The sequence below is a fragment of the Pholcus phalangioides genome, unplaced genomic scaffold, assembly GCF_987345545.1.
Source record: "Pholcus phalangioides strain wild (caught in Gottingen) unplaced genomic scaffold, Ppha-v1.0 ptg000011l_1, whole genome shotgun sequence".
Lineage (NCBI taxonomy): Eukaryota > Metazoa > Arthropoda > Arachnida > Araneae > Pholcidae > Pholcus > Pholcus phalangioides.
Genome location: NW_028301604.1, coordinates 11,631,674 through 11,735,482, shown reverse-complemented (window position 1 = coordinate 11,735,482; position 103,809 = coordinate 11,631,674). Strand labels below are relative to the sequence as shown.

General features: G+C 35.1%; 1 protein-coding gene across 5 annotated transcripts; it reads left to right on the top strand.

Moving 5' to 3' along the window:
* Positions 1–2,260: 2,260 nt before the first annotated feature.
* LOC149080061 (adiponectin receptor protein-like) lies at positions 2,261–92,398 on the top strand. 5 transcript variants are annotated; one of them, XM_089239004.1, is made up of 9 exons: positions 2,261–2,439; positions 22,863–22,981; positions 57,464–57,627; positions 59,148–59,294; positions 68,732–68,882; positions 74,103–74,283; positions 75,036–75,223; positions 85,963–86,156; positions 89,937–92,398. In XM_089239004.1, the coding sequence occupies exons 3-9, from the start codon at positions 57,472–57,474 to the stop codon at positions 90,069–90,071; spliced, it is 1,152 nt and encodes a 383-aa protein (XP_089095130.1). In that variant the 5' UTR covers positions 2,261–2,439; positions 22,863–22,981; positions 57,464–57,471; the 3' UTR covers positions 90,072–92,398. The 5 variants fall into 5 exon arrangements, with proteins under 5 accessions (XP_089095130.1, XP_089095132.1, XP_089095133.1 ...); XM_089239006.1 differs by lacking the exon at positions 2,261–2,439 and adding an exon at positions 22,453–22,568; XM_089239007.1 differs by lacking the exons at positions 2,261–2,439; positions 22,863–22,981 and adding an exon at positions 24,578–24,843.
* The last annotated feature ends 11,411 nt before the right edge of the window (positions 92,399–103,809 follow it).

The window sequence follows — 103,809 nt, the reverse complement described above, 5'->3', positions numbered from 1 at the left end:
AATCGCCGGGCTTCGGTCCTGTACCGGGCCCTTACCCTAGTCACATCGGACCGTGAATGATTCGCAGTTTCATTTTCCTATTAATTTCTCGTTAGTTGTGTGTATGACCAGGCCTTTCCCTTACGCAAAAGATATTTACCGGGCCGCGGGCTTCCAATGGTTGAGAACCACTGATCTAGAGCGTGTGTACGTATTTGAATGACCAAGAAAAAGAGTATGCAAGTACGTGAGCAACCAAAAGAGTCACCTAGAGCGTGCCTAAGCATGTGAATGTTCAAACGAGTGAGCTGGATAGCAAGGGATCGGATCAGTGAGCTACCAAAAGAGTGACCTAAAGTGTGTGAGAGCATGTGAGTGCCCATAGCCCCCCACATCCAGGAGCAGTGCCCCTAGGTTGGGATCTTTGGTTGTTCCCCAAGCCAAACTTTTCATGGGCCCTTCTATAGTGAATTTATAGCATGAAAAAAAACAAACAAGAAATTATGGTAATTGGTCCTGAGCGACAGGGCTTGGGTTTGTGGAAAGTCTGGCTTCGGGGGCTCACCAAAAACCCAACCTAGGGACCCTGCTCCAGGACGTGGGGCGGTCATGCAAGAATGTGAGTGACCAAAAGAGTGACTTAGAGATGAAGGCGTAGTAACAAGGGTGGGGGGGGGGGTCAAGCTGGTTTTTGCACAGGGAGGCGAATTCGAGGAAATGAGTGTTCAAGAAAATCAGACTGGAATGACAGAGGAGCGGCTAAATTCGTGTAGCCCACAGGCGACGAAACCATAAATGCGCCGCAGTTTCAATGCCTCTCAGTACGAAAAAGTTTTGAGAAAAATTTATCATTTAATTATTTCTAAATAAAATAAGTAATTAATGAAAACTTGAAATTCAATTCAAAAATCTAACTAATTCGTTAAAATACAAATTTATTGAATTTGCATATTAAAAACAGTGAAAACTCATCTCTCAAAAAAGCCAATTTTTCGTTGTCTAGAATTTTCCGATACAGACTCGATGTTAGTTTTCCTCCTATTTTAAACGGTCACTTCTATTCAGCTTCCTTCCTTACACTTTTTGCTGAGAGGAGGTAACTTCAATTTGTTTTTGAGTTGACTAATTCGTGGAAAGCAGGAATATATCCACGCCATATGGCTATTATTTAATTGAGCTCAAGAGAGTTGCAATGCTGTTTTGCATCTATATGATGCAGTTTTGTGGCAAGAAGGGTATTAGGAATCAATTTATGTACTTGGTGTCATGCTAAGGTTAAAATATGGATAATAATTTTTTTTAAGAGTGTAAATAAAGCGATATGCACATAACACCGAATATCGGTAGAAGAAAATTGAATTAGCAAAAAACCTTATGAATTTATGGTTCGCAATGGCTTATTAAATTTCTAGGTGTTGAAGGGGTTCAGGCTTCTGTATCGTGAGTTCGTTTATGCCAAGGAAACATTTCAATGGTGACTTTTCCAATGCTATACCCTCTTCACTCCAGAGGTACACATATCCGTACCTCATTTTTAATGGTTTTAAATGGTTTTATAACGATTCTTTTTTTTCAAGAAAAGAACTTGAGACACACATATGTGTAGCTAACTCAAATGGTTCTAGTAAAGATATCGACCCCCAAATTAATTATTTTTCTTTACATTTTGACATACAATAAACATAAATCAATAAAAAATTTTTTTTACTAGCCAGTTTTGGCTCAGGTGTGTAGAGAGGATGCAGATATCACGTACTGTGGAAAACGTAATCACGTATCACGTAATGATGAAAATGATTTATTTCTGTACATTTGAAGACTAAAACATGACTTTTTTTCAATGCACCTCTCTATTAAAAAGTCACCTCTGAAAGACCACCTCAGAAGACGAAGGGTGGCACTCTTCGTCGAGATTTTACTGTATTCCCTTACAAATGAGAACGTCAAAATGACGATGGTGACGCATTTAAAAACCTCAATAAGAAATCATTATTCACAGCTTTCAGGCAAACTACGTATTATATTATTATGTGCTGAATAGGTTTCGTGTCACTCTTTAACAGCATGAAAGACGCTGGTGTTTTTTTTGCACGAAGTAGAGAAAGAACCGTTATTAACTACTTATCGCTGTTGTTTGGAAAGTAGCAAAAAAATATGTGTGGAAAAAAAAGGTTAGACTGTCTTTGGGGCGTTTTTCTACGTAGGAAAGTGTGGCTGCCAAAAACAAAATAAAAAAAAAAACGATAGGGAATATAAATGTCGTCACGAATCGCGTAATCAGCAAAGTGCTCGCGTAACCAACAGCTGAGAGTTGCTGCAGCGAGTTTTGAGCTCTACTCATTGTGAAAAAACACTAGACACGAGCAAGTTCGTTCCTCTCCTTCAACAATACAGTATATTCTCTTCGTATTCAAACGGATACATACACGCAACGTTTTCTTTGAAACTCAATATTATTGGGTAAGAAATATCAATCCAATATTTCATCCGTTTATAATAATTTCATATAAACATATTTTCCTATTTAAATTGAATGATAGATATCTACTCGTTTCTTACAACCTTTCCCACATTTTTTCTAAATATTTACTATAAACTTAAGGTATCCGAATACCTCTTTCTTGTCATTTTTATATAAAATGGTACTGGAGTGAACTTTAATTACATTTTCTGATAGAAAGTGCCTCAAAATGGTGAAAACAATGATAAATTTTGGTCTACTTATGCCATTTTCTATGTAAAAGTCATTTTTATGTCAAATTTTAAGCAAAATTTGTGCAATATTCGAAACACGATTGAAAAAAATTTTATGAATGAAATGTTATGTCTTTTTTTCACAGTAAAAGATTTAACTTTAGTACCAAACTTAACGGTGTAAGTTTGGTACCAAAATTAAATGATTTTATGGTATGCTCATAAGTTACACCCAAATCTGGTGATGTATGTGTGAATTTTAAATTCAAAATTAATTATTTTAATTAATTAACATATCATGTATGAAAACACTGTAATTAGACAAATACATGTGATATACCTTAGATAGATTTTGGTGAAAAACCTTGACAATATGTGTGGCAAAAGATCGTATTAAAATTTTGTAATGGTACAATCAATAGATTTTCAGAAATCATGTTTCAAACTCAAGTAAACAGTCAAAAATAGCATTCTTCGTGTAAAGCAGTGTTTCTCAACCGGTACTGGATACTTCAAGGGGGCCACGGAAGAAAATGGAGAAAGGGGCCATGACAGGTGGTTTGGAGAGCTGAGAAGAAAAATTAAAGGTGTGGAGAAATAAAGATTTTATATTACTGACTAACACTTACAGTGAGAGAGAGAATCCAACAAAACCACCCATATAACTAGGGCCTTCTTTAGGGCATGGACCCACCCAGGCCTCACCGCCTATATTTTGCAACAAGTTCCCTAGGATGGAGTTTTTCTCAAGTCCCCGGCTAAATTTTTCAGACCCCCCCCCCCTTCCTTCTCTATATGAAATTTATTGTATGAAAAACAAAAAAAATGATGAAAACCATATTAGGCCCCGGGCTGTAGCTCTGTCAGTCCCACTCTTGTGAGGGGTCATGTCCAGGGGCCTCATACCCATAAGTGACCCCACCTTATGATATTTTGTATAGTCCAATATTAATTTTGAAAATAAGTAGGAAATATGTAGGCTGTTTATTTCCAGCTAAAGTATGGGACTACAACAGCATCACTTTGCCTAAGGAAAGGGGCCCCCATGATGTTGAGACGGTCCTGATAGAACTCGGACTAGCGGGGAGATCAATAAATTCTAGGCTTGTGGTCTGGAGGCCAATTTTCTTTGCAAAATTTTCCTTTAGTACAAATTCACTGAAAAAAACCATTTCAATACGTATAAAGTGTCTTGCTTCTAGATGAGAGTTGAAAACTCTGGGTAGAACAGGGGAGCCACGAGAAAAAAATATGGTTCAAAGGGGGCCACGGGCAAAAAAAGGTTAAGAAACACTGGTGTAAAGCACGTTTAACCCTTTCAGACCCTGCATGCACAAATGTGGTGGTTGCTTTTTCTCACAGTAGAAAATTTTTTTTACCTCAGGGAATTAAGCCCTGACTTAAAGGATTGTGTAAGTTCTGAGTTAGAAATATGGTGAGTATGAACTTTTTGTGGGCTTTCATCAGGGAGCGGCACTTGAACTTTCAGGGGGAGCCTCGGAGAAAGTGTGATTTATTACATAAAAATTGGAAATAAAATTCTGGAAAAAATTGTTTGTGAAGATGAACATGGCTTGAAAATCATCTTGGCTGAAAACTGAAAAATATGAACGAATTATTTGTTCACAAAGCAAAAGAAAATTTTAAATTTGAAAAAATGAAAATTTGCTCACATTTGTTTTTTATGTATTTTTTGAGTATCAAAAATGCAAAAACATCTTAAAAATTTCAAACAATGAATACTCGGGTTTAAAGAGTTAAATGGGCACTGTAGTTCAGGTCGATAAGATACTTGCCTAAAGTACCAAAGGATGTTTAGGTGTCGCGAGTGCGTTCCCAGTTTGTCCTCATCAGAAACTTTCCTGAAAAAGGGGTACGACAGAAACGGTGACATGACCACAGAAAAAGATTGCTACGGCAGGGAGTCCCGCATCGAGGGGTTAGTACTCCAACCTCTCGGTGAGTATAAAAAAAAGGCTGCCTTTCGGAATGGGCAATAAATGGTAGCTCTCGTGTGCAGAAAATGACTGTGGTGCGACAAAAATGATCAAAGAGTATAACTTTTTATTTATAAATTATTTGTATGTAAAAACTCGACACAGAAGTGGACGCAACTTTGGTTCTAAGCGTCATACAAACAAAAAAAAGACCTGTTTTGGAATCACAAGAAATGATGATTTCATAAAAAACAAACATATATTAAAAAAAATCTATATTTATATTTCCAAAATGACATTTTCAGCGTATTCAGATACCGTCAACAATTTTTTTTATGAATTAATTCTTCTCCCGGCTAATTAAGCACAAAATTAATTATTGAAATTAAAATTTCTTTCTCTGCTCAATAAAAGAACACGTGGTATATGATCGTGTCTTTTGCGTATTATTTTTGCTTTTATACAAATGTCAAATTTACAGATAACGTGCTTTATATTTTTTACAATAAATAAAAAAGAAATGTTCGATAAAAATGTGTATTTTGTTAGGTGAAAATAAAGCTAATTTTCATGTTGAATATCAAATACAAATACAAGTCCACAACAGGCAAAATGCCCAACGAGGTGGCTGAGAAAAAGATGCTTATAACAAGTATGAATCTCATATATTTCTAAAATACAGCAACCAAATTATGAATGTAATCATAAAAACTAAAACTACCACATATACATGATAAAATATAATACAATGCCCATAAAAAATATTTATAGTTGTCTTATCTAAGCATAGATAACTTCTCGATTTATCCCACCATGTCTATATCGTACTTCTTTTCACACGTTTCAATTGCGTTAGAATTCACGACCCCCAGAGGTAAGCTATTCCATTTATTGACAATCCTATTAGAGAAAATCTTCCTGTGACACCACAACCTGGAATTGTCCATTACTAAACGATACTGGTGTCCCCTTGTCGAAGCAGTCGATTGACAATGTATTAATAAATCATGGTCCATGCTATCCATCCCGTTGAAAATTTTCTACACTTCGATGATAACTCTCCGACACCTCCGTTTCCTTTCAATATAAACTCGAAGAATCGAGTCTTTCTTTATAGCTCAAGCCTTGTGTGCCAACACGCGTAGCTCTTCTGTGCACCCCCTAACCAAGTCTATGTCCTTCCGTAGGTAGTCTCTAAAACCTTACACCATACTCTAGGGCAGGACGAATTAAGCCTCGAAAAAGCGGAAGAATGACTTTAAGAGAACGCGAAGAGACCTTTTTGAAAATGAAACCGAACATTCTATTCGCTTTTTTGACTACCGCTGAACAATGCTCAGAAAATCTAAGCCGCTCGTCAATCAGAAGTCCAAAATCGGTGATCCTAGTTTAATCCGGAATAGTGATACCACTCAACTCGTAATTGAAACGTGGGTTGTTCCAACAAAAATGAGCGACCACGCACTTGTCAACGCTAAACGTCATAATCCATTCATTTGCTCATGCTGCAATCCTGTTTAGGTTGGTCTGGAGCAACTCCCTATCACTTTGATTCCCGACTACCCCCCTTTAAAAGCAGCAAAACAAAAATATTTTTTGTGGTAAATCCATCATTTTTCTTGACATATTTTTAATTAATAAAAAAAATTACTAAAAATAACTTTTTAATTATAAACTTGTTTTTCTGTAAATTTTTTATTTTTATTTTTTTTAATTTAAAAATGTCAATGCAAAAATTCTGTAATATTACGCCGTAGTGTTTCTTGATAATAAGGATTGCTTGTGCTCCAAGAATAATATGAAAAAATACTATACGTGTGAGAATGGTGATTGTGTATGACCTTCGTATTACAAATTGAACATATGGTTATCAATACGGAAGACATCTGTTACCGTCGTATACATTTACCTCTTTTAGGGACAAAACTGAAAGTTTTAAATTCATATCTTTTTGACAGATATGCATGTCATAAAACTTAATATTTTGTAATTAGGCAATTTATAGACATTATTTAATTTGTTGAAATTTCAAGATTATAAAAAATTCTCATGCATAAAGTTTTTGCATTAATTGTTTTTTATCTAAAATAAAAGAATATACTTTTAATACAATAACACATATACGGGGGGGGGGGGTGGATAGCAAACAGGGCGTACGGCATTTTACTGGCGGACCGTTGATCCTAGAGGCATACTTCCAATTTGAAAAATTTTCCAAATAACGCGTAGTACTCTCATAACGCGTAGTACTCTCATGTCATTCACGTTGCAAGGGGTTGTTTAGTTATTAAAATATAAAAATTAACTTTTTATACAATCTCCGTGTGCCTCAAACCCCAATTAGGACGTTGTTGCCCTGTCTCCTCTGACGCCAACTAAAAAAATTTTACGTTTGCAAGTGACGTTCAATTCACGAATTCACTGAGACATTCGAATACGAAAAACGGAGGAAAGTTGGGAAAAAACAGCATTAAATGCAGGTAAAACGGTTTACCCGTATTTAAAGCTCTTTTTTCCCTAAATTTTCTTCATTATTTGAATTCAAATATATCAATGAATATTACACTTAGAAACGTGGGATTTTTTATTTGGCACCAGGAGAGACAGAGTAACAATTCTCTAATTGGGTTTTGGGGTACACGGGGACTGTATAAAAAGTTAGTTTTTATATTTTAATAACTACACAACCCCTTGCAACGTGAATGGCATATCTGAGTACTGCACGTTATTTGGAAACTTTTTCTAATTGGAAGTATGCCTCTAGGATCAATGGTTCGCCAGTAAAGTGTCATACGTTCTGTTTGCTACGCACCTCCGTATAGTGTGTCTCATTATTCAACTCTCTAATACATGAATTTTTATTTTATAAATTAAAGTTTATTTAATTTTTTTTACCATAGTGATTTACGATCCCTTTATCCATGTTCATAATAAATAAAAACCCACCATCACACACAATACAAGTATCTAGGGACTAGAAAACAAGAAAATAATTTAAATTTATTTCAATTAAGTGAGCTGAGATTATAATTCGATAGCATTTTATCAGCTACACGATGAAATTCAATTTCAAAGAATTAACTGTAAATATTTCATAAACTAAAATTACGGAATTTTTAACTGTGAAAACATTTTCCCTATAATTCCTAAAGAAACTAATACAATTTAGAACGGCTATGGTGTTTTAACTGTTTGATTGGTTTTCTCTCTTGTAATAATCTTCTGATGATTGATAGGCTTAGATAAAATGCTAATAAGAGACTGAATAGGCCAAAAAAGACTTAACTGCAGACGCAAATCGAGGATTTTCTAAGATAACGATTTTCTTTGGATATAAATAGCTTATTGTAAAAACTCAATGATTGCGTAAGAAATATGAATAAAATACGTAGATATACGTGATGAAACTCCTTTTTCTTTCAATAGTAGAACTTTGAGCCGAACTTTGGTCTGCGAATCACATGGAAGTACGTGTAGGCCAATATGTTAGAACGAAGTTTGAAGTTCAGTTTGGTCACGCTTTTAACGAAAGGAAATGATCAAGCTTTTTTTGACCTTTTGAATGAAATTGCTCTTGATATGGAAACAGAATCGCTAACAATGATGAAAACTTTGAAAAAAATTAATTGTCGTCTTAAGATGGAAAAAGTGAAAACTTGTACCTTTTTGGCTCTCGTTTTTCCCCCACTATAACAACGTTTTTCGATAGTATTAAAAATCTTCAAAACGAAGTAAACTGTTTCACATTCATTGATTTTGAACCATAACATTTAAAGCAACGATTTGAACATATAACGTTCACACGCAATTAAAATAACCATTTCTCAGGAGAAACAGTGCAAAATCTTTCTAATTCGGTTTTTGAGGACAGAGTGTCGGTATAAAAAGTTATTTCTTTTTATTTTAATTACTATACAACCCCTTGCAATGTGAATGGCGTATCTGAAGTCTAAACGTGTTGTTTGGATAATATTTCTATTATTGAAAGTATGCCTCTATGATCAACGGTTCAGCAGTAAAATGCGGCAAGGGAATAAAGTAATCACTCTGTCTATTTCAAGTCCGAACCGTTCGCACTATCGCTCAAGTACCTTGACTCGAGTAAGTACTTAAAATAAAATCCTAATCTGACATAATCGTGTTGGTTACATTGGAATCTTGACAAGAGCTTGAAAAAATGATTAATTATAATAGCGGGTTTTTTTTTCTTTTCATATCTTGTAATCACCCGTCATCAATTCGCTTAATGATCGATCACTTTAGTGATACTAAAGTATCAGAGTGAACAAAATAATTAGGAGCAATATCCTCATATTCGTCCTCACCCGAAGCATAGTCGTTTTAAAAATATATATTATTTTACTGATACTTCTTATTAATTGAAAGAACAAAATATTTATATCATATGACTTCACCAAGCTTTTCTTAGTTGACTTGGTGACCAATAGCTATTGTTATAATTGAAAAACTAATTTCAGATTAAGGTATCCGACTACGATTAAAATGTCCTTTCGGAAGAGAAAATATCGATTTTTCTTTTCTTTTTTTCGGTTTTTTCTTGTGATTCCAAAATAGGCCTTGTTTTGTTCACATGATGCTTACAACCGAAGTTGCATTCACTTGAGTGTTGCGTTTTTACATGCAATATTCTATGATTAAGAAGAAATTGAATTTTTTCTGGATGTTATGCCGAAACGAGTATTTTGGGAAGAAAAGTGATTTGTCTACTCCAGCAATCGAGCTGGTGTATTGGTTAGTGCACTTTCCCGGTATGCAAGGGGACCCGGCTTCGATTCTCGGAGGAGACAATTCACTTTTCTCTCCAAGATACTCGTTTCGGCAAACATCCAGAAAATTCAATTTCTCCGTATATTTCGTTCCGAAAAAAATACCATCTCTTAATATGATTAAAAACTTTAAATGTGTTTTACGAAGAATGCTATTTTTGACATTTTACTTGAGTTTGAAACATGATTTCTAAAAATGCATTGATCGTATCATTACAAAATTTTGTTATATTTTCCTATATATTGTTAAGGTTATGAACTAAGATCTGAGATCTATCACATGTATTTGTCTAATTATGGTGTTTTTATGCAGGATATGGTAAGTGAAATTTTGAAAAACTACACATATATCAACAGATTTGGGTGCAACTTAAGGGCCGTTCAAGTATTTCGTCAGCAAATTTGTAGCCATTTTTTACCCCTCCCTCCCCCTTGTCAGCAAAAGTCAGCAAAACTCTGCTCCCCCTGCCAGCAAAATTTCGTCATCAGCTCTGCTCCCTGCCTCCTAACGCATATTGGTTGGATCAAAGATGTACGCGGGGGGGGGGGGGGGGGGCGACAATCAAAAATTTATTTTTTTTAATGCAAAAAAAAAATTTTAATTGAAATTTCGGAAGAAAATACCTTTATATTTTATCATAATCAATTTCTGTTGATTTCAATGCCATTTCAAAATGTTTTTGTCTATTTCTTTTTAAGAAATTTATTGCGACCCACCCTCTAAACCATATATGGGGCAAAATATATAAACCCTTGTCCCGCGGACCAAATGCGGCCCTAGAGATTATCTAATGTGAAATTAGAAATCTCTTGAGTGACATGTGGCATAGTTTTAGAGCACTTAAGAGGCACCCAGTGCAGTTTTACATCACTCAAGTTACCCGTGGCCCATTCCTAGATTACTTAAGTGATCCGCGGCATAATGATGGATCGGATCACTTGAGTGATTCGTGGCACATTTCCAGAGCACTTAAGCGACCGGACATATTGCCAGAGTACTTGGATCCGCGAAACATTTATAGATCACTAAAGTGGCTCTGTAGGGGACTTATCAATAGGGAGCATGTTAGTTCAGGTGCCCACAAATTATCGAAAGGTTTCTCGTTTTTGGCGCACCGAGAAATATGCCATTAAGAATATTTCATGTTTTCATAAAGGGTGGTTGATGACGTGAGCATCCCCCAAACCCCCCTCCCGTCTTCAAAAGTCAGCAAATCGGAAACCACCTCCCCCCCTCGATGCTGACGTAATACTTGAATGACCCCTTATGAGCATGAATTTTAGTTCACAACTTACATCATTACTAGCTGAATGTATTGTGAAAATAACACAAAACATTTTATTGCTATAATTTTTGCAATCTCGTGTTTCGAATATTACATGAATTTTTTTAAAAATTTGACACAAACACATGACACAAAAATGACATGGGTAGTCTAAAATTTGTTATTGCTTTCACTGTTTTGAGACACTTTCTATCAAAAAATGTTATTAAAATTCATTCCTCTCAGTACCGTCTTATAGAAAAGTGCTAAGAAGGTATGTTAGAAACGTTAAACGTATATATTATGTTATGGTCCTAGCCTGAAGTCTTGCGAAAACGTTATATTTGGACATGAACCGTAACATACATAACAAATTTATACACAGGGTGTATATATATATATGCGATGATTCTTCGGTCGAATAATCTGTATACTATTGCTAATTTATCATCTCGAATTCCCATATAAATGTTCACGAGCTTCTGAATATGTATTAAAAATTTTGGTGTTCTTCATAATTTCACTTTACTTGTGCTGTAAGTATGAATTTATCCATGCACCATATAAAAAAGACATTTAGAGAGTATCGTGATAAATATCTGCTCAGGATTACTATAGATATCAAGCTAATGTTGCTACGAAACTTTCCATGACTTCACAGTTTCTTCATCGACTGTAATTGACACGAATGAATGTTATTTAGAAACAGTTTTGCATATACAAAATTTAATACATAGATATTTGCAGAAACTTTATATACATATTTTATATGCTTTGTGCGCAGTCGATTAAATGCTAACTAGAAAAGAAAAATTCACGAGAAACTTTTGCATCGCACTCGGCTCACTTCTTTTTGTTATTGAAGGATAAAAAAAATGTGCACGTTAATTGAAATTATGCAGAAAATGACATTACCGCGTTCTTTTAGTTTATTGAAGAATTTAAGAGAAGATCTGGTTTATATTTTATCCACCCTCGGAGAATCTCATTAAGATTGCTTACGGCTACTTGAATAACACGCTAGTTTCTTACAAACATTATCGTAAGAACGCGTTAAGGTGTTTCGCAGAATACTCTCGGAATATGGTTATGTGACGTTTGAAGGCTTTACGCTCTGTCCCACGTTGTGTGTACACTGTAGAAAGTTTATTGTTATACTCGATCTTATCAATCTTAATTCCGCTCAAATTAAATCACCAATGTGATCTTGCAAGAGAGATTTCCAACGGGAGGCCGAGAATTCGATTAAGTCTGATTTCTCTTGCTTACGCTAACAAAGTTGAACGAGTCTCACAGTAAATTAAAAGACCATGAGTATCCAAAAGACTCGCTACTAGACACGCTGTTAGAAATAAAGCATTAAGATAACGAAGTTATTTACTAGACAATGCACAGTTAAATGTCTTTTAAACGTTCTAAGAACTCTTAAAGAAAAAAAGTTTTTCAGACAGAAATGGTCTGTCATGAAAAAAAAATGATTTTACATCCCAAATAATCTTGTTATATAATTCAATTATTTATGACTTACAGAATTTTACGAATATTTGAAGTATAAATTCGCATTCCCTCCATTTTTTTTTTAAATAACGTGATCCTCACGTATTTCCCAAGGGATCCATAAGACCTGTCCAGGAAATTTGCTTCATTTATTTTTAAACTTTACACACGCTGTTATACATAAGAATCTATTTGATTTTGAAATAACAAGTGAAAACGTCCTGTTTGTCTGACTGGAACGGATGCCGAGATACACTGTCATTTCAACATAAGAGAAAAGTGTTTACTTTAATAGGAAATATTATAATGACATAATCAATAGAAAATATTCATTACTAGAGGTTCATGCCCATTTGATTTTCGTTTTCATCGCTCACAAATATTGTTTCGTAGATCCACAACTGAGATATTTTTTCAATTAAGTGGTCTTTATATCTGTTATATCTAATCGAACACAGCGGGAATTTCATATTCATCAACTTAAGACTTGAAACAATCTTTGAAATAACTGCCTCAATCGCAAATAACTGTCAAGTAGTTTGCGTCACTAGACTATATTCTATTTAAATACTATTTTTGGTGATGTACTCTATAAGTGTACTCTGTCGAAAACCTGTTGGGATTTTCAAATACGGTATTGATTCGATTTTAGGAGAATATCTCTTGCAATCAGTATCTTTAAATGAAGTTATGAAACTGTCAGTGTACGGATGCATCGGCTATTATACTTGCCACTGAGGCATTTCTTAAACATGAGTTATTTTCCATGCGTTTCTGTCAAATACTGTTTAATCAACGTGAAAGCTCCCCAATGTTGTAGATTACGGACGTGAATCCCCACTCTGCAAGCAGTTTGTTTGCGGATGCACTTTTCTACATCATGAATAAGTAAAGCAGTTGAGTTGTCGTATCGCACTCATCATTATTAGCCATGACAAATATGCTGACCGTGGAAACGAAAGGTAATCTGTATCCATTCACGATTTTGCACCAAGTCTTTTGTTAAGTGATGCATTATAAGTGTTCGCTCCACCGGAGCGTACTCTAATCGAATTTGATTGCTCGAGTATATCTTTAGAAGCATGAGATATACTGTTAAAAAAGAATTAGTGTTAAGTAAAACTTTTGATGATTATTTTCAACGCTTTTATGAATTCGTACACTTTAAAATAGACTACGTATATGTAAAACTTTGTACCGTTGTTGTGAATATGGATATGCAAACAACACTCGAAAACTATGTGTAAAATCAATGCAAAAAATTAAATAATTTTCGAAAGCTTACTGAAACTCTTTTAAAGGTTTTTTTTTTAGTTTTCCTACTTAACTTTCATTATCAATTTGAAACGTATTGGAAGTCTAACAACAAATTTAACCTTGGTAACTTCAGAAATATCCTGTATGTCAAATTCAAAAACAATGTCAGCTGGACATTGGCAATCAGCCAGGTTATCCGTAAGTTTTACTTTTTTATTGTGTCCGCTTCACCACCGATGCAATTTTTCACTTCGAATTAAATTTTCTCAACGCATATCACTGTTGGAAGTTTATCCCTTTCATTCTTGATACGTCAATTGTTTTAGCATGAACAGGATGAGAATATAATGTTCTATTATTCATGACTGATGCCAAATAGTTCTGAATTCGTGTTAGAAAAAATTCAGCGAAAATTCAAACACATATATATATATATATAATATAAATTATGTACATCAGGATAAGAGCTTAATATGAGCATGCTTCCTATTTCTCAAGATTGTCCGGCATCTCCAACAAACTCTGAGATTTTTACATTAATAGTGATATAAAAACCTAAATTACAATTCGCCACCGGAAAAGTTTGTTCGGTATCGTTTGTGATTCTTTTCCTCTTTTACTCGCAAGCAATTCGATCATTAAGATCGGAATGAGTTCTTGCACGCGCACCTTATAATTAATATCGGCCATAACCTATTTGTGAAATCAACATGGCATAAATTCTTTTAATGTTTCCACCCGTCAGGGTTTTGACCATAGCAACTGACCACCGGAACAGCGAAAAAAGAAAAGCAAAAATCGAGCAATTAAGGTTTTCACTATTCAGGAAGTTCATTTTTCTGTTAACCCCGAATGGTAATTATTCGGGCGAACCCTATATGAATGAAACTGAAAGCTGACATTAAAAACAAACAGAAGCATCTACATTGCGGAAGAAGATGCATCTAAATACATATAGGTCAAAAGAGGCCCGCAGCTAACTAAGCAGGAAGTGCAACCAGCGGGACGATCCCGTCTTGATTGTTATTACCTCTGTCATATGGTCCGTATACTACAGCACACATAACATATCTGTGTCTGACAGCAATGCAAACATGAAAGAGAGAAACAAAAAAAAAAAGAAATCTCCCTTTATAATCGATATGCCCTTGAGGAAAAAGATTCATTCGGCTACGTACTCGTTTTCCGTTCAGCTTTCGATTACCTGTCCCATTCTTCGAGATAAATGATACATTGCAACTACACTTTCGTGTGTAATGTATTTTCGCTCCTGTTACCCCTACTACTACGCACTTTCTCCGAAAATCGAATCAAATTGGTCGATGATGAAATTGCACACAATCTCTATTTCTCTAATTCTTCTCGACAACACAAGATTGATTGTTATCAGAAAGTTTCATCAATACTAAGTCTTCTTCTAATTACTTCATCATCTCAGTCAGTTCTATGTCTTACATGAATATAGTTGATCTTTTTTACACTGCGTTCTTATATGCGTTTTATTCTACTACAGTCGATGCTCGTTTTTACGAATTCGTTCGGATGTAAAATCTAATATGTAAAATCAAAAGTTCATAAATGGGTAATACGTTCAAAGGAATAGCATATTGTGTTTGGGACCAGAAGAATAGTTCGTAAAAATCCGCAGTTCGTATATTGGGGATTCGGGAAATCGAGCGTCGACTGTATTGCGTCAATTATTTATATTTTTTGAGAATGTTTAGCGTGACTTCTAAAATTATATAAAGTCACGTTCTATTATAATACTTCACCTATATAAAATATATTTTTTTTCCTTCTATGAATTCTTAAAAAGTATGCAGTGTAATTTATTTATTTATTATTATTTAGACAAGACAAGACAAGACAAAACAACACAAAACCAAACAGGATAAAAAGACAATCACAAAAGCAAACACCATTTGACCCAAAGGGATGATCTTTCCATGGGTCATAAAGAGTAACTTACAAGATTCATGGCATCATCCAAGTGTACCAAAATAAACAGTAATAATTGGTAATCAATTTAACACAATTCCTTTTTCAAAAACTACAGGAATGTGCATTATAATATAATACAGAAATACTTCGGCTAACGAAAATGATTCGTTTCGGAATTATGTTCGTTAGTCGAAATCTTCGTAAGCCGAAAAAGTGATTTCCCATAGGTTTCTATGGAAAATCGTTTGATTAGCTCCAGGTTCTGCCCAAAATTAAACACGAATTATCTGAAACACCAAAGAACGCTATAAAAAACACAAAAACTGATTAGAGGCTTAACTGAATTAAAGTCTAAAGGCTGAACAGCTTCAATATCGGATAAATGAGAATCTACAGGATTATGGGGGGGGGGGGGGGAGTACACTGAAGATCTTTTTATTTTACACCAATGCACACAATCAACATCAGCTTTAGTCTGCTGAAGTCGGTGTCGACACAACCACTACCTCCTATATACAGTATAGCCTATATGCCACTACTATGTATATAGGAGGTAGTGACACAACCCAGTTGAGTTAGTAGACATCTTCATTCATTTGTGATTTGGTCAGCTCATTTCTGTGTCTCATATTTATGCAGATGGAAAAGGTAATCTCCTAGAATGTTTAGACTTCTTTGTTGTCATTTTGATGCCCAGAATCTTAAACTGAAAGAAAAAGTTAAAGAAAAAGAAAGTTAAGTGTTGGTACAACTGGAAAAACATTCCGAGGTAGACAAGAGTTAATCGGACTCGAGTAACAGTAATTCTGATGTGTGATGATTGTCACGAAAATTTAGTTCATGACGCTGCTGTTTTATATTAGCACGTGCATCCATTATCAGAGAAAATGCTCGTTAGTCGAATCCACATTTTTTAGCCAAGGCAGAAAAATTACGAAAAAAATCTTCGTTAGCCGAAAAATTCGTAACCGAGTCGTTCGTTAGCCGAGGTCCGAGGTATCACTGTTTATATGTATAAATATAATAATTTGCTTTTGTGTGCAATTCATCACGATTTGCCACTGGCTGTATCACCATGCTTTATTGACATTGACAAACGTTTCCGACACATTGCTTTCGAAGTTTGCTCCAATGTCTCTGATCTGACTCTGCCTTTTTAAAAAACACGTGGATAAATAATTCTATAACACTAAAACAATAATTCATTTTGCAAAACCTTTGGTAATTCCTGCTACGAGGTATCTTAGGTTAATGACTTCAAAAATCAACCTTGCCGAAACCGGCAAATGGTTATGAAACAACCCAATATACTATTTAGTTTTCATTAGATGTCCATAATAAAAATAAAAAGGGAGGTTAATGGCTTTGAATTGTATTTTTTACCCAGGTTTTGTTTGTATCTAAAACTTTTACGTGATTGGGAAACAAAATTCTATTTTTTTGGAACTAAGAAGAGAAAGTGAAACATTTCTTCACTGACTGAAATTTACATTATTAACAATGACCTCCATTTTTTTTATCAAATTGATTAATACGATACACAGTGAACATTCAAGGTTATCTCATTGAAAACTTCACCACAATGCAATGTTGTTTTCTTTCCGTTTGATTTTCACCGGACATATTTACTACAATATTTATGAGCGATTGACACATTTATCGATATGCGCGATACTTTTTTAAACGAATTCATCTAAAAAAATAACATTTTTGTTTTTCATAGCAATACGAAATTTTCATTTGTGTATGTAAAAAGAAAAATTTGTTATGCCCCAAAAAAAATTATGTTGTATCAAATTTAAGGAATTAAAATAAAATGATTTAACTAAATGCACATTTAAAAAATTGATAGTATAGTCCCGTTACTTTTGTAAGGAAAGTAGGGTAGTAAGGAAAGTCCCTAGGCCACATTTTACTGGCGAACCGTTGATACTAGACAGGGCCCGGCGCAAAACATTTTGTGGCCCTCCAAGAAATGTTATGTACAGTGTAGGCGCTCTCCAACCGTGGCCTTCACATCCTAGAGCAGGGTACCTAGCCTGTGATCTTTGGCAGGACCCCATGCCAGACTTTTCACGGGCCTGTCTATAGTGAATTTATAGCGTGAAAAAAAATGATGAGAATCGTCCCGGTTGCCGGGGTTGGAGCCCTGTGAGCCCCACCCTTGTAGGGGGCCATGCTCTCCGAATTACAAACTTTTCGAGTGGCGAACATGAGAAGGGGGGGGGGGCATTGTTCAGAAAAAACGCAATTTATTATACTCATTTTTTCGTTATTTTAGGAACGCGCGTTGATAGTTTGGATCTATTGCGAGTGAATTGCATTTTAACTAGTTTGACAACAGTGGTCAGTCTGTTTCCACTTAGTTTTGACTCTAATCATATTGAAAAGACACACATTTCTGACAAATCGCAAAATTCGATAACTTTGAACATTTTTCTAATTTTTTATTGTTGTTTTTGTTAAATTAATATAAATTAACAGAAGTAATACCAGGGCTGCAACGTAGCCTGCATCCAGGGGTATACGCAGAATCGACCTTTGGAGGGGACACAAGGAATCTCTGCCAGAGAAATTTTTAGTTCCCTACCTTTAAAAATAATTAAAATAAACAGAAATTGATGTAAACAGCATATATGAAAGTATTTTCTTTCGATATTCGATATTTTAATTTTTCTACAAAAATTATTTAATTTTATTTTTAATTTTTGATCGTCTTGGGAGGGGTGGAGCACGAGACCACCGTGCCCCTCCCAGCGTACATCCTGAATGTTTGGTTCTTTAAATTTCGTATTCGAAATGTTTTTCTACATAAACTCCTATTTTCATGAAACAAAACATCTCTAACATTTGTACTTTACTAGGTGAATAATGAGATTTGGGGGGGGGGGGGAAGAACAAAAAAGTCTTACCCGTTCTTCTTAAGTGCAGTAGTAAAAAATTATCATTGGGATTAAATTTACAATTTATATACTGTATATCCGTCTTCCTAAGGATATTGGGAAGAAAGTTTTCATTAATGAAAAATTTATATGGCAGGGGAGAGAAAAATCCAAAAAAAAAGAAAAACTATTACAATCGCTGAATTCCCAGTTTTACCATTCCACCAGATTTCTCACCCTGAGCTAATAGGGTACTTTTCAGTTCTCTACAGAAAAATTGCTCATACCTTCGAATACAACCATTTGTTGGCCACTAGCTTTTGTTACTGCTGTACTTTGAGGCGGTTTTCAATTGGTCCATGAACAAATCCTTCTATTAAAATTTCGGCTGGCCAGACGCTTTTTATTCTGTGTTTTTTTTCTTATGGTTATAGTCCATCTGGACACCATAAAAATACAGCACTGTGCTATTGTTGCTTGAATGAACGACAATCTCATCGATGTGTAACTATACGGCTATATAAATATAAATATGAGAGGATTCAGAGATGGTGACAGTATTGGATGGTAGCAATTGAATACCCAGATATTCCTATCGAGATAGACAACGAACAGCGATGATATTTTTTATTCAACCCTTTTTTAAATAGCAATTCATTATTTGCTAGCTGGTACACTGAAGAGCCAAAACACCTGCCTAATATCGTGTAGGGCCCTCGCGAGCCCTCAGAAGTGCCGCAACACGACATGGCATGGACTCGACTAATGTCTGAAGTAGTGCCGGAGGTAATTGACACCATGAATCCTGCAGGGCTGTCCATAAATCCGTTGGAGTAAGAGGGGGTGGAGATCTCTTCTGAACAGCACGTTGCAAGGCATCCCAAATATGTTCAATAATGTTCATGTCTGGGGATTTTGATGGCCAGCGAAAGTGTCTAAAGTCAGAAGAGTGTTCTTGAAGCCACTTTGTAGCAATTCTGGACGTGTGGGGTGTCGCATTGTCCTGCTGAAATTGTCCAAGTCCATCAGAATGCACAATGGACATGAATGGGTGCAGGTGATCAGACAGGATGCTTACGTACCTGTCACCTGTCAGAGTCGTATCTAGACGTATCAGGGGTCCCATATCACGCCAACTACACACGCCCCATACCATCACAGAGCCTCCACCAGCTTCAACAGTCCCCTGTTGACATGTAGGGTCCATGGATTCATGAGGTTGTCTCCATACCCGTACACGTCCATCAGCTCGAAGCAATTGGAACCGAGACTCGTCAGACCAGGCAACATGTTTCTAGTGCTCAACAGTCCACTGTCGGTGTTGTCGGGCCCAGGCGAGGCGTAAAGCTTTGTGTCGTGCAGTCATTAAGGGTACACGAGTGGGCCTTCGGCTCCGAAAGCCCATATCGATGATGTTTCGTTGAATGGTTCGCACACTGACACTTGTTGATGGCCCAGCATTGAAATCTGCAGCAATTTGCGGAAGGGTTGCACGTCTGTCACGTTTAATGATTCTCGTCAGTCCCGTTCTTGCATGATCTTTTTCCGGCCGCAGCGATGTCGTAGATTTAATTTTTTACCGGATTCCCGATATTCACGGTACACTCGTGAAATGGTCGTACGTGAAAATCCAAATTTCATCGCTACCTCGGAGATGCTATGTCCCATCTCTCGTGCGCCGACTATAACACCACGTTCAAACTCACTTAAATCTCGATAACCTGCCATTGTAGCAACAGTAACCGATCTAACAACTATGCCAGACATTTTTTGTGTTATATAGGCGTTGCCGACCGCATATCTCTTTATTTGCATACGCATGCCTGTACCAGTTTTTTTGGCTCTTCAGTTTATATCCGGTACTATATATATATATATCAAAAAATATGACCGCCGAAAAGATTGCTACCACAGGGAGTGCCAGGCTGAGGGGTTAGCGCACTAACCTTTCGGTGAGTATGAAAACAAAAGCAAAAAGTCGACCGCTGAAGTTCAATATCGGCAATAAATCGTAGGTCCCTGTCTAATCAGCCTTTGTGTGCAGAAAATGACCGTGGTGCGACAAAAGTGATCAAATGATAAAATATGCATTTTATATAAGAGCAAATTTTTTCCAAATAACTATTGTGAAAACTATTGTTGAAGTCACGAAAGCTATTTTGTTTGATTTTCTCTAAGAGTTTCTTCCACAACATTTTCTAAATTAATTCGAACCTTAAGGTGGATCATTGTTTGCTGATTGAGCGAAACTGCTTTTGATTTCAAAAGATTTTGATTTCTATCGAGAATATACAGACAAGCTAACGATATACAGGCCCACAATATAATCTACAAATTATGAATTTCATAACAATACCATAAAAATCGAAATTCTAATTCTACAAATTTTGACAAATGAAATTTATTATTTTTAATTGGTTATTTTTCTGAGTTTTCGGAATGAACATCGACGAACTGTCTTACCGTTTTTAATTTAGCTTTAGATTAGCTTTTTTCGATGTTAAAGAAACCCTAACGTTATACAGGGTGCACTGTAAGTGCTAATGCGGCCTTTATCTCACCAACCGACCGTCGTATAGGTATGATTCCAATTCGAAAAATACGTTCTAAAATGACACTTTACCAGTTTTGAGAGCGAAAATACAGTCTCACAAAATTAAAAAAAAAAAATCCAAATTTTTATACGGTACCTTGACCTCTGATTTCCAATTAGAAAGTTGTTGCCCTATATCTCCTGAGGCCAACAGAAAAAATTCCAGTTTTTCAAAAGTTATGAAAGAACAGCAAAAACTAACGGACATACACACACAATGCTCCTTTCCCTCAATTATGCTGTCCTTTCCCAACTTTTCTTCGTTTTTCGACTTCGAATACCTCAATATTGCACTTAGAAACTTTGAATTTTTTTTGTTGGCCTCAGGAGAGACAGAGCAACAACTTTCTTATTGGAAGTTAGAAAACTGGGAACCATATAAAAATTTACATTTTTTATTTTGTTACACACTGTATTTTCACTCTCAAAACCGGTACAGGGTAATTTTTGAACGCCTTTTCAACATTAGCATTTTTTTTAATTGAAACTATACCTCTACGACGGACGGTTGATGAGATAAAAGCCGCATTAGCACTTACAGGACACCCTGTATAGCGAATATTTTCTAAAAACTGCTACTCGCAATAAACCTCGTGAATCTTAAACGATTCAATCGTACATACTGATTCAGTTTGAGAGATTTAGAATGTTAAACTGCTAGAAAAGTAAATTATATATCCACCATATACAAGTCTCATACTTATCAAAATTTCCTATTCCATCAAGGTTATGAATCATTTGCTGAACTAAATATAATAATAACGAAATTTCCCCTTACAAATTTACTCGCCTTGCAATCTATACATCTTAATGTCCACTGAAGATGGTGTAAAAAATTATAAAAATGATTTATACAATATAGTTTCCAATACAGAATTAGAATAAAACCTATAATTAAGTTTCGAACAGCAATTGCACCATGATATTTTGCATCGGGATGTTTGGACATAATTATTTTCACCCAAGATAAACCGAAACGTCACAAACACGGAGAGGACTCGGGAAAAGAAAAAAAAAATAAATGAATGAAAACAACACAGAAGCAAGCCATGGTTTTCTTGCTCTTGATAAGACCAACGTCGTATATACAGTAGCCTATATATACGTCCGTCACACAGCCAAGGTTATCAAAATACAATCGTTTTTCCTTTCAGCAGTTTTCTTTCATTACCCTTCAAGATCAAGGAAAAATGCTTTTTCTTGTTTTTTCACTGATTTTATTTGAAAGAAAGAATAATGATCATTTTATATATTTGTTGTTTATTTTATATTTTCCCTTGAAAAATCCAAACTACGATGACTTTTCGCAATTGTGGTTTGGCTTCTCTATATAATAAATATCACCCCGACGTAATAAATTCTTTATGAGAAAATTGACTTTCAAAGGTCACGTGTAATCGCATCAAATCTGAAATTGGTCCCACGTAGGAACAAAATAAGATGATGAAACGAGAGAGACCAAGGAAATCAAGTCATATCCGTATACATTATCTCAAGAACATCTATTGCGTGTGACCTTAATCGGTTTTATCAGGGCAATATATATTCCTCTTTTTATTAGTTTCACTCGTTTATTTTCACTAGTCACTTTGCATAAATTTACGTCAAGAAAAACACGTGTTTCAAAAGTGGAAGGATACCCGAGAGAGATACCTCAATATCCATCTTTTCACTTTGCGTTTAAATAACATTCTCCTGGGCATCAGATGGATCGTATATGTAGGAAGGCTAATATGGTACTAAATTACTAAATGATTTTCACACATTTCTTCAATTAATCAATCTTTGTTTAAGCAGGGTTTCTGGCTACTGCACAATTTTCTTGCTGTTTCAAAATTCCATTTAATTTTGATCTAACATTTTAAAATACTTTTTGTCATTTCACTGGTGCCAGAAAAGTGACAACAGAATAATTTTATTTTTTGATGACCAAAATTCGATGCGAGTAATACAGATTTATGTTATTTTGATTTTTAAAAATTTGATATATTATTGCATATAATTAATTTTTCCTTCTTTAAAATATATAGGGTTTTTAAAAACGATTGCATCAAGAATAGAAGGAATCTTTCGATTCATTTTGAACATTGGTCGTGCGTTCTCTTTAATACCGCCGAGTGAAAAATACAATCGAAAACCCTTCACAGGCGTAAGTATTTTATTTTCCTTCAATAATTATTTTGTTAATTACGTGACATTTTCTAGAAAATTTGACTTTTCTGATAAGGATTTTTTCATTTTGATCGCTACCTTCCAAGTGGCCCAGCAGAAATCACTGAACCTTTTCAAAATGTCATATCTTTCTCTGAATGAAGTGGGCTTTCTTCAGATTTTGCAAAATAAGGGTATGAACATAGTGCACGTGTGTTTCAGATTCTGGAAATCCGCGTCGTCTCCGATTGGTTAAAAACCTGAATTTAAACTTTTTTAGTTTTCAGATTTCGAACGACTAACGCGAAAAATTTCTTGGTGTTTCCGATTCCGGCAATCGGTGGCGATCAGACTAATCCAAATGGGAAAACGCTCCGTTCATTTGCATAGTGTGTCGCCGCTTTACGCGAACCAGCTGTGAAAAGCAGAAAATTCCCCGGAAAAAAAATTATTTTGGGTTAGATTCCAATAGCGTGTTGAACTAGTATTTAAACTAAAGATTATGAGCGATAGAAGATACTGATCTGTATTGATTAACATAAATTGATATTTGTCAATTTTCTTTTGAAAACTCAAACTTGGTACTCTGGTAAATTTGAAAATATTCAGAGTTCAACATCAGTTAGTAATTAGGAGAAAAAATGACAATATTCACCAGATTTTTTTTTTTTTTTTGTGGGGAACTTGATCAAAATATCTTTTAGTTATGAAATAATTGTACCAGGCCTATATTTCGTGCTTCCAAAGGTGGCAAAAGCCCATCAAAGGTAATTACATACCAACTCTACATCTGACATGCATCCATTTTGTGATCTGAAGGGATTTTCAAAATCCATCCAACAGGTTGATTATTAGCTATAAATATTATTAATTAAATTGCTCGTCTAAATAAATAGTCTAAATTTTTATACGGTACCCTCCAAATAGAAAGTTGTTGCGCTGTCTATCCTGATGCCAACCAAAAAAACTCAATGTTTCTAAGAGTAATATTCACAGAGATATTTGAATTCGAAAAACGGAGAAATTTTTGGGAAAGAACAGCGTTAATGCGGGTAAAACGGTGTTTCCGCATTTAACCCTGTTTTTTTTTTATCATATCAAATTTAAACTAATTGTAACTAGCAGATAGTAATGTAATTTTGCGAAATATCATTCACCATTGAATTTCATTCACCATTTCGTAATTTTATAGGTAGTGGGGAAGAGTTACGATATACGTAATTTGTAGTGAAACATAAAAACTGCAATTCAGACCTATATATATTAAGTGAGCAAGTAATTCGACGAACGAAACAGATTGCACATCACGTACAAATTTTCTAATCTGTGTCCAATCTCAAGGAAAATTTAGAATCGTTAACTCGTGAAGAGTAAAACAGTTATTGCTATTTGCTGTTCGGAGCGTGTCACCAGTATAAGCATCAAGTTAGAAAACGGGTAAAACGATTAAATGCGAGATCCATAATTTTTTGGGAATTTTTCAGATGCAATTTCATTTTTATCCCTCTGTTTGAACACACTGTCCACTTTTTCTCAAATCAAATTTCCAATTCGTCCAAATCCAAATAGTGTTCTTTATGACGTTATGGATTTTACCTTTCCCTATGGGTATGTATTAGTCGTATACGTAAATAGGCTATATGAACAAATAGGACGATGTTTTGTGTGTCTCCCTTCCTCTTGCTTGTCAATGTCTTCAACAAGGTCATACGCATTGCCGGCTAAGCGTCAACGTGACGTCTAAGATGCGCGAGTGGATAAGAAAACAAACTTAACTCATTGTGAAACCACTTATTATAATATCCGAATTATTTGAACGTTCTACACTGTCAGTATTATTGCGGGATCAACAAATTTTCCGTAAGTTTTTGTTTTATATTTGTTTAGAAAAAGTTTTTCGATTGTATCTAGAAATTTCATCTAAATTGATCGCTTTCATATGTGTATTTCGGTATTTGTTTTGCTTGTGGTGAAAAAATTTAATCCATCAGAAATTTTGGGCATTTATTCCAGATTCTGAAATATTCTGATCATGCATACGTATGTGGTCCGAAGAGACTCAAGTTTTATCATACATACCCCTACCAAACGATCTAGTTGATAAGGGAAAGTGCCCGATGTCCGTCTCCTGTCATAAATTCGTCCCGCTCTCTAATTTGCATGTACAGAGCTGCTGCTATCTTGCGAAAGTTCCAGGAATCGCTTCAGAACCATTCAGTTGACTATTTCCAGTAGCTTTGCTCTCTCTTCATTTACGCTTTTACTATTCAAAAACAGTTTTTGTTATAACGATGTTACAATGCCAAACTAACTTTGAACAGTTATATTTACGCCTTATACGGATTTTATCAGTTAGCGATTGATATGATCACTAATTGAATAGTGCGTTGCATATTCGTCATAGTCGTGTAGTTGTAGTCTTTTAATCAGGAGTAGTCATAATTTTTGCTATAGCTGAATTCCTAAATCTGTCCCCTCTGACTTTCAGAGGGAAACTCGTGTATATTCTTGTGTGTGTATTCCTGACTACTTAGATTCAATTTGATTGACGTATGATGACTTATCATACTTAACTGGAAAAGGCGGAATTGGGACACCTTTTGATGAAAATCCAAAATTTGTTTGGATTTATATATTTTTTTTAATAGAAAAAAAATTTAGTACAATCACATTTGCAGTACTATTAGGTAATGAGTTAAGTTACTTGAATCAGTTTTTAAATTATTTTTAACTCCTAAACAAATTTTCAGAATTAACGATTTTGCTTGCAGGGGACGGTATATGGGCACTTTCCCTTACGATTAACGATGAAGTAACCCTTTTGGAATTCTCTCAAATTAACAATACATCAAATTTTGAAAGTAAACTCGATTCTTCTCAGATCAATTTTCATATTAAATTAATGATTTTCTATGGATATAAATAGAGCTATTTTTGTTCCTGCGATACATATAATTTATTTCATAATATGAGTGTTTTCTGTAGTGCATCGGGAATTTCTTTTATACTAAAATATCATTGGTAACGATATTGACAGAAATCATTTCAAGCTTTAACTACATAGTGACGTATAATCAATCCTTATTAGCTCATGAAAATTACAATTTTTTTTTTTTTTTTAATCGTGACTCCGGTTCTACAAGTACAACGGCAAAACGAAATATTTTTGGGAAAGATATTTAACCGAATGAAAAATGAGAGTGGATTATGAAAATTATAATGAAGAAATCTTCGGTATATATGAAGTGCTTCATACTGTGTATCCGGTTGGGCATATTAACCAATGGATACGTACCCCTATAATCATTGCGAAATTTAAAAAATACTTAATTTAAATTACTAATATTTTAAATATGAAGCGAAATCCTTCTGATCCTGTGTTTTTATTCTTGTTTTCTCTACCCCTCAAGATCACTTACCAATTTCTTGCTTTGTACATAAGCACAAATTATTTTTTCAGGATAAAATGACCACAAAATTTTCAAAGTACATCGCAATTTAGCAATCTCATTTCAAAAGTAAGCTTAACAGTTAATGAAGAACGTTTTGTACATAGTTCACTTCCTTTCGAATTCTACGTAAATTAATTCTACGCGCAGAAGTACTGTGTATTTCGCGTAAACGAGATGGTAATCCAGTACACTCGAACAATGTTTTTTTTTTTTATTTTGTTGTTTTCATCAGTAGGCCTATTGTTTCCTTATATGAACTGTAAAATAAAACTAGAGCCGAGAGTATATTGCGAGCTAATTCGGGTTCAGCGAGTTGAAGCGAAATCCAAGGTATTCATCCAACCATGCCAGAGGACACGCAAGAAATAATAAGGGGGAAAAAATTTTGAGAAAAGATTTTTGACGGACTATTTTTTTTTTTTTTTTTTTTTACATTTTTTACTAGTAAATTCATAGTTTCCGATAATTGGGGGATTTTTCCTCTTGGTATACAAACTCTACTTCCACTCTTTCTCCGGATTTTGTAAAAAATGTTTGGTTCATTGGGCATACTACGGCAGTAAGTAGCCTTCAATTTATACAGATTAAATCTAGTCGTTTTGAATCGTTCGCTTTTATTTAACGAATGAAAAGTTGAAAATGAGTAGAAACTTCATCTCTAACGTATCTCCACATAAAATAATTAATCACTTACGTGAGTTTTTTCGATATTCAATATGTTTGTTTTCTAAACTTTCTAACCGATTGATTTTTCTCTGGCGCTCATCTAGTCGTTAAGGGTAGAACTAGAAAATTTAAATCAAATTGCAAACAATTATCCGGTAAAAAGGTTTGTTACTATGTACATGAATTCCTTGTACATATGAATGAGTATCCGTTAAGAATCAACGATAAAAAAAAGACTAAAATTATTTTTGTATTGCTAGCAGCCAAAATCATTCACCAAGATAACTTGCATGCTCAATTTCCAATGTGATAGAGCTACTATTACCCCTGACAGAAAGCGTTCGGCTATATACAGAAACACTAACAATAAGCACGTTTAAAACGCGAAAGACTAAAATGTAAAAAAAAAAATTCCTAAAAAAACAAGTTTCCAAAAAAACTTTTTGTTGAAAGTCGTTCTCTAAATACGGAATAAATGAAAAAATTATAAATTTAGTTCGCTGTGACTTTGAAAATCAATTTATGAACTGTTACTTTACTGCATACGAGCACCGGTTATGTCGCCATACAGCAATTTTCGACCGATAGAGTAGGGTCGGAAATGAAGGCACCATTTATCGGTGGTCACCTCAGGTTCGTCGGGAAAGTACTTGTTCTCAACCCAAGAGCGGACATGACGGAAACCTTCATGTGTTAGACGAGCATCTTACCACGGCACCACTCGGGCGCTAAAATTTAAGCTTCCCACGCTGGAAAATGAACCCGGACCTCCCCTGAGTGAGAGCCAAGTATCCTAACCATTAGACCCCGTGGAAATCAGTTTATGAACAGGTAACACTCCCGGAAACCACGAAAGCGAACCCAGTGGTCGATCACTGTTTGAAAAAAAATGTATAGTCTCGAAATATGTAAATGAAATAATTTTGCGTAGCTTTTCTTTTTCAAACGGAGCACAACTCAGATCTATCACCATCTGTGGGCAATTTGCTTCCTAGTGAGTTGTGCCGGAAGTGTAAGTGTGTGTGTACCTAAAGTCTGAGTGCTTATCTAGTGTTTGATTTTTCAGTGTTGCCATCTATATTTCAGAAGTGAAGTGAGTGATGTGTTATGATTGAATTACATTTGTAGGTCTGTTGCTCTCTGTGGCGAGACTTTTTAAAGGGGAGATCAATCGCATTCACGCATTGAAGTTGGGAACCACAGAAAAACAACTTCAGCCGACCACCACTGTGGCGACGGTGGGGTTTGAACCCGGGATCTCGCGATGCGAGTCCGTCACTATGACCACGCGACCACCACAGCGGCTGTTTGCGCAGCTGCAAAGTAACCAGACAATGTATAAAAAATGAATGGAACGGAGTTTTCATCATTATAAATGATGTGCTCTGAAGAGCTAAGAGATGGATCTCAAAAGCTGATAATTTCCATGTTGGAAAGACTGAGTTTCTCAAAGGGAAGTTGCAGAATTGTTTAACTGTGCTCAGGTACAGTGAGCTATCTTTGGAAAAAAATATCGGAGAACGGGCGGGGTGTTTTTCCCGCGATGGAAAGACGCGTTGTCGTCTTGTAATATAGTTAGTCGAATCCCGAAACCATTTGTAGACACAAGGAATCAATTTTTCTATAATGTCCATGTAGAACTTCTGAGATCACAGAACACGCTTCACGATACAATTTTTTTCTAATTCGTTGGCCGTTATGCATGTCCAAAGTTTTAAATAAAAGAAAAAACAAACACTTCACACACACAGTTGTTCTTTTTCTTATCGACGCATTCATCACGAAGCTTTTCTCTTGTTATTGGGGTAAATCGAGAAGCAATCCATTCTTAGAATAAGACAACCATAAGTATTCTTTATGGGCATTGTATAATTTTTATCACGTGCATATATTGTTTATAATTTTTATTAATTGCATTTTTAATTGGGTTGCTGTATTTTTGAAATATGACATCCATATTTTTATGGGCATCTTTTTCTCAGCCACCTCGTTGGGCATTTTGCCTGTTGTGGCGTTGTATTTGTATTCATACGAATTTATCAGAGCTATATCTCCCAGTTTTAAACCTGATTCTGGACTCTTCATTGTAAAGTTTGTTGAGGCATCTTCCATTTTCCAGCTGACGTGATTTTTAACACCATTGCAATGGAGACCTCGTCCTACTAACTTGAACGAGGTTTCGGTTTTTATTTGCAGTACTTTAAGCAAACTTTGACGAGAAGGGAGATTTAAGTACGTTTGCAGACACGAACCTGGTACTTTGTTCACTCTGCATTCAGTTATTTTGGAGTGGAACGATGATTCTTCTTGGTAAGTGCAATGAGTTTTATGTCATCTTTGTGATTCCTGGTGTGCGACGAGCCTGAGAAATTCTCAACACCGCCAGTCCTCTAATATATTTCCTAAATAGCTCACTGTACCTAGAGCACAATTAAACAATCCTGCAACTTCCCTTTGAGGAACTGTCTTCCAACATGAAAAGTATCAGCTTTTTGAGATGATCAGAAATGTATAGTCTGCGAGCTATATATACAGTATATACTATATCTCTTGGGGTGGTATTCACCCCGACATGGTTTAAACTATAGTCACAATTTTTGGATAGGAGATCGACACGAGTCGGTTAAATTCAGGTTTTAACCAATCCTGTCGATCTCCAATCCAAAAATTGTGATTATACTTTAAACCATGCCGGTGAATACCACCCTTACACACGGCCGTATTCACCAACACGGTTTAAACCAGTGGTTCTCAACCGGGAGCCATATGGTCCCTTAGTGGTACTGGGATACTTCAGGGGAACCATGGCAGGTGGTTTGGAGGGCTGCAGCGAGCTGAGAAGAAAAATTAACTTGTGAAGAAATAAAGCTTTTATTAGTGACTACACACTTAAGGAATCCAACAAAACCATCCATACAACCAGGGCCGTCTTAGGGCATGGACCCACCCTGGCCTCACCACCTACATTTTACAGCAGGTTCCTAGGATAGGGTTTTTCGCAGGCCCCCGGCTAAATTTTCAGACTCCTCCTCTATATTTTATTTATAGTGTGAAAAGATGACGAAAACCATATCGGGCCCCGGGCTGCAGCTCTGTCAGTCCAACTCTTGTGAGAGGTCATGCCTGGGGGGTCTTATGTCCATAAGTGACCCCACCCCTCATGATATTTTGTATAGTATAATACATTTTGAAAATAAGTAGGAAATATGGAGGCTGTTTATTTCTGTTTAGGTATGAACTGCCATAGCATCACTTTGCCTGAGAGCCCATGATGTTGAGACGGTCCTGAATAGAATTCGGATTAGCGGGGAGCTCAATAAATTCTAGGGCAGTGGTCTGGGGGCCAATATTATTTGCGAAATTTTCATTCAGTTCACTGAAAAAAATCAATTCAATACGTATAAAGGATCTTGCTTCTAGATGAGAGTCAAAGACTCTGGGTAATACAGGGGAGCCACGAAAAAAAAAATATGCTTCCAAGGGGGCCGCGGGCAAAAAAAAGCTTAAGAAACGCTGATTTTAAACTACAATCGCAGGTGAAAGGATTGAAGATCGAAACGGATTGGTTAAATTGAGGATTTTAACCAATCCGTGTCGATCGCCAATCCTTTTACCTGCGATTGTAGTTTAATCGCTGTCAGTGAATACGGTCATTAGTGCTTCAGTTATCATGAAAACCCCGTTGCATTCATTTTTTATGCATATTCTGGTTTCTCTGCAACTGAGCAAACATTATTTCATTTGCATATTTCGAAGCAATAACACTTATTTTCCCATGAAAGTGCTGATCGGACTCTTTTATCCCGGGTGATGCCAGTTCATATAAACTGATTTTCAAGGTCACACTGGAATAAATTTGATTTTTTTTCACATATTCCGTATTTAGAGAATTTTGTTCACCAAAATGTTTCACTGAGAGGAAAGTTTTTTTTTTTTTTTTTTTTTAATTTCTTATGTTTTAAACGGATTATATTGCTAGGGTTCGCGTATGTGATCGAGCACCTTGTGTCAGTGGTAGTAAAGCATACATCATCAAATAATGCTGAATACGTAGTTTCTGTGAAAACTTTTCGATTCTTTGCAATATTATCAAAAATTAGTTCAATGACAATACACAACTTTAGGTATTTGGTAACAAGTATTTTAAGAGACAAATTTTTGATTTCTGGCTGGTTTATCGCAGCTGTATATGTAACTGAAGACATCTTTTCTGAGACACTTTGGACAAAAAACAAAAAAATTAATAATTGCGAGTATTTTTTTCCATGTCAGAAAGCAATTATTCAAGTATCGGGTATCTCAGGCCAATCACGACGTTGCTACGGCATATCTGTAGCAAAACTTACCCAGAGTTACTCCAGTCACCGACCTAAGATCGTCTTGTTATTTTGTTTCGCTTGGTTCGGCTCGTTTATACAGAAAAGCGGCAGGGCATGAAATTGGAGCTAGATTTTCTAGCAGCGGTAAGGACACAAGAAATAGGTGGTGGTGGAGGGCTTTTGAGTGTTATTCTCATCCAAAACTTCGCTTTCTATTCAATACTACGGAGAGTTGATGTCGTGAACACTTAGCATTCACAGTTTTATAAACGATTAATGAATCTTTTACGAAGAAGGAAACAACACTCGTATTCGTGCATGTCTAGTGCTTATGACGCTGTTTAATCGAATTAAGTGATGGTGTTTGACTACGTCTTTTTTAATCTGTACTACTACTTACAAAATTAGATAAAATTTAAGATATCACTTGATCTCCCTCTCCTTAAGTTATATCTGTGCGTGTTGTGCAAAGAATCTGTTGACTGAGAACAAATATTAACTATAAGTGGTTATGACAATCACTACAGCTTCATTGTACACTAGTTAGTCATTCTCGAGCTAGTTCGGTCCTGAACTACCATATATTTAGGAAAATTTTATGGTGGCCTACATGTTGAATAGAATCGCTTTTCCATAATGTCGTGTCTTTTGATAGGAATGAAAAAAAAATTCTTGCGTTTTTTTTGTATTTTCAAATAATTGAACATGGTTATATAATGTCAGCAATCCTATAATTATTATACTTCTACTATATAAAGTGAAAGTGATAATGCGGTCTTTATCTCATCAACCGTCCGCCGTAGAGGTAAAATTCCACTTTAAGTATTGAGAGTGAAAATATAGCGTGTAACAAAATAAAAATCAATTTTTATACGGTCCCCTTATCCTCTAACTTCCAATTAGAAAGTTGTTGCACTGTGTCCAACAGAAAAAAATTCCATGTATTTAAGTGCAATATTCGCTAAGATATCTGAATTCAAAAATCGGGGAAAAGTTATGAAAGAACAAAAATTAACGGACAACTGTCCTTTCCAAACTTTTCTCCGATTTTAAATCCAGATATCTCGGCGAATATTGTACTTCGAAACTTAGTTTTTGTTGGCCTCAGGAGATTATAGATGCGGTGATGAAAGGAGGAGTGACGACATCTTATATAACAATATTTTTAATTTAAATGTATACGGAAAGGCTAAAATGACTATAAAATAATATAAAAACATTCTTCTCCGACAACAACCGCGGCCATTCACGAGCGCGTTCGAAAACCAACTCACTGTACACTGTTGACGACCTTGACTCTGTGGTCGACTTTGCCCGAGTCCCAACAAGAGAAGGCTTCAACTTTTTAATTTGAAGTTAGAGGACAAGGGGACGGTATGAAAATTTGGATTTTTTCATTTTGTTACACACTGCATTTTCACTCTCAAAACTGATGCAGGGTAATTTTTGTACCACGTTGACCTTTTTAATATTGAAACTATACCTCTACGATGGACGGTTGATGAGATAAAGGCCGCATTAGCACTTACAGGACACCCTGTATACCCATAGTATTTTTAAACAAGCCCTAGAAAAAAAAACGTGATGAAAAAGTTCTGAGGTCTATGCAGAAATATATTCATCTTTTCAAGATATTTTTTTCCCCTTTTTTTTACTTTGGTAGTTTTTAGTTTATGAAAAATTAAAGCAGTGTTTATTTGAAAAATTTTAAATTTTTGTTTCATTTTCCCGATAGGTCCTACAAGTCAGTTTTTAAGTTGCATTGATTCGAAGAAATTTTGACTTGATTGAATCTGAAATATATTAAATTTTTTAAAAATTCATTTGCATCAGAAATTGAAGTACATAATAAGTTCCTTGATCGGCAAAGTTTTGCCGGATTGAATAGACCTTCAGTATGATTATTTTTTGTTTTGGTGACCATTCATACAGAGGGACATTAACTTGGTCGAGGGGTGCAGGGAAGAGCCATACGTGCTCTTTGATGGCACACGGGGCTTAAGCTATGAAGAGTGACTTGATTTTTTTTTTTTTTTTTTTTTTTTTAATTGTTACATTGGAAGAGCGCAGAAGATGTCGGGGGATATGATTGAAGTGTTTAAAATTTTCAATGGAATGGATAAAATGGACCATGAGCTATTAATATCGTCATCAACTGCTTCAACAAGGGGACACCAATATCGATTGGTAAGGGACAATTCTAGGTTGTGGTGTCGCAGGGTATTTTTTATCTAATAGGCTTGTAAATGAATAACTTTCCTGCGGGGGTCGTGAATTCTAACACAATTGACACGTTTAAAAAGAAATACGATAAACATATTGGGATAAATCGAGAAGCTGCCCACGCTTAGATGAGACAACCATAATTTTTTATGGGCATTGGCGTATGTACCCCCAAGCCGAGATTATAGTGTTATTTTGCAGGTAAAAACGTAAAAACCGCCTTGAGTGGGAAAAAAAATTGAAACCCCCCTTGAGAAAATTCTGCGTGCGCCTATGTTTATGGACATTATGTATATTTATATTTTATTATAATTATTTGGTTTTTATTGATCTTATTGGGTTTCTGTATTTCTGATATGGATGTGGAATACATATTTTTTAATTAATTTTTTTAATTTAATTTCAAAGAAATGTACAAACATACATATACAAATAGACAACTTTTCATCCAAGGTGAACATGACTGTCACATACTGGATGATGGGTTATTAAAAAAAAAAAAGTACAATATGTGGGGGGGGGGGGGAAATACCTAATATATAAACACTTTAACATAAACGCAAATATAAATGGGGAGGGAAATTAATAGTTGAATATCAAATAGATGGGTGAAGGGGGGGAAAACAAAAAATTAATAGTAACATCATTGTGGCAACGCATGGCGGGTGCATTTTAAATATCAAATTTAGAGATAATAAATATGATTTGAATAATTGCGCTACTGTCAGAAAGGGAAAATATTTAAATGTTATTTAAACTATATTTTTCATGGGCATTTTTTTTTCAGCTACCTCATTGGTCATTTTGTCTGTTGTGGCCTTTGCATTTTTATTTGTATTATGCTAATAAGTATTGTACTTATATAGCCATATTTCGTGCTGAAATGACACTAAAAGACGTACTTTTCAAAGTACAAAAAAATTTAGAAATGAAATGGATATAATGGGTGTTTTTTTACTATGTATTTGCCATGTATATTCAAATATACATGGGACCTAGAGGGTTAAACTTCCGAAACCCGGAGAGCTTGTAAATAAGAAAAGAATTTTTATTACTGACGCTTTTACTGCATTTATTTTGAATTTGACGTAAAAAAGTAGCATTTGAACATTCATAGTAATTCCAATATTTTTTTTCCCGAACTCAACGGTCTAAAACTGTGGTTATTTTAACCATGGAATGAATTAAACAAAGACAGTGCACTGAAATATTTTACTTTAAATCATTCTTTCATTTAATGTTAAGATCTGTGTTGGACTTTATTTTTCAATTTGAATTTTTAACCGAGAAACTGGTTCCAACTCTATGCGACGATAAGATGCCATAAATATCATTTTCCTTTTGTCTGGAAATCATTAGGGGTAGCCATATGTCTAGTAATTTACGGGACATTACAGTAGATTCCAGTATAGGATGTGTCTTTTAAGCGAATTTCTCAAATTGTTTAAGTGGTTTCTCCTCGTATATACCAAACGCCACGACTCTAAAGTGATACTAATTTTCTTTCCATTTTTATGACGGCATTACACACAAATATTATAGTATTCTTCATAATGATGTTTGCAAGCATTTTCAATTCACGTGGGACCAGTTTTCATTTGCATTTATGCGTTTATACATTTTTGGCCTGCATGTGTATATTTCGTCTGAAACTACTAATTAAGGTCTTTCAGAGGAATGATTATGCTGTGACATTTTAGAGAAATCTGCGAGCATATGCGACAGAGCCAACCTTTATTAGGGTCTGTCAAAGTTGAGCTTGGGTTTCATAAAGCTCTTCCCATAAACAGAGTAATCTCTTGTTCCAGCTTTCCTCCGAATTTCTGTAACGAGAACTAAAGAGGTAAACGTAATTAGTCGAATTGCTGTATTCAAATTTACTTCCGATGAGTGTCTCATTAGAGGTATTTGCCTCCTTACATTCGGGCTACCGCAAATGGCACTTTGAGGCAAACAGGAGAGAATTATCTTGCCATCATTCATTTGCTACTTTCCATCTAACCAAAATGACCCCACCCCCTCCACCGTTCTGCTTCGAAGCATACACCAATTTCCAAAATGAAGGATCAATTTTTTTTTTTAAATTGTTTTATTTATATGAGTAATTTATAGCTGTATTTCTATCCCAAACATTCGTAGCTAATTCATTTTTATGATATACCTCACTTGTGGTACGTCAATGGTTGGTCTAACATCATAAGTGTTTTCGGTTAAATGAAAAATTTATATTTACGAAAACTGAATAGTTTTATCATTTATAGTAACAGTAGTACATCAAGTAAGCTAGTTTTCTCGAAATATCTGTTGCAGATGATTCACTTAATTGATAGATCGGAATGCAGTGTGGTCTGTAGTAATTTTAACTCAAACACAAGTAGCATTTCTTTCAATAGATCAAAGTGTTATCAAAACATTCGAAACGTTTAACAAGTGACTTTCATTTGTATAAATTTCAAGAAATCTTTTTTTATACCGGAGTGGATTGCACACGATGCAAGTTGAATTTCACGAAGTCGTAGGAAAGTACCATAATAAGAAGAAAAATGAAGGTAATTTTCCTAAATTTCGGTCCCAACAAACTAATATATGTATTTGTATTCACAAAATCGTACCCCTGACTTCCACGGTTATCGTCGGTATTATTCGAGGTATTATTGTATAATAATTACACAGGAACCAAAACATTTATTAAAACCGAAACCTTAATAGCCTACTCTACGAAATAAAGGCCTTGTTTACAGTTGAATATTCTTTTTATACGCTATCATTTTCTTGCTGCTTGTCCCGCTTTTTCTGTTTGGATGACTAAGTTCAGCGCCAAGAACTCGCAAATTGCCTTGAGCTTTGTTTACGTTCTGCAGATGGCACCTTCCCAAGCAGTGATCACGCGACTTGTTTAACGTGTCCCTTTCCTTATGTCCACCACACACACACACAACCTACTCCCCACCTGTTTACATTCATATAATTTTATGGCGTAGTATATTTTCTTCAATATTGTTGTTGTAATTCGATAAAGGTCGAATCAATATTGGAATTTTATTTTGCTGTTTATTGATGTATATCGTGATTTTTATAAATTTTGAAATCGCCATAAACATTTGACTGAATTTAAGGAATAATATCTTGGGGATAAGACCTATAGTATAATTTATTGTGTTAGGAAAGAGAAATTTCTCGTAAACATTTATATCTTTCACCAAAATTATTCAATTTATTTCCCCATTAGAAATACAGAACATGCCTACAAACTTGACATTTAAGAAGCATTATTTCAATTTTTTCCTTTAATTGACGGTATTGAATCTTGTTTTGAAATTCGGAAGTATAAATTTTACTATATAGCTCCCCAATTTCATGTGGTACATATAGCATTTTCAAAAATTTTACTTTTTCATGTATTTAGTTCACGTGCGTTTGTGTTTTTATTTGTCATAAGTATTATTTGAAATACCGTAATTTATTTTGTGGTCTGTATAGGCATCAACGTCTTGATAGTAAATGTGTTTATTTTCAATTTTTTTTCCTTTGAAATAAATAAATAGTTTTTATTCCCGAAGTTTTCTAATGAAAATAATGAAGCATAATTCGAAAAACATACGAAAAAATTCCTATCGGGTTTTGAAATAGTATATTTTTAATTATCTTAACTAATTTTCAATGACGAAAAATGAATGAAATTCAAAGAGCGACTCAATTTTGGTTTTAAAATATATTGATGTGAGAAAACCTGAAGATTTCGAGCTACTGTGAATAGTACTTTCCATAAACAAGATTTCTTCCAAAAGAAAAAAAAATAAGCACACTGCAATGGACTTATGCTATTCTAACGTGAATTGCTATTTTGAACAATGAGAAAAAAATTAGAATATGAAGTTTTTTGACGTGAATACTTTTAAATCATCTGACGATACTGGGTGCGTTCGCAAAAAAGTTGCTTAACAAAATAACTTAAAAGCTCATATCTCGGGAAGTATTCTGAATGTATCAGTGTTTTGTATGTCTGCGGGTATAGATCTCGTTAAAGCAAATCCAATAATGCTACTTTTTTTTAACACCTCTCCTGGTCTGGGCACCAGACTCGCGGCCCTCTTCCGTAACGAAATTGTTTTACGCTGTACCTCACAAGAGGTTCGCTACTCAAATAGAAAACAATGGTGTCGTCTGATAGATATTAAGTGAAGTCCAATGACATCACTCTGGTTATAATACTACTTCCGGTCTTGGCACCAGATCCTCAGCCCGTATTCGTAACTGAATTGTTTTACGCTATATCTTGGGATGTTCGCAACCCAAATAAAAGACTGGTATCATTTGTTAGATATTCCAAAAACTTATTCGATGATACCCTACGTATTTTAATACTACTTCCGGTGTGGACACCAGCCCCACGGCCGGCATTCGTAACGAAATTGTTTTATGCTACGTCTCGACATGTTCGCAATACAAATAGACAACATCGGTGTCCTCTATTAGCTATTTCAAGGACAAATCCTATGATACCAATTTTATTATGTCAGTACCTACCACGCAAAGGTAGGCCCAGAGAACGTATTCACGTCAAAACGTGCTATGACACGGCCTACCCGAATTTTTTTTTTTTTTCCTGTGTTGAATATCTGTTTCTAATATAAATCGCTTCCCTTACAGGATTGAGCTATTACGAGAAAAATTATTTTTGTATTCTTTTGAAACCGTAGAGTGAAGTGGCAGAATTTTTTTTTTCGTCGCTGCGTTTTTCCAAAGACAATTTTTTCTTTATCTCTAAGTCCATAACACTAAAAAGATAAAGGAAGATTAGTGAATGATTAAAGAGGACCATTATAGTTGATAACAAAATGCCAAATAAATGCACATCTCTTTGGTCTTAATGCCTAAATAACGTTTAAACAACGGGCTAGTTATTTTTTAGTCCTTCAGATATTGAAAACACGTGATTTTGTTAACTCGTGACATGCTAAGCGCTAGTGACCAACGCTGCTCGAAGCGGAAGTGTATTGTCATTACCACCATACTTATTATGTCAAAAGACCACTGCGAATTCACCAACTTCTTTTTATTCTCTTAACTTTTCATACCATTTTTAAAGATCCTTTCTAACATCGTTTCTCTTTAACAAGCTTTAACAGTCAGACAAAAAAAAGGCTATCGGACAACGTTTAAAGCGTCATTTTGAGAGAAAATATCGATATTTGTGTGCGTGTGTGTGTGGTTTTTTTAACGGGCCCTATTTCTTGTAATTCAAAAACAGGCCTTGTTTTGTTTATAAAAGCTTTGAACCGAAGTTACGTCGACTTTACTTGATATAAAAACGAAACACTAATTTGTGTATAAAAACTCTAAACGCGTTTTTGCGAAGAATGTTATTTTTGACATTTTACTTGAGTTTGGTCATTTGGTCATTTTTGTCGCACCACGGCCATTTCCTGCACACGAGGGCTAATTAGACCGGGACCTACAATTTATTGCCGATTCCGAACGGCAGGCTTGTTTTTTATACTCGTCGAGAGGTTGGTGCGCTAACCCTTCGATGGGGGGATTCCCTGCGGTAGCAATTTTTTGCTGCGGTCAAGTCGCCGTTTTTTGTTGTACCCTTGTGTGAGGAAAGTTTTCTGACAAGGACGAACCGGGTATCGAACTCGCGACACCTCTAAACATCCTTTGAGTACTTTAGGCGAGCATCGTATCGACCGGGCTACCGCGCCCCCTACTTGAGTTTGAAGAATGATTATACTAAAAATCTGTTGATTGTATCATTACAAAATTTTAATAATATTTTGTCATGTATTGCTAAGGTTTGAACCAAAATCTAACGTCTATCACATGTATCTGTCTAATTACAGTTTCTAATTACATTTTATACTCAATATTAAAATGGAATTTCAAGAAATTCACACACACAAGAGATTTGAGTTAACTTATAAGCATACCATATAATCCTTTTGAGTTTTATTCCACAACCTGCATCATTATTAGTTGAATGTACTATGAAAATAAAACATTTTGTTCATAGAATTTTTTTTTTAGGCCTGTTTCGAATTTTACATGAATTTTTCTTTAAAATTTGACACAAAAATGCCTTTTTCATAGAATATCCCGTCTAATAGTAGTCCAAAATTTATTTTTTTCACTATTTTCAGACACTTTCTATCAAGAAATGTTATTAAAGTTCACTCCAGTACTATTTTATAGCAAAGTGCTAAGAAAGGTTGTTGGAAACATTAACGTAGATTGAGAACTCTTCACACACAGACATGTTGATCAGTGCACACATCAAAGAATAAACTTTTCAGCTCATTTATCACATCAGAACTATTTCAAGGCATCCAATACGTGATAGAAAATTATTTCGTGAGGAATTTTCACATTAAAATCTCATGTATCCGTGACATTTCGGATTAAAAATTTGGTTTTAAATTAGATTATTTTAGGTCTGGTTGTTGAAGTTATTTTATGATGGTCACTGATCTCGAAACTATTTTTAAACCTCATATTGCTGCTTGCTTCCTTTGAAACCCATAGAAAAATGTCTTAACCCTTACAGGACCATAAGGTTGCTAAGAGTAAATATTAGTATGTAACTGTTATTTTAGATCATTATTGATTTGACAGGTTTTTTTTCCAAACGTTCCCGTTTACGTAATTGCGTTCGGCATACGTTCTATTTTGACATTCTGTATAAAAAATGCAGATAACGTTATAATTAAATACGACAATCACCAATATTAAAATGGAGGAAAAATGTTTCCCTTAGTCGTGAAAGGATTAAAGGGCGTTTAGCTCTTAAAATGATACTAGGCGAAGCTCATGCCAGGGCCGTAACTGGAATTTTTGCCTCCCCACAACTTTAAAATTCGATAATTTTATAATTATCTTTGTTCCCACCTGAAACTGCCGCCCCCGTAAATTTTGCTGCCCGGGGCAGTTGCCCTCCCTGCCCCCTTTTTTCTTAAATTCTTTTTTTCTAATAGTGATTGATTGACAATTTTTGGATTGTCCCTCTTCTAGATACGGAATAAATGAAGAAAAAATCATAAATTTACTCCAATTTGACCTTGAAAAATCAGTTCATGAATTGGTAACACCCGGAAAAAAATTATTCGGTAGAAATTCTTTCGGGAGAAAGAAGTGTTCGATCACACTGCTTTTAAAAATATATATTGGCTCGAAACATGTAAATGGAATGTTTGCGCAGTCAGGGGGGTAAGCAGACAATGTATAAAAAAAAAATGAATGTCACATTGTAGTGTTCTGTATGCGCGTCTAACAGTCAAAACCTTGAAGTAACAATAGGGTATAAAGCTCATGAGCAAACGAAGACTGAAAAAGCCTCAGGAGAACGAAAATCACGAGAAGTGAAGAGGGGCATTCGAAAATAAAAAAAGGATAGAAGTGTATGAAAACGATCGAGCATAGAATCGTCGTCTTCAATGTACGTTCTTGTTCTAATTTTTACTATTAAATTCCTGTTAAGTTTGTCTCGATGAGTGCTTATTATTCGGAGAACCTAGGGACACTACATTATAACCAAGGCCCGGATGTTGACCTAAAAAATCCTGAAAAATGTGCCAAGCACTCGAAAAAATGCCCTAAAAACTAAGAGAAAATTCCCCAAGATGGCACCCTTATTTTTTCAAATTTCGTGGTAGCAAAATTGGCCTAGCCCACTTTTAGCTCACTGACTTTATCGATAGCATCAATAAGCTGACATTATCGATAGCATCATCCAAGGACTGAAGCTTGAAAAACACCCCCCCCCCCCAAGCATGCTGAAGATTGATCTTTATGTACACTGCTCAAAACAATTAGGGGAGCACATGGTTTTAACAAAATTACGCAAAGATGTATACCGATAAGTAACATAAAATGAATCATCCATAATTTAAAGCCTAGCAGGAAACGGAAGAAGAAAACTTCATATGCAAATCAAAGTTCATGACGTCATAAACCAGAAAAAGGAGATAAGGGCAGAAATCGGGATGTTGCAGAAACGTCTGTTTTACCGCCGTAACTGTGAAATTCGATTGCGCAGTATTTTTTTTTTGAGACAAGGTGACTTGAGGATGTCTCAACGTGATTTACCGGAATCCATGGCATGGCGTGTTATAGGCAGACTGGAATCCGGGCAAACACAACGTAGTGTCGCGGACGCTGTTGGAGTCGCCAAAAGTGTTGTTGCAAGGCTGTGGAACCGATTCCAAGAAACAGGAAATGTTAGACGTCGACCAGGACAAGGTCGGCCACGCGCCACTACAGCAACTGATGACCGGTATATACGGTTAACAGCCCGTCGAAACAGAACAGAGAATGCTACGCAGCTGCAAAGACGGTTGCTCTTGGCAACAGGACGAAGGGTGTCCAGCCGAACAGTACGTAATCGGCTTCATGAGGGAGGGCTCTATGCACGTAGGCCAATGGTCTGCATTCCGTTGACCCCACGCCACCGTGCGGCCCGAAGAAGATGGGCTGCTGAACATCGAGATTGGGAGCAACATGATTGGAGCCAAGTGCTGTTTACAGACGAGTCCCGATTCAGTCTGGAGTGTGACACGCGCATTGCTGCGCGACCAAGGCCGCCTGTTACTGTCCGAGACTTGCAGATTGCACTTCTTGAGGAGTGGAACAGTATTCCCCAAAGTCTGATCGATAACCTCATCGCATCCATGGCAAACAGGTGTGCAGCAGTCTTAGCTGTTCGAGGAGACCACACGCTCTATTAAAACTCATGCATCATGTCTAAACAGTACTTTTTTTTATCGTTTACATGTAACCAAATTGTTGCCCTAAATCATCTTTTCATGTTTTTTCCATATTTTCAAAGAATTAAAGCTTAATTCCAAATTTTTTTACGTCTATTTTCTGTATTGCGCATTGATACGCGTGTACTATCCATTGTATGCCAATACGTGGCTGTCTCGCACGGTTTTCTTCACTTTTTTGCTTGCTCCCCTAATTGTTTTGAGCAGTGTACATCATCAGTTCAATATTCCCAAGGCAAAACAAAGCTTAAGAAATCTTACTGCATGCAGCATTCTTATTGATCAAAATTATTCAACTAGAATTTGCAGATTTCAAAATTCCCCCGTAGTACATACAAGTACTATACCAAATGTTCCCTTTTATAAAATGAAAATTTTTCTCAACATCCCATATAGGATCAGAATTTCTCCAATCGCTCCAAATTTACCTGGAATTGATCCTATATAAACTTAGTTTGTCATTTATAACTTGTATCTTTCGTTAAGTGATATAAGAAGTAATGCTTTTTTTGTTTAAAAAAATTTTTAGCCTACTTTTCATTTTGAAAAAAATTTGGAAAGTGAAAAATATCCTAAAAATGCCCTAAAACCTGAAAAATGCCTTAAAAATGAAAAAGTATTGAAAAATGCTAATGTCATCAAAAAAACATCCGGGCCCTGATTATAATTTTTTCTGAAGCGCTAAGAAATGAGAGATTGCTCCCAAAGAGATATCTTTCCGATGATCTCAAAAGCTGATAATTTCCATGTTGGAAAGACTGAATTCCTGGAAGGGAAGTTTCAAGATCGTTTAACTGCGTGCGCTAGGTACAGTGAGCTATCTTTGGATAAAATACCGGAGGACTGGCTAGGGTTTTTGCCACGATGGCAAGACGTTTTGTTGTCTAGTTAAGTTAGTTGAATCCCAAAACCATTTTTGCGTGGACACTCGGAATCAAATTTTTCTATAGTGTTCATGTAGAACTTCTGAGATAGAAGTACGCTTCGCGATGCAAAGTTTTATTATAGTCCGTTGGCACTCATGAGTGTATAAACAGATCCGCATGAGGAATTCGGTGACATTTAAGCACACCCAAGCTCTTTCTTAAATTTATTTTTTTTGCTTAAAGTACGGTTGCAGACACGAACCTTGTACTTTGCTCTGCATTCAATTATTTCGGGGTGGCACAATGATACTTCTTGATAAGTGCAATGAGTTTTATATCATCTCTCCTTGTGGTTCCAAGTGTGCGACGAACCCGAGGCAAATTCACAACACCCCATCAGTCTTCTAATATTTTTTTCCAGGGCGGAGACAGCTCTTGCTCAATGTAAGAGAAGTAGCAAAAAAAAAATACTGGTGTTTTCCGCTTTTTTTCAGCACTGTAAAGAAATATACGATCAGTATAAATAATACAAGAATATATTTCTCTTCCTAGAAAGCCACACGTCACGGAAAGTGTTTTTGTATCATAGTGAGGGAAATAGAAGCGATGATGGGCGTAGTAAATTTTCTTGTTGGGGAAAAGCAGTTATCAACTTACAATCTGAAAAAAAATAATTCTTGGAAATAAAGGTGGCAATTTGTGGAGGTTTTGCAATTTCAAATGTGGCAGTCATAATGCGAATCAGGAAATTTTTAAAAACCGGTTAAAAGGTTAAACAATCCTGCGTAACTTCCCTTTGAGAAACTACGTCATTCCAACATGGAAATTATCAGCTTTTGAGTTCATCGTAAAGATATCTTTTAGGAGCCATCTCTCTTATGGCTGTATTCACCAACAGTTTAAACTACAATCGCAGGTGAAAGGATTGAAGATCGATACGGATTGGTTAAATTGAGGATTTTGACCAATTCGTGTCGATCGCTAATCCTGCGATTGTAGTTTAAACTGTGTTGGTGAATACGGCCGTTAGCGCTTCAGAAAAAGTTATAATGACATTGTCTGGTTACCCTCAGGACCGTCATAAGAGCATCATGGGCCCCCGGGCCAAGTGATGTTTTTGAGGCCCTACCTGGAAAATTCTTGAAAATTTCAACCACTTCTCATTTTTGTGAGGCCCCTCTCCTTTCGAGACCCCCGGGTGGGCCCATGCGTTAAGACGGCACTGGTTACCCTGCGACTACGGAAACATTATTTCATTTACATATTTCGAGCCAATATCATAGGCGGAGATAGACTTGGAAGTCTGGGGGCACGATGATGATAATGTCAATTCATCTATACATATATGCATTAGATCAGTCGACTTCACCTTTGATGCTGGGGGGGGGGGGGGGGGCGTATCTCCGCCCATTGCCAATATACATTTTTTTGGAACAGTGAACGACACTTATCTCCCTGAAAGTGCTGATCGAGAACTTTCATCCCGGGTGTTGCCAATTTTATTCATAAACTGATTTTCAAGGTGGAATAAATTTGTTTTCAGATTGTATTTTTGTATTTAGAATTGTTTCCGCAAAAAATTTCACTCTGAGCAGGCCCGTGATTTGGGGGGGGGGGGGGGGGTGGCGCTTGACCCCCCCCCCCCCCCGCTTTTGAAAAATACACTAGAAATGGTGTGTGTATACACACATACATACATTGAGTACATGTTCTTTGCCCCCCCCCCCCCCCGAAAAAGTTGAAATGATGCGGTCCTGACTCGGAAGATTTTTTTTTGCTTTCTGCGTCTTAAACGTACCATTGCTAGTGTCTTTGTACTTGATCGAACACTTTCTGCCAGAGGTAGAATTTTTCATCATAGAAATTCTATCTGAAATTGAATTGACGAATCGTGCTTTTAGCACGAATTCGTCTGCGACAAGACTAGCACAAACGGCCACAATAAAACTCAATCGTGGCAATTTGACAATTGTCTTGGTGACTAATAAAATAAAAAGATGCATGTGCTCAATACATATATTTTTTTATGCGTCCTCTAAAATATCCAACACTTCCCCTGTAGTCATTATTTATGTTACAAATGCTATTTTTGTGTAAGTAAAGTATTTTTTACGTGGAAACTAATAGGCTGGTCGTCCACTGGAAGCTATGACGAGCGATAACAAGTTTTGTGTATTCGCAAGACTACTATAGTAGTCGCACATACACGCGAATTGTTTTCATTCGTAGCAGCTTCCAGTGGACGACTGACGTTAGGGTATCGTGTGATTCAGGAAAGTGCATCCATAAAATACCCTGTTATAAATATGGTCTCGGAGCTACTAGGTAATGTGCTGAAGCATAATGTAAGAGCTCTAATCGGATTTTTATGAAATAAATGAAGTCGATTTGCAAACTTTAAATGAAGAGTTTTAATCGAATTGATCGAGTCGGTCAACTGAACTAAAAATTGTAACTGCGATTAACAATTGAAGGAATAATCGGACAAACTCTACTGACAATATTAAAAAAAACTTGCTTGACTGCACACGCGCACAGTTCCAGAAGCAGTATAAATGAAATATCAATCCATGTATTCTCGATGTCGACTTTGTTTCCAAGTTGTCCTGCTTTATATGTTCACCCTATAAACCTTGGTGAGTGAAATTTTATTTTTTTACACGTTGCTCATCTATCTGAGCTGGAGCCCTAGGGACCCTCATGGGAGGCATCCATTTAATACTAGTCAGTACAAAATGAATCCTTTCGAATAGGTGCCGAAATCATTACAATTATCAAAACTGGGACAAACACGATGATCAACTGTTTGAAAGCTCCAATTAAACTGAAAGAATATGCAAATTTCGTAAGTGAATATAGTTAAAAAGGGAGCCGAAATAGCTAGAGCTAAATTCAAATTTAATTAAAACAAAATCATTAACTTTCCATATCGTATTTTATCTGATTTACTGTAATAATTATAAGCATATGGCCATGGCCGTCTCAAGGGCATCGTGGGCCAAGTTATTTTTCTGAGGCCCAACATTGCAAATTCTCGAAAATTTCAACCAGATCTCATTTTTGTGGAGTATCTGGGTGAGGCCATATGTTAATAAGACGGCAGTTGTCAGGGCCGCAACTAGTTGCTTGATCAGCCGGGGCAAGCACGCATTTTAGCGCCCTCTTATAATGTTGATCAACAGGTTAAAGGGTGAAATTTGCTTCCCCTCCGGTTCAACGCCCCGAACACCAAACTCACCTGCTCCCCCCCCCCCTCCCCAGTTGCGGTATTGCATACAGTTGAACCTCATCAATGCCAAACCGTGCGGACCGATTAAATTAGTTCGTTAACGAATTTAATGTTGTCTAATGAAGTTAAAAAAAAATTCATGTGGTCCCCCATCAGTGTTTTTTTTAATATTTCGCGTAAGATTCGTGTTACTGAGGTTCGACTATATTGTATTTTAAACCTTTACAAGGCATTTCCCCCTTATTTAAACTTTTTTACTGGTGATTTTCATATTTACGATTTTCAAAATGTACTTGTGTTGAAAATGACGATTTTATAACGATGTTTCACAAATATATGCTAATTTGAAAAGTAAAGTTTGAATTTCACTTTCAATTCGATTTTGGCTCTAGAAACGCAGTTAACAACGTTTAGTCTGACTTTCAGATAATTATATTTTAATTCGTTCTGTAAATCTTCCAAAAATCTCAATTATACTTGATTGATTAACAATTTTCTTGGAAACATTAAATGTGCAGTTTTTTTTGTTTTTTTTAAAGCACTTTTTACAGTTCAACAATTCATTAAATGTTTAATAACCAAACTACAGAACAAGACCGGTTGTCACCAAAAATAAAAAATGTCCGTTGACGGCGAAATTATATTGCAAAAAATGTTTGAGAATTTCTTTTGGAGAGAAATTAAGTTCAAGGGCAAATTTATAATGAATTAAAATATATTTCATAAAGGAAACCTCAACGTGCTACAAATATACGAGATGAAAAGCGAATTTTTGATTTTTTTGCACCCTTTTCCCCCATTCTATTTTAGTTTTCTTAACGAATTCCCGAAATTTGACATCCTGTGAGATTTTTTTACGAACTATAAAATTTATGAATTAAAAAAAAAAATTGTGACCAAAATATAAACAGGTCGCCCTTAGACGCGGGGCCCGTTGCAAAAACAATTGCGGAGTCTATTCACGGGGGATATTATTTTCTCTAACTCCATACCGGGTCATTATTAACCCCGTTTTACGGGAACATTACCTTATTTTTCCTTTTTTTTTTTTTTTTTTTTTTTTTTTTTTTTTTTGCTGTCCCGACATTTTTAGAGATGTCCCGTTTTTTCATGCAATACATTGCAAATTCTTTAGTAATTTCAACAAAAAATTGGCAACTTTTTTGGTGATAGTCAGTGTTTGTTTGGTGATTTTAGTCTTTTTGGTGATAGTCATACGCTGTTGTTTTTTTTTCTTGAATTTTCGTGAACATTATTTTTCGTGAAGAGCCTTTTTTCATTCATCAAAAACTAAGCTGACCATATTTTATTGAAAGAAATATGGAAATTGGAATTCCAAATACGGGACATTGCCAATTATCGCCAAAAAATGATGCCAAAACCGAACAAAGTTGCCAAATATTGCTGAAATTACGGAAAAATCACAATGGGGGAAATGAAGCATTACCGCAAATTGCAGTGGATTGCAATGAATTCCACGATAAAAAAACGCGTTCACCAAGACAAATGTGGGAGATTAATATTTTTATTTATAGTTGTAATTATCATAATATAATTTATGAGTTGAAAAATAATTTTAATCTTTGACTTCAATGAAGAATAAAAATTCAAGTAAGCTTTGTGTAAAATACGGGAAAAACCGGGAAACTTTTTCCATAAAGTTGGGACGGCCAGAAAAACAGAAAATACCGGGATTGTCCCGGGAAATACGGGAGACCGGTGCGACCACAGCTGTTGCATACTCCAAGGGACGGGAACAGAATACTTTGTCAACCGGAACAGCACACATTTCGGGTACCACGTATGATGTAGGAGCAGTTGAGGGGGTGCCGAATTCACCCTCTTTAGTCTAGCGTTCGGGGTACCAGATTTGTCTGCTTTCCCGCCTTCCAGTTGTGTCCCTGAATATAAATATTTCTCATGTTTTCGCACATTTAACGTTTTTTTCATGAAATAAATTACAATTTCCTATGATATGAATTACCCCTTTACAGTATTTTTCAACACAATTTTTTGCAATTTCTGTCGAGTCGGGAAATATTTACTACTTTTGGCAAACATTTGCAACATTCCGTATTTTTGAATAGTTATTTACTTTTTCTCGATGAGATATGGTCAGCTTAAGTAAACTCATCGTAATTATTTATTTTAATTTTTACTCTTGTGAGAATTGATTAATTTGTATTTTAAAGTTTTTTCTGAAACGTATTAATACAGTGAAACCTCTTTTACGGACACCAATGGGGCAAAAAAAACTCGTCCGTAAAAAGAGGGGTGACCGTTGCTCGGTTTCAACTGCATACTTTTGTTGTACAATGGTAAATTGTGACTTTTTAATTTTTGCAAAAGAGGTGACCGTTAAGAGGGGTCTTACTGTAAAATACTAGGTTTTGATAAATTTCAGTTGGCTGACCATATTTGTTCTAGAAAAATGTGGTATACCGAGTTTTCAAATATGGAAAAATACGGGACATTGGCAAAAATAATGCTAAAAGTAAACAAATTTACCAACTATTGCTAAAGTCACAGAAAAGTCTCCAGGGTGGGGAAATGAAGTACTACTGCAAATTGCAATGAATTAAATGAATTCTACGAAATAAAACGTTTAAAAAACATGACAAATATATGAGATTACGATAATTACGACTATAAATAAGAATATTAATGTTATTTCTCAGTTGGGAAGATCATTGAAATTAACGATTGAAATTAAAAGTAAGACAAGTTGGCTTCGTTAAAAAAGACGTAAAGAAACGGGAGATTTTTGCGAAAAAGTCGGTACGGCCAAAATCACGCGAAAATACGGGAATGTCCAGGGAAATACGGGGTTATATGGTCATTCCAGTCTTCATATGACGTCAGCGATCTCTTCACTGACTTCCGCCAGTCAGTAGCTGTTTATAAAAACCAAACATCACATTACTAAGAATTGTTTTTTGTTGTGTTCTCTCTCCTTGGCTTTTGCTTGTGCCATACGATGCGACGATAATATAGGTAATTAAAAAGGTAAGCAAGCCTGTTCAGCTATTCTTTGAACTTTCCTTGAACGTAACTGAACCCTTTAGAAACCCGTGCATTTATTCAGATGCTATTGTGCGTGTGATCAAGAAGGTCATGTCACATCATTGGTGATCTATTCAGGTTCATTGGACAGGACCTGTAATTTTTTTTTAAATTTCATTACAGCGCCTTCAATTATTAGTCTATTATGAATTATCTCCGTGAGAAATAATATATTCATTTTCCATTCTCTCACTTGAGAGAATGGAAAGAATAATTAATCCAGACTTTATAGGCTAATGTTTCAAGATCTTTTTTAAAGTTAGGGTCTGGGGGGGATATATCAAAATATAAGAAGAAAGCATTTTAAAGCTTCATAAAACCGTGGACTTGACTAAGTTTCATCTTAGAATTATTAACGTGTTTTAAGAGTCGGTTGAGGTTTTTCTTTTTTCCAAGATCAGTTGGAGAAGTAATTGTTGTGAAATTGAATTTTTAAATTTTGTATTTGTTTAATTTCTTTTTCTTTCACTTTTCATATGCATGAAAATTTATCATTTGCATGGTTAGCTGATGCTCTTACAAAAACCTAATGATAGCACACTAAATACTTTGGAATTTAAATGCATATGTGGCACAACAGAGTAGGTGTAAAATATTAACACATTTATAACTATTCATTTCTCATTTAATTTGTAATGATAAGTAAGAGTTATGAATCCATGTCATCTAGAGAGGAGCCAAAACAAAGATCTACTTGAATGATACTTAATATGATCATATCGGGACTCTAGGTTTTTTGTTATAACTTAAAAAGGTATCGATCAATTGTTTTAAAATCTGGTTTTTTTTTTTTTGTTTGTTTTTTTTAATTCGGGAATTGTGAAGAGCTGTCTAATGTATATTGTGAATTATGATACTACTTATAATCTACGTGTATATGTTCCATAGCTTCTCCCTTGCGAAAACTTTTCTGACCATCGTGACCTCCATCCTGAAGCAGGGCCCCTAGGCTAGGATCTTTTATGGGCCCCCCGACCAGACTTTCACGGGGTCCCTTTATGATGAATTTATAGCGTGAAAAACAAAAAAATGATTAAAATCACCCCGGGCCCCAGGGCTGGAGTCTTGTCAGCCCACCCCTTGTGGGGGCCATGCTGACCATCTATCATGAAGGTTCGTGTTCAAACACCACAGTGATGCAGGTGCAGCTTAAGCAAGGGGGTGCAGTAGGTCATAATGGCAGTAGCATAGACTCTAGTTTCGTTAACAATTTCTAAAAATTTCATACAATAAAAATTTGCATAACAATTTTGAGCCTTACCTTGATAATGGAGATATTGAGAAAACTTGGGAATAGAGAGGACCTGTGTGGGACCGCGATACGAAAAACAAAAATCTACCAGGGGTAGTTCAAGACAATCTCTACCCATGCAGGATTTATTTTTTACGCTTCCTGCGTATCCTCTCCCTATGGCCCACACATCCTTCGTCAGGGCCCCTAGGCTATAGAATCTTGCTTGCCCTCAAACCAGATTTTTCATGGAGGACCTACTACAGTTTATTTTTTAATGTGAAAATATGATAAGAATAGTCCTGAGCTGCATCCCTGTCAGTCCCACCCTCGCAACTTAATCCAAAAATTCCTAAAAACGTTTTTTGTTTGGAAAACGCAGTGCTGTGTGAGGCTGCAATCGATCGCATGGCTCGAGCCATCCCTGTACTCGATCACAAGGGAACAAGTGTGCATTTTGGTTCCCCTCACCTAGTATGTTTTCCATAACAAAAGAAATTTTGTCAAATGAAAACAAAGGAAAATTTTGGCGTTGCTTGTCTGGCCCCTGGAGCAGCTTAGAAACACTTTGATTTCTATTCAGAAATAAGTTTCTAAATCTCGTTATATATCATCTTTAAAGGATATGTGCAAGTGATGATGGCTCACCAATAAGTGATATTTTGAGATTATCATTCTTTTTATATATATGTGTGTGTGTGTGTGTGTAAAAAAAAATGCCAGATAACTTGAAATAATACGAGACCAAAAGGAAGAAAATTCGACTTTAAAAGTGGGACGTATGGTCACAAGCATTTTGCGCAATAAATATTGGTGTGCAGTTTTCTTTTGCAAAGAAAAAGACAGGTTTATGTGGAGGTCCCCTAAGATTTGGATACCTGTCGGCCTCTCGCCAGGGTTGCCTCTAGGGATGCTAACGAGGCTTCGCACCCAGGTGGCAGGTTAGCTCAAGCTGCCCCTGCAGTGATGTCCCACTGAAGTTGGTTTTCTGTGGTTTCCAACTTCAAGACGTGAACGCAAGTTGATCTCCTTATTAAAAAGTCTAGCCACAGAGAGCAGACCTACAATGTTACAAATATCCAATCATTACACTTCACTCACAATTTGAAGTATAGATTACAACACAAAAATCTGACACCACTAAGGTTACCAGATTCTAAAACTTGAAAGAGAGGATGCATGCACTCTTGATGACGTCATTTTTGCAACAGATGGTGCCACTTTTCTTCTAAAAAAGAAACCGCTACCACAATGATTTTTCCTAACTAAAAGAGAACTATATATGTTACGGAAATTTTATTTATATATATATATATACCCCAAGTTATTATGCATATTTACCAACCATTTTTGTAAATTTAATAATTTTTTCATATTTACCGGTAATAATGCGTCATCCCCAGCTTGTATTGGTAAATATGATAAATTGCCAATAAATTATTTAAATTAACTGGAAATTTTGCTCAAATTTCAGTCTGGGATGATGGAGTTGATCAGTGATAATTCTTATGTTTAAAAATGTTAATAAATATGAAGAAAATATTCACTTATTCTAAAATTTTTTATCTATTTGTGTGCATTAATATCGTGGCCCAAGATGATTCTCATTTTCTTTTTTACTCTGCAAATTTACTGCAAAAGGGCCTGTGAAAAGTCTTGTGGCCCACCAAAGGTCCCAGTCTTGGGACTCTGCTCCAGGATGTGGGGCCATGATTAATAGGCTACTGAAAAAGGTAAAAAATTTGCAAATGTATATGCACGTATTCATTTGAGTATAATCTGGACTCGTCATGAAAAAGGTTATTTAAACTCTCCCAATAAGTTGTCAACAAAGAGGGAACAAACATTGATGATACAGTAAGTGTTTGTGAAGTAGAGAACTGTCATAATCTGTGCAAAAAGTAATAAGTCACTCCTACAGTTGTCCCCCAGTGCAGAATGTTTAGCACTGTTCTGCGACGAGCCCTCCGCTGACTGGAAATGTTCTGCAGTAAAAATCCCCATACATGTAATAGTGCTTCTTTGCACTTTTTCTTGAAATTCTTCGAAATTGTTCTGCGACTTACGTCACAGATTTTGGCACATTCTGCTTTGGGGCAGTTGTCAAGCTTATTTAATGTTACCGCCCATTGGTTAATTTTTCTTTTCCTTCAGAATTTCAGACCAGGTGAAAAGGGGAGTAGGATGGTAACGGCCAAAAAGTTATGCAATGTCTTGGACTTGAAACGTTTTGACATTGTGATGTATATCTAACAGACATTTTGAGTTAAAGCAAAAAAAAGTCTCCCCTCACTTTTAATAAAGTGTGCCCATCGTCCGGTCAGTTTTTTTATTACTTCGCTGGAGTAAGGAGGGGTGTTCTTTCTATACCCTCTAAAGTTAATCTTTTGGGAGTGGTTTTTTTTTTGCCAGAGGAATTGGCATTGAGTGTTTGCATTTTATTTTCTTTATTTCTGAATGGAATAGGCATCCATTCCCCACTTCAGTACATGAGTACACAGCATCTGCTGTTGAACAAACATTAATTCTCAGAAATAGATATTGCGGTTTTCTTCTTTCAGAGCTGTTTTTTCGACACACTTTCCATTTTATCCTGGGGTAAGCTGGGCTATGGTTAGAGTAGCACCTGCCCTGCATGGAGGCAATTTGGATTTGTCTGGGAATTTTGAGGGCGTTGGTCAAAGCGTGTAAAAATGTATGGAAAAAGCATGCAAACACTCATGGTGATGAAGAGATATTTCAGAGTGAAAAAACCCCAGAAAAAATTATTCCAGAAACCTGAAAAAGAGGACAAAAAGATAAATTTTCTAAAATATAGGAGGGTGCTTGAAATGGCACTAAAAAGGAGGGTGGATGATAACCCCATGCAACACTAGATACACACTGATTGTTAGGTCCACATACTTTGTTCCAGACTGCGCCATGAAGCTGGGCTGGAAGAGATTTCGGCAATAGGTTAAGTCTGGTGCCAGAGTCCTGGCATTCATTCAGCTTACACATTCTTTCACTAAAGGAAAACCACTGTAAAAACAGCGCTTCACTTACATGGATCATAGTGCTATTACAGTCTGATTAGGACATTTTAAGCTTAGTAGGCCTCAAGGTTGTTTGGTTTAAACCACAGTTTTAACCAATTGGGGGGGGGGGGGTTCTCAAAAAATCACATAAAAATGGCCTAAATACAGATTTTTTTTTTTTAAAACTTATAAAAAAAATTATATTCAGGCCACTTTTATACATATATATTAAGTGTCCTGGTTGCTCAGTTATATATAGAAGCCAAAATTTCTGATTCTTGCCACATTTTCTAACTATTGGCTACATTCTGATGCTCTATTTTTAGCAAATTCATGAATAAAGATTGCATTACACACCTTGATGTAGTGGTGTATTATCTCACAGGGTTGTTTTTTTCCCTTCACAAAGAAGCAGCAACAGTAGTGACATCATTATGCTAAGCACCACACACACAGAGGTGGTCTTATAATCCAATAAAGACACCACTGCCCTTAGAGCACAAAGACCAGTGTACTAGTAGTTACATTACCTCAGACATTTTCATTTTCTTTCCCATAAGAAGTACATCTCGTACCCTATATCACCCGGTCTTAAGATTCAATCACTTTTTTTTATACTTTCACCATTAAGCTCAGTTAAACAAGGTTCAGTAGTAACAGCTTAATGAAAAATAATCAGCTATATGCAGGATGATTATAATTAAAGTTTTGATTCCAAAACTCTCTTACAATATGAGCTACTGGTCTGAATGACTTGAAAATTTACATGGATACTCTGAAATTTCTTTGGAAAAAGAAAAAAGTGCAAGTAGATGCTGTACTTTTGGCGAGCAGTATAATCTATTTTTTGCAACCAAATCATTTTGACAATTCAACAGCATCAGTGTGTGGATAGCACAATTTTTATTAAGATGCACATCACAATACCAGCAAAGCATCTGCTGAAGACCCATTTTGACAATAACAGGATGGCACGACACCTGGCCCACTGTCAGTTCACTGATACTCTTACAACTTCTGGCTGGGGGGCTATACCTCAAAATCTTAGACAGAGGTCGGATTGTGAAACATTGATGTGCAAGCACATCCACATCATAACCATGACATAATCTGATCTGTTGTTGAACACGCATTTTTGTGCTTTCATCTCATTGCCAGATTACGATGGACAATATATTTAACATTTCTTAAGTTGTAGTTATTTCTTCAATTACTTCATTTTTGTAATATTTCCATGAATTATGAAATCGTGTGGTGCTAACTAAGTTATAATTTTGCTCTGAATGACCATCGTTCCCATTCTGCAAGCAAATTTGAGTTCAATGAGTACATTGTTGTTAATTTTCTATTTTTAAGTATTTTTTCCCCTTTGCCATATAAAATTCCATTGCTTCAGGGATATTCATGTAAATTTTGAAGTCATTCTGATGATGGTTCTTTTTTTAAAGTGTTTTGAAATCAGAACTTTAGTTATCATCCCGTATATCATAAATCATTGCTAATTAATCTGCATTATTTGTTCATTAAATACATTATATTCACCTAATTTCTATCACAGTTTTTGCAAAATAGCTTCCTAATTAAGTATACTGAAAGTAACTGAAGAAAACATCTTTATATATTATGTGATTGAAAATTCTTTTTAATATTATTAAACACAAAGTAATCCATTGATTTAAGCAAAAAATAATTAAATTGCAAAAGTTGGTTTTTATTAAAATTTAAGAAATATTTCTAGATTAATTAATTATGGTAATAGTGTTAATTGCATTAATAAACATTTTATTTTAATTAATTATTAGAAGTTTAAAAACAATAAAATTTCTGAAAAATCATTTAATGTTAATGTTATTTAAACCAAAAAAATCCGGTTTTTGGTTTTTTCACCAACCCTAGTAGGTGTATCTATAAAAAAATTTGCCTATAAGGGAGCCTTCTGGCCTCGTACAGTCTTGCAAATTCATCATAACTTATAGGGTTAAAATTAGTCTGGTTCAACCTTAGCTTCAAAATATACAAAAAGTAAACTTTTAAAGAAAAATAACTTAAAAGTCCTAATAACTATGAACAAATTTTCTCCTATGTCATATTTGTCCGTTTCGTACTTTGCGAAAGTGATAACAATAATTGAATGACATTATTTGATTTCTAATAAGCGGTGTCTATTGTAGTTCTAATTACTTTGATTAAAATCAAACGGTTAATTCCAACATACCTTTTTTGTTAAGTTTTAGCCTGTGCCAAAACAGCGATATGTCGCCAACACAATCCCTTTGGCATATTTTTAAATTTCATTGTTTTCCAGACACCCCAAGCAAATGATGTCAAATCGGATCTGGTGATAAAAAAAATTGACTCCCAGAATCGGTATACTATGCATGGCTGTACAAATCGCAAAAAATTCTAGGTTGCCAGAAAAATTTACCTGAAGGAAAGGTCCAAAATAATAATACTTGACTTTTCAAGGCATAGTAACCCTCTTTCATGTTGGCAGATATACTGCTATAAATTCCAAATGTTTTGTGTTGCTCTCAGCCTGCAATTTAATAACTACACAGAAAAATTTCTTATTTTTAGGATCACTACTAATTTTTTAGTCGCCATGGAGTGACCTGGCATGTGGGATTTGTCCAGTCCTGGTACTGTGTATTGGGAATTTACCATAGTCAAACTTTTTAAGTGCTCGTAAGAAGCATGAATTTATAATGTAATTATATTAACTGTGAATGAGTATGTAATGAGTTTGACCATATGCCTATATCAGAATAGATGAGATTGTAATATAATATTATTTAAAGTTTGTAACAAAAATTTGATAAATTTTGCGTGAACAAATTTAAGAAGTGATCTGAGAAACGGTCTGGGATAAACTTCCCCATAGGAAATAATGGAAACTTGCACGATTCATTCCACAACCATCTCCTTCACGCGCCAGCCATTATTCTTTTTTAAAAATAAAGTGCAAGCTTTATTTTATCTTAAAGACTTGAGTATTTACAGAATTATATATGTTTAAAAAAAAGAAACAAAAGCAGGGGCTACACTTGGAATTCTCTGCATGCATTAACACACAGCAAGAGGGTAAGTCAGTCAAGGACTTGTTATGAATGCCATTCCTGTAGTCAGTGGTACCTCAACAAATGAGCTGTCATAGCCTGGGAAAACAGACCACAGTCAAACAGGAGCCCATAAACTATTGAAGATTCTCATTTACATGACATGTGCATACAATATTTAATGTGATCTTTCATTAAAATATATAAGAGGCCCCAAAAAATCTCAAATCTAGTCCCGGAACTTAAGACTGTCTTGTCCTCAGAAAAAGAACCCTCAGCCTGGTTGTGATCATGTGCACTAGATAGGCAATGAAGGCAATAGTTTGAATATTCAAACCCTCTTGATAGACCAGTCTTTATCTAGGAGTCTTTGTTGTGGTGATATTTTACTACAACAGTCCATCAAGTCAAAATTGGTTTTGAAAACTTTTGCTCATTTTGTAAAAAACACTCTTAAACAAAGTTACACGTAATCTGAAGTTTTACTATATTGAGAAAATTTTTTAAATGATTTGTTGTTTACACAATATTGGTTACAAATATTGCTTCTTTTGAAATTAAAAAATATTCAATGATACTACATATTTTTCTACTTACAGGAGGGAAAATGGCTTGTAGCAGTGATGAAACCGATTCATTTTTGCACGACAAAAATATGTTGGATTCTTTATCTCTGGATACTTCTTTCTTGAAGTGTGATGAGGCTATTTTGAGGCAGCGACTCTTTAATGTTTCTGATGTACCTGAGAGTTTGAATGATTCTGTAAGTTACATGCATTCCAGTTTTTAAAAAATATTCATTTTCTGTTTCATTTTGAATTCACATTTTCATTTTAATGTGTTTTATAAAAATTTAAGGAGGTGAATTAATTATTTTAATAAATTAAAACATTATCAGGAGGGGAAGTAGTTTCTCTTGCATGCTATTAAAAAACATTAGCAGACCTGCCAACTCTCCGGATTTTGGCGGGAGACTCCGGATTTTTCATCCTTTCTCCTGCTCTCCAGATTTTGACAGATAATTAGATTTTACACGAGCTTTCACGTTGTGGTGACGTCAATGACTGCAGTGGTTGTTAAGGAAAACACCCATAGAGGACAGCCGTGGTCATTTCCATCGAGCAGCCGTAAAAAAGTCTTGGTGACCGCATTTAAGCAACTGCTGACCTGCCAACTCTCCGGGTTTCTGGATTCCAAAAGTTGGCACGTCTGCAATTGGCAAAGACGTGACTTTACGTAGCATTTATCTGCAATCATTTATCCGGGGCATGACCTTGGTTGCTGAAATTCCTGTATAATCGTTATTGTATTCCATTAACAGCTGTGCGGTAAACACAAAGCTGTTCCATGGCATTATATTCTGCTCAGGGGCAATGCAGAACCTGCCTGGGGGGGGGGGGGAGAAAGAGCTGGAACTTTTTCTTAATCGATATCAAAAAAAATAATTTAGAATTTTTTTAAAAGTATGAGTGCCAGGTAGGGGCGTACCCCCTCGGGAGAATCTCCGGATTCCAAAAGTTGGCACGTCTGCATTAGAAATTATTTAATTTTAGCAAAATTTCTGGTTTTGTCTCTTCTGATTTCATGAGCTTTAAGTAGTCTGTGTTGGTTACAGTACCAATTGACTGATTACCAGAGCTCTATTGTATGTAAATTGGTCGCATGGTACTGCTAGCCTGGGAAGGGGGAAGTAGACTATCCCTTTACCTAAGGTCGTCAGATTCCAAAACTTAGTTAAGGGAATGCGCATGCATACCCACATTTTTATGTCGCTTGCATCTGTTTACAATGATGACATTATACTGGAAAAGACATAGCACTTCGTTTTTGAAAACTACTCTCTATGTATTAACTCGGGGATTCTTGAATTTTTGTGGTAGTGGCTCTAGAATCTAGACACTTTCCCTTCCCTGATTTTGGTGTCTCCTAAGAAGCTTCTTTCCTGGGAGGCACATCCTGTAAATTGAAAATCCTTGTGTTTATTCGCAAGAAAGCTGTAAACATAGTTTGGAAAACCATGTTTTAGAGCTTTAATGCCATGGTTTGAAAAAGTAGTCCGCAAGATTCATTTTAATATGCAGCAATTTTGATATGGAGGTATAAGTAACTATGGGATTTTCAATGGGCTCTTGTTTCCATCAGTTTGGCCAGATTCCTCATGCGAATGATGATTAAAAACATTGTCTTAAAAATACCAAAGGCAGCACTCAACATTAAAGTATTTTTAATAATTAATTTTGGAATTTTCTGTATATTAAAATTGAGAATTATTTTTTTATCAAGGATGATGATAAAACTGAACTTGATGAAATGGATATGTCTTTGCCTGCACGAGCTGCAGAGCATGCTGAACATCTTGTTCGTAAGGTTCTGGAAGAAGCTGAGCAAGCTGAACAATTTATGAGAAAAGTATGGGAAGGTGCTTGGAAAGTAAGTTATTTTTTTCCCCCTGCAGGAAATATTTTTATTTGGTTGCTTTTCTTAAAAAATAATGGTCACAAATCTTGTGAGGTTGGAATATACCTTTTTATTGTACCTTTTCCATGTTTTCTACAAGTATGAAGTTGAATAAAGTATAACACATTGAAATTCCATGTATATTGTAGCATTTCTGAAAACTGATATTAGTTCAAGCTATTAAATTATATTTGAGTAGTAGAACTGCAATTACAGTGAATCCTGCTTATAGTGTTTCCCACTTGATGCAAATTATTTTTATGGTCGCAACTTTGACTAATGCTCATCATGATTTCTTGTTTAACCTTTTCCGGCCTGGTGTCTCTATAGTGAACCCACCTGTTTACATTTTTTTCTATAGGGGTTTTGCAAAAATGTCTGCTTTTCAAAGGGTTAAATCATTCTCCTGTTAGGCAGTTTTATGAAAAATGTTTTAAAAGTGAGATCCCTTGTAATAGAAAATATAGTAGTAAATGAGAGATGAAAGTTACATTGAAAATTTGAGATATAGAAGTGAGACTTGAAGGTTTGACTAATTTTTCTTCCATGATAGAAAATACAGTGCATTTTTATGCTTTTAATATTTAACCCTTAAACTGCTCCCATCATAAATAGAGTAGTAGCCTGCTTAATTGCTTCTTAACGGCTTGTGATACTGGGTGAAATGGAGAAAAATTTTATTTGTGTATGCCTACAGAAAGGTGTATATCAGCCTATTTGTGTGCAGTGTTGCAAGGGTTGAGCATCAAAATAGTGAAATTTATTCTTAATTATTTTGTACAGATTCTACAACCAACTTCTGAAAGTACAAAATGCCATCAGCCTGCCTTACAAACATGTGAAAAACATTCCTGAAGTATAATAATAGTAGTAGCAGCGGCGCAGCAATGATGAAAAATATTAATTTTTTTTTTGCAACTAGTCAACAAACTTTTATGTGTTTTAGCATATTGCTGCAGAATCTATTCCTCCCCTCCCCCGCTAGATTTTTTTCCTTTACGTTAAAAAGTGATGTCATAGACCAGGTAGTCATAGGATCTGATTCATTTAAGTCTCTGCAGGTACAACCAATTGGACATCTAGTTTACAAACAAATTGGACAGCTGCAACAGAACCCCTTCCCTTTTAGAGAACCAAGATTACAGATGCCTGTTATGCATGGTGATGATCAAGGATGGTGGATAGCTGTTTCGATTCATGCATCACAATGCTACAAGATTGCTCAAAATCAAGCATACAAGTCTGTGAACAGTTACACTTTAATAGAAAGATAAAACAGAAAACACAAATTATGAGAGCAAACGTTTAGATGGATCGTGTTGTAACTACATCGTTGACAATTGCATGTGTCCCAATGTGTTAGTTTGTAGTCAACAAGAGAAGGTAAACAGCTTTTTATTTTTTTCTTTATTCTCCTGGTGATACCAGTACTGTCATCTGTTATCGAGTTGTCAACTTGATCATGGTCTCCGCAGTACTCTCCTACCAGTGATTTTAGTCACAAATATCAATTGGGGATTTAACTTTTCTCTTACTGCGAGTTGTTGGTTTGTACCCTGCTCAATGTTTTGGAATAAATCGTGCACAAACTCTGAATACTAGAGTAAGACTTCAAAAACTTTTATATTTTCTATCTCGTTATTAGTCGCACAAAAGGAAAAACTATTCTATTTCCATGTCGTTTCAGTTTTCACAACATAGTTTTTAACATGAATTGCCAAGAAATATTTTCCTGCATTCATTTTGAACTTGAATTCAATATTTCTATTTAGAACACTAATTAGTAATTACTTTTACTATTACAATAGAACCTCTCTATAACGGACATCCATGGGACAAAAAATGTTGTCCACTTTGAGAGGAGTGTCTGCCATTGGGGAGGTACGATATACGGGGAACCTCGTTTATACAACTTTCACATTTGACATTTGGCATCGATAGCAATTGGTTCATTTTATTCATCATTAGTCACTATTTTAATGTTAACACGTATATGTTGCTGTGTGTAAAAGTGATATACTGGTGGTTATGCATATTCACCCATCGTCTTGATATAAAGAAAGTGATTTAAATTTTATTACATTTATCATTTTTTACCACTTTTACAAGTGATTATGCATAGTTCTCAAAGTTGGAAAATCTGCTTCACTCTTAACAAGCAAAAACACATTACCATTCAAATTCACCATCCTAGATAGTTGTTCCATTAATTATGTTAAACACAAGCTTGGGATTAAACATAATCTTAGTTGAATATGATAAATTTTTGATTAGGACCAAAACTTTATAAATTAGTTTGCCTGATTTTACTGTCTGCTAACTGGGAGTAAAATACATTAAAGCCCTATTCCACTGGGATCAATAAAGTGTCCATTAAGGGAGGAGGGTCCACTATATTTTATTTTAAATGTACAGCAAAGAACATGATAAACTCAGTTTTGATGTTTTCATAAACAGGGTTCGCACATCCTTACAAACTCCTTAAAAACTCCTTACTTTTCATTTCCCTCTGGAAGGGCCCTTATAACTCCTTACTTTTTGCAGCCACGCCTGAAAAAGTCTTTTTTTTTTCTCTGAAGGGATGATCTTTTTTAGAATAGGCGTTCCCCATGGTGATGAATAGCATTGCCTAAAAAAATAAGGGGAAGCTTCCCCCCAATATAAAGAGGAAGAAAAGATTAAAAAAAACGCGCTCTCCCTTTATAATAGGAAATGTGAAAGCAGGGGATGGGATTGGAACATCCAATGGTTGTGCATACCTGCCAACCGTTACGATTTTGTCGTATTTAGTAAATTAATACGATTATACGCTTTTGCTTCTAAAAATGCGATTTTTTACGGAATCGCTAGTTTTGACGTGTTTTCCTGCCTATGTCGCAAACTGGTCAGCGTTGGAAATCGATGGTCCGTAGAACGACATCACTCCGCTGAACCAGTAGCCGAAAATTCCCCCATGCCCAGTGGTGAGAAAGTTTTTACTTATGTGGCGAAACGATGTCTCGAACCTCCTATATTACGCAGTATACTGAGTGCAGACCTCGCAGCTTTCCTATTTATCCTACTATTTTCCTACATTCGCCGCAATCGTCTTCTTTTTTACCACAATTCTCTCCTACTGTTCCTATTTGCTTACAGCCAATATCTCACTACGAAAATTCCGAGAAACTGCAAAATGTCACTGCTTTCCGCAGTTTTTTGACGTGTTTTATTCACATTACAACTCGCTACTGAAAAAGAAAGGAAAAAAAATTTCGAGTAAGGGACGACGACAAGCGTATCTTTTCGCCGCCGCGCCTTAAAATGCTAAAAACTGAAGTCCAATGGGGAAAGCGAATCTGTTTCGCAGATTGGTTGCCGTAAATAAAAAGGCAAAAAAAAAAAAAAAAAAAAGAAGAGGTACAGGCTCTATCCACACACAAGATTCCATGAGAGAGAATGGGTTTATCTCTCCTGGGATCTCGTAACGAACGTTCATCCCTGAAGCCAGGTTTTCCTAGGAGTAGGCTTTTTGCGCCGCGTGAACCTAACTGGATCATTTCGTGTCGGCAGAAATGAGTTACATAATGGCGTTACGCATTTGCGTTTTCCAAGCGTGGCGCATCGGCTCAGGATGGCTATATAGTATATGACCCTGGCGTCATCTACTCTATCGGCTGCATGCTCCGGTTTAAAGGGAAGAGACACAACACGAAAATGAAGGGAAGATCGCTGAAACGCGCGGCACACGACGCTTAACTCACTAGAAGCAGTCTGCCAATCACGCCCGATGTAAAGCGCTGTTGTGAGCCGTATCGCGCTCTATAGGAAAACGGTCGTACTGCTTTTCATATTGATGAATAGACGGCGTGTAGCGCTGGGTGATTCACGTTGCGCGTGGCATAGAAAACCTGCTAGTAAAACCCGGCTTTTAAAAGTGACAGCCCGAGCCACGTCTGGTTTTACAGGAGGGGAGGGGGGAGGACAGCCGATCAGCCGCTATAGCTGAACCCACTTTTTTTAACCTTTTAACCTTAACCTTCTGAAAATAACTTTCGGGTATCTTTATGTTAGGGGTCATTCAAGTATTACGTCAGCATGGATGGGGGATTTTCGATTTGCTGACTTGATGACGTGGAGGGGGGGGGGGTTGGATGATTCTTACGTCATCAACCACCCTTTATAAAAAATATGAAATATTCTTAATGGCGCCTTACTCGGTGCGCGAAAAACGAGTAAAACTTTTCACTAGTTTGTGGGCACCTGAACTAACATTCTCCCTATTGAGTCCCCTACAGAGCCACTCTAGTGATCTTCAAATACTTAGCAGATCCAAATGCTCTGGAGCTGTGCCGCACGTCATATAAGTGATCCGTGATTATGCCGCAGATCATTGCATTTTTAATTGGGTTGCTGTATTTTTGAAATATGACATCCATATTTTTATGGGCATCTTTTTCTTAGCCACCTCGTTGGACATTTTGCCTGTTGTGGCGTTGTATTTGTATCTCTCTCTGGCAGAAGTGGCCACAGCTCAAGCAAGATAAATACAAAATTTATTGCAAACTCAATGCATCACTTCCGATTTCTTTAAATCATTTTAATACTATATACTACCGCAACTCTCTCTCTTCTTTCTTACTACACTTCTCAATACCTAATCTTGATCATCATGCTCTGTTACTGTTCAAATTTGTGTTTTGTCGCTTGTTACTCGTGCGTACAGTCACGGCATATCTCTTTCTTTTCAGCTGAAATTGCTACCCATCATACCCTTTATTCTGAAAGTTGAAGTCTTGGAAACATTGAAAAAGAAATTAAATGAAAATCAATTCACATGTGGGCTTCTTTTGTTTTTCTGTGGGCTTCTTTTATTGTCTAGTGGTGCAATTTTTTTTTCGGAGGGGGCGTGGCCCCATGACACCTTAAAAACTCCTTACTTTTCATTTTGAAAATTTTATATGAGCCCTGAAGAGTTGCTGCAAATATAAATAATTTTGTAAGAAAAATCTTTGTTGGCTGTGGTTTTTATTTTGAATAATTGGAGGGGGAATGAATATCACTTTTAGAATTTTTATAATTTATGTGATGCTATTATGAGTTATATTTTTGACTAACACTTGAAGGTTTTAGAACACTTTGGTGATGACAGAAAGCATGTACGTGGATTGATTATTTTATGAATTCTTATGATGTCGGGTAACAAATCGAAACTTGTAATTTTTGAACCATTTCTACATCTATATTTTTGAGAAGAGGGAAAGTTTGTTTGCAAATTCAAAATAAATTTGCATATGTGCCCCGCCCCCTTTTTTTTTTGCTGTAAAACTTGTAAGTTATGAAGTTTGCCATGACTCCTTAAAAACTGCTTGAAACTCCTTAAAAAGTCCTTAAAAACTCCTTACTTTTCATTTTGAAAATTTTGTATGAACCCTGATAAAACGTTCAATCAAACAAAAAAAATTTTAATATCTTCAAGAAAAAGAAAAAGCTTTCGCATCTTCAAAAAAAGGCACTGCTGGTAGCACTTGGGGAAATTCATTGGCCAGTTGATTGGGTAATCTGGCTTGTTTGTAGAAAGAACCATCTTTAAAAGTCCTAGAAAGTTTCTCTTTTTTTTTTTTTTTTTTATGGTCTTCAGCAATGTCTAAGAATAAGAACATAGTGGAAGCAGCGAGCAAAGCGATGAAAGAGAAGCGAGATGAAAATATAGCTATGAGCAAGGAACGTAGCACACGTAGTGGGGGACATTTGATATAGCAGAGTATTGAATAGAAACTCAATCAGTTTGGTTTTTTAATTAAAGAATGCTTTAAAATTTACAAAAACTTCATAATTATAAAAACCATTGTTCAGACAACAGTTTAGAAATAAGTGTTGTGTGAATATCACTTTTTAAATATAACTAGGGAAATATTCCTCATATTTTGGTCGCTTTCCTCCCTACATCTTTTCCCGCTGCACTTGAGCATGATCACTTCCCGAAAAAATATTTTCTACTAAATTTATGAGTAAAAAATTGAGAAAAATATCAAGTTTATTAACTTCCTCCCCCCTCCCTTACCTCTTAAATAATTTGTATTAGCATAGGCGAGAGTGTAGAAGTAGAAATTCCCCTCCCCCAAATAGCTTTATTTGTATGAATATTTGTTTTCATTTTTTTCACACAAGAAATGTAATTATTGACACAAAAATCCAGCATAAAAACATTCTGTACGCTTCCAGTATAGAAATATTGACGGTACACAAAATAAACAAATAAAACTTGCCAATTTTTCCACAGAAACATAAGTGATTTTTAATTAAGACTACTCAAATACATTTTCCTATACACGGTGCATGATAAATTAGCTTAAAACTTAAAATATAAATCATTTTGCTTGGTTAAGCACGTGCACAAAGTCTGACGGGACATATCCCAAATCATTTTTATATAAGGGACACGCCAACTTGGCGACTTTTTTCGATAAGTCACCAGCGCTGGCACGCTGTGTTCTGTGTTGCCATTGCCTGCTGGGTTGTTGTTCTAGAATATTCTTTCTGTTAAAAAATGCAGCCAGGTGGAGCTGGTTCTTGTTTTCCGTTATTCCTAGCGAGTCTTTTGAAACTTCCAACTGCCATTTTGTCGTAATTGATTTTCTCTCTCCCTCTTTTCTTTCAAATGATGTCGCCCCCATAGCCACAGTGTCTTGAATTTTGAAAACAGTTGATAGATATCTTTTTTTTCCCTCTTCCTTCCCTATATACAGCTTGATTTTTACAATGTAGTGCGTGGATCGGATTAATTATTGGATATCATCGAAAAATGGTTGATTCTGGTGACATTTTTGACCTCGCTAGCAGTTTTTAACAGCAAAAACAAGCCCTTTGATGGCCATCTTGAAACTACATGCAAGTTAGCAGAGCAGCGAAAACAAATCTCTTCCTTCACTATTATAGTTTATTGTGGAGTTCCTGCCTTGCTGCAGTGTGCGCCACTATATGCGGGCGCATTGGGATCCATGTGTTTGATTTCACTGCTCAGATCTCTTCTCCCCTCGTTGCTTTGCTCTCCTTCTTGGTATGTTTTCAGCCTTAGATAACTTTTTCGGGTAGTGGTCCAATGCCGGCTGCTGAAACCTTATCGCAAAGGAACAAGAGTTCCAACATCCCCAAATTCGCACTTGGATATATATCGAGCTTTATATCATATTGGTCTAGCTGTCAAAAAATTTGTCTGAGAGATGGGATACATGTGAATCTTCATCGACTGAAAAAATGATTGTCATCAAAGTAGGCAAAATAGTTTGGAACATCACTGAGAATTTTATTGATGAAATGTTGAAATGACTGGGAAGCGTTGCATAGACTAAAATTCATGAATGAACAGTGCAAAAGGAGTAATGATAGCAGTTTTGGTGTAATAATAGACTGTCCGGTTTCGTTGACTGGAATGGTGTGATATGCTCATAAGAGGAATTTTGAAAAGTTGTTCGTGCCATGGAGAGCATGGGGGAAAAGTCCTGGAGATGAGATATCAGATAATGGTCAAGGACTGTTTACACATTCAGTCTATAATCTCGGACAGGGCGAATTGCACCATTAGCTTTTAGCACAAGGGGAGGCCCAAGAGCTTTTCCAAAGGCCTGCATATACCTTACTCTACCATGTATTTGGATTATTTTTAACTGTATCAAGTACTTGCAGATTTAACTGTTTGACTGCTTAATTGTTAAAATGTAAAAATCAAATTTTTAATAAAACAGACTTCTTGATTATTTATTCACACTAACTCGCAGAGGGATAATTATTCCTAAACATCAAGAAATCGATATGTAAACTTATGTACAGTTTGAAACAGACATATCTCCGATAACATTCGTATAAAAGACTAGCATTCTGAACAGAAGTTACATGAAAAATTTGGATTGTGAAAAAAATATTTGAAGGTGTAAAGATAAGTAAGAGCATGACAAAAATTTTCTAAATTCTTCTATTGGAAAATCAATTTCTCTTTCACTTATTAATTATAATTCAGTGCAGAGTATTTCTTTCCATAAATTTTTCCTCTCGCCGTTGTCTACAAATTGTGCAAGTACCAATTCACTGAGTTTGTTGACAAAATTACAATGAAATTAAAATATCTTTTCAAATACATTTTAAATGACCAAAATTTCTATATGTATTTTCACAACTTAAAGATTCAAGGAGCTGTGTAAAGTTAAGATGTCAGAATAGTTCTCACGCTGTTACATGTGCATCGGTTGAATCAAGTTTTTCAATAAACTAGGATAAACTTTCGCGAGCTTATAGCTCTTTATACAACACGTGATGGGGTCAAATGAGGCCCATAGACATTACTGAAAAACACTACCATTTGAGAAGTAATCAGTATCTTGTTTTTAAGGATAGCAAACATTAAGAAGAAAAACAGCTGCATGTAAGTAAAAAGGAAACACAATATTGGATAAGAATTTTAGAGGAAGAAAGGATAAAATTCTGATCACACTGAGAAAGTCAATGTTGAGCGAAGAAATTTAAACGAAATTATTGATTTTGAATAAAAGGATGTGTCAAGGGGTGCAAGGATTTGTAAAAAAAAAAAAAAAAATTGGTTCATATTAAAATTTATTTGGTTCAAAAACTAACCATTAGTTTTTAAATTTAAAAATTGGTGCCTGAAATGGGTTTTTTTTTAATTTGACTGGAAAAGTCTGCAAATGTCATTCATGTGAGCCTGAATATGAAATCTGTATAGACTTTTCACGCGTATCTAAATATTCTGTATTTTTGGCAACACTTTGCTCCCCGAGGCTATGAATATCAATAGGCTAGAACTGTATGTGTTATGTAGTCTATATTTTATTCAAGTTTTCATTTAATTTCTATTTTAGTGTGATGGATAACACTATTTGCAAACCTGTACAAAATGGAATGTCAAGACCTGAAATAATATTCCATTTTAGACAGACTTCCATTTTATAAAGGTATTAATCAAAGCATTAATCATTAAATAGACTATTATTAACCCACGCACCTCATCCATATTCCTCTGCGGGACGTCTAACAAATGGGTACATGCTAGAATATGTGTATCGTGTTACGAACCTAACGTGAGGTTTGTTTCTGTGTAATGCTTACTATAGTGCTGCAATCTATTGTTCTAACTGGGTGAAGTGTAATGATTGAAGATTTTACCATTGTAGGCATGTTGCTCTCTGTGGCAAGACTTTTAAATGGGGAGATCGGCTTGCATCCACACCTTGAAGTTGGGAGCCACTCCATGTCAATCTCCTGTCCAAAAATTAGGACGATAAACTATGCCGGTGAATATCGCCCTTATACAGGTTTCACTGTATATATGTACGTTTCAGGACTTTCACCGAAAGCATTTAGTGAAAAGAAATTTTTGGTATCTTATTTGTTCATATCACTTCGTTTTTTTTTCCTTATAGGTTTGTCATTTCAACTCCCTGCCTGTGTGGCTTCAAGACAATGACTTCATTCATAGAGGTCATAGACCACCTCTTCGTTCATTTAGTGCTTGCTTCAGATCAATTTTTCGCATACATACAGAAACTGGCAATATTTGGACACATCTGTTGGGTTAGTTATTTAAAGAATTCAGTTTTCAAGTTAGTTTATTTGATACTGTTGAACCCATTTATAACCAAGTCAGGAAAAAATGGCTAAAATACTTGTTCTACCCAAACTTTGTTATATCTGTATCTTGATACAAATAGATAAACCAATAAGAAATTCACAGGAAATGAAAAAACTTCATTATATGGGAAAATTTGTAATTACATATATAGAGATGGGACAAATATTCGGCTGCTATTCAGTATATTTGTCTATTCTGCTCTTTTGCCAAATATTAAGTTTGTTCGAATAATACTTAGGTATTCGGCCAAATATTTGTGTAAATCCGAGTGCATCAAACTAATTTTAAAAAATTCAAATTTTTCCTTAAATTAAAAATTCACTGATTATATTTCATTGTGTGGTGCATATCCCCTCAGTGAAAAAGGATATGGGCAGGACGAATTTCTACAATCGGGAAAACATGAAACTGAAAATAGAATCCTATTGCAATAAAGTGTCCTACTTTCTGTTTTGTCTTATTTTCTAGTTTTGTCATACTTTTTATTTTTACCAAAACCTATCAACAAAATTCATATAATTGATTTTAATTGAGGAGGGAATCATCGATATATCTAACATTTATCATTTAAAATTATGGTGCACGTTCTGGGTATAGGTGACACAACGGCTTGCATAACAAAGCAGTTGGGTACATGGGCCTATTCTAGATTTTGTGACTCTGATACCCAATAACATTCAATTGTCTTCTGTATTTTTAGGGCATGCAGAGGCATAAACAATATTTACAATGCTCAGCAAAGAGCTAGAAATGAAAGTGCTTATTTGCCAAAAATGATTACACTGGCATTGATCACTAAAATTTAAACAAATCCTTTTAAAAAAGGAATGGACAATGCAGTAACACTCTGGTCCACCTTGACTTATTTATATTGGACCTTGTAATTTACACATTTTGCATTGTACTCTTGCAAGTGGTCTTGAAACAACGTCATTCTTAAATAACTTAAATGTCTTCATAATTTGCTGTGTTCATTGTCAAAGAGAGTTGACAGACTAGACTGTAGAAGACTCCAAAAAAGAATGTAATATATATTGTGAGGTGAGACAAAAAAATTATGTGGTTGCTAGTACCTTATTTTGGCCAAAAAGTTTTTGTTACCAAGTCATTTGTCATTTTCCTTCAGCTAGGGTCAATCTTACAGGATATTGAAATAGTGTGCTATGAAAAAAATTTACCGGTTTTTTTAAATTATGCTACGATTATATTGTCTAGGGGGGTACCCCATCCTACTTTTTCTAATTTTTTGAGTGGGAGCCCTGATCATGGCAATAAAAATTGTTCAGTTACCAGTTTTTTTTCATATTTATCTAAATAATAAATTGCATAATTAAAATTCAATATCATTTAAAATTATAAATGATTTTATTTTCAATTAAGAATATTTTTTTATTTATTTATAATTGTTATATGAACTTCGGGAAAAATAGATATTTGGCTGCAGAATATTCGGTTATTTGGCCAAATTACTGTATTCGTCCCATCCCTATTCGTAATATCAGTTTTCATTATAAGTGAGTCTGACTGTATTAGTTTATTTTGCTACACAAAATTTCAAAGTAAAAATATTTTAAGGTTTGATTCAAATTTCAATTTTTTTTTCTTTTCTATTTCCAAGGTACATTTAATTAATAATGAACAAAAGCCGTAATTCTAAAATTCAAATATTTTCAGTATATTTAATTTATGCAGTGTTGCGAGCAAAGTCTCTATATGAGGATGTCACTTTCCGCTATTCATACAAAGGTTTTTAAGAACAGTCCCAGTGCTAGAACCCTCATTTCCCCTCGCTCTCCCATTATGTAGGGATTGCCATAGTAAAAAAATCTGAGTGCATTAAAGGTATCTCTTGTGTTACTTGATCTTGCTAAACACAATTTTGAAAAGTTTAAGAAATTGCAACCTGCAAAATGTTTACCTGGAGTTTAATTTTCAAGTTTATTTTTAAGATTAAAATCACAAGCATATGCCATGTTTAAAATGAAAAAAAAAATTTTTTTATTTGATTCGAGGATGTAGATGAGGCAAATGTGAATAAGGTCAAATCCAACTTGCCACAGTTTAATGATGAACATCTTTTGATAATACATTGGTAATGGTACCAGAATTTTAATGTGAGGAAATAATCCTAATGAGATTAATTACTGTCTAATTTTCATGGAATATTCAGAATTTTCTAGCTTTGCTATCTGGTTTTCATAAATAGATGAATGACATTGCTGATCAACTGAATCTCCACTGTTTCATTGAAAAAATGTTATCAGTCTATCATAGTAGGCTTTTCAGTAGAAAAAAAAAGCCATAAATCTCGTTCATTTTTCATCCAATTAAGAAGTGTCAGAAATAAAAATTATTAAATTCATTCGTATAGCATGAACTTCCAAGATTTATTTGAAAGTTTGATAAATTTCATTCTAAACAATTTATGTCCCTGGGAGTCAAGAATACGAGGTTTCTTCAAGAATAAATTTATCTACCCATGTTTCCTCTTCCTTCCCTATATACAGCTTGATTTTTACAATGTAGTGCGTGGATCGGATTAATTATTGGATATCATCGAAAAATGGTTGATTCTGGTGACATTTTTGACCTCGCTAGCAGTTTTTAACAGCAAAAACAAGCCCTTTGATGGCCATCTTGAAACTACATGCAAGTTAGCAGAGCAGCGAAAACAAATCTCTTCCTTCACTATTATAGTTTATTGTGGAGTTCCTGCCTTGCTGCAGTGTGCGCCACTATATGCGGGCGCATTGGGATCCATGTGTTTGATTTCACTGCTCAGATCTCTTCTCCCCTCGTTGCTTTGCTCTCCTTCTTGGTATGTTTTCAGCCTTAGATAACTTTTTCGGGTAGTGGTCCAATGCCGGCTGCTGAAACCTTATCGCAAAGGAACAAGAGTTCCAACATCCCCAAATTCGCACTTGGATATATATCGAGCTTTATATCATATTGGTCTAGCTGTCAAAAAATTTGTCTGAGAGATGGGATACATGTGAATCTTCATCGACTGAAAAAATGATTGTCATCAAAGTAGGCAAAATAGTTTGGAACATCACTGAGAATTTTATTGATGAAATGTTGAAATGACTGGGAAGCGTTGCATAGACTAAAATTCATGAATGAACAGTGCAAAAGGAGTAATGATAGCAGTTTTGGTGTAATAATAGACTGTCCGGTTTCGTTGACTGGAATGGTGTGATATGCTCATAAGAGGAATTTTGAAAATTAGAAATTCTTCTACATTTATCATACATTTCAGAATAATTGAGACAATTTATATTATTGACTTGAAATGGAAATAAACACTTACCTATATAGTTTTGAATGAAAAAACATGCAACATTTAAATGTTAGTCATCAAATATCATTGACATTTTTTTGTATTGATAATATGAACAAATAGTTCTTTTCTGTTATGTTTGTCTTTTAATTTTTTTTCACACTAACACCATATCTAAAGGCAAAAAAATTCTTTTTTAGGCTATTCTAGTTAGGTGTTGAAGCTTTTAACTGTAGATGTAGAAATAAAATCCTCGTCCAAAAATAACACCAGTAACAAGTAGTCTCACACCACGTTAATGTGCAGGCAGTTTTGTTATGTAGGTATGCAAATGATTAATCTTGCAAAAGAATTACATAAATATTCTTGCCACCAGAGAGCATGAAATTACTACTCCTCCGCCATTGCTCTTTAAAACAGCCTCAGAGATTGTTTTCGTGTATTGTACCTTTATTTTCACTTGATAAGCTGCTATTGATTGCTGAAGATAGGACTGCCTCTAGGACTCATTTGAAGACCTTTTTATGCAAGTGACAGACTTTTGAACGAGGTAGCATCACATGATGCAGACAAACGGGGAGGTCATATTGGCATTCGCAACATTGCGACCAAGGTGTTAGGACCTGTTTTAAGCTGTACCAAGCTGTTTCTTCCCATACTCAAAACATATGCCTTTCTGATATGAAGCCAAGTCTATCATTAGAATACTGGAGTGAACAAAAACCTGTAAGAAAATATAGTGAAAAATATAATATTTTTCAGTTTTCTCATTACTAAACACTAATTCATCCATATGAAATAAGTTCTCCCAATTATTAGATTAGAAACCTTTAAGGGCATAAAGATAATAATTGGTGAGTATAAGTTGATAAATAAGTTGATGAAAGCCAAAAAGTGAATACAATATTCATTAATGTTGCTAAGTGACTTTTCTTTCTCTGAAACTTATCCAAATTTTATATAAAATGTGCTTTAAAATCAAAATAATTGTTGTGAAAAATTAACACTAGTGAAACCTTGCTACAACGATACTCGATATAACCATAAATTTCTCTACAACCATATGTTTTTTGAAGTCTTGTTTGGAAATTTGTATACTCTAGTTAAACTGCTGCCTCTTGATGTAACTATAATCCCTCTACAACAATTTTTTTGTTCACAGATTGTTATATATCAAGGCTTTTCACTGTATTTTTAAAACAATTATTCTATGCTGTGTGATTATACTTTTGCCTTGAATAGATTCAGACAAAACTTACGAATATACTGTATAATCCTATAATAGCTTATTCTGCAAATTATATAAAATCCTACAATGTCAACTGCTCAAAACAGATACAAATTCTTTTGTTTTATACATTGTAAATGTCATAATTTTCACTGGTAATGATGATAAAAATAAATCTAAAAAAAATACTTTTGGCACTGATATTCTTCCTTGATTATAGAAGCAAGCCATTGATCATGATCAATCTTATTCTTTAATAAATTAAAATAAAGGAAGCCTCTCTGTCTCTTGGTGCTCATGAGGAACGATAAATTAAAAAAGAATGTAATGAAAAATGAATTTTTAAATGTCATGTAACAACCTTAGAAAGTGACATCAGCAGTGTGGAAACTTTTTCATTTATAGGGGTGTTGATTAAACCCAGGATTCCATTCTTGATTAATTTCTCTAGGGTAAAATTTAAATATGTATTGATACATATTTTTATAAACACACTCATCTCATTTAGTGGAAAGAAAATTTTAATGCACTGAAAGATTGAATTTTTCTTCTATTTTAAAACGAAGATTTGAATGTGGGAAACTTTTCATATTTACTTAAGTAATATATATATAATTGAATTTGTGGTGTTTTTTTTTTTTTTTTTTTTTTTAGGTTGCCTGCTGTTTGTGGGAATAGCAGTTTATTTTTTATCTCAGCCATCCCATATGGTACATTTTGAGGAAAAAGCTGTATTTGCTACATTTTTTATGAGTGCCATTATCTGCCTTGGAATGTCTTGTACTTTTCATACTGTTAGTTGTCACTCTGAGCATATTGGAAAATTATTCAGCAAGTATGTCATCACATTAAATTCTTTTGTTTTTTTCTCAGACCCTGCATCGCCTGTGGGAGACAGCACTTTAAAAAAACATCCGCCTGGCTAAATGAAATGCTCAGACATTTCAAAATAAGTTCTAGATGTAAACATTTGATAATTCATTGATACTCATCTGTCGGCAGAAAATGATTTTAGGCAGTACTACAGTAAAAATAAACGTAAAACAATTCAAAGTTACTTTCAGGACTGAGGACTTGAATTTAAACATATTACTTATTTTATGTGTTGGTGGGGAAAAAAATAAAAATCCAAATGATATATATGACATAACATAATTTATTTGTCCCCAGTCAATTACGATAATACTATACAAATCAGAATTTACAATTAAATTACATATTTTAGAATATTTGAAAAAAAAATGCAGAGAAAGAAAAAAGTTTGAATGAACACGGTCGAACAGTTAATTCAAAATGTGATGAAGAAAGCTGGGACAGGGAAGAGAGCAGTAGTTAAAAGCTAGTAAAATGCTCTCGACCCTATGACATCTTTGTTCTTGCGATACACGTAAATCTTCTTATTTGGATTCTTTATACTACTAAATTATTTTTAAAATGTAGCTTACACTTAATAAATGCTAGTATAGTTTGTCATAAATAAATATGTGTGTGTATATGTGTTTATGTATGTATGTATATGGAGTGAGTAAATTATGTTTATAGTTGAATTCAAACGATAAAGTATGGTTTTCTTTTTCACCTCTGCAGATTGGATTATTGTGGTATTGCTGTTTTGATAATAGGATCATTCGTACCATGGCTTTATTATGGATTTTATTGTGAATATCAACCAAAAGTCTTTTACTTTGCTCTTACATTTGTTCTTGGCACAGCATCTATAATTGTTTCCATGTGGGATAAATTTAGTGAACCCAGATTTCGATGGTTACGAGCTGGTAAGTACTTTTCTTTTTCATACTTTCTTTTCTAAATCTAATTTACACATTTCTTGATCATCAATTTTGAAATTTATTGAAGTAATAGTTACTATGGGTATGGTTTCTTTTTTTTTTTTTATCTATATAATATTTCTGAATGTCATGCTATGTATGTTACATTAAAAGCCTGAGGTTTTACCAAGGCTGAGTTGGTAAAAGCCCGAAAAATAATTGTAAATGTTTCATTTCAGGATTTTTCCATGTCAAAGCTCATTTTTTAATGAATCAATCAACGATCATGAACTTATTGGTTTCTAACTCAATAATTTTCATCAATCCAATCAATTTCGGGAATTTTTTATTCATTGTTAAAACAGACACAAATGGGGCTAGGCTAGCGTGCGAGTCCCAGAAAATAATAGTTATATTTGTCATTCAGATAATGAGAGAAAAAATAAATTCACACATGTATGTATATAATATACAGTCCATGTCACTTAATGTGATCACATCAGAATTCTGGGTTTCTTTGAATACAGTTATTCAGTCAGTGTTATCAGAAAGTTCTGTTTGCAAGTATGGTGACCATGCATCCTGTCTAGTTGAACAGGCTGTATGGTAAACGGGTATTGGTAAAACGGGACAATTGTTTTTCTTTCCCTCATAATTGGTTGCAGAATTTTTGATCATTTTCCTTTTTAATTCTATTTTAAAATTACTTTTTTCCCTCTTTGAGTTAAAGTTAGTCATTTTCTAGGCGTTCAAATGGCTAATGTGTATCACGTAATACAATGTTTTTCAATATATGATACTGTAAGCTTCATAGATCGCTTGAGAAAGTTCCAACTGAAAGAAACTGATCAAGAACTTGAAAGAGCTTTTTTTCATATTTGTCTTCACAACAGGAAGGCTACTTAAAAAAGCAGCTCCACGTGTACATGGATCACAACTATAGAATAATTTATGATATTAAGTACAGCAATATTAAAAAGGGGAGGGGAGAAAGTGCTTTTAGCCTCATATAGTCTTGCAGCCTGATAATAACTCGATAGGGAAAAAAATAACTTCAGTTGAACATTTACCTCAAAATGCGCAAAAAAAAACTTCGGCAGAAAAGAAATTGATAACATAAATTGATAACAAAGTCCTGATTACTGTAAACAAATTTTTTCCTATGCTATGATATTGCTCCATTCTGTTCTTTGTAAAACTGATTGCAATATCTAAATGATAAAATTATCTGTGATTCTAATAAGTTGTGTGTCAACTGTATAAAGAAATAAGTGGCAACAGGAATAGTTAATGGAATTTAAAAAATCCATTTAGCATCTAATGCAAAATGATTGCATTACAATATCAAATACATAATTTAGTTTACTCAACAGTAAAAGTAATTTAGCCAGTTTTAATGAAGCCTATTTTAATGAATTATCATTGTTTTACTAAAATTCTTTGCTCCTGGTGCTTATTAATCAATCGGTAATTATAATTATTTAATAGTCACATAGCTAATAATTAACAATAAAATGATAATTATACGTAATTAAAACAGCAAAACTTTATTTTGTTGTGATGGCTCGTTACACGCACTGATCTTTCCACCCCATTCAGCAAGTGCATCAGGACCCTTCATCTGGGTTATGCGAGGCTAACAGCTTTGAGTAGAAGCAGGGTTGCTAAAAAACCTTTTTTCGGTTTAAACTGGTTTTTTGATTTAACACGATTTGGGTCATTTTAACCTTTTCTCCAATTTCCTCTGCGTTAACTCAGCACAGAATAAAACGTTGAAGCTGATAGTTTGACTTTTCTCAAAATACTTCAGAGAATACTGTGACATTTTTATATTTCTATGTTAATTATTAAAATAAATCGTAGAAATACACCTAAAACAGCCAACAGGGGAGTTATTTTGACCCCATAAAAAATTATAGATTTTAAAGTAAATATATCTCTGTAGATTTGTGAAACAAGTGTTGGAAACAACCGTTGATGAGGAATTGTTTCCGTAACGATGCAAATTTATGTCGTGAATTTCAAAGATAGACCAATGGATACACAATTTTGGGAGAGTGGTATTACTGCAACCAAAGCTAAAGTCTGGCGCACCGTCACAACTGACAATTATTTTACTTCTGTGAAACTTGCAGATGAACTTTCTGTGAAGAGAACCACAATTTTTCACGTTATAACTCAACGCCACAATATGTGTCCTGTTGCTGAGAAATGTAAACAAGCACTCGCAATATATAGGTGCAAGAGCAAAAGGAATGTTGTAATTCTTAGCACCTTGCACATGAGTATGTCCACAGATGACAGTGCAAAAAAGAAGCTGAACACTGCCACTTATTACAAGAGCATTACATTAAATGTGGCATAGAAGTAGCAGACGAGATGCTGAGGAAATACATTACAAGATGCTGAACTCGCAGATGGCCTGTTCACGTATTTTATAACGTCCTTGGCATTGTCACACTCAATGCTTGTGTACTTTTCAAGGAATCCTAAAGCTGCAGTTTTACGCCTAAAATTTCTGGTGCTTTGTGCAACAAATGCCCTTAAATTCTCCTACACTCCGAAAAACGAAAGAAATGTGCCTTTCAACTGTGCAAGAGACGGTATAAGGCACCTGACAGCAGTGCGAAGAATGATGGAAACCATTTTGTGGAAAATATGTTGCTGTCACTGTCAAGCATGCATATAGTTAAACTTGTCTGATGTCTAACAAACTTCAGAACATATTGTGGTTTCATTCATAGTTCATGTTCACGAGTGTAATTGTGCTTTGAGACATGTATTAATTTGTAATATGTGTTGGGTCATTGCCCTTTTTTGTTCTATTATAATTTGTGCTCATGCGAAAGAAACATCGTGAAACAGGTTAAATCTTATACAGTCAGATCTTGGTATGACGTCACGCCAAATAAAAATGACTCCATAAGTGATGGGGTGATTTTAATCACGAGTAAAAATTTTTGGCAGTTATGTTGACAGGACTTTCAAAAAACTGACGTTATAGGCGGGGTGATGTTAAAAGTGGTAGATGGTATAACAAGGTCTTACTGTACATTGTCATTTCACCATCATTCATCAATCAAACAACAATTACTCTTTATAGGGCTTGAATTTCTTATGGGGGGGGGGATCAAGTTGACCCCTAACGGCTGTTTTAGGTTAGTCGAAAATCTGGCTGTTCCAGTGTTAAATAGCATTTGCAATAAAATTTCTGGAAAATCATTTAAACTTCTAATCATTGATAAATATTTTAATTAAATTAACACAATTCCCATATTAATTAATCTATAAATATTTTAAATTTTAATGAACACCACCTTTTTCAATTTAGTTATTTTATAGCTTAACTCAAGGAAATATTTTGTGCTTAAGAATTCTTATATTCTTAATGTTATTAACTCTATAATAGTTGTATTCTCCAGTTACTCTTAATACGCTTAATTAGGATGCTATTTTGCAAAAACTATGATAAAACTAGGCAAATACAGTGTGTTTAATGAAACATAATTAATAGAGATTAATTAGCAATGATTTACGATATACAGGGTGGTTGTTTTAAAATCGGAACTTTAGTAATATAATCTAAATATATATATAAAACCACTAGTCAGAGTGACTTGAAAATTTGCATGAATGTTCCTGAGGCAATGGAATTTTGTATGGCGAAGGGGGAAAAAATATTCAATGTAAAATAGACGATGCTGTACTCATCCAGTACATGGGAAATTGACTTGCAGAATCATGGTGTATACCATCACGGAATGAGAAAAAGATCACACATTTTTTACATAAGTTTTTTTTTTTTAATTGCTCTATTTTTCCAGAGCATTCAGTATTTTTTTTCTGTTTCTTTTCTCCAAGATTTTTTTTGCTAGGGTGGGAGATAGTGCCTTTGTTTTTTTTTTACCTATCTGCAAATGTGTATATTGGAGAAGAGAATGGGTATCATTATGGGTAGGGGAAAAAAGCTATTTAGCTGGATGAACAAAAAGAACTACTTTTTCTTTCTTGGGACCTTTTTAACATCTGCAATATTCTCCTAAAGCAATGGGCCAAAGACCTCTTGGGAACAATATTGGTTTTGATATTAGAAAGGATATGACCTCCACATAGTGGAACTGGGATCTTTGTCGGGTCCGCAAATCCAGAGTTTTCACGGGAGGGGGATCTATAGTGAATTTATAGCAGGAAGAAAAAATGATGGTAATTTTCCCGTGCCTCAAGGCTATAGCCGTACCTTGTGGGGGGGGCCCATGAGAAAGGACATCCTTTCTCCCCCCCCCCCCCCCAAGAAAGTTGTTTTTTGCAATTGCATCCTTTTTTTCTGTCACACCGACCTAGTGGCTATGCAAAAGTAACAAAATGGATGCAGACCTGAGAAATATTTTAAAATTTGTGGCGCTGCTTGTCTTGTGCAATTTGTTTTTTTTTTTATGCCACCCACTAGCTAGGCATTATCTAGTGTCGTCTTGTATTCGAGTTCAGTCTGGCTCCAACTGTCGACCAAACATATACTAAAAATCTTTCTTCTATTAAATAACTTAGAAAAGGAGTCATGACTCTGTATGTTTCCAAAATAACGAGACATCCACCAGCACTTGTTTCATCACAGTACTGGTGACCCTCATATAATAATGTTTGACAGCCACGAAATCGAAGACGTAATAACTACTCTTCCTCGCTTCGTAATGCGACTTGCTGCTTCCTTTTTTTTCCCTATGTGTGGTGCATTTGCTGACTGATTGAGGGGGGGGGGTATCTCCTCAATTCTCTTCCTGGGTTGTGCTCAATTTTTTTTTTTGATGTGCAAAATGCTACAGAAGAAACAGGTATGTCTTCTGATTAGAACTTTTGCGTGTTTCCTTTCGCACGCCTTCGATTTGGAAATCCGATGTCAATCTTTGGTTCCTTCAGATTCAATCAAACTTTAAAATAGCCGGAATAACTGATCCTAAAACGCAATTTCACTGTGTTGTCATGTGTTAGTGATTTGATCAGAGCTCCTGTTACAGATGATTCTTACAACCTGTTAAAAACACTCATTTGTCAACAGTTTTCACTGTCGAAACTTCCAGTTTGCGAGTTCTATTCCAAGAGCTCACGCTTGGGGATAGGTGACCCTCTCAGTTGTTGCACGAAATGCATACATTAGCTGGCAAGAAAATTTCAGATGAAGTGTTTAAAACCTTTTGGTTACAATGTTTGCCCATCCATACACAGCAGATACTTTCTGTTAGTAAGTATACATTGCCAGATTTGGCAGATAAAATTACTGAAGTCACTGGGCGCACAGACTATTTCTGTGGTCATCCGTAATGAAACCATCGGCTTGCAATCACTTCAAAGTCAAATTTCGACTTTAACTACTGCTGTTGACCACTTATCCCGCTATAGAGATAAATTTTAGCAAGAAGGGAAGAGCTCGTTCAAATAGTCTAGAGCAGCGATTCTCAACCGGTGTTCCGCGGAGCCCTTGTGCACTCTCCAGGGGCTCTGCGGCTGCTCGAGGAAATTGAAAACCAGTAAAACTTTAAAAATAATTTATAAATATTTTTAAATAGTAAAAATAAATCTGTAACTTTAATGAATAATTAAAAAAATGGGCTTGGGGCTACCTCTAAAAAACACTGCATTACACATTGCATTACTACTAACCGTTCTGTCTTTAGCAAAGCCCACAGACTTTCTCCAGAGAAACTTGCCATTGCGAAGTGCGAACGCTAATAGATCAGGGCATACTGAGACCTTCAAAAGGTCTATGGGCAAATCTGATACACATTGTTCCTAAACATAATGGAGAATACAGTTTATATGGAGATTACAGAAAACTTAATTCTATAAAGTGCCCAGACAGATATCCTATACCACATGTTCATGATTTCAGTTAGTCTGCAGGGAAAAGGCATTTTTTCTAAATTAGACTTGGTTAAGGCTTATCAGATACCTTTTTTTAGATCCAGAGTCTGTTGAAAAAACTGCCATTATTACCCCATTCAGACTTTGAGTACTTATACATGTTTTTTGGATTGTCTAATGCGGCACGATCATTTCAACAATTTATAGATATTGTATTAAGAGACTTGAACTGTTATGCATATTTAGATGACGTGCTAGTTGCATCAACAACAGAGGAAGAACATCTTAAAGATGTAGAATTATTTTTTGCACGTTTTTGGTATAATTCTTAATCCTGATAAATGCACATCTGGGTACAATCTGAGATAGAGTTCTTAGGAGTTTTGGTTAACAGCAACAACATTTCTCCTTTGCCAGAAAAAGTTGACATTCTTCATCATTATCCACAACCAAAAACGGTTGACAAACTTCAAAGATTTCTAGCAATTCTCAACTTTTACCACAGTTTCTTGAAAAGCACAGCATCTAGTGTTAAATCAATTGTTGACCTTATTCGCCATTGATTTGTGTGGAGATCAATTCGCAAAGATGTCACACGATGGACCAGGGCGTGCATCGAGTGCCAGTGCTAAAAAATGCATCGCCACACTCTATCTTCCATCGGTGCATACCTTTTGCCTCCATGCAGATTCTCACACATTAACATCTACATTGTTGGTCTTCTTCCTCCTCCTCCAGCGTTTCACCTACTGCCTTACCTGTGTGGATCGATACACCAGGTGTGTAGAGGCTTTCCTCTACAATGGATAAGCAGAAACTGTCGTAGAGACATTCTACTCTGACTGGATCAGTAGATTCTGAGTTCCGGAATCGGTTACCACCGATCAAGGGAGACACTTCGAAAGTGGTTTGTTTCGTGCATTCGTTCGTTTTCTTGGAACTCAGAAAACACGTATGACAGAATATCCTGCCTCCAATGGCATCGTTGAAAGGTTCCACTGGCAACTCAAAGGTGCCATACGCTGCCATGCCACAGAACGTTTGACTGAAGAGTTACCTATCACACATACTTCTGTCTATCCGAGCCACACACACACACAGCATCAAGCCGGACATCAACACTTCTGCTGAGATGGTTTATGGATCACCATTGCACCTACCTGGTGAATTCTTCTGTGGTTCCAATCCTCAGCCAACACAGCCGGAATTTCTACAGGTTCTACGAGATCACAAACACTTTACGTCCGATCCAAACTTCAAGGTATGGGACTCTCAACGTTTTCATTCATAAAGAACTTGCTGTTTCGTCTCATGTGTTCATACTGCTGGACACCGTAAGGAAGCCTCTTCAACAACCATATTTGGGACCATATGAAGTGTCTGAACGATCTCCGAAAGTATATACAGTGAACATGAAAAGCAAACTAACAGATTTCAATAGACAGATTGAAACCAGCATTTTTGCTTGATTCCGCTTTTAATGAGCAATCACCATTCACTGAACCAAAACAGCCTTATGTAACTCGATCAAGGCATACGGTTCGTATAAGAATTCCTTGATGATATTCTTATTTGTATATTTTTTTAATTAATATTGTTTTTTGTAACATTTTTTTGAAAATTAATATTGTTTTGCAAAATTTTCATTCTTCAATTTTCTTATGTCTTATCTATTCTAGTAATCATTTTTGCATATACATACATTTACTAATTTTTGATCATTTGTAATTTATTTTTTGCTGGACTATTAATTTGTGCATATGAATATTTCATTACTTTTGAAAAAATTTTCATATTGCGTATTTTTTCAATTTTTCAAACTAATTTTTTTTCTGCACATGTCAATGCTATATTAGTTGCCGTAACTATATTGTCATTATTTTCTCGCATTGTGCCATATGTCGTCCTTCAGACTCGTGGGGGAGTACTGTGACACTGTTTGTCTTGTGCAATTTTTATATTTTTATCATGTCTTTTATGCCACCCACTAGCTAGGCATTATCTAGTGTCGTCTTGTATTGGAGTTCAGTCTGGCTCCAACTCTCGACCAAACATGTACAAAAAAAATCTCTCTTCTATTTCTTCCATTAAATAACTTAAGGAGTTATGATTCAGTATGTTTCCAAAATAACGAGACATCCACCAGCACTCGCGTCTCCACAAACTATTTGAAAGCATTGAATTTTGATTCATATGTGCTGTATATGAATGACCATCTAACAGCTGAGGTGCCTAATATATGTACGAACATGTTCAGTTTAACAGGACTGGCAGAGACATTGGAGGTGTTTCGAATCAGCGAGTGCTCACACGTCTTCAGCTTTATATATAGGAAATTTCAATTTCTGAATAAATTCTGGGGTACTGAGACCTATGTCACCTATTACCATGAATGCTCGAGCACCCGTAGCACCCCTGGTTTCAACACCACTGAGGACTGTTCTAATTCTCAGTTGTAATTGGTTTTACTATGTTTCGTTTGAATAGACCATTGTGGGCATAAAATGACTGGTGCTGCAAAAATGAAAAATTTAAAATTTTCTCAGTAATAAGAGTCTGATAGAGAAATTAGATTTGTGTTGTAAGGCAGTGCTTACTATGTGGAGATACATGGGAGCATGTAGGGGTTGCAGCCACCAACTCCCCCTCCTGCATCAAAGATTTGTACGGTCTATCAAAATACATTTGTGTATATATGTATTGACATCATCATGTCCATGAAAAGTTGCAGAAGATTAAAATTGATTTCTTATGTTTCTATAATGTAAATTCACTCGCGTCCCCCATTTTGTTAACACGATTCCCGGGGGATCGGGACTCGCAGTTTGGCCACTGATATAAAAAACCTGTCAACCATGGTGCATTATATCGAACGTAAAAAGGTCACTGAAAAGTCACCAAAAAAGTCCAGAAATTTTGGTATGTGGTGGACTGACAATTGATATGATAGCCAGTCAAGGCAAAATAATGCAATTAGCATTACATGATTTAATAATTCAATAAAACATTACAAAAATCATGGGAGGAGATGCAGGGGGGCCTTGCCCCCCAGCGTCAAAAGTGGAGTGGGCAGATCTTGTGTATATATGAATTGACATCGTGTGTCCCCCCCCCAGACTTCCAAGTCTATCTCTGCCTATGACAAAAATGAAGTCATTTAAACAACTACAACTTACACAAGAATGTTAAATATGTTGTCAGTGTTCTGACTGAGGTGGAAGAACAAAAGTGCTTGTTCAACAACAGATCAGAGTAGGCCTATGTCATGGTAATGATGTGAATGTGCTTTCAATTCACCAAAGTTTGCAATCGGACCACTGCACATAATATTTTGGGTTATCGCCAAGGCCAAAAGTTGCAAGGGTTAGTAGCGTTCACCTGTTAGGTGAACATGGCGGCCAGGTGTTGTGCCATCTTGTCAAAATGGCTCTTCAGCAGCTGTTTCACTGGTGTTTCAATGTGCATCTTGATAAAAGTTATGCTATCCTCCAGGGCTAGACAAATCGCAAGAAAATTTAGGCACCAACCAAATTTGTTAAGAGCGAAGCATGTTTTTCCCCAAGAAAAACCATCCTGAGTAATGTTTTTCTTTCTTTTTTCCGAGACTTCATGGCCCATTCTCATGTTAGAAGGCACATTATTACGGAATCAAAAAGATTATAACGTAATTACACTTTATTTTAGCAATGATACATGTAAAATTTTAGGTGCCAAAAGAATTTTTTTTTAGTCACCGTGGCATCTGGGATTTGTCCAACCCTGCTATTCACACACTGCTGTTGAAGTATCAAATGATGTGGTTGAGCAAAATAGATTATATTGCTAGCTAAGTACAAAATCATCTATTTGTACATTTTGAAGTTTTTTTTTTTTTCTTCTGCCAAAGAAAATTCCATTGCTTCATACAATGGACCCATGCAAATTTTCAAGCCATTCTGACCAGCAGTTCTTATTCGTGTTTTGGAATCAGAACTTTAATTATAATCACCCTGTATATAGCTGATTATTTTTTAAATCCCTTGCTGTTTAGTTTGGACTAGGTCACTACTGTACTTCCTTATTCCAAAGAATTTCTTACTAAAAATTATTTGGATAAGGATCACCTGTCACTTCATGAATTGGCCAATTTCAGGCTTTTACTACTGTACAGTAGAACCTTGATTAACTGGGGGTAATGTTGAAAATATGTAAAAAATAATTTAATATATTAAGCCTGGTGGTGATATACAGTATGAGATGTGCTGCTTCCTGATATGGAATGAAAATGTCTGAGGTAATGTAACTGCTAGTACACTGGTCTTTGTCCTTTAAGAGCAGCTAGTCTTTTTTTGGATTATAAGACCACCTGTGTGCTCTTGGCATGGCAGTGAAGTCACTACTGTTGCTGCTTCTTTGTAAAGGGGAAAAAAGCCTGAGATAATACATCACCACATGTGATGCAATCCTCATTCACTAATTTGCTTAAGATAAATATAGAGCATCAAAATGTAGTGCAAAATTAGGAAATGTATGCAGTAAGAATGAGAAATTTTGGTACTGTATATAATTTTCAGCAACTAAGATACTTAATATGAAAGAGAACCTATATTCAGGCCACTTTTATGAGATTTTTTGAAAAAACCCACTTGGTTAAAACCAATGTGGTTTAAACTAAACAACCCTGAGTAGAAGTAAACTTGCCTAGGTGCCAGCATTTAATCAATTATTTAATAATTATCAATTAGAAAATAAGTTTATACAGTGTTAATTCATTAGTTATCTTGATAAGTTTCATCGCATTGAACTTTAAAGCATAGAAATGCATGCATGTATCAATGAAAAATTTTACTTTATGGTGCCTTTTATTCATAAATTGTATTTTATTTGGTTTTCAAATTTTTTATTTACAGGTGTTTTTGCTGGATTTGGTCTCAGCGGAGTTATTCCAGCATTACATTATTTAATAGTGAAAGGGTTTTTTCAGGCCGTTTATCAAGCGTCATTGGGCTGGCTGTGTCTGATGGGCATGCTTTACCTACTTGGTGCTGCTTTTTATGCCCTTAGAGTACCTGAGCGTTTTTTCCCAGGAAAATGCGATATATGGGTAAGTGAAAAACATTTCAGTACACAATGTACATAAGTTCTGTTCTGAGCTATCTACGACCTTAGATACTGGAGAGCAAGCTTCGGAGGGGGTGAGAAATTAAGAGCAAATGGGATCAGTTCCAACATGCATCACTAGCAGGTATATAAATCGCATGTTAATTTTGTGCAAACATGTAACCAAATTGCTCAAGTGTCATGGCTTAGTGTCAAAAAATCTCCCAACGTAACTATTCTCCCTCTTTAATTAAAGAGTATGATGTTGAGTTTGCAAGAAGGTACTTTTGAATGGGGAAGGGTTAAGCAGGGGTGTGGTGCAGTGGATTGCAAGGGGTTGCAGTGGAGACTAGTTAGACTCAAATTTTTAAAAATTTCACAGTAAAAATTTGCATTATATCACACTTTTGAGTAATATCTCGACAACAGAGATGTTGAGAAAACTTGAAGGAATAGACAGGGCCAGAGACCATGATACCAGAAACAAGAATGTAATCTACCAGGGGTGGCTCGAGACAATCTCTACCCGTGCAAGACTTATTTTTTCAACTACCCCTTTCAGCTTATCCCCTTCTCCCATGGCTCCACATCCTGCTTCAGGGCCCCCTAGTCTGGAAACTTTTGCTCGCCCCCACGCCATATTTCATAAGGTCCCTTCTACAGTTAATTTATAGTTTGAAAAAATAAGAATAGTCCCGGGACCTAGGGCTGGAGCTCTGTCAGCTCACTTGTCTCAACAGCTGCTCCTGTATTCTATCACAAGGGGCAAAGTGTGCATTTTGGTTCCCTCGTGTAATAATTTTTTACCGAACGGTCAAATGAAGGTTAAGAAAAAATTCGGCTTCTGGTCCCTGGAGCACCAGAAACACCTTTTTAGAATAAATTTCTTAATATAAATCAACCTTGTTATATATAATCTTTAAAGGATAAGTGCACACACAAGTGATGATGGCTCATCAATAAGTGCTGTTTTTAGTATTGTGTTATCTGGCACTGTTGAGAATGATAAAATAATACTGGACCAAAAAGTAGAAAAATCTGCTTGAAAAGCAGGACATATGGTCACAAACCTTTTGTATGCTAAACAATGGCGTGCCGATTTCTTCTGAAAAGAAACGTGTGTACAAGGTACCCTAGAATGGACCCCTCTCAGCCTTCCACCGGGGTTGCCTTTTAGGGGTGGCACGTAAGGCTTCACACCCGGGCCACAGATAAGCTCGAGCGGCCCCTCCTGCTGAACCTTTTTTACTTGCATAGCGATTTTACATGGTTGGCTATGCAATGACAGTGGTTTTGTCTAGCTTTTTAACTGTGCTATAAAAGTTTTTTGTTTTGCAGTGTCGTAATATGCAGAGCAGGCAGATATTCAACATGATACTTACATAACATGGAAATTCAAACTTTTACCATCTTAATTTCTAAATACGGAAGACAAATGACAGCACTAGCAAGAACACAATACAAGCACAACACTGAAAACATAAATATGTTAAGAGCCACACATACACTCATGACAAACATTCCTGCATGTAATGATTCATTAGCAGTTTCACAGAAGAATGTGTATATGAGGGCATACATGGTTAAGTAATCTCACATTCAGTACTTTTTAAGGAATAGTTTGAAACGCTTTTTTTAGAGATCTATATGTCTCTATAAATAGCAGTATATAATTTAGAAGTGACATCATTTGGTTTATTAAAAATGGTGTCAGTCACTCATAGATGATTGAACAGTTAAAGAAGTGTCAAAAATTCTCCCCCTTCATTAAGACAATCTTAAAGTCTTATTGTCTTCTAATGAATAGTTAAGAAAGCTGGGACCAAAGAAACTTCCATCTAATACCCTCTGTACACTTCTAAAAGTTTAGATTTAGGTACCCTAACATCATTCACAATTGGGGAAAAGAAATTTTTTTTTTTTTTAATCACATTTGTGTGAGTGTTGTTGGATCTCATTATGTTAGCTGTAATCTTAACAACTATATTCATTAACTATAGTTCAGTGCCAGAGTTGCTTAAGCAAGATTAGTTTGAAAGTGATAAAGGACATAATATTACGTCCAAATGCCTGTGGAATAAACTCAAACAAGCTCAATTTTCTTTCCTCTCCTCATCATTGCAAGGCTTTGTTGTAACCCTAGGATGTTATTTTTTTTACCTTCCTTTTATTTCTATATAATTACTGGTGACTTTCCCTCACATATGATGTATCCTTTTACTATATATTACATTAAGAACAAAGAACAGGTTGGATGAGGGTGAAAAGAGAAATCTACTTCGTATACCTACTCTTATTTCTATCCTCTCTCTCGTATCTGTACTTTTACCCTTTCATTTGTTTTTCTTCTCTTTTACTTTTTTTCCCTTCATCTTTTTCCCCCCTTTCCCTAACTTGCGATTAAGTTAGGACAAGATTAAAATATGTTAATCACCCATTTGTCAAATAGATCATCTGAATTTCTCGCCATTTCCTTGTAAGCGAAGGGGTTAAAAAAATTATGACCCATCAGATAGAAATAATGGGTCTAGCATGATTTATGGATTATCAAGATTCCTTGCTTCATCTGTTCCATCCATCCCTGGGTTGTAGACTTTCATCTTCCACTTTAGACTTTTATAAAAATTATGGCGAAATGTATTTAAGCAAAGACGAGTCTAATCTGTCCACAAAGAAAAGTGTTCTTTTCTGTCCAATTCAGTTTATAATACCATTAAAAATAGCCTTTCTTCTTTCTATTTGTATTACATTCAAACATTCTAGGCAACATCTGCACAAGTTTCCAGTACAGATGTTTTTAAAAATACTTTGCCTGTTGTTGAGCGACACTCTTCACCTCTTTGTCTTCTAGTTTTTCTAACAACTTTTTTTCTACTTATCTGGTTGTTGTATTCACTTTCCCCATAGTGTTTCTTCATTTGGTGAAGTGTTCTGTCCTGCTTGTCTGGTCTGAGTGTTAATATCATCTATAATAACAAAAAATGATGTTAATTGTGGTGACAAATACAATGCAAAATGCCCAACGAGGTGGCTGAGAAAAAGATGCCAATAACAAATATAGATGATGTAAATTTCTAAATTACGTACATGATAAAATATAATGCAATGCCCTAAAAAATATTTATGGTTGTCTTATCTAAATATGGATAGCCTCTTGATTTAGCCCAACATGTTTATCGTATTTATTTTTAAACGTGCCAATTGTGTTGGAATAGCTTACCCCAGGGGTAGTAAATTCTATTTATCAACAACCATATTAGAGAAACATTCCCTGTGACACCACAACCTAAATTGTCGCTTACCAATTGATACTGATGTCCCCTTGTCAAAGCAGTCGATTAAAAGCGCATTAATAATTCATGGTCCATCCCGTTAAAAATTTTGAACACCTCAATCATATCCCTGACACCTGCATTCTTCTAATGTAAATGTATTAAAAAAATGAAGTCTCTTCATAACTCAAGCCCCGTGTGCCAACAAGGATATGCGTAGCTCTTCTCTGCACCCATTCAACCAAGTCTATATCCCTCTAGGTATGTACTCCAGTCCAGGATGAACTAAGCCTCGAAAAAGTAGAAGAATGATTTTAAGAGAAAAAAACCTTTTTGAAAAAGAAAAAGCATTCTATTTTTTTTTTCATCACCACTGACTAATGTTCAGAAAACCAAAGCCACTTGTCAATGAGAATTCCGGAATCGGTGACCTTAGTTGTATACTTGTATATTTATAGAATCTATGCCAAATGTACATGTGTATATAGTTTTGACTTTTTTTCTTTTTTCAGTTCCATAGTCATCAAATATTCCATGTTTTGGTCATAGCTGCCGCCTTTGTGCATTACCATGGTATTTCTGAAATGGCTGTGTATAGGTTATCAATGGGAACCTGTAGTGCTCAAGGAAATTTAGAAGAACTGTAACATCTGTCATTGAAATGCTGTAAAGAAAAAATGCAAACTTGGGAATCAGCAAGTGTATGAAACTAAGTGATAGTATCGAGCATTTTGTGCATGGATTTACATTTTAGAGCACATTTTGTTAATACAGTGTAATTTTTTTCATAGTCATTGTTCTTATGGCAGTTCTATCACTTTGAACTCAAAGCTATATCTTCCTGAAACTGTGATAATACCGGTTCAACTCCAACTGTCTGAATATTTGATGTGCATACATGCAACAGTTAAGTTTGAGTATTCTTAACAGTGAAATTGCGATTGTATGCACTGGAGTGCCTAGTGTATTTGTTACATACACACACAAATGCATATCTCTGTAACTATATATTTCTAACATACAAATTTATGCTGTAATTTACACGATGTGATTTTCATAGTAGGTTTTTTTATGCTTTCCTTCTGTCAGCTTTTTCTGAATAATTATTTTACCATTGTATTTTATACGTACATTGAGCTGTATTTTCATGAATGAAGCAGATTGGATCATTTTGTGCCTTTGTCTGTAGTATGCGATTTTATGTGACTTTAGATTAATAGGTCCCGATTAATGATTGGAATTTCACATACCTGTTTCAATACTGAAACTTGAATTTCTAAACTAAGAATAAGAAATATTGTCCCTATCACACCTCTTGTCAAATTTTTAACGTTTTATACATGAAAAAATGACAACTTTTACAAGAGAATGTAACTTAAAAATATTGTTTCTATAATGCAGTTTTTGTTTGGTTATGTTTTATTTTAAGGTGCATTTGCAAGGCAGTTTTTGATTTTTATTTTCAAAATTTTTGAGAGAAAACAAAAATTGGAATAATGGTGTATAAATCTACTGGATTTTTTTTCCTTACTGTTTAAGTATCGGGGGGGGGGGTATCAAATGTATATTGTCTTCTGTAATATATTTAATGTCATTTCTTTCTTTATTCTCACCACTGTAATGTTTAATGTTCAACATTTTGTATATTTGCATTGATATAAAAACCAGTGTGATAAACTCATTAAGTGCTTAATTGGAATGGTTTTTAGTGTTTTTGAAATGACATGTTCCTTATACTTCAGGTTAAAATCATTAAATTTTCAGAAATTTTATATCTGAATATAATTCCTGTGATATTCAATTTTTTTTCTTTAAATTTCATGGCTGTTTGTAGGCTGACTATTTTCTAAAAAATTTTCTTAACATTAAATTTCACTATTGCTTTTTTTTTTTTTTTTGAGTGTAATTGTATAATTAGTTAAAATTTAATTAGTCTTATGCCATGGTAGCTGTGTGAACAGCTCAGAATTAAAAATTTGTAGCTGAGATTTAGGAGTTGTGCATTGCTGTGTTATTGTGCTATTTTCATGTGATATCATTGTATTTAGTGGTTTTTTTTTTTAATCATAGAAAAGTTTTTCTAAGTGAATCTTATGAGTTGTTAAATCATTCAAGTTCTGTTAGATTTTCTTTTCTGTTTAGTATTATTTTCATGGGATCTTTATAGAATTGGTATAGATCTCAAACATTGACACCAAATTGATAATAAATATTAATGTTGTTTTCTATATGCCTTGGTGCAGCAGGTGCTTATTTTAATTTTAGTTATGTATGAGAGTTTGCAACCTTATCGAAATTACTAAAGTATTTCATTTGCTTTTCATGATTTATGGCAATAGTGGAGCCTAGAATTGGCTTGGCTCCTATACCTTTTCAACTAAAAAAATGAATGTATTTGACGTATAAAATTGCCAGTTCCTTGTGAATTGGAACACATTCTCTTAAAAAACATTTAAAAAAATTAAAATTTATATTAAATATCAAAAGCTATTTGTTTTGTATAAGAAAAATTGTGAGGTAAAAACCAGGAAAGTATATTCAACTTTTTTAATGAAATACAAAAGCTATATGTGCAGTTTTCGAATGAAAATATATTCCTCATCCAGGAATTTTTTTAAAATATAAAAGTATGCTCAACTCTTGTTTCTAGCAGCCAATTATCACTAATTCAAATGCATATACATTTTACATATTTCTTATGAGTAAAAATGCGCTCTTAAATTTTCATTTAAGTATCATTTCAATAAAAAAAAAAAAAAAAGTGTGCGCACCGTGAGGTTGAATCCGAAGGGTTTGTGAAGAGATACCTAGCCGTACATTTTTGTTTTTTGATTAAAAATAAAGAAAATTCTGTTTTTTTTTTTTTTTAATATATTCAAGTTTGTTAGCAAGTGTGAAATCACACAATAAATTTTCTGTTATTTATTTGTGAAAAGTGGAATATATTAATAAAGTTATTTACTTATTTGAAAAATTGTTTTCTCAATCTAGAACTGCATACAGAATATTTTTTTATATGAAATTTCGTGCAAAGACATAGTCAGGACTTGATCAGCAATTAAGAAATATTAGAACGTGTTAAGGGGTTAGGGCATCAGGAGAAAAGTGACACCACACCACCTAAATATCCTGGACTACTGGACGTGCTGGATTAGAGCACGACCGAATTCTCGAGAGACTACTGTAGTTGAATTGAAATGCTCAAATAAAAATTTATCAGATAATTTATATATTTTTAGTTTTGCTTACCGTTATTTTTGGAGATTCTGCAATCTAAATCCTAAAGGAAATCTTGAGGATCGGCATGAAAATTTTTTTCATTACAATAACACACATTACAATTACATTAACAATAAACACTTTTCGGTCTGACACAAAGATGTTGTCTACCCAAGCCTCCTTGACCAATCCAAAAATGTAGCTCTTTTTTTTTAGAAAGAAGGAAAAGAAACCCCCTTGATTTTTTTTCAGCCGGGTATGGTCGTATGGTTCCAGTCATAGATTGCAAATGTATATGTTTTATAGTTCCTCTGTGTGATTAGGTTCATTTAACCAGCAATTAGAAACTAACCCCCCTTTCATAATGTCATTTTTTTTTTTTAATGAAGTAGGCTGTCTTTTGATTTTTAGCAGGCATAAACTAAGGGGTATAGGGAGAAGTTTTCCATATTGAGAAATCATTTTTACAATATATCTGGGCTTGTCAATGCTAAAATAAGGGGCTTTTATGGAGGCAAGATATCTTGCACTGCCGCTTAAAGGGCTTAGTCAAAACTTTCTTAACGTTTTGCACATGCTATTTCGATAAGGGTCATCGTTTGATCCGATTTTATTTTTAATCTTTTTTCCACATATATTTTTGTACATTTCCCGCCGTTTAACGTAACCACGTTTTTGTGTATTTTTCTCCTAGCGAGTTTAAACATCCCTCCACCAGATACGTAGCTAGTATTTCGTTCTTCGCTGTAATATTTTTTAGAGTTTTTCCGTCCGCCCTCGTAGTTGAATAGCCATTCTGTAGTACTTCATGTAATATACACTGGTGAAATAAATTAAGGGAATTTGCCTATTTTATCGAATTTCATGAACTGAATGTAAAACTACTGCTTCTAGACAAAAATGCAAATCTTATACGTCAAATACGTAAGCGTACACGTGTGTGTAGGCGGAGCCAGTAGAGAAACAGGCTTTATAAGCGCGCGTAAGTTAAGACGCATTCCGTTCGCTAGCACACCTCTGCGAATTTCTTGGTGTTATTTTGCAACAATCGGTTAATTTCAAATTGTAACAGTAAAAATGAGTAACCATCAACGTTTAGATGATGGAATGAGGTGGGGAGGCTAGAAGCAGGCCAATCTCAAGTCCAGATTTGTAGAGAGTTCAGTTTAACGCCCAGCGTCGTGTGTAACTTATGGAAACAGTTCCAGGATACCGGATCCATCGAGAGAAAGCCTGGGCAAGGTCGTCCAAGAGCCACGACGGCCAGAGAAGATCGCCATTTGTCGATTATAGCGAGGCGTAACAGGAGTGCTACAGCTTCTCAGCTCTCTCATGACTTGTATGCAGCCACAAAAACCCGTGTATCAAGGGTGTTTCCAAAAGACTTCATGAGAGAGGGTTGTTTGCAAGAAGACCTGCTGTTTGCGTCCCGCTCACTTCTACGGACAGGAGAATCCGTTTTTCATGGTGCATAGAGATTGGAGTATGGATCAATGGGCGACCGTTCTCTTCACTGATGAGTCCCGGTTCAGCCTAAGCACCGATTCTCGCCGTACGTTCATATGGAGAGAACCAGGGACCCGCTACCTACCCTCCAATGTCCGCAAAATCGACCTTTATGGCGGAGGAGGTTTAATGGTCTGGGCAGGCACCATGTTGGATGGCCGCACACCTCTCCATGTCTTTGAAAGAGGCACTGTGACTGGTGTGAGGTATAGGGATGAGGTCTTGGAGCCCTATGTTCATTTTAATGGACGATAACGCGAGGCTTCTGCTGCCTAATTCTTCGATAATTCTTCTGCTCGACGATTTTCTAGAGAGTGGCCGATATTCACCGGATTGATTGGCCAGCCAGATCTCCAGACCTTAACCCTATAGAGCATGTCTGGGACGCTCTGGGGAGGGCAATTGCAACTCGCAACCCCCCCTCCGGGAACCATCCAGGGAATGAAAACAGTATTGCTGAACGAGTGGGACCAATTGCCACAGGAAATGATAAACTGCCTTATTTCAAGTATGAAATCACGCTGCGAGACCAGTATATCTGTAAGAGGGGACCATACCCCCTATTAACCCCTTTTTCTGTTTATTCTGCAACCGTTGTTTCATACCTTCCGACTCCAAGGAGTGTTACGCTCGATCATGCGTGTGTATTACACAATTATTGAATTGTTATTTGTTTTGTATTGTATCAATGTATGTACATATCAAATTTCATTAAAATCGGTACAGTAGTTCTAGAGATAATCGACCAAGTCTGCAAATTCTCTTAATTTCTTACATCAGTGTATATAGTGTATCTGTTTTAAATTAATTTTTTTAGATGCTTAGTTTTATACAATATTTATCGAAATTGCATTCTTTGATATATTCACATGAACGTGCCGAGCCACATACTGTTCTTAGATTTAATTAAATTTTCCATAGTTTGTTTTTAGTGCGAGGTCGTATTTAGTAACACAAACAAAACTGATATGTCTTTCTGAGACTATCGCTTGACGACCAAGACAGAGCCCTACTGTCAATTCCTTGGATGTCTCTACAATGGGAAACGACACCATCTTTCCTGACACGCTCGACACAGCGAATAAATCTGACAAAACACCCAAAGAGTTGATAGATGAAATTAGGGAGATTCTGCTCTGGTAATAACTCAGAAGAAAGCCGCCTGACCAATATTTCTATTGAGGTTCCCAAATTGTTAGACAGCCTAGAGTCCAGGATCAAGCTCGAGCTGACCACAACACCACAAGCGAGGAATACAATGGACAAGAACGTCCAGACTCTTTTTCTCCATGCCTTTTGCATCTACCCAAACCCCACCATCCTTAGCATCGCTAGGTCACGGAAATTTTTTTTAAAACAGTAAAAAAAAAAAAAACTTAAAAAACAGCCGATAGGTGGTGCTGACGTACACAAGTCAAAGAAAAGTGTATCGATCCGGTCCTTCCAATCTGTCGGAAGCGAAAGATGCGTTCTGCCGAGAGCTGTCATGTATGCATCCGGACACCTGCTGCACTCTGCCGTTGCTGGATTTGTGACACTATGTGCTATAGTGGTGATGTGGAATATATACTGCTGTAATAAACGATTTGGAAGCATTCTGTTCGTTATTTGCGTATTTTTTTCCTTTGACTTGTGTACGTCAGCGCTACCTATCGGCTGTTTTTTTAGTTATTTTTTTTACTGTTTTAAAAAAAATTTCCGTGACCTAGCGATGCTAACCCCGCCAACCGTTTTTTATTTCGGTTATTTTCCGGTTTTATGAGTTTTTACTGATTGTTTGTCCACCCTGTATTTTGCATAGTAAACACATTTAGAGCACAAAGTAAAAATTTAAACAAATATGAAAATAGAGATGGATAATGACTTTTTTTCACGGCTAACGCTACTGTGTGGTTCCTTGGGGAAAAGGTCTCATCTCGGTGGCACATTGGTAAGTGCTCTTGCCCAGTGGCGGATCATGATTTTGGCAGGCCCCAGGTTGCAACCTGATCTGGAGGCCCCCCTATCAGGGGCGGATTAAAGGTAGGGCTGTCACCCCCCCCCCCCTCCGAGAGCAGAAAAATTAAATGGAAAAAAAATGTTTTCTACGTTTTTGACTGAATAACAAACCAAGAAAATAAATTTGCTTAAAAAAGGGGGAAAATTCAGAATTTTTTCCAAAAAAAATCAGAACCGTCCTGAAAAATTGAACACATGGTCACAACCACCGCCCCCACCCACAACTTTGCGTTTATCCACCACTGCACCCTTTTGGCCCTAATAAGAACGAGATGGTTCACTAAAATGAACAATATTATGAAAATCATAACTTTTTTTTTATTTTTGCATCACCAAAACCATAAACACAAAAATAAGATAAGGAAATATAATGATATTCTCTGGTACTAGATGAAAAATAATCACACTCCCATTAAAAAAAAAAAAATCACAGTAAAATTCTGCATCATATTTTTAGTAATCTAAGATGTCCGTCCTGGTGCCTTCAGCCACACGGCAAAAATGGAGATCCGTCATAGTTTTAGTAATTTAATATTACTGATTAATAAAGATTTGATAATATCTCAAATATAATATATTTGATTTGATATAAAGATACTGATAATATTTAATAGAAAAACATTTCTTCAATAGAGGGAATAGAGGGAAGAAATTATATCAGAGTAAATATAAGAATTATATTTTTAATGAAAGAAATTATTACAGAATGAATTAAATTTAATGAAAGAAATTATTTCAGAATGAATTAAATTTAATGAAAGAAATTATTTCAGAATGAATTAAATTTAATGATAGAAATTATTTCAGAATGAATTAAATTTAATGAAAGAAATTATTTCAGAATGAATTAAAATTATTGTCAATGAAAGAAATTATTAAAAAAATTTTTTTTAGAAATTATTATTTTTTATTTGTTTATTCTATTTTATTTCTACTATTATTATATTAATTATTATTATTTTCTCTTTCAGCCACCTCGTTGGGCACTCTGCCTGTTGTGGCCTTTGCCTTTGTATTATTTGTATTCAGAGTGAATAAAAATCTTCTATATTATGCCCCCCCCCCCCCGTTTCGTTTAATAACGAAAAATGCCACAGTATAACATTGTGGCCCGCGTACTTTATAAAATGTTTCAATATGGCCTGCTATGCCTCAAAGGTTCCTGCAGTAGACTCTCGCTAATCCGGTACGTATTAGACTACGGTGTGCCAGATTTTACCGAAATTGCTGGATTAACTTTGAAGAAACCCATTGAAATAATATATGAAATTTCGTGCAAAGACATAGTCAGGACTTGATCAGCAATTAAGAAATATTAGAACGTGTTAAGGGGTTAGGGCATCAGGAGAAAAGTGACACCACACCACCTAAATATCCTGGACTACTGGACGTGCTGGATTAGAGCACGACCGAATTCTCGAGAGACTACTGTAGTTGAATTGAAATGCTCAAATAAAAATTTATCAGATAATTTATATATTTTTAGTTTTGCTTACCGTTATTTTTGGAGATTCTGCAATCTAAATCCTAAAGGAAATCTTGAGGATCGGCATGAAAATTTTTTTCATTACAATAACACACATTACAATTACATTAACAATAAACACTTTTCGGTCTGACACAAAGATGTTGTCTACCCAAGCCTCCTTGACCAATCCAAAAATGTAGCTCTTTTTTTTAGAAAGAAGGAAAAGAAACCCCCTTGATTTTTTTTCAGCCGGGTATGGTCGTATGGTTCCAGTCATAGATTGCAAATGTATATGTTGTTTGAACCAGCTTATAGTATTTCATTCAAACAAGTGGGAGACAAAATCACAATAAGAGCTCTACTACATTCATTTTAATTACTACTACTACTACTGTCTCTTCCTGTCGATGTCGTCGCATGCCGATAGCCATCTTGCCATCCATTATACTGTATACAAAAGCTTACACCAAAGCTGTCGTATTATCGGCGCCCATAAAAGCATTTAATACTGTGGAATGAGACATCTGTTTATGTCTTCACTCCAATTTTCATTTCGGACAGACATTAGGACCTGCTGTTCTCATCCCTCCTCCTTCTTGTGCCTGAAAATGACCCTCCCTGAATGATCGCTTTACAATGTCTCTTCTTTCTTTGTCGGGGAAGAACTGGCCCTTGAGAACTGCGTCTTGTAAATTGTTCTTTTCTTTCAGTTCCCGTTTTTCTTCCATAACTCTTACGTACAGTATACATAAAAAAAATAAAAAATAAAAATTGCGGTTAAAAAAAAAAAGGGAGAGCAGATACTGTACTTAGTTCAAGAGATTTGTTGATGCGCATGTAAATTCATATGTAGGATGAAGCACACAACTATTTGGAGGCCCCCCGCTCTGCCGAGGCCCCAGGCGCGCGCCTCATGCGCCTGTGCGGTAATCCGCCACTGCTCTTGCCTAGTTTGCAAGAGGTCCTGGACTCGATTCTTGATAGAGAGAACGAAACCTTTTTCCCAAGATCACCTCGGCATAATATCCAGAAAGTCTATTGATTTGAAAATGGAAATGTTCTGGTAGAATTCTTTTTCCCTTAACTTGAGGAAAAAAGTTTTTGGGGTGGGGGGTTGGGAATGAAGGAAATAAAGTTGAATCGATTAAGGTGAAACAAAATATTCGTAATAGGGCGCATTAGTGTGATGTCACGACACGCAGCGCTGATTCCAAACACTCATGAGCTGAGCGAGATTATAAAGTAAAATGTCATTGGACATATAATATAGATGAGTCCCTGTTTAAATTATTTTTCTAAAAAATATATAAATAAGACTTGCGAGCTCTTGAAATATGAAAGCTTCAAACTCTTGTGAACATGCAATGTTAAAAATATAATAATAATAATAATAATTGCCTGGCAGTCGAGTGGTTAGGGATCTAGTTTCTCACTGTGCAGGTCTGGGTTCGGGCATGGATGTCTACTAACCTAACGCTAATAAATTCCCTGGACGGATTATACTGATTCCTTGGAAATATGTGAAGATCAAGTTATTTATTTTTAAAAAAAAAATAGGACACTCATGGGACTAAAAATTTTGTCCGCTGACGGGGGAGTAACGATATGCAACAAAACATCATTTATACGACTTTTTCATTTACACGACGTTTTGTGCGTCTGTGCTATTTTGGTTTTTATGCATTTTAATTACTGCAAAAGTTTTGCATCTGTGGTTATGCATAATCACCAATCGTTTCGACAAAGAAAGTTCGATTAAATTTCACTACATTTTTATCACATTTACCGGCGATTATGCGTAATTCCCAAATAAAGTTAGAAAGTCTGATAAAAATGAAAAGTTTATAACCTTTGTATGCTATTATAAACTTTCATCTCTCTTCATTAAACCAATTAATCATTTTAACCCGTGCACGTGTATGGGTTAAAATAACGTCAAGCGACTATTTAGGACGATACGTGAACCAAACATATTTTGTAATAAAAATTAAATTAAAATAAGTGTGAAGAAGATAAAAACATTCATAACAACATTATCATTCTTATAATGCTGCATTGTCTTATAATGTCACAAAGTATCAACAAACAAAATCAGCATTACCATTCGAATTTACCACCATCCTGGAGCATTCAGTTAATTAAGTAATTAATTGATGATTTGTCATATTTACCTACTCGACCTTGGGACATATTCTTGTTCAATGTGATAAATTCACGATTAATAACCGAAAGTTAATAAATTGAAGTTTTCCTGATTTTACTGTCCGCTAACGGGGAGGGAGATACATTAAAGCGATAATCTATGGAACCGGGAGTCAGAAAAGTGTTCGTTATCGAGGAGTGTTCGTTATCGAGGAGTGTTCGTTAGGGGAGGTTCTACCGTATACATTAAATTTTTATTTATTTTCAAATAACTTTCTTTCATTAATTAACTAACTCTTGATAAATTATTTCCTTCGTTAAATCTGAAATTTGTCCCGATAATTCGGAAATTATTATTTGCATTAATTATAAATTTTCATCAATTATGAAATTGTTTCTCTCCAAAAAACGTAATTTTTCATAAATTATTACTTTCAACAATTCTGAAATCACTCTTGACAATTCCTAAGTTATTCTCAATAATTCTGATTTCTATCAGTAGTTCTGCAATTATTGCCTTCAGTAATTCTGTGACTATTTTTTCATTAATTGTAAATTGTCATTTATCCTAAAATTATTTCTTCAATTTGATTCGATGATTGAATCCATGATTCAATGCAGGAATAAAAAGCATGGCTACTAAGCTAAACGCACGTGAACGGATAGCATGCAAGAAATAAAAAGGACCCATAACTATAATTAGGGACGAACTATTATTATTATATTTTTAACATTGCATGTTCACAAGAGTTTGAAGTTTTCATTTCAAGAGCTCGCAAGTCTTATTTGATCATATTTTTTTTAGAAAAATAATTTAAACAGAGGTTAATCTAAAAAAGTCTCCTATGGCGTTTCCTTTATAATCTCTCTCAGCCAACACCTTCTAGAGCAGAAGGTGCTCTGCTCTAGGTGTTGGCTCCTTAGAATAGAAATAGGGATCTTATATTTCTTCTCAATGGCTCAGTTCATGTTTGTTTGTAATCAGCGCTGCCGGTCGGCTAATTTTGCAAAGCACCGTTATTCCGCGATTACACGATTTCAGCCAATCACGTCTCTTCTTGGTTTACGATAATTCCCACTACCTTAATATCGTACGATCTGTTGTGCTTTCGGTCACAAGGTGGCTTCGTTATGTAATTACTGGAATGTATTCTGAAAGATTAACACTGTATGCCAAACAAAATTGTTCATTTTAATTCGCGTAATTGAAGGATTAAAATTCCGTGTTTAATAGTAGCGAGTGATGAGAGGTAATAAATTTCGAATTTTTTTTTTTCACTTAAAGCATTCCGTCTAGCCAAATTAGTGTACATGATAGTGTATCGGACCCAGCTCGCGAAAGTTACCAATTTTTTTTAACTCTTCGTCAGAAAATGATTTAAACATTTTAATTCTTTTTGCTGATGCAATACATTTTAAAATATATTTGGCGGACTCTTAAAATACAAGTACTGTAAATCAGTTAAATATTATAACAAAAGCATGCAGAAGAAATTAAGACCAATAATGTTATAAAAAACGTAGTTGTCTTTTCTTTTCCTAAGTTCCGATTTTTAAATATTTTATAGCTGTTTACGACTAATATTAACGTGCATAATATAAATAAATAAATAAATAAATATATATATATTTATTTATTTATACAATAATTTTTGCTTATTTTTAGTCGATTTGCTATCGAAAAATGCATTGATAAATTGGAGAAATGTTTTACTAAAATTTGAATAGATTTTTGTGATCCGCCTCTTTAGCTGTTTGAATATTTCAGTTTGTACCGAATTTATAATGTATTTATATTTTGCCGAATCTTAAAACTTTGGTATATAATAAATCAATTAAATATTATAACAAAAAATATGTAGAAAAAATTATCAAGATCAATAATAATGCTCTAAAAAATGTAATTCCTTTTAGCATATCTTTACTCTTCTGAAGTTCTGATATTTAAATAGCATATATAGATGTTTAAATATTTCATAGTTGTTTGCGATTATTAACATGCATATATTTTTTCATACTATAATTTATCGGTTTATTTTTAATCGATTTACTATCGAAAAATGCATTGATAAATTGGAGAAATGTTTTACTAAAATTTGCAAGGATTCTGTATCACATTTTCAGAAATTTGAAGTCGTTATCCTTCTTTAACTGTTTGAATATTTAAGTTTAATTTCAATGCATAAATTTGTTGGTTTAAAAAATGAAATCGTTTTTACAACATTGAAAATAGCGCGATAGCAAATTTGAAATGCCTCGCGGAACATCAGTGGAAATGTCTACCTGGTTTGCACCACTGTTCCGCGATCAGATACGAAATGAAGATATCGTAGAGTTAAGCAAATTATCCTACGAAAAAATTACGAAAAAAATCGTATAATCGCGGGATAGCGGTTCATTTGCGAAATATGCTGCAGGTCGGGACGTCACCACTTATGCGCCCCATTCTCGAACCACCAGAAAGGACCTTATTCCGAAAATTTTTTCAAACTTGGGGATTGAAAACAGCTATTTGGGTACATGCATCGAGCTTATATTACTGGAGGGAGCATGACGTCGGCGGTCTCCGCCTCGGCAGTGCTGAGAAAGGTGTCCCCCAACATCTTTCGTCGGAAGACCACGTGATCCGGTGAAAACAAACATCTCCCATAGAGATCAATGTTAAAATTGCCGATTTTAACATAGAATTGCGGAAATTTAGTAAGGTTTTCCGCCGCATCAATAATTTTAAAAATTGAATTGAATTCTCGATTTCCGAAATATTGAGTTCGCTTAGAGATACGAAGCTCAGAAAACTAAATATAAATTAATTAGCCTGACCCACTTTTGAGGTTGATATCCATGCAATGACATTAATTTCAGCTTTTTATTTATATCTCAAGCACGAAAATGAAAATTAATGTCTCCGTATTGTCTTATATTATCCAATTGCATCAATCCGTATAGTTTAGGATGTTTTGAAATTAATTATGGAATTATTTCTTTATTAATTATTATTTCTTTCATTACTTCTGGAGTAATTGCTTTAATCAATTCTGGATTTGTTTCTTTCATTATTTCTGAAATTATATTTCATTAACGCTGATATTATTTCTTTTACTAATGCTGGAATTATTTCTTTTACTAATGCTGGAATTATTTCTTTTACTAATGCTGGAATTATTTCTTTTACTAATGCTGGAATTATTTCTTTCATTGATTCTGAAATTATATCTCATTAATTCTGGCATTATCTCTTTCATTAATTTTCGAATTATATCTCATTAATTTTGGAAGTATCACTTTTTCATTAATGCTGGAATTATTTCTTTCATTAATTCTAGAATTTTTCTTTCATTAATTTTGGAACTATCTTTTACTTTAATTTTGGAATTACCGCTTTAATTAATTTTTGAATTATCACTTCACTAATGCTGAAATTACTTCTTTCATCGATTTTGGAATTATCTCTTCCATTAATTCTATAATTTTTCTTTCATTAATTTTGGAATTATCTCTTCCATTAATTCTATAATTTTTCTTTCATTAATTTTGGAATTATCCCTTTTTCTTAATTCTGGAATTATTTCTTTCATTATTAATGCTGAAATTATCGCTTTCATTTATTTTGGAACTGTTTGTTGTTTCATTAAAACGAATTTTTCTTTCATTTATTCTGGACTCATCTTTCATTAATTCCGAATTATCTTTCATTAATGCTGGAATTATCACTTTCATTAATTTTGGAATTATCACTTTCATTAATTTTGGAATTATCACTTTCATTAATTTTGGAATTATCACTTTCATTAATTCTGGAATTATAACATTAATATTTCAGCTTTTTATTTATATCTTCTGAAGCACGAAAATGAAAATCAATGTCTCCGTATTGTCTTATATTATCCAATTGCATCAATCCATATAGTTTAGGATGTTTTGAAATTAATTATGGACCCATATAAATTAAATTCCTCAGCTTTAATCAAGCATTTTTTGAAGCAAAAACTGGCAGATCGATTCATTTCTGTTTCTTTCATTTAGATTTGTTCCTTTCATGAGTCGCATGTGGC

Bases quoted from the DNA above. Each gene is read 5' to 3' on its own strand.
- LOC149080061 (XM_089239004.1), top strand. From the start codon at position 57,472: ATGGCTTGTAGCAGTGATGAAACCGATTCATTTTTGCACGACAAAAAT. The intron at 57,628-59,147 runs GTAAGTTACATG...TTTTTTATCAAG, and splicing joins CTGAGAGTTTGAATGATTCT to GATGATGATAAAACTGAACT. The intron at 86,157-89,936 runs GTAAGTGAAAAA...TTCTTTTTTCAG, and splicing joins CAGGAAAATGCGATATATGG to TTCCATAGTCATCAAATATT.